Here is a 144,179-nt window from a genome sequence, read left to right as displayed (position 1 = left end):
CAGACAGGAACACACTAGACTTCTTCAGAATAAAGCACTCTTTGCATAAACACATGATCTGAGTCCCGGTTATCACTTTTTATTGAATCATAGACCCATAAACATTGACATTCCTAACTTGTTAAACCTGGTTTACTTTCCATTGTGTAAAAAAATCTACTATAAATTTTTCAACAGCAACAGTTGTTTTATATGGTATCTCCATCCTTAATTAGAACAGTTAGTGGTTCATTAGATTACTTCATTCTTAAATGAACAGATTACCAGAGAGAATCACACATTCAACTTTAATTTCTCTCATGCATCCAACTTAGGATTCATATGCACTAAACTATTTTATTTTATTTTATTTTTCTTTCCAAGTCATGATTTTCTTAGTTTAATGGCAAAGACCACAGTTTTAAATATGATCTGCTGATTATCTTACATCTCTTTGCAGTTTTACATCACCATCTATGCACTCTTATCATCTCCTATTTCTATAACCTTTTGGTGGATACATGATCTAGTTACAAAGAGAAAGATCATTGACCCAAAATATGGCCAAAATAATTATAACAAGATTTTGAATTCATATACATGAACTGCTTCTCTCTAAGATGAAGTTCTAAGGGTCAGCATTGGAAGACAAGGTTTTTATAACTCAGGGCAGACCACTTCCAAATGAGGCATTTGGTAGGCAAAAGGAGAGACAAAACCCAGTTCTTCAGAAATGATCATTTAATCATGAACTTAGTTTGTCTTTACTGTAATAGAGTTTTTTAAGCCTAAGATGGAGGCCGACTGCTTATTTTCTCATCTCTATTACTAAAGTGAAAGAAGAAACAGAAGAGGAAGATAAAGTAAGGAAAAAGAGAGTAAGAAAGGCAGGAGAAAGGAGGGAATATAGGTAGGTAGTCAGGAAAATAAGGAAATCAAGCAGCCAGAGGGATAGATCCCTGACTCACAGTTCTGTTTCTAGAAATGAGAGCCAGTGAGTTATGTCAGAAAATGACTGAGCTGATGAATGCCATGGTGTTACAAGCAAGGTCCTAGTTACTGGGAATCCGTAGCTTGTCTACACTGTCTGTAAAGAAGAATGAAAAACTTACTGCCAGTCACACACTAATCTGCCTCTTCTTTCATATTCTTTTGTTTCATAGATACAAAATTAATTACTATAAAAGTTTTTAAAGATATTTAGGCAAATAACAGAAATCTTTAAAATTGGCTATATATTCATCTTACACTTCTTATATTTCTGCTTAATAACACTGTATGTACCAATATGCTATATGACTTCCAGAGATACAAGTTCTTTTTCATGTCTGAATATTTTATACATACATAAAAATATCTTTCCAAGATATTCACACAGCATGAGAATGTGTATATATGTGTATGTATGTATTAGTACCTGTGTGTACATATATGTTGTATACTGTGTTTTACAGAATTTTTCTTTGTCGATAGGCAGGAGAATGTGAATCAGTCTTATATCATAAAGGATCTTACATTTATATATATGGAAATATTAAAGATTATTAGGAAAATAATGACATTCATTTCCCCCCAGGATTAAAATGTATGTCCAAATATGCAGTATATTATGTAATAGGTACATATGTCATGTATTTATACAATTTAGATGTAGAAGTCTACCATGTTCTGGTGGCTTTTCACAAGCAATTTCAATTTTTCTTTTCCTCATTCTCTATTTGAGGATTTAATGTCTTCCACAATATTATGTGAGAAAAAGAATGGAAGAGTGAATGAAAGAAAGAAAAAAAGAGAGAAAGAAAGAAACAAACAAAGGAAGGAAGGAAGAAAGAAAAGAAGGAAGGAAGGAAGGAAGAAAGGAAGAAAGGAATGTATCTGAGAAAGAATTACTCTCAAATATTCCAAACCATCAATATAGCTTCCTTAATTAAGTCATACATAATTTCTTATTTAGCATCTTAGAATTTTGGTGTCTTAAATGTGTATTTGGAACAAAGAAATGATAGTGGAGAAATAAAAAAATAATAATATTCTACAATTCTATTTTCTACACAAGAGATTCTCTCATGTATACCATATATTTTATTGGAGACACTTGAGTCTGTAGTTTTTATTCTTTCCTAGTTTGTCCATCTCCAGGAGTTCCTCTTTTTTATTGAACACTTTTATTTATTTATTTCACCTTTTAAAATTGTTTTTCCCTTTATCTTTTTACATTTATCTTTCCTCTGTGAAGACCTCTACCTGATTGATTGTGTTTTCCTTGATTTCTATGAGAAATTTATTCATTTCCTCTTTAAAGGCCTCTACCACTTTTATAAGTTTAGACGTAAGGTGATTTTCTTAAGCTGCACATATGTGAGGATATCCAGGACTTGCTACAGTGGAATAGTTGGGTTCAATATTGCCCTGGCTTTTGTGTATTGTGTTTTTACACTGCAATTTTATTGATGTTGGCAAGTCTGCTATTTCCTGATGGGAAAAGGCCTCTGGGGATACAGACAGGGCTGATAGTCCGTGATTGTAGAAGGCCTCAGGGATTATAGGTAAAGCTGCTTGTCCAGGGTGGAAACAAGCTTTTCTGTACTCAGATGGAGCTGGTAGTCCCTACTGGCTTTAGGCCTTGGAGATTACATTTAAGGGTGTGGATGGACCACAGGATGATTGAGCACAGAGGTCACTGGGAAGACCTCAGTGCTGTTGGGCTTGAGAAGGGAGCCAGTGGGGAAATGATTGTGGTATGAGAATCTCACCTGGTTGTCTGAAATGGCAACATGGCTCCAGGTATGCAGGCAGAATGTAGCCTGTGGCATGAGGAGTCAAACAAGAACATGCTGCTGCTGTGTTCGCCAGGAGGGGCTACAGCAGACAGTGTATTGGGCTCATCTTCACTCCAGGCCTGTTTTTTCCTCTATGAATGGCTAGTTTCTTTCTTCTAGAATGGCTAGTTGACAAATTCTCCAACCAATTCGCTTTAATCAATTTGATATTTTTACATTTCCTGTGTAAATATATAATCTATCTTAACCGTGTCAGTATTCCCTTTTATTATTTTCTGATTATTGCATAACTACAATTTGACTATAAATGAAACTTTCATGGAAATGCCAATTAGAAAACTACTCTGACATAAAATAAGTTTAGAAACTAATCTTCTGATAATTTATAAAATCAAATATTAAATAGCTTTCATTTAGTATTTAAAGACAGTAATTATTGGTATCATCTGTCAATAGAGAAATCAGAATTGAAAAAGAAAGTTGTGGAAGAAAAAAATGAGTAACCATTTTTAGAAACACTTAACTCTTCGTTGAAAATTGTAAAATATAGAGGTCAGAGAGATGTCTCAGAAGCTAACAGTACTTTTAGCTCTTACTAAGGATCTAGGTTCAGTTCCCACCACTGACATGGCAGTTTAAAAGCCTCTGTAATTCTGCTTTCAGGGGTCTCACAACCTCTTTTAGCTTTTGTGAATTCTATTCACATATATGGAATGCATATAGATGTATAAAAAACAAATACATAAAATGTTTAAAAACTCTTAACTATAAATATGTAGCAAAGGCACATCATTTAAAAATCTAGAAGCAAAGGACAGTTTCAAGAGGGCAAAATGGCCACCAACAGATTGAGAAAGGATCTATACCAATCATATATCTGATGGAGGGCCAATATCCAATCAATACAATTAGCTAAAGAAGTTAGACTCTAGAGAATAAAATAATTCTATTAAAAATGGGGTACAGCATTAAATAAAGAATTTTCAACTGGGGAATAGTGAATGGATGAGAAGGACCTAAAGAAATGCTCAACATCCCTACTCATCAGGAAAATGTAAATCAAAACAATCCTGATATTCCACCTCACACCAGCCAGAATGGCTAAAATCAAAACTCAGATGACAGCAAATTCTGGTGAGGATGTGGAGAAAGAGGAACACTCTTGCATTGTTGGTGGGGTTGTAAGCTGGTACAACCACTCTGGAAACCAGTCTGTTGTTTCCTCAGAAAATTGGACATAGTACTACCTAAAACCCAGGAATATCACTCCTGGGCATATACCCAAAAGTCACTCCACCATATTACAAGGACACAAGCTTTACTATGTTCATAGTAAACTTATTTATAATAGCCAGAAGCTGGATAAAATCCCACATGTCCTTCAACAGAGTAATGGCTACAGAAAGTGTGGTACATTTACACAATGGAGTACTACACAGCTTTAAGAAACTGTGACTTCATGAAATTCATAGGCAAATGGATAGAGTTGGAACTATCATCCAGAGTGAGATAGCCCAATCACAAAAGAACACACATGGTCTGCACTTACTGATAACTGGATACTAGCCCCAGAAAGCTCTGAATACCAAGAAAATTCACAGACCTTATGAAACTCAAAAGAATGAAGGACAGAAAATAAATGCCTCATTCATTCTTGGAATGGAGAAGAAAAGACTCATGGGAGGAAATACAGGGACAAATACTGGAACAGTTTTTGAAGAAATGATCTTTCCTAGACTGCCTCACTTGGGGATCCACCCTATATGCATCCACCAAACCCAGACACTATTTACTATGCCAAGACACGCTTACTGGCAGGAGATTGATATGGTTGACTCCTCAGAGGCTCTGCCAGAGTCTTAAATACACAGTTGAGGATGCTTGCAGCTAACCATTGGATAGACTACAGGGATCCCAATGAGGGAGCTAGAGAAAGTACTGAAGGAGAAAAAGTGGTTTGCAACCCCATGGGAAAAACAATCTTATCAACCAAACAAACCCTTCAGAATGTCTAAGGACTAAAACACCAATCAATGAGCACACATGGAGAAACCCTTGGTTCTAGTTGCATATGTAGCAGAGAATAACATTGTCTGGCATCAATGGGAGAAGAGCCCTTTAGTCCAGGGAAGACTTGTTCTCCCATTTGTAAGGGAACTCAAGGGAGCTGAAGTGGGAGAAGTGGGTTTGAAGAGGGAACACATTCATGGGAGGAAGTGGAGTGGGAAGGGAGATGGGAGTGGGGGAAAGGGGATAACATTTAATTAAAATGTAAATATAGAAACTATCCAATAAAAACAAAAAAAGAACATTGTTTGCGAGTACAAAAAACAAAGAGCTAAAATAAAACTAATCCCTAATTTTAGTAAAAACATTCTTCAAGATAAATTATAATAAAAATTTTTCTCACAAAAATTTAGAGATTAATCAAAATTAAAATAGAGAAAATATAAGTATAGTATAGAAATAAGTAAGAGAAAATTAATATGTTAAGTATAGATGTTACTTGTACAGTTTAGATTTTTGTTATTTTTAATCCTATACATTATAAATATGATTTTTATGGTGCATTATATAGATTAGGAAGCAACAATGTTATTGTAGATACTAGAGAAGCAAGAATCTTGACAATTACGCTGTAATGGATATGTAGTGGCTGTATGTCTGTCAAAATGGTAAACACTGGGACCTTCAGGACAGTCCTTGAGACATGGTTCTAAATTCATAAATTCAAATATATATAATTTTAAAACTATGCAAAAATAAGGATGTAGTATGAATTATAAGGGATGTCACAACTCTAAAGAAACAATAGGAGCTCTTCTGTGAGCCAATGTATTAGACGAATATTAAGGAAGGAGATTTAGGGACATTTCCTGCAATCTACTCCTCTTGGGTATGTTTGCTTGGGTATGAAAGTCTAGAACTTTCAGGTGTGCTGCTCAGTTGCTTGTATGTGATCTCTCCAATTTCTTTATGAAGGGTCACTTAGTGTTATGAATTTTCCTCTTAAGAGTGCTTTCCCGTTTCCATAAGTTTGGGTATGATGTGTCTTTAGTTTCATTGAATCTTGTCAAGTCTTTGATTTATTACATCATTTCTTCACTGAAACAAGCAGGAAAAGAACAGAGAGATCTCCTATAATAACAAGCAAGCAGAATACAGACAGGGAAATCTCTAGAGAAAAAGCAGAACATATAGAGAGGCAGACTTGAAAGGCTGCATCAAGCAGAACACAGGTTGGCAGCTTGGATCCACAATTTGACTTCTACTATTTTTTATTGCTGCTCCCAGACACCCTTTCTCTTGGACACTTCTTCAAGCCTAGGCTGGTTCTTGGCAGGTGATAAAGACTTTCAACTTGGTACTACACAAATTAAATTTTGGGTATTATGGCTAGTATTTAGAAGAAAATGTCAACAAAGAGTTGAATACCTCAGGCTAGATTAAAAAGTAGTATGAAGTCAAATATAAAATATTGAAATAAGAAAATTTATAGTTATTGAAATTTATTGGAACAGAAATATTATCCAGAAATTATTGAGATGCATTCTAAATGCACATAGATATCTATGCACACATATTTTTAAAGTCTAGCAAAGTGATTTCAAAAGAGATAGGCATGTGGAACAATGGAATAGAATAGAAGATCCAGAAATGAGCCCTCAAATATATGGTCACTTTATTTTTGCTAAGAGAGCTGCTGTAAACATTCAATAAAGAAAGGACAGCCTATTAAACAAATGTTGTTGGTCCAACTGGCACTCAGCATGCAGAAGAATGAAAATAGACCCTTTCTTATGTCCATGTACAAAGCTCAAGTGCAACTAAATCAAAGATCTCCACATTAAATCAGGTACACTGAAACTATTAGAAGAGAAATTAGGGAAAACCTTAGAAAACATAGGCACAGGAGAAAATTACCTGAAGAGAACACCAATGGCTCGTGCTCTAAGGTCAAAGATTGACAAATGGGAATTAATGAAATTGCAAAGTTTCTGTATGGCTAAGGATACTATCAAGAAAACAAAATGGCAACCAACAGATTGGGAAAAGGTATTACCAACCCCACATCTGATGCAGGCCTAATATCAAAGGTATACAAAGAACCCAAGAAGTTAGACACCAGAGAATCAAACAGCCCTATTAAAAATGGGGTACAGAGCTAAACAAAAACTTCTCAATTGAGGAATATTAAATGGCTGAGAAGCATCTAAGGAAGTACTCGACATCATTAGCCATCATGGAAATGCAAATCAAAACAACCCTGAGATTCCACCTCACACCAACCAGAATGGCTAAGATCAAAACTTCAGATGACAGCACATGCTGGTGAGGATATGGAGAAAGAGGAACACTTCTCCACTGTTGGTGGGGTTGTAAACTGATACAACCACTCTGAAAATCAGTCTGGCGATACCTCAGAAAATTGGACATAGTACTACCTGACGACCCAGTTATTCCACTTCTGAGCGTATACCCCAGAGAAGCTCCAACATACAACAAAGATACAGGCACCACAATGTTCATAGCAGCTCTATTTATATTTGCCACAAGCTGGAAAAAACACATATATATTTCAGGAAATGAATGGATGGATACAAAAATTGTGGTATATTTACATAATGGAGTACTACTCATTATGTATCTATCAGATACATTGACTTTATGAAATTCTGAAAAAATGGATGCATTTAAAGAATATTATCCGGAGAGAGATAACCCAGTCACAAAAGCATAGTCATAATATTCAGTCTGATAATTGGATACAACCTCAGAAAGCTAACAACACCCCAGAAACAAGTCACAGACTATATGAAGTTCAAGAAAAACAAAGGCCAAAAAAAATGAAAATGAAAAACAATTATGCACAGCAAGAAATTTTTAACTATTTCCAGCTTACATCCTATTTTACATTACTTTATGTTCATTGTAACTAGTAAGATTTTAATGCATACTATGAAACTTTCTAAAAAATTAAGTACTGAGAAAATGTATTTGTGTACTTTTATACAATAATGCTTAAAATCTGTACAGTTATTTTTCATTTTTAAAACAAAATTGTTCAATTAAAAAAATGAAACTAATATAAGAGTCTGAAAATGATGAAGGAATTCCACAGACTCAGACAGTATTCAAAAACTAACAGCGGTCATTATGCAGAAACAACTATCATGCAGGGGTCAGTCATTCTTTAAAATGATGACCCCACAGAAAAATGAGCATAGGGCATTTCATAGGGAACAAGGGTAACTCTCTAGGAGGATTCGATAATCTCAAATTTCATTGGTAGGTTCTAGAGGTAATTAGTGCTCTGTATTTCTAGCTCACACATGTCCAATCATGTTATGAAACAGGGTTATCTACCACAGATGGCCAATACTGAGAAAAGGTATTTTCCAATTTTTTTGGTTATCCTCAGGCTGTTCTTTAAGAGGGGGTTTTATCATCTTGTCCTGGATTTTATGCTCTGTCCCTAGAGCTGATGTCTTATGACCCTGGTTTCTCAAACATACTTTCTGTTCCTGATTATGGTGCTTTATGGTTTTTCCTTTGCTTTTTGTCAGGCCTGGTCCTCAAAATGAAGACAAATGTCACCCTTCAATTTGGGAAATGGTGTTTATATTGTCCTTTCACTAGAAGCTATCTAAATCAATAAAAGTATATCCAGATCAGAATATAGAAAAGACATTACCTAAACTGTTCCTTCATTTTCAGTATCGTGTCCAAGGAACTTTGAGTAAATAATTTAAAAGAAAAACATGAATCAGTACATTTAGAAGCTCCATGGTTGCTTTATGGTGGTGTCTGTACATATAAACCATTTTTAGACATTCTAGTGAGATACTCATCTGGTTGATGAGGGGGAGGACTTAGAAACACAGAGTATCACAGCATACAGTGAGGGTCTGAATTATCTTGTCTCTCAAATATTTCAAGTTTGGCAAGTTTAGGTATGAGCTAGAACCAGAGCCATAACAAGGTTTATTTTTATGTTAATGTTATGTTTTTTTATATCAATGTCTTGGATAAATTTTTAAGTTTGCCACAGTGGATAAGACCAAACAAAAAAAGAAAAAAGAAAATTAAAACAATACTTGGTTTCCTAGAAACCAAATAGTTTCTTTTATAAAAACAGATAAGATGCATGCTTCTACAGGAACTATTTGAGATAGTGAATTGGAGAAGAAAATACTCTTTTGAAACTAGTGTTTTATAAATTCATAAACCACTGGTTATTAAGTTTGTTAAATCAAGTGCCAGCCACTCAGATATACATATAAATGCAGTTTATAACTCCTAAAGTATGATGATTTCCATCAGAAACTATAAATATAATACTGATAAAAAGTAATAAAAGAGAAAGTCGGCCTTCTTATAGGGAACTGAGGAAAGTCTCTAGAAGGATTAGGTAACTGAAAGTTCATTGATGGTGCCAGAGGTTCACAGGTGATCCTATATTTCTAGGTCATTAACATTCAATCATGTGATGAAATGAGGCTGTTTTATATAACATAGCTCTATATTACACATATAATATAGAAATATGTCATATAGAAATACAATTAAAAGGTTAGAAAATATAAGAAATAAATTTTCCTTAATATGTAATCTTTTTTATAATGAGCTTATAGTCTGTTTTTAAGCTTAAACCTCAGATTTAACTGCACAGATTGATTTGGGAGAAGAAACAGGTGGACAGGTCAGTTGAACTACAAATCACCTTCATAATGAAAAAGATATTTTAGATTTTAAGGAATCCAAAGTAAAACAACTTCTGCATTTGGCTTGACTTTCCATAAAATAATGCAAGAAATATTTCTGCAGAACTTGTTCTAACAACAGCTTGATCAAATTTTAACAGAGCCACAGTGTATAGTACATTTATGAGAGAATAAATTGAGCATTTTAATTGCCTATAGCTAATTTGTTTTAATGAGTCAAACCAATATTTTAATTAAGAAACCTTAAGTAACATGATAAAACTGAACTCAATAAAAGTTAATTACAATAATAATGTGATAAAATTAAAGTGTCTGTATTAAATTATAAAAAGTCCAGAAGAGATATATGGTTTGCAGTTTCAAAGAAAAATTGATATCGTCAGTGTTACTATGGCACTTTAAAAATCCAAAGGACTTTAAAGACAATGTATTACAACAACAAAATGAGCAATATGTATCTAAGAGTCTCCTTAATTCCAATAAGCAATCCTAGATTTTCATTTGAAAGTAGATAAAAGAAATGCACAAATTTTATGTAAAAATCTTCAAAGTCATCAGGAATGAGTCCCAAAGACTATAAAAAATTCTGGTGTGAAACAGTGTAATATTAAAAAGGGAAAAAAAAACTATGCAGAATTAGAAAAAAATGTTTAAAGCTTTCCATAGTACATGATAAATAAAACTATGCAGTAATAATGGGTAGCGATTTATATTTATATATGAATATATGAATTTATATATATAAAATATATATGAATATTTGTATAGTGATATATATATATAGTCACAAATATATGACAATAAATTTGTTTCAGTATTGTTCCAAAAACTTACAAAACTTCAGTTATTGCCTGAACATATTTATATTCTTATTTTTTACAATTTTATAAATTTGTATTAGATGTTTTAAAACTATTCAGCATTGTTACACACTAAGATGCCCCTACCTCCTGCTAAAAATTTTCTTTTTTTAAAATTAATCCTAATTTTTTGTAACTTACTAACGTAATTACAGCTGCTTCCACCAGCGTGAATGCGTGTGGGAAAGGGATGCGTTATTCACTGGAATTTGAGCAACTTACCAGTGGCAACAGGAACTGAAGAAAGACACCCTCTTCTCGCTGTCATCACCTGTTCATGTTCTCCCAGTGATTGTGGCACCATGACTCTTTCAACGTTCTTTGATTGCTGGCCTTTTCAGGGTAACTAAGTGGAGAAAAAGTTCGTTAGTGTAATGGTCCTGCCATGTTCTTTACTCACCATTCTGCAAGTGCTACTATTCCCTATCCTCCAAAACTTTATTCTTTTTATTTTACTAACTTCTGTTCCTCAGTGTTCTCTGTGTTTTGAAGTGGTGGTACGCATGCCCTTTGAAATCCCAGGTACACTATAGTCATTTACTTCCTGTACTCGGACCAGTTTGGATCTGTAAACTAACCACCAAACCTATCATAAGTAAATGATTCTGATGAAGCAGTATTTTACTAGGCATAAACAGAAGGTATTTTAGGAGACAACTTAACATAATGCGCACTTAGTAACTTGACAGTATTAGTTTATCATCTAGTGCAGATACACACACACACACACACACACAGTTTCTGTACTAGATTTAGACTTTCTCCAATAGGTGTAAACTTATTTTGGCAGAAAGGTGTTTGAGTTGCTATTATTTAGTAAAAATAAGCCAATCAAATAACTATTGATGAAATGAGCAAATACATTTTGAACGAAATGCTAACATAGTAATTAAAGATGTCTCATAAATTGACTGTGACCTTTGCTGTGGCAAAGGATAGCAATGACATCCATGTTGTGTACTGCAGCCAAAGGCTTTTCCCTGGACCTCTTTTCCTCAGGCTCCTCTCCATTTCCATACCTGCAGTTTTTTCAGCCTGGAAAATTTATGGGTCAGTTTTGACTATGGGATAGCAACCCCATCCCTCACCTCATGCCCCACCCTTCTGCTGGAGGTGGGCTCCACAGTTCCCTCTCTCCACTGCAGGACATTACATTGAGAGTACTTCTCTTTGAGTCCTTAGTCCTGAGGGTCTCTTACCTCCCAGGTCTCTGGTACATTTTGAAGGGTCCTTCTAACATCCCACCTTCAGATGTTGCCTGCCTCCACTCTTTCTGCTATCCCTCAGGACCTCAGTACCCCTCCCCTACCCAATACTACATCATGTTCCCCTCCCCTAGTCTCTGTTATCTCCCATGTCACTTGAGTCCCCACCCCTTTGTGGTTGCTTTCTGATACATCCCAAGTGGAACTGAGGCATCCTTACATGGGCCCCTCAGCCTCTCGACTCCTGTGAGTTCCATGGACTGTACCTTGGGCATTCTGCACCCCAACTTTTAGCTAATATGCATATATCAGTGAATACAAACTGTGCATGTCTCCCGGGTCTGAGTTACCTCACTCAGGATGACACTGTCCAGTTCCATCCATTTGCCTGCAAAATTCAGGATGTCCTTGTTCTCAAGGACTAAGAATTCCATTGTGTATATGAACTGCATTTCTGTATCCATCCTTCTGTTGTGGAACATCTGGGCTGTCTTCAGCTTTTGGCTATCAGAAATAAGTCCACTATGAACAAAATGGAACAGTTGTCCCTGTGGCATGGTGGGGCATCTTTTGGGCATATTCACAAGAGTGGTATTTGTGGGACTTTAGGTAGATCCATTTGGAATTCTCTGAGAAACCAACAAATTTTCAGAGTTGTACCACCAGTCTGCAATTCCACCAACAAGTAGAAATATTCCTCCCTCTCTACATCCTCTCCAACATGTATTGTCCCCCAAGACTTTGATCCTAGCTATTCTGATTGCTGCAAGGTGGAATCGTATAGTTATTCTGATATGCATTTCTCTCTAATCATTAAGGACTTTGGGCATTTCTTTAGGTGCTTCTCAACCACTTGAGATTTCTCTATTGTGAATTCTTTGTTTAGTTCTATACACTATTTTTTGGATTGTGCTTTTTGGTATTTTGGTGATTAGCTTCTTGAGTTCTTTACATATTATGATTATTACTCCCCTATCATTTGTGGTGTTGGTGAAGTTTTTTCCAACTATTATTATTATCTTATTGACTATGTCCATTGCCTTACAGAAGCTTTTCTGTTTTATCAAATCTTTATCTTAGAGCAAGAACCATTGGAGTTTCATGATTTTATTAAAGAATTATAACTTGTTTATTTAGAAAATATTTTATTCTATAGGAATTAGGTTAGATAAAATATGCATTCAGTTCATAAGGCAGCAGACCATTTTTGTAACATCAAAATATTTGGGCGAGATGCCTCACCAGTGACAAGCACTTGCTGCTCTTATAGAGTATACCTGTCTTGTATATAGAATCCATCAAAAAGTGTTTTAAAATTGCCTCTAACCCCATAGTCAATAGGTTCTAATACCATTTCTGACAACAGTGGACCATACCAAAAGGTAACTTTATATACATATAAACACACACACACACACACAAACACACACACACACACAAGCACACACACACACACACACACACACACACACACACACACACAAACACACACATTCACACACACATACACATATACACATACATAAAGAAACAATTGCAGAAAAATGATAAATGGTAAAATATACTCTTAGAACCACTAACATATTTGCCCAACAAAGTAAGAAATATAAAGTACTTATTAAAATATTTCTGAAATGGAGTAAAAAACCAAAAATGTGAGAAAAATAGTGCCCAGTAATCAAACACACAAAGACCATTTAAGGTAAACTATCAAAAACTGATGTGCTTGAAAAGAGGATCCAGAATCTTCATTTAATGATGAGAAATGGCCAGAAGGGACTCTGTCTACCTTATTATTTGGTAATTTCATGTAAAATGCTTTTACATATGTATATACTTAGGAAGCCTTAACAGTATTAATTATGTTTTAGCTATCTTTATATTCTAGCCTTCAAGCTCCTCTTCCATCTCCCCACACTACAAAAAAATAAGGTACCAACCATTTATCTACAGTGGTGTCTGGCCTGCAACATGTATTAAAATAATGATGTCAAGAACTTGTAGTAGTATGGAAATAATATTTGACTTAATACCTCCTATAATATAAATAACCCTACCTAATACAATTTGAGTTAGCAAGAACTTGAGATTAAATAGGCCAGGAACCTAGGGTAAAACTAAACATTCCTGGTCTTCAAAAAATGTAGCATTAAATAACCACTAATGACATTCTACTCTGCTTAATGTGTCTTGTTCATCCATAATTGGAGTAGTTTCCTCCCACAGCAGATGGGGACAAATATAGAGACCTACAGCCAGTCCTTAAGCAGAGAGTGAGGCATATCTTTATATTCAGTCTATATGCGAGGGTCTCCATCAAATTCTTCTTCTGAGACCTCAAGGTACACAGAGAAAACAAAGAAAGAGTGTAATAGTCAAAGGGGATATAGAACTCCAAGAAAGCAAGGCCCCCTAAATTATCAGACTCAAAGCTCACAGGAACTCATAGAAACTGAACCAACATGTGCAGGAACTGCACTTGTCTGGTCATCTGTTCCATATATATATATGGCTTCCAGTTTATCTTTTATGAGATTCCAACATATGTTTCTAATTGTGTACCTTTCCCTGGGCTCTTCTCCATCTCTTGCTTTTGTCTTACTCTGATTTTGTTTTATCTTACTATAATTTATATCATTAAATTTTATAATTATCTCGTAGATACCTGTTATTTTATAATAAAAGATAGAAAGGGAATATATCCAAATGTAAGGGATGTCAGGAAAAACTGGAAAAGAATAAATGGAAGGGGAGAAATTGTAATCAGTATATATTATGTGAGAAAAGAATACATTTCAATGAAAGATAAAATAGTTAAAGGTACATATAACTTTATATATTGAAGGTAGAATAATTCAGTAAGTAGATATGTCTCAGAAACTGACCAAACTCCACAGATATGAGATTGAAATATTTTCTCACCTGTGATACAATTGTCTATTTCTCAAGCATCTTGTGACATGTAATAAAAAGTGGATTGCATGTGATAATACTTCTTAGTGGTTATATTGAGAATATGCTCAGCTGCACTTTCAAGTACAAAATTTGCAACAAAAGGAAGATAAAGTCATCTTAAGGAGTGTGATGTGTCAGAGTCAATAGGATTTTGAATTTCATGAAAATGATAGATCTGGAAAGCATGCTAAAAAAATTAATAATACACATGGGGAATGGCAAGTCATATGCCCATTGCTAATCAACAGAAAACTCTAAGTCATCTTTGGAACAACATAATGCATCACATTGCAATACAGCCTAATTCAAACATGAATCCTGCAGAGAAACTTTTCTTATCTGCAATATTCAACTCATGTTTTGCCATCCAGCATCAGTATTCCAAATGATTCAATACTTTTCTATTCCCAACATAAGAAAAGTCATCTACAATGAGCAGTATGCAACAAATGCTTTTCAAGATTTCATTGAATCCTGCAGCTCTGACTGTTATGTTCTAAGAAAAATAAACTTTTCTCCAGTCAGCAAAAAAAAAAAAAATGTTGATCATAATGGTACCAGTATTGATTAGTTAAGACATGCTTGAACTTAATAATACTGATTTGAACTTCAAAGTCTGAAAATATTATTTCACACCAACATAATCTATGTTTGACTTTACTCTGAAGACTGAATCAATAGTCTTTGATAATAATCACTTCATGAGAAGTAAAAGCTATTGAAAATGTATTGTTTATCTGTTCCCTCCATTTAAAGTGCATCCTGAAGAGTTTACTCTTAAATCATTTACTCTTAAGAATCATCAGACACTACTTATAGAATCATCTCATGGATATCTTTGCTTATGACACTTAGATCTCAAAACAAAACTACAGAAAATATCACTTTTTGAGAATAAACTAAAAAATCTCTCTACTTCCAGTTCCATTCTACTAGTCAAAAAAATCCAATATTTGTGGTTAAGTACAGTTTTAAACTATTTTATATATGTACCTATTATATTTTTTGTTTTTGAGATAGAACACTGGACTAAAGGAGATTTACTGTTTTGGGTTACAGTGACAGAGAAAATGTGTTGGACCAGAGTTATAGCAATAAGCAACAGACCTGGTGACAGGAATGGAAAAGCTCGTGTCCTGAACTTCAAATACAAAGCAGAAAGAGCATATTGCAAATTGAATGAGCTCATCAGGCTCTATATGTCCATGCAGTGACATACTTCCTCCAGAAATAAAACATCTGAACTTCTCTAAAAAGTATCACTAACTGGGAAACAAGTATTTAAGTGCCCAAGATTATGGGAAGATTTCTTATTCAAACCACCACAATACACTGATTATATTTAATAGCTACTAATATGAACAATCATGTCCAAATTATAATAAATAACAGATAATAGAATAATTTTTATATATTTTTGGACACAAATACATATATAATTACAGATATATATGTATATATATACATATATATATAATTGTGTGTTTTGATGTCAGTTAAAATGTGAGTATAATAGCATATAAAGCAATGTGTGTAACAGCGCACATTTAGCGACCATGTTACCAAGAAAGAAAAATAAATTCCTAGAGAAATTTAATGTTTTATAATGTGCTTTTATAACCTCCCATACCTAAAACTTTTGTCATTAAAATTTCAATATACAATTATGTATATGACTCAGGGCCTGCCCGAAGACTACTGAGCACCCAGTATTCCAGGACAAGATCAAATTTACACAACATATGTCTACAAAACCAGCCCTACAAAGGTTAATTGATGGAAAGCTCCAACAAAAGGTAAACAACACCCCAGGAAAAGCAACAAAATAATATTCGTGCAACAAAACCAAAAGAAGAAAAGCATACAAAAATAATTCTAGCTCTAACAACCAAAATAACAGGAGACAGCAATCACTATTCCTTAATATATTTTAACATCAACGGACGCAATTTTCCAATAAAAATACATATATTATCAGACTGGATAGGTAAATAGGATTCAAAATTTTGCTGCATTGAAAACCACATCTCGGCAAATAAGACAGAAACTACCACAGATCAAAAGGCTGGAAAAAATTTCCAAGCAATAGTATTAAGAGACAAGTTTAAGTAGCCATTCTTTTATGAAATAAAATAGATTTTTCAACCAAAATTCATTAAAAAAAATGATAAGAAAAAACACTTTTTTTCTCACCACAGGAAAAATCTATCAAGATAAACTCTCAACCATAAACATCTATGCTCCAAATAGAAGAGCATTGCTATTCATCAAAGAACCTCCACCAAAGTTCAAAGCATATATTTCCCCCCACACAATAACAGTGGGAGACTTCAATATCCTACTCTCATCAAGGGACAGATCATGTAAGCAGAAACTGAACAGAGACACAGTGAAACTAACCAAAGTTATGAAATAAATGGATTTAACAGACATCTGTAGAACATTTTATCATAAAACAAAATAACAGATCTTCTTCTCAGCACCCCATGACACCTTCTTCCGTCACAAAACAGGCCTCAATCAATTTAAGAAGAAGGAAATACTCCTATGTATCCTATAATATCATCATGGAAAGATGTTGGTGTTTAATAACAACAAAACCAATAATAAGCCCACATTTACTTGGAAGCTGAACCATGCTCTACTCAATAATAACATGGTCAAGTGAAAAAAAAGAGAAAGAAATGAAGAAATTTTTAGAATTTAATGAAAATGAAGGCACAACATACCCGAATTTATAGAATGCAATGAAAGCAGTACTGAGAGAAAAACGGATAGCACTGAGTGCCTCCAAAAAGACACCACAGAGACCATAAAATAGCAGTTTGACAGATCACCTCAAAGCTTTACAACCAAAAGAAGGAAATACATCCAAGAGAAGTAGATGGCAAAAGATAATCAAACTCAGAGAAGAAAACAGCCAAGTAGAAACAAAAAGAACTTTAGAAAAAAATCAATAGAAACAGAAGCTATTTTTTTAAAAAAAAGATAGATAAACCCTTACCCAGACTAACTAGAGGGCAGAGAGAAAGTATCCAAATTAACAAAATTAGAAATGAAACAGGAGATATAACAATAGAAAATTAGAAAATTCAAGGAATCATCAGATCCTATTAAAAAAGCCTATACTCAACAAAATTAGAAATTCTGGAGAAAATGAAAAACTTTCTAAAGAGGTAGCAGGTACAAAAATTGAATCAGGACAGATATATCATCTAAATTTTCCCCAAACCCCTAAGAAAATAGAATCAGTCATTAAAAACCTCCAATTCAAAGGAAGCCCAGGACCAGCGGGCTTCAGTGCAGAATTCTATCAGGCTTTCATAGAAGACTAACTATTAATACTCTCCAAACTATTTCACAAAATAGAAACAGAAGAAACACTACTAAATTTATTCTTTGAAGCCTCTGTTACACTCAAACCTAAACCACACAAAGACCCCACAAAAAAAGAGGACTTCAGATCAATCCCCCACCAAACCTTGATATAAAAATATTCAAAAAAATCTAGCAATCTGAATCCAAGAACACATGAAATTTAATATTCATCATGATCAAGTAGGCTTCTTTCCAGGGATACAGAGCTGGTTAAATATATGGAAATCCATCAACATAATCTACTATATAAACAAACTGAAAAAAAAAAAACCATGATCATCTCATTAGATTGTAAGAAATATTTGACAATACAAAACCATTCATGTTAAAATCCTGGAGATGAGTAATTCAAGGACCATAATAAATATATTAAAAGTGATATACAGCAAACTAGTATCCATCATCATACTAGATGGTGAGAATCTTGAGGCAATCCCACCAAAATCTGGAACTAGTCAAGGATATCCACTATTTCCCTACTAATTTAATATAATCCTGGAAGTACTAGCCAGAGCAACCAGAAAGCAAAAAGAGGTCAAAGGGATATAAATTGACAAAAAGAAATCAAAATATTACTATTTGACTTAAGTAGCTCCAAATATTCCACCAGAGAACTGCTAAGCTGATAAACAACTTCAGCAAAGTGGCTGCATAAAAAAAAAAAAATAAATCAAACAAATAAGCAGACTTTCTCTATTCAAAAGATAAACATGCTAAAAAAGAAATTAGGGAAGTGACACATTTGAAAATAGTCACAAAGAATATAAAATACCTTGGTATGACCATAACTAAGCAAGTGAAAGAGTTGTACTACAAAAAAATCAATTCTCTGAAGAAGAAAATTGAAAAGTAATTCAGAAGGCAAAAAGATTGCCCATGGTCATGGATTGGAAGGATCAACATTGTAAAAATGGCCATCTTGCCAAAAGCAATCTACAGATTCAGTGAAATCACCATCAAAATTTCATCTCAATTCTTTATAGAGTTAGAAAGAGTACTTTGCAAATTCATTTGGAATAGCAAAACACACAGGATAGTGAAAACCATTCTCAACAATAAAAGAACTTCTGAGAGAATCACCATCTCTAACCTCAGTTATATTACAGATCAAACCTCATAAAAACCACACTGTACTGAAGGACATTTGGGTTCTTTCCAGCTTCTGGCTATTATAAATAGAGCTGCTATGAACATTGTGATGCATGTGTCTTTGTTGTATACTGGAGTGTCTCTCGGCTATATGCCCAGAAGTGGAATAGCTGGATCTTCAGGTAGTACTATGTACAATTTTCTGAGGAATCTCCAGACTGATTTCCAGATTGGTTGTATCAGTTTACAATCCCATGAACAGTGGAGAAGTGTTCCTCCTTTTCCACATCCTCACCAGTCTGCTGTCATCTTAGTTTTGGATCTTGGCCAATCTGACTGGTGTGAGGTAGAATCTCAGGGTTGTTTTGATTTGCATTTCCCTGATGGCTAAGGATGTTGAGAACTTTCTTAGATGTTTCTCAGCCATTTGATATTCCTCCATTGAAAAACTTTTGTTTAGCTCTGTACCCCATTTTTAATAGGGTTGTTTGATTCTCTGGTGTCTAGCTTTTTGAGTTCTTTGTAGATGAATGGATACAAAAATTGTGGTACATTTACACAATGGAGTACTACTCAGCTATCAGAAACAATGACTTAACAAAATTCTTAAGGAAATGGATGCATCTAGAGAATATCATCCTGAGTGAGATAACCCAGTCACAAAAGAACAAACACAATATGCAGTCACTGATAATGGGATACTAACCCCAGAAAGTTCTGAACACCCCAGAAACAACTCACAGACTTTTATTTGCCTTACATAATTCTTCCAGATCTTTCTACATTAATTTTTAATAATTACATTAAATCTAATATTCTTGTTGTTTCCCCAGTGTTTGCTAATGATATACTACCTCAAAATGTGTAAGCTATCTATTAAAACATGTAATAAATGAGACAGCACTGACCCCTGTATGTGACAATATTAACCTGACTGTCAGTGTATGCCCATATGTTCAATAGTCACATGACAGTTGTTGGTGTAACACACACCTTTCCAACTATATAAATGAGGCCGAACACCAAAACACACACACACACACACACACACACACACACACACACACACACACACAACCAGAATTGACCTTTCAGAGACTATTACAAATGTTTAGCTGACTAGTATCATTTAAATTAATATTTGAATGCTTCAGTCATCCATACTTACAAACTTAGCTGTGAGTAAATGTCAAAGTATAGAATTAATTTTGAATGTAAGAAGAATGAAATAATCCTGAGTGCTCGGTCACTAAGCAAGTAGGTTGTATCATTCACTCTTGATTGACACAGAACATGTTGGAAAGCAGACTAGACAGAATGTAAGTTCTGGAGCCTGCAAAGTATATTATAAAATGATGTCTTCTGGTTACAAATTGGGCATTGAAGGATGAGTACAAAACAACAATCTGTGGGAGACCCGACTTAAAGGAAACACAGAAGTAGGAGGGAAATACTTGAAAGTAGAGCCAACTGGAGTTTGCAGGAGGGGCTAGCAACAGTATGGAGAGGGTGAGAGATGTATTTACAATGCCAGTAAGACACTGTTAAAATGTATTGTTACTGAAGTTTTACAAAAACATAAATAAGATCAATAGTAAAAAAAGGGGGGGGGGAGGAGTTGGAAAGCTAATGCCTAGATTTTAAATTGAAAGTTGAAAGTTGTTAAGAATATTTATTTAAATTAAGCAGCATTGAGCCATCATCTGAAGCAAAATCTAGAGAATGGTTTTATGATTCCAAATGAATTTTGCATGTGCATCTATTTATGATTAATTTCACTTCATTCAGAGATGACTGTGTCCCTTCTCATAAAGTAAGTGAAACATTTCCCAGGGAATATCTCATCACTTCTAATTAAGTTTAGAGGACTATATAATCTCATTGTGTTAAGAGAACTGCATGTATAGCCAAAGTTCAAATTACAAGCCCTTCCATTTTATCTAGTACATTAATCTTAAAATGTAAATGTGTATACTGAATGGAACATATTAAGAGACAGACTTTTCTCCTAAATATGTAACTATCAATATTTCTAGAATAATTACAAAAGTTATGGGTTTGCAGTTGTGACAATTTAATTAAGAGTGTTTTGCCTTCCTCGAAGAAATCATGAATAGTGTTCTAGAAAGAAAACAAATTCTTTAGACTTGTGAATTCCCATAAGTCCTAGAGTGCAATTAAATCTACTTCTAATCATGCTGTGGCACCTGCAGACAATAATCTATTACAAGTATTTCCATAGCATACATATGCAAGCCCCAAATTAGTGTAATTCATTCTGTGGCTGGGTATTGAGTCTCTAGTCATAACAGACTGTGTTGTCACGTGTCAATTTACTGTTGACTTCATAAATCCTGTTCAGTAAGCATCATTTATTTTTGTCATCTAGTAAGAATAGCCTGGGGAAAATATTTTTTATATGTATAAAATGTTCTAATTTTATTTTTTGAACAACTTTATTTTAAAAAACAAAGATAAATGTACAAATTTAAAGCATTTTTGCATAAAAGTATACAAATACATTTTTGTCAGTGGTTGGCTTTTTTTTTTCAAAGGTTTGATAGTGTGCATTAAGGTCTTACTCGTTACAAAGAGCATGAGATACATGTAAAACAGGATGTAACCCGGAATTAGTCAACGTGTTCTTGGTGTGTAAGGATTGAGCATAATGGTTTTTTCTTTTTCTTTTTCTTTTTCTTGAACTTCACACAGTCTGTGGGTTGTTTCTGGGGTGTTCAGAGCTTTCTGTGGTTAGTATCCCATTATCAGTTACTGCATATTGTGTCTGTTCTTTTGTGACTGGGTTATCTCACTCAGGATGCTATTTTCTAGATGCATCCATTTTCTTAAGAATTTCGTTAAGTCATGGTTTCTGATAGCTGAGTAGTACTCCATTGTGTAAATGTACCGCAAATTTGTATCCATTCATTTACTGAAGGACATCTGGGTTCTTTCCAGCTACTGGCTATTATAAATAGAGCTGCAATGAACATTGTGGTGCATGTGTCTTTGTTGTATGTTGGAGCATCTCTGGGGTATATGCCCAGAAGTGGAATAACTGTATCTTCAGGTAGTATTATGTCCAATTTTCTAAGGAATTGCCAGACTGATTTCCAGAGTGGTTGTACCAGTTTATAACCCTACCAACAGTGGAGAAGTGTTCCTGTTTTGCATATACCAGAATAAAACTATCTTTATCTAAAGCAGAGATATGGGTAAGAATTATATAAGTAACAGAATTTTTTTTTTACCACCTTTGAATTCATTATTTGAAAGACACTGGAAACATCTAGCTGTATACTCACTTACCCGTCATAGTAAAAGTAATATTATATTTTGTTCACATTTATATGTATGATAATTTGCCCTAAACTGTGAAAACATAAGTTTGAACTCTTGATTTCAGTATAATGTTTATGTCATAAAATACAAAATGAATAAAGGTAGGTTTTGTATATATTTGACCTAAATATTAAATATTAATTGTTCAAAAATCATTTCAGTGTTAAAATATTTTCTTAATAAAATATCTTTGCTGTGACTGAATGAATATTTTACCAGAATACAGTGAAAATTGCTATGCACATATTACTTTTGTCCAATATCTCAGAATAAAATATGTCTCTCATTCCCTGTTTTTCCTTCACCTACATAGTACATGCCATGTGATTTATGGTGTTTGCTCTGTTGGCATGTATCTAAATTGCTAGTAGGACTTTAATGTTTATATCCTGTATACAATGGTTTTACCCATTTGATTATGAGCAACACTTGTGATGAGCATATTAGAATATTTTAAATAATTGTCCTTCATCATTGATTAAAAAGAAAGTGATCCCATGTTATAAGTTAAAAATAGGTAGAAAAAAATCATTTCTAACTTTCCCCTTGGTCATGCCTTTCTTAATTCTGGTTTACTTTTGGAAACAAATCAGCTACACTAAGTCAATGTCATTCTACCTGCATTTTTTAATAACTATTTGATTTTTTGTTAGTGTAGGGTAGTGGGCAGAAGACAGTGAAGTACAGATAGCAACCTCATTGAGAAAGTTTTATCTTCCTGCCTCTATATGGTTTCTTGGGGTTGAACTTATGTTTTCAAGATACCCAATGTGCAATGATGCCATCCCCTCTGTTTCTTTTGAGACAGGGTTTTATATAATATGCCAGATCATCTTCCTATTTTTCCATTCTCATGGATCTGTGAATGAAGTGCTAAGAGGAGGTGCCACCACTTATGGTTGGGCCACTACTTGCTATGAATGATTTACTCACTCTAAGTTTGTAGCTGCCACTAAGAGGAAACTGTGAATGTCAGCAATAAATCCGACTTTCTGTTAAAAGAAATAGTGGGCGACCATTGATATGAGAGGATGGTTCTTGCTTCGAGCAGAACTTGAAACTACAAATATGAGAAGTTTGAGTAAGGTTTTCAGTGCTAATTCTGCTAAAATGGAACCTTGCTGAAGTCCATAAATAGAATAATTAATAATGAATGGAATAGAATGGCTAATAATTAGTACAGCCAGTTTTCACTATTAATAATTTCAGGAAACATTTTGGGGCGTTTTTTCTTTAATGAAGTAGATTACTTTTTCACATAATATATCCTAATTATACTTTTCTATCCCACTATTCTTTCCAGTTCCTCCCCACTTCCTGCTCTATCCTTATCTACTCACTTTCATTCTCTCATTAGAAAAACAAGATTCTAATATGAAATAGTAAAATATAATAAGACTAAACATATTCATTGAATAGGAGTTAGACAAGACAAACAAACAGAAAAAAAACAGCCTAGGAAAATGCATAATAATCAGAGACATACGCATTTTCAGAATAAGGAATCCCATAAAAATATGTAGCCTTAATAAATATGAAGAGGTCCTGTACATCCTGCCTCTGCCTCTATGAGCTCCTGTGAGCTTTGATTCTGATCATTTAGAGAGGATTGGTTTTGTGTGTGTGTGTGTGTGTGTGTGTGTGTGTGTGTGTGTGTTCTTATTGACTTATGGGTCTTATATTCTTTTCTCTTCCTCTCTCTTGGGGTTCCCTGAGCCCTAAGAGGATAGAAGTGATGGAGACATCCACTTGGGGCTGAGTATTATAATGTCTCCCATTTTCTTCATAACATTTTCCTGGATAACTATTTTTTTCAATATACTGTAGGTGCAAGGTTCTCTGGAAAAGGTTCAAGAAGGAACACATTGATTATTGAGCATAGTATACTGTTATTAGGAGTCATTTTATTACTACATAATTTTTGTTGCTATTCTTGTTGTCATGTATTTTTAAGACCAGTAGTATTTGGTTTTACTCTAAGACCCTGGGCTATCTCATTCCAGGTTCTTTTCTCCTAATCAGTGTTGTGTATGGATTCAATCTCTTAGAGTGGGCTGTAAGTCAATTAGCTATTGGTTGGTTTCTCCCACAAACTCTGGCTACCACTGGCCTTGCACATTTTCAGGCAAGATTATATTGTAGATCAACAGTGTGTGGTTGGCTTGCTGTCTACAAGTAAACAATATAAAACTTAAAGTTTCTTATTATTATCCTTAACTCACATAATATAAGTATTATAGAATGTTGTTTAGGAGATTCTTTTAGATGTGACATACTTATATTTACACTCAGAGACTATATGTATATATACATGTGTATCTGTTACTGAATTTATATTAACTGGTAAAAATATAGTTGTTTATGATATTTAATATGATATTTTGAAGTATATGTAAATCATACAAAGACTCACACTGGATAATTAGAATACACATAAGTATCTCCCAATGATGTTTTGTGAATATTTGAGGAGAGTAGTTTAAAGTCACTTACTGAAAATATGAGCAATGACAAATCAAAGTCATGTGAATGTATTTAATCAAAATATATTTTAAGAAATGAAAATCCTTTGAAGTATTTGAAAAGTCGCAGGATGATTCACAGCATGAGTATGTACAAAATAAAGAAAGCTTTAACCATTAAAAATGGCATAATTATAACTTCAAAGCTAGAATATGAAGAAAAAAATATCAGTGGCAGGCATGAATTACCTCCCACAAATTATTATTCAGTGAGGCACTAGAGAAAGGAAAACAACCCAGGACTCTTTCAGATGTCATTGTTGTTGTTTTTCCAATATACTTGATTGGAAGAAGCCTAAAGAAGAACACTTCACTTACATTGAATTTGAACATGGAATAATCAGTTGTGAGTTGACCATAATCATGGACAAAGAATATTTTAAACAGTTGAGAGATTTAAACTGTATAAAGTGCTGAAAATGAGTGACAGAATATTTAAGCATAGATGGTACATCAGTATCAACCTCCTTTCTCTACCCTAAGGTTCAAAGAGGAAGGTAGAAAACATAAGACTTGTTGTATGGTAGGGAGTTCTGTAAAATGCTCTCTTCTGCATATGACTTAGATGTTGCATATAAGAACTCATACAATCTCTCAATACCTGTATAGTGGTCTGAATAGTGGAGGAAACCAGATATATTCTAGCAAAGGGACAACTGGCAGTTGATGGCTGCGGAGATAAAAAAGTTTCTTTTCCATTGTAAATATCAACTTGAAGGTAGAGCATTCTCCAAGGGCTGGCCACATTGCATCAGCACTAATTGAACTCATTCTTTTATTTTTCAAAAAGAAAATGAAGAAAACAGTGTCCAAATATGGTTGCTATTGCTTTACTAAATCCCATGACTAAAAGAAACTTCATTACAAAGCATTTTACAGCTTATAGTCCATCATGGGATAAAGTCAAGACAGAAACTCAAGACATAGAATGACAATATGTATAGAGTTGTAACTATGGATTGCCGAGCTTGCTTATTTATATAACTCAAGGCTACCTACACAGAGATGAAATCATCTTCAGTGGTTTGTTTCTTCCTATATAAATCATTACATTAAAAAATGTCCCACAGAATAGGTCAATATTATGAAAGCATTTTCCAATTTGTTACTATCTCTTAGTTTCTGTCAATTTAGATATAAACAACTAAAATTAAACCAAAACAAAACCAATCCAAAAAAAAAAAAAATAGGAAGCTCAGAAAGGCATCTGCTGTGGACCAAAGGAGTAGTTAGAGGCATACAGTCAAGAGTTAGTAGATATTATCAAAATAAATTGTACCCTTGTATGAAAATTTTACAGTAAATAAATATTATGAAAATAAAATATGAAAAACTTCTTTACATAGAGAGTAAAAAATGTGATTTTGATTATCTTGAATTTCTAAAACCTGAGATATATTAATTGAATCAATTAATACCAATAGCCAATTATTCTTTACAAAGATTATAATATATAAGAATACCAAAAACAAATAAAATGAAAAAAAAAGAATTCATCTAAAGAAACAGAAACAATGTATTTAAAAATATTTTTGAATATTTTTCATTGATTAAAATTTTATTGACAATTTCATTTATTTTTAATAAGTAGTATATTATGCTTACCCCAAGCTACTTTCAGGTCCACCTCCCCCTTTTTGACCATTATATTAAGAGAGAGAAACATTAGTTAAATTACATGAGAACATAAGTGATTATATTGCAAACAGACATACATTAAGAAAGGATTTTTGAAAGTACATGTACAAAAAGAAAAATAAATTTAGTTCTTAAGTTGAGCACTAGATAAGTATTTTGGTAGAGACTTAAAAAACTCTTGTTGGATTTTGGAGATAAAGTCAGGCATTGAAAGTGACAGACAAGAATGCATATTGAGACCCTGTCAAAAACAATAACACAAAAATAACAATGAAAACTCCAAATAATCCAGTTTAAAGTATTGATAGTTTCAAAAGAAGTTTATCATAAAAAGAAGATCATATGAAAAATGTTAGTAACTTAAAGCCAATTAACTATCCAACCAATAGACTATATTGGGACATTTCTTTCTTTCTTTTTTTTTTTTGTACTTTCAGTTCCCAAGATCTGTTCTTTTTGTTTTTTACAACTATTTTAAAAAACAAAGTAAATGTACAGATTTTAAGCATTTATGAATAAAAGTATGTGAATACATATTTGTCAGTACTTGATTTTTTTAAAGGATTGATAGAATGCATTAAAATCTTACTAGTTACATTGAGCATAAAGTACATGTAAAACAAAATGTAACCTATTGGGACATTTCTATTCTAACCCTGTGCACAGGTATTATATTCAGAAATATTACAGCAATGATGATGGTTCTTTTTAAAACATTTTACTGGAAATAGATTTCTCTAAGAAGTCTATTAATTTTCTTTTATAGTATTAAAATTAATATGTTCCACAAAATAAATTTATCATATTTTTATTAGAATAAAATATTATTAATATCTGTTCATTAAAAATAAATTAGACCTGTTTTTCTCCCTTTCCTCTCTCCAACTCCTCTCATCTTCCTACTCTCTCTCTCTCAAATTGACAGCCTCATTTACTTTTAATATTGTTATATTTTAATCTATATGTGTGTGTCTATGTATTTACAAATATACAAACAGAACTGGCTGAGCCGATTTTTGCTGAGTAAAGGACAGCAGCCTTGGTAAAGAATAATTCTTCTTCTCCCAGCAGCCCTTAGTACCTTGCAATTATTTGTATAAAGGTAGTGTCTCAAAATATTTTTGCACTTTGATGTTAGTTTTTCTGTCACATATCTAGAGGCAGGGGAATCCAGTAGAATAAAGCACACAGATGAGGTTGACTACAGTCTCATTCCATAGCCAACTTTATTCGGAGCATCAGACAATTTACAATCTGAGTATTAAGAAAGATAATGGGAATAAAGTTCTCATTTTAATTCAAGCTGTATTCACATTGACAAGCTGTATGTAACAATAGGTTTGCCCATAGAGATTTTCAAAGAATAAATTAAACATTTAATTAAATAATAACAGCAGAAAATAGTGAGCAATTCGCAGCAAACTAACTTATCAAATACACCAAGAAGAGCATGAAAACACATTCCAAGGACAATTCTATGTTTATAAAAGCCTGAGGTGGCAAGACACTTGTCTCCTTTTCTTGGAGTGTCTTCACAAGCACTGAGAAATCTCTTCATATGGCTCCATTCCTGGACTGTGTCCCAAGAAATATCTACTACTTTCACCATTGTTTATATCTTTTTATAGAGCCACTTGTAGCAGAAAGTGTTACAAAACAAAAATTATTGGCATTCTGTTGTGGTTTCTGTTTGTATTTTTTTTTTTTTTGCACCTTCCAGAAGGGTGCCCTGATTTGGAGTAGATCTTTTACTCATGTAATGTCAGGTGAAATCTTAATTGTTCAGATAAGGCCAGAACGTGTGATTGGGCAATGGAAGTAAAGGCATAGATAAACTTTTAGAGAGGAGAAAGAAGGATTTGATGGAAGAAGAGATGGAGAAGACTCAGTTAACTAGATATTTCATACCTGGCCAATAGAGAAGTGTAGTGGTATATTTGCCCAATCTAGGTATACAGTTTTTATTCCTATTAATTGAATTCTGTGTTCTTTGCATGGGCATTTTGTGGGTTGCAGATTTACCATTATAAATATGGTGGTATAATATAAGTCTGTAGTGTTTTCATTTCACATGACTAAGGGGAGCTGAGTGAGTGTTAGCTGGTTTTCTGCTGGCTAGCCACTGGAAGTGGCTGGACTGAGAAATGCAAGCAAGACCTATTGGTCTTGACATTTCAGGTTAAACTGGTTCGGTTAGCTTAGCAAGCTAGCACTGGAACAAGGGCAAAAGGGCCACATGGAGCTAGCTGTGGGTCTAAGTAAAACCACTGATGACAGAAAATAGTCAGATTGTGTGTGTGTGTGTGTGTGTGTGTGTGTGTGTGTGTGTGTGTTTAACTATAGTCTTCAGCATTCTAGCCCTTATATCTTTGTACATCTCCTTCTATGAACTTCCCTGAATAATAGATTCAGCAACTTTGATATATCTCCCAGAATTTGGTCAAAACATATTTGTTGAAATGCTAAGACATTTTAATTATTTTTTTGTGTTTTAAACAATTAAATTTTGAAAATTACAATGTCCACTATTCAATAGAATAATTGTGATGAGAAAAAAAGAGTTCATGATTAGTGTGCTGAATTTAGGTACTCTTTTATTATAATGCTACTTAGTAAACAGATAATGGGCTTAGATGGTACAAAATATCTTGAAATATATAGTGTGAAAATGTAGCTGTTAGAATTTAAAGGTCAGTGCTGTCTTTGAGGAATAGCACAGATGGAGTAGATTGTATCTTTAGATCTGAACCAACTTACACTTGTATATAACCTACTTTGTTTTAATAAAAATAATCCAAATGCCTTGTGCTTCTGATAAGTGTAACTGGAAGTCTTTCTCAAAATATTCAGTCACTTTGTATATTTCTATAAACATCTCCTTCATATGAGAGATTAACAATCATAATCCCTCAACAATGTGCATCATTTTGTTATTAAAAATGGAAGGAGAAAATGTTTTCTATGTTCATATATGAAAAAATTATTTTATGACTACAGGATTTACTTTTCTCAAAGGTAACAAGGAAGGACCCTCATTAATATACTAATATTCAGAAAAAAAGATTTTTTTTTAAATATTCAATTTTATTTACTTGTTCATTTATATGTTTAAAATAATCTCTCAAAAAATAGTTCTATTTGTATGTAATAGCTTTTGAATTTTTAAATATGTTTAAAGCCATAATTTTAAAAGTGAATTAATTTAAAATAAAATTCTCAGTTTTGTTTCTCCTCCAATCTTTTCTATGCACCCTCCCTTAAATTCATGTCCTCTTTAATTGCTATTAATATATATATGTGTGTGTGTGTGTGTGTGTGTGTGTGAAAATATATAAATACATCCTGGTGAAAACATTTAATGTTGCCTCAGGATTAACTACTTGGTATTGGACAAATAATTAGGAGGCACATTCCCTAAGAAGGCTTTTTTCCTACTTTCAGCATTTTATTCTCAGAAGTTCTTTGCCAGTGGATGGGGCCCATAACATTTTTATCACTTAAATTTATTACTTCCATGATGAGCATGTCTTTTGAAATTGTTTTGTGTAGTGTTTTCTTATCATATTGCCACATTAATTTTTGTTCGATTTTTGTCCAAGTGTTCAACATCAAACTTATACATGTTAAAGCTGCAGATCTGAAGTTTATTTTCTTGGCAAGTGCATTGTGATTCTACTGTGTCTTTGTGAAAGGTATTTCGTATTTTAATGAGATATAGATATAAAATGTGTAGCGCACTGAATTCTTTAATAGTACAGCATCCAAGAAAACATGAAATGTAAATAATGCACGTAAGAACATATTTAGACTCTGCATTTAATGATTTAATAACAAAACAAACAGATTTGAAAATCTTGGAAAGAAGAATATATAACATAGTTTTATTACTTCAAACATTGGGTTTGTTTCCAGAAAAACAATCAATTAGCACAACATAAACATGATCATCACTTCTTCCCTTGACAGATAAACAAAATGTGTATTAAAATGCACAGACTTTCAATAACTCATTTTTAGTGAATTATGGAAAATCTGCATATGCTCAACTCTTCATTGTTGGTAATAGCTGGGCTATGGAGAAGGAGTAAATAGGGTAGGACTACAGCTCAGCGGCCACATTTTTGCCTCCCACTGTGTCCTCTGGTCACTAGTACAACTAAAGGAGTATATAAACAAACAACAACATCAGGAACAATTCAATGATCTGAGATGTTGACTTCAGTCTAAAAAGTCAGCAATCTAATATCTTGGATGCTGACAGAAAACATGAGCCCTTGACACAAAACAGCACCAAAGGAAGCCTTTATATAGCCCAGGAATAACAAGAAGTTTGGTATAAGTATGCCTATTGCTTGTACTGCAGAAGAGAAGACTTAGGACGAAGGAAGTTGCAGATTTCCTATCAGTCAGTTTTATTTCCCTTTAACTCAGATGATAATATCTATATTTATATGCTGCTGTAAAGCTCTTCAAATGTTTTATTTCATTTTGGATGACATACAATTATTTACATATTTATTGGATATAAGCAAAAGAGTTGCTATAGGCATATTGTACAGTCATAAATGTGTGGCAATGGCCATATTCATCATCTAAACTTTTATGATTTATATATGTTACAAACACTTCAAGTTCTTTCTTCACTTCTAATTAATGTGAAATATGAAATGAATTGTTGTTGAGCACTTTTACCCTATGAAGAGGTATAAAACAGACACATAGGCAATACAAAAAGAAACTGCAGGAATAAATCCACACCTGCTGAGTTCCAACACAAGTGACAAAGAAGCATGTTGGACAAGGATAAATGGAAAAAGCACTGGGCAGATTTGACATGTGCTTGTAATACAATGAAATACCACTTCATTCCTTATTCTTATATGTGCTTTGGCTGTTTAGAAAAAAAATTAAGACTATTTATGTTTTATGTTGCTGTTTTTTCAAGAAATATTCTTGAACTATCAATTGAAAAAGGACAATTACTATTACTTTTACAAGATTTACACAAACACAAGTCACTTAGGAAAATCTGTTTCTCAAAACACACTATAGCCACTGAACATTTTCTTTACAGAATTTATATAAAGCTTAATCAATCCCATTTATTTTGAGATATATTGACATACATATTTCATGATAATCATGAAATCTGTGAGTTTTATGGCCATCAGTTAAATTGTAACATTATTTGCCTATCCCTTCCTCTTTCATCTCTCCAAAGTCTATCATTTTTACATTATTTATAATGTCTACTTCATGCTTCATTGCTGTGAATGCTTTTCTCTGGGAAGGAAACATTCCACCAGGCAAGGAACCTCTTTAAGGAGGAAGACACACCCCTGGAAATAGCTTGAGGAACTCATTGAAACTGACCAGACTCTCTAGATCTTGTCATTCCAAGACTATACAAATCAATCTGCAAAGCAGCCCCTAAAAGCAGCGGAGCTGCCTGGAAGAAGCAAATCCAGCTCATCCTCCTATAACAGTTATAGACTCCCAGGGGCAAGGCCTAGATGGTTTAAGTTCTGAGGTGGGACACAACATCAAAAGAAGCCCAAAGACTGATGATGACTTCTGGCCTTGTAACTCTGTTACTGTTCTGCAAGTCAGAAGCTGTTGACCTCTGACAATTTTACTACTATGTAACCAAAAGCTGCTGATAGCATCTGAGGATTACCAAGCAAACAAAACAAACAAACAAAATGGTTTAGTTTTTCTCTGGCTCATGGGCCCCTTTTTTGATAAGTGAGAAACTTGGTGTTCATTAATACTTAATGAGCCATAATACAAAGAAGAGGAAGAAAAGGAGAATTCAAGCATTCAAGCACACATATAGACCCACACACACGTGCCTCAAGGATTCCATATATATATATATATAGCCATGCAAACAGAAAGACACACACACACACACACACACACACACACATACACACACACACACACACAATTGGTGAATGGGGCTGAGCTCTAATGCCACATTTCATTTCTTCTTATTGGAGTTCTTATACCTTCTTAGACAAAGTAAAAGTTCTTTATAAGATCACCTCATAGATGAAGTGTTACACAAAAGGAGAGTAACTAAACGATGTAGATAGCAAAAGCCATGTTTCATTCGGTAAGTTCATTATAATTTCCAAGCAACACATTTATTTGTTTGCTTTATCATGGTATCATTGGACCTCACCTAAGATGATGTTTTTGCTCAATCACAAATTTTTCAACAAGCCTATTTGTCTTTTTATCACAATTTATGAAAGCTCATTGTATTCCTTAATATTCAAATACCTCAATCATGACAACCATAGCATATATAAAGAGGACCTAATCAGACCCATGCAGGCTCTGTAACTGTCACTTCTCTGTGAGCCCTGAGTCCTGCTTTGTTGATTTTTAACGTTGTTTCTGCTGGTATCCTCTATGGTTCTGACTATAACAATATCGCCCAGCTCCTTCCTTATGCAGGATACCTCTCCTAGTGTTTAGGGATAGTCTCAGTCTGTCCCCATCAGCTACCAAAGGAAACATCTCCGACTACAATTAGCCTAGGCACTGATCTAAAATATAGCAGAATATCTATATAAAGTATTTTACTGACTTTCAATGGGTCACTTGTTGGTGTTACTACCCTCAGTCTCCGAGCCATCCAACTTCCAATATCTGCCCATACAGCCAGTGTCAAACATGGACTCCCTCTCGTGGCTTGGCCCACAAATTGAACTGTCATTGGTTTTTTACTCTCTAAAGCTGACTCACAATTGTCCCAGCACATCTTATAGGAATAACAAGAGTGGGTCAAAGGTTTTATGGTTGGTGTCCCTCTCCCACCACTGAGAGCCTTCCCATGTTACCAGGGATAGCTGTCTCAGGCTCCATATATACCATTGCTAGGATTTTTGCTATGGTTACAATCATAGGGTCCAGAAATTTTCTATTACATAAATTTCCAGATGAATTTCTAAATATTTTCCTTTTCCAGTTATCTCTCTCTGAGTGTCTTTATATTCTCTCACCCCATCACCACCCATCACTTTATTTCTCCTGTTCCCAACTTCCCTTTTTCCAGTCCACTTACAAAATCAATTCTCATTCCACTTTACAGGAAGATCCTCCTTGTTACTTATATTATCTGTGTCTGTGGATAGTAGCTTGAGTACATGTCATGTATATCTATGTATCTGGGTTGCTTTCCCCAGAATGATTTTTTTTCAAGTTTTATGTTTACCTACAAATACCATGTTAGCATGATTTGTTCTTTACTGTGTCTGTACCACATTTTCTTTATCCATACTTTGTTTGAGGAATATCTAAGTTAGTTCCAGTTTCTGGCTATTGTGATTAAAGCTGTTATGAATATCAAGTGACATTGCAGTAGTATAGAGTGTCCTTTGAAGATATGCCCAAGACTGGGATAAGTAAACCTTGAAGTAGATAGATTTCCAATTTTTTTTTTTTTTGATGAACAGCCATACATATTTCCATGGTGGATGTACAAGGTTGCCCTCCCACCAGCAGTGTAGGAGTGTTCCCCTTGTTCTCCATTCTTGCCAGCATGAGCTGTCACTTGTGTTACTAATCTGAGCCATTCTGACATGATTAGGATGGAGTCTCAAAATAGTTTTAATTTTTATTTCACTAATGGCTAAGAGTATTCAACATATCTTTAAAAGTTTCTCAGACATTTGAGATTCTTCTATTCTTCCTTTAGCTCTATATTCCTCATTTTTTTTTTTTTACATTGGATTGCTTGGCTTTTTGATTTCTAGGTTTTTTTTAATTATTTATACATTTTGAATACTAGCCCTCTATCAGATACATTGGTAAAGTATTTTTTCCATTCTGTGAACTGCTTTTTATTCTATTGACACTGCCCTTTGTCTTGTAGAAACTCTTCAGTTTCTTACAGTTTCAATGATTAATTATTGATCTTGTTCCTGTGTTTTATGCATTTTTTAGGACATTGTCGTTTGCACCCATGAGTTGAACGAAATTTTCCAATGCTTTTTATATCAGCTTCAGTGTATCTGGTTTAAAGTTTTGGTCTATGATCCACTTAGAATTGAGTTTTGTAAATAGAAATATTTGTTGATCTAATTCTAATCTTGTACATTCAAATATCTGTTTATACTAGATCATGGGTTTAAGATAGTTTGCATGTATGTATCTCAGGTTTCCTTATTCAAAATTAGGTGTCTATGGAGTGTGGATTGATGTCTGAGTTTTAACTTTATTGCATTTATAAATAAGTGGATTTTATGCCAATATCATGAAGTTATAATAACAATAGCTCTCTAATTCAACCTGAAAACAGGGATGGTGATTCCTCTAGTTTATTTTGTCTGTTCAGAATTGTGTTATTATCCTGGTCTTCAGTTTCTTCATTTGGATTTGAGTATTGTAATTTTAAGGTCAATTAAAAAATGTGTTGAAATTTTAACTGGGATTGCGAATTTCTTTAAATTTTCTGTCTTGAGTTCGTAGTCATTCAATACAGAGTTGTTCAGTTCACATTAGTTGCTGTTTACTATATCACTTCTTTGTGGAATGGAGCCTTTATTATTTTAATGATAATAACACTGAAATTTGATCAATCATATTAAAGGTTTTTCATTGTCATCTGAGTGTTATGATAAAACCATCAACTTAATTTCTAGATTTATTAAAGCCATTAAGTTCTATTATGGAGTTAATGACTTTAAATTCATTATATTTAAAAAAATATGTTCTTATTCTTGTGAGTAATGCTAATGCTGTGATGGTTTGCATATGCTGGCCGCAGGGAGTAGCACTATCAGAAGGTGTGGCCCAGTTGGAGGAGGTGTGTGATTCTGGGGTTGGGTTTGAATACCCTCCTGTTTGTTGCCTGAGGATGCTCAATTTATTCCCGGCTTCCTTTGGATGAAAATATAGAACTCTCAGCTTCTCCTGCACCAAGCCTTCCTGGAAGCTGCTATGCTTTCCCCTTGATGATAGTGGATAGAACTGCTGAACCTGCAAGCCAGCTCCAATTAAATGTTGTCTGTTCACTGAAGTAAAACCCTAACAAACATAAATGTCATACTTTCATTTTAATTTTCCATTTAAATGCAAGTTTGGTTGCTAAGAAATAGAATTTATAAAGTTATATTTACTTAACTATAACTATAGTCTTTTCTAGACACTCAGCAGAGATTGTTGATTTTATATATCAGCTGTGACGCTTGTTTTAGTTATTATACAAAAGATACATATGCTCTCAACACAAATACAGATCAAGAAGCATTTCACTTACCACCTTTCAAGTTACACATGTGTTTGTAAATTCTTTAGCTTTTCTAAACAACATAAGCTACATTAAAACAGAAGCTGTTTTTCACTGGTATAAAAAAGAAGATTCTACTCCATACCTGGGAGATGTTTAGCACTGTAGAAAAGTGTTTACTACATCTCTTCAGCTTCTCCTTGCTTATACCCAGTTCTAAGATATTCTGATCCTCCTCATGAAACTAAGATTCCCTGACTCTTACTGCCAACATTTAGATTTTTCCCAAAAACTAAATATGCAGGTTCTTCTCAGAGAATGAGACCAAATTTGATGAAAACTTTAGGAAGAAAATGTACTATTTGAACTAAAAGAATGAAAAACTCATAATCCCTATTGATAACATAAGTCTTTTTAATACTATTAGTTCAGTAAGTATACATAAATAAATGAAGAAAAATTAATTTATGAGCCAAATTAATCAAAGTAAATAAGTCTATTTCATCATATATTTGAGAATATACACATAAGACAAAGTGAATAAAAAATTTTTACTTCTTATATTCATCGAAATGAATGTAAAAGGAAAATATTTGGCATCTGTTACAATCTAGCATAATTAAGAATACAGGGCATAAAGGGATGGCTTCTCAAGTCTGTTCCTTCTCAGTTCTGACGAAATAATAATAATGGGAGTTGTCAGTGGATAGGAGTAAAGGTAGAAAATAGGAAGATGCTGGTAAATTCACAGTAATAATAAGAGGAGTAAATATTGGTGATCCAATGTATACCATAGCTTTCATAGGTTATAGATAACACTATAGTTTATGTCACATTTTATAAAATTTGATTTTTATAAGATCAAATTTGAAAGAAAGTTATTAACCTTCACAGGACAACTTATCTATAATCCAAGACACAACCTCAACTTGCTTAAGGTGTTAAATAAAATAAAGTAAAATAAAAATAAATAATGAGACAAACGTATAATCATGTAGCAAAGAGCTTGTTCACCAGAACAATAAATAACAATACTGTTCTTTGTTCCCCATCCCTCATTTTTCTCTGGAGACTGTTGGCCATCAGCCTGAGGGAAGCCAAGGTCAGGGGTTCAGACAGCTCTGAGAACAGACTGTATAGAATATGCAATGAACTCTAGAGACTGCTTCTAAAAGAGGACTTCATTCTTTCAGAAAGAGTGCGTGTAAGGGCTATCTTATGGTTATGAGTGGAAAAAAGATAATCAAGCAAGTGGGAAGGGCTGACTGGTACAGCACCAAATTATCATGTTGGTGGGAAACCAGAGTGGGACTTGTATGCTGAGTTCATTTGGTCTGGCTGAGAACTCTGAATAAGGTCACATTTCAAACAAGGCCAGATACATGTGTTCAGAGTCATTATGCAAACAAAGATAAGCACAGACAGGTAAGCCTATTTGTCTATTTGGAAGGGAGAAAGGAAGTCTCCCATTTTGTGCTGATCTCAGAACCCCATCCAGTCATGGGGGACTTAATAGCCATTTTTCTCCACAGTTGCTTTACATGTCCAAATATTCAGCATTCATCTTAATGCAAAGAGATAATTATGAGTAGATGAGTATACTAATTAACTGAGTATGGTAATCATTACAAAATGCACATACATATCATATTTATTATATAATCTATATGTGTGTATATATGTATATATGTAGTTTGCCAAATATATATGAATATAAATAGAAAAATGAAGTATAGTACTAGCAATGAGCTAAGAATTATGAATAAAATGCTTTGTTAAAGTTTTTGAAAGAAGGTAAATTTTTACCAAAACATACATAAATAATTAGAAATAACAGAGGTATCATGCAAAACTGTTTATACTTATTAATATCTAATTATTTTCTCAAAACAATTTCATGAAAAATTTGAAATAATCACAGACAGAGTTTACATTTGTTGGTTGTAATCGCCTTCTAACTTCAGTTGAAAACAGGCAATACATTATAACATACCAAAATTTTTTTAAAAAAGCTAAAATGTCTTTCTTCTCAATTCTGTGTTGTCTCATTGAAATTATATTAAATTTTCCAAATGCATAAGTCAAGAAACTAAAACAAATGAAAATAATTATGGATTTAATCTTTAAAATGTGTAATTTGGAGTGTATAAACAGAAAATATCAAATATTTCACTGTTTTTAAGTGATAATAAGAAAATCACATGCAACTGTTACATTTAAGAAATAAAATATTAGGGATCCTTGATATTTGATAATCTATTCAAGCTTCTAAGAACACAAGAGATTATATTTATAACACTATTTTCTTCCAGACTGGTTCAAGTTGAAGTAATAAAAATGACACGTAAAGAGAACACATAAAAAGCCTGTTGGGATATAAGGTGTTTACTTTCTGTCATTGTTTATTTCCTCCAGAATGTAACTTAAAAATTATTGAGATTTCAACACATTAACATGTTTGTGAAAAGTATCCACAATAGAATGTTTACACACACACACACACACACACACACACACACACACACACACACACACGCACCAAATGTTTGCTGACATGCACACACGCACACACAGGAACACACACTATGCAGATGTATGTCTATATGAGAGAAGTAAGTATTTTAATCCTTTGGAAACTGGCACGCTCTACATATACAGAATTCAGCATTGTAGTGAAAGTTATGGAAAATTACCATGTATTTTTTATTTCTCCTTTTTTTCATCAATTGAGAACAGATTTGCTTTTTCATACACTATAACCTGAGTACAATGTTCACTCTCTGTAGTCCTCCCAGTTTCTCCCTCTAATAAAGATCTACTCATTTGTCTCATTAGAAAAGCACAGGAGTCTAAAGATAACAAAATACAATATAAGAAAAATCATACATCACATTTAATTTAAGGAGGCAAACCAACACGAAAAAGAAGAGCACAAGAGAAGGCAGAAGAATAATAGACACATTTGTTGAAATGCTGGGAATCCCATGAAAATACTAAACAGAGAGCCATCTTCTCTCTTTCTGCTCCTCCAAATTCAAACCCCAAGTCTCATTTTCAGCTTAGCAGCAGAACACTTGCTCTCTTAGCTAGGGTTCCCTTTGCTGTGAAGAGACACCATCACTGCAGCAACTCTTACAAGGAAAAATGTTTCATTGGGGGTGGCTTGCAGTTTCAGAGGTTTAGACTATTACCACTAAATATGATGCTGTAAGACTTGAGTGTTCTACATCCTGATCCTCAGAAAGCATTGAGTGAAACACATTTCCTTCAAGAAGGCAGAACTTCCTAATTATGCCACTCGCTGTAGAACTATGGGACTCCTTTTTAGTTAAACCATCACACCTGCAGAGGATTCTCTTTCTTCTTTGACTCCATCCCTCACTGATTAAAGTTATCTTCTCCTACAACACTCCATCTACAAACACATAAATATAAACATGATTGCACTATTGAAAACACAATGAATGCCCAGTACCTTAACCTCAAGTGTCTTATTGTATATCGACAGAGCCCTTCAACAGAGATTGCAGAACTGTAAATATGTAAGATGAATAGTCACAAGTAATAACAAACTCTATAGTGGCCATACAAAGAGACCCACGAATCTATGCATAGGTTTCTTCAGTAATGACACAGGCAGACACTTTTAATATCAAATTTCAAATGCTAATAAGAAAAGTATTATATTTATACCATTTGGTTATAAATAGTCATATGGGACACAGAATTGTACACTGACAATAAAATGTGTAAAGGAAAGGTATTACTGGCTTTAAAAATACCAGATCACAAAGGTAATGAAAAGGGCAAGAAGGTTTGCTCTGTATTCTTTTTAATGCTCTGAGATTTGGTTTGGAATTCACATGGCAGACACTACAGCAATTCAGGCACTCCCCAATCTGCACACCTTCCTGGACTCCTTCATGTTGGGATACAACCATGTCGCTGTTAATGTGCATTTCCATTAACCATGCAGATGCTCCCTGTCTCTGCTAATGCTTTCAATTCCAACAGTGTCCATGAGCTGCAGAAAACACAAACCTGGATCAGTGGGGAATCTGTTTTGCTGCTACACAGAATAGTCTGTTAACGGGTTTGGGAAACTTATCTCATTTACTATAGTTGCATTTGGCCAGTTCTTTATTTTACCGATTTTAATTCACATATTCTTTTACTTACAATTACTATGAAATTTGAAAAAATACAAAGTAACACTTTGAGGTGTGCTAAACTAAAATAACATAATATTAATGTGCTTTTATTTGCCTCAGAGAGTACTAAGAGGAAATGAATTCTGTGAATTATATTTTTCTGTGGAATTTTCTGCTTCAAACTTACCAAATGAACCAAATTACCATTATCAAATAATTGTCAGCAAATTACACTGAATTCATAATTAAGGCATATAAGTATTTAAAATGTGAAAGCTTCTTTACACATTCCCTTGTCCTGTGATTATTCTCAAAATCTGTCACTGGAGCTGTTTAATGAAGCTTAGACTCACTTGCTTCTTCATTTCCTGTCTTACCTGCCTACAATATGCTCTCCATGGACACAACTTGTCATTGTTTTAAGTAGTAATCAGTGAATCTTTTTCCATTGCATAAAGCTAACTATTAGCTTTGTTTCCACACACACACACACACACACCCATCTCTCTTAGCACAGTACCCTAAATGACCTAGCTGCTTCCTCCTCAGACACATTAGCCCACATTTGGCTTCATGTCCCAGCTAAACTACCTCATGAACAGACGGTCATTGTCTTCTTTATTATTTGTGGGGTGTTTTTCCTGCAAACTTCCACAAGTGAATGCCCAGCTTATGCCATCTTATTTATTGAGATTTACAATGAATTCAATCATATGGCTGCAAAGAAATTATAGTTCAATAGGTAGTTCAATAATAGGGGTAGAGAGATGGCTCAGTGTAAAGCACTGTTTACTGTTCTTATATAGGACCAGAGTTTATTTCCCAGTACCCAGTAGACACACAAACTCTCAGTAACCAAAGCTCCAGGTGCTTTCTTGCTCACTGCTGGACTCCCATTGCTCCATGCATGCACCACTATACTAAGGTAGGAAAATACTCTTACACTTAAAATAACATTGAATCTATGGTGCGCAAAGTTGGGTTTTTAGTGTTTTCCTCTTCTACACTTTCAATCATTATGTACAAGCATCTTGAAAATTAAGAAATTTTGCTATTGAAGCTGGAACCCTAACACCTGATTTAAAATTTTAGCTTCATTCAGTGTTAATTCCTGTGCTGAGATGTTTAATTATAATTAAACATTTGCTAAGTAATTTTGTGGTGGTTTGATATTGACTGGTTCCCACAGGCTTATTTGAATAATTGGTTTTTTGTTAGGGGAACTTTGTGGGAAGAATTAAAGGTATGGCTTTGATTAAGGCAGTATGTCACAACAGAGTTGTTGGGTTTGAGTTTTCAAAAGCCCATCTCTCTCTCTCTCCCTCCCTCTCCCTCTCCCTCTCCCTCTCCCTCTCCCTCTCCCTCTCCCTCTCCCTCTCCCTCTCCCTCTCCCTCTCCCTCTCCCTCTCCCTCTCCCTCTCCCTCTCCCTCTCCCTCTCCCTCTCCCTCTCCCTCTCCCTCTCCCTCTCCTCTCTCTCTCTCTCTCTCTCTCTCTCTCTCTCTCTCTCTCTCTCTCTCTCTCTCTCTCTCTGCAGTGCTCTAATACTTGAGGACCATGTCTTCCTGTCAGCCACCATACATTCTGAAATAACAACAATGGATTAATCTGAAACTCTAGAAAAATTCCTCAATTAAATGTTTCTTTTTATAAGGTTTCTTGGACATCATTACTTTTTTTTTCCCCCACAGCAATAGGACAGTCACTAAGACAGATATCTTTAGTAACTTAACCTAGTGGATCAGAGGTTTAATGTTCCTTAGCTGATCCCCTTGTAAAGACTGTATATTCTTGTAGAGAAAGCCTTTAACCTGATATTCAACCCAAAGAGAGAGATTATGGCAATTTAGTGGTAAAATGGGTTTTGAATACTCAAAATGACCAAATTAAAAAATACAACTTATTTGTGTAACTTATTTGAAAAGAAATGTTATATTATTGAATAAATTCTAAAATTATATAAAAATTTCACTTTATACTAATCAATTATTTACAAAATAGCCTATTTTTTAGATTTTTCACAGATCATAAGTAAAATAATTATTTAAATGTTCTACAAAAATATTTTGAAAAGCAAGCATATTTAACATATAAATCCTTCTACATGACCTTTTCTAACCTGAATTATTTTACTCCTATGTGATATGGTCCCAAACCTTTCAACTCTCAGCATCCGAACACCAGCTGTCTTTCTATTATATTACTTAAGAAGGTGTTGCTATTTATGATGTAAATTGTTTTTAATATTAGTACATGCATGGTTTTGATTATATTGCATTTTTAAGAGATCAGCTCTTATATTAAAGCAAATATTAAAAACGTTTTACATTAATTATCAAGGAGACCAAACTCTCAGAAACAACACGATACCTATGCTGGGTAACTCCAGAGCTTTCTGTTGTTATTAAAAAAGGACTTATCAAATAGCTAGAAAAGTGGGAAGAAAATGTCATCACCTCAATATCTTTCATTCAATAATTTATGTCATATACTTTTAAAGGAAGGTAAATTATCTACATTTGATATCATCATAATTATTAAACAAATGTTTTTGAACAGGTAAAGGTATTTGCATTTCCTATAAGAAAATTAATTCAAACACAAACCAACATTTTTTTGGAGATTAAAAGCAAATAAAATAAAATGTTTTCATTTCACTTAAAATATTGTAAAATAAGCAATAACTAGTTTCATGTCAACTTGATGAAAGCTAAGCTAGAGTCTTTGGAGAGGAGGAAATCTCAGTTTTTTTTTTGGGTTTTTTGTTGTTGTTGTTGTTGTTTTTTTAAATATGCCTTTATGAAATTAGGGTTTTAAGTAGGCCTGAAGGACATATTCTTAACTGGTGACTGATGGAGAAAGGCACAGTCCACTGTGAATGAGTCACTCCTGGACTGGGTGCCTAGGATGTTTTAATAAAGCAGGCTGAGCAAGCCATGAGCATCAAGCCAGTAATCAGTAATCCTCTATGGCTTCTGTTTCAGCTTATGCCTCCGGGTTTCTATCTGGTTTAAGTTTCTGTACAGTTTGAGTTTCTGCCTTGGCTTCCCTTAATAGACTCTACTCTGGATATGTAAGCCAAATAAATTGTTTCCTTCCCAAGTTGCTTATCTTGGTGGTGTTTCATCTCTGCAATAGTAACTCTCACTAAGGCATAAAAAGAACATTAATAAAAATTACAAAATAGGTGTTAAAATATCAATGAAAGCATCATAAAAATAAACCCAAAAGACAGATTTCCCTTATTCTCCACTGCCATATCTTGTGGTTTCTACTTTTGAGTCTTTTCATGTGGGTCAATAATCACAAATAACCTTAGAATCTGGGAAAGTAGAAGGAGACAAGATAAAACAGTAAGATGTCTAAGGCTACAGATAGTGGGGCACAGGTGCAATGAAAGAAGGAATGGAAGAGCAAAGTTGGTGCTTAATGTGGGGGAATGGGAGAAGGGTAATATAAATGCAGAGTTAGAGAGAGACAGAGAGACAGAGACAGAGAGAGAGAGAGAGAGAGAGAGAGAGAGAGAGAGAGAGAGAGAGAGATAAACATGCCATGGTGAAATATGTTCTGTCCTGCATGTACTTTCATGCTTATGGTAACTAGCAGGATTTCAATGCATGCTGTCAAACCTCTAAAAGAATTAAGTACTGACAAAAATATTTATATAATGTTATACCACAATGCTTTTAAAATCTGTATATATATTCCTCTTTTTAAAAAATAAAGTCACAAGAAAAAAAATATGTATGTGTGTTTCTGTGTACATATTATCCTGAGGTATTACACAAAAAGGGGTAATAATGTTTCCTAAAATATTCATACTTAGAAAAATTTCAGTGCCATGTATGTAATGCCTATTTTTAAGTTGTTCATCAGGAAGGCATTTGTGAGACTCCAGAAATAGTTTAGACTATAATTATTATCATTTTTCAGAATTAAAAGTAAATATCTATTGCTGAAGACCCCACACATATGAACTGAGAAGTAGAAGAATCCATTAGAAGCAGACCTATATGCTTCCTTTACACCACGTAGCTCTCATTATATTGGTAAATGCTATACAAGTTGCTAACAGAGAGAAAAATCTCCCCAAGCTGCAAAACCTAGGAACTGTAACAATAATTAACTTGACAAGAAACCTGCAATTGTGTACTGATGGTACTCCATTGCTGTAATCAGCAGTGGTCTAAATGGATTTAAGGATTAGTAAGTAGTAAAGCTTTGGTGTCTAGTACTGGAAACGTAGTTGTGCCTGGAGAGGAATTCCTAGAAAAGAACCTCCTTCTGCCACTTTCTAAACTGAGAAAATTTCTAAATGTATTCTATTCTTTATTCATATACACAGAGATAAATACTCTCAACAAAAAAAGCTTGTTCTTGCAAAGATGGAGACTATCAAAGAGACACAACAGCTCAAAATGCAGATGATAAGGAATTGTGAAATATACAGCTCCATCTGATACATCTTACAATGAAACCACTACACCTAAGGCTCGGGGACAATTAAAGAAAACAGGCCAAAATAAGTATAGACTCATAAGACCAAAATATCTGCTGCATCTCTGAGACATGACAGGGAAGCTGCAGCAATGAAATATCAACAGTGCAGTTTTCTCAGCCAGATCGGTTTAATGACAACAACAGAGAGCATGTCAATGTGACTGAGGGAAATTTTACAAGGTCTCAACACTGAGTGCATAGCTTCCAGAAATTAATGGCTGCTGAGAAAAAGGGAATAAGTTTTTTTATGGATATGTTACCTGATAGGTAATCTAATCCCATGTCTCCAACTGTTAAGACTTTTAAACACATCTACACAAATAACATTACAATGGACTAATTTATCTTGATATTTTTAAAAATTATTTTATTAGATACTCTCTGTATTTACATTTTAAATGTTATCCCCTTCTCCCCATTACCAGCCCCCTCACCATCCACTTATTTCCATGAAGGTGCTCCCTCTCCCAATCACCTTCTCCACCTCAGTTCCTTGACACCCCCTATATTGGGAAAAATTAACCAAAGGTCTCTTCTCACATTGGCTCCATACACTGCTATTCTCTGCTACATATACAACTGGAACCATGGGTCTCTCCATATGTGCTCAAAGGTTGGTAGTCCATTGGAGTTGTGGAGCATTTGGTTGGTTAATAAAGGTGTTCTTACCGTGAGCTTGCAAACCCTTTTATCTCCTTCAGTCCTTTCTCTAGCACCTTCATTGGAGTCCTGTGTTCAGTCTGATAGTTAGCTGAATGTATGATCACTTGTATCAGTATGACTCTGGCTGAGCCTCTGAGGAGACATCCATATCTGATTCCTTCCTTTAAGTACTTGGCATCAGCAATAGTGCCTGTGTTTAATGGGTTCATATGGAGTGGATCCCCAGGGTAGGCAGTCTCTGACAGATCTGTTCTCCAATCCCTGCTCCTCCATTTGTCCTTTATTTCTTCCCATGAACATTTTGTTCTTCCTTCTAAAAAAGACTGAGGCATCTACTTTCTCGCCTTACGTTTATATTCATATAAAAATATTTTATGTTTGCATATATTATAATATATGCAATATATTTATACATAAAATATAATACATAACATTTTATATCTTCATTAATATACACCATTTTAACCATAAAAAAGGAGTTATAAAATTTCAAGAAAGTCAAGGAAATATGGAAATTATTGGAAAGAGAAGAGAGATTGATAGTAATTATGTAAATACAGTACTTATGTATGAAATTTTGAACCAAAATCTCAAAGAAGCTCTGTAAAATACACAAGAAAATATGGTTTTAATGTGGAATCTAGAGACCAGAAGAGTGTAGGAATAATGCTTCCTTTTTCATGGTCTCTGGAACTACACATTGACAAAATTTTATTCATTAATGTAGATATCATTCTAGTGTTTCTCCCATTTACATTTTATATTGAATTAGACTGATATTACTGTAATTTATAACATACATTTATGAATCAGACTACTTTTTAGTCTTTTTCATTTTCCATATGTTCCAAAATATAGAAGCTTTGTATGAGAAAGCCCATGTTTTGGGTTTTGATCTCTTGCTATGGGACAAAAATATTTTTGGCAGTTCATTTTACTATTATGAAATCTGTAAAGATTAAAACTCAAATTGTTTTACAGAAGACCATTTTGAGCAAATTCTCAGCTCTGAATAAAAGAAAGATATATTATCTATGACCAAATTGTATCATTTATGAAATTACTCCAGATGTTCCAATGTAGCTGACAAGCAATTGCCTAGTATTTCCAAAAGTGGTATTCTCAGCAATAGAATAAGATTGATTTTTCATAGAGATTTTATTTTAGAGAAATGTTATAATATAGCACTATGCCACCAAATTTTAATTTTAATCATTGTAAATCTAGAGTGTAGTGATTGGAAATTCTCATTTCAAATTTTAAATTATTATAGTTTGTGCAATGTCTGTTCCACATGTAAGCAGTTAGGATGGCATTAATTGGAAAATATTTAAAACCCTTACAAACATTTTACATTTTAGTCATTAGGGAGTCATTTTGTGGAATATTTACATTATTCATGTGAGGAAATTTGCAGTTCTCAAATATTTATCTGATGTGATGAAAGGTTGTCTATACCATCTGGAATTTCGTTTTCCACTTAAAATGATAATAGTTAATTACTAATAATTGAAATATTTCTAGACCTCAAATATTCTATTTCAAGTATGAAACTTCCAGTTACAGAATTCTGTATTTCATAATACTTCATGAGCATTTTCCTTGAACTTTGAATATACATAAGAAAGATCAAGTCACAACCTAAGAGTCATGATTGCATACGTTGGCATCTCCAAGAAAATCTCACCAGCATCTCAGCAAAGGTTTTGAAGTTGTTCTAATTCACAATCATTGTGACATCTTGCGATTGTTGAAATCTTAAGCAGGCAGCAGTGAGCCACACTTCAGCATATGGGATTGCTATGGATGTCCATATGCCTTGTAACAGTTGCTATTCAAATGAAAACGTGTGAAGTCAAATAAAATGTGGCCCAGACTGCAAAACGTAATTACCAGCAGCAGCCTCAAATTAGCTGCACGCTTTGCTTTCTTAGAAATCACTTTGGCCAATTTGAAACCACTTCACAAAAATGTCCATGGTAATGTTTTTTTTCAAACGTCTAGATTATGAAAATATAGCCATCTTCTTTGAGAAAATAAAACACACTTTCAGAAATAGAAATTTTGATATAGATTCAAATGGGAGAAGTTGTTTTCCTTCTTTTAAAACTACCCAAAAATAATTGATGGCAGCGTAATATCTAAAGAGCCATAAATCATGTTCTTGAAGTGTTTGAGATGAATGTATCCTAAGTTTAGAATCATATACCTGCGCAAGTGCATGTTTAGTGTGCCGATTTGACATTTAGAAGTACAGCAATGATATAGATGGGTGATTTATGAATGAATTTGTTAATGGTATCAAACATTTTTAAATAATTTAGTAACCAAAAAATGTTAGAATATGTCTTTGCAAACAAGAAAACGTATCTACATTCTAGTTAGCTATATTTATTGAAGTATATTTGCTGCTAAATTTGTAAATCAAAAAATCCAAAACATGTATAGAAATCATCTGAATAAAATGAAGAAGATGGTGAGGCATTGTACACATTCAACTTTTGCAAAAACGTTTGTCCTCTGAGAAGCTGCAAAAATTAAAAGGCCAAGCTTTTAATAGGTAACTAAAATATTTTATTTTAGATTTAAAAAAATATAGTGGCATGCATAACCAGAAATTAAATTACTCAGAATATAGTAATATGACAATAAAATTATTATCTAATGACTATCAGAAATAATAAAACATAATGAGAAGGAGTGTGTGTGTGTGTCTCTGTGTGTGTGTGTGTGTGTGGTGTGTGTGTGTGTGTGTGTGTGTGTGTGTGTGAAACTGAGAATAGGTGTTGGCATGGAGAAGAGGGAGACCAAGACAGAGAGAGAGAGAGAAAGAAAGAAAGAGAGAGGGAGAGAGAGAGAAAATCAAAGACAAAAACAGAGGGTGACTGTGAAACATCAGACTTAAGAAAAATGTATGACTTGAAAGGACATAAAGCTTAAATAACAAAAGGATGGAGACTTGAAAGCAGACTATCAACTTGCAGAAGATTGTTAAAAATGAAAACAAAAGTATATTATCAATGATGAAATGTAGAAGTTAGAAAGTGATAAATTTGATGAAAATTCAGAAGGTAGATTTTATAAGAGTGGTTTGCTATATAAATATATGGTTACATATGTCTGAAAAATTATAATTAAAGATTTTATTGTCTCTAGATTGTGAAGAAAATACTAAACACCTTTGACATATTCATTGTTCAAAAGTATTGTATATATACATGTATTATATGATATATGCATTTGTATATATATATAAGTATTTGTATATATATATAAGTATTATAAACATATATACACATAAGTGTACATAATATATATATATATATATATATATATATATATATTTGTGTATATATTTATAAAATATAAAACACATTTATTTGTATTATTTCTCCAATACTTATTTTCTTTTTTAATTTAACTACTTTATTTTTAAAATAAGATAAATATACAGATTTGAAAAAAGGAATTTTGCATAAAGAATATAAATACATTATTGCCAGTACTTAATTTTTTAAAAGAGTTGATAGTATGAATTAAAATCTTACTAGTTAAAATGAGCATAAAGAACATGTAAAACAAGATGTAACCTGGATAAAGTTAAAGTTTTCTTGGTGTGTAAAGATTAAGCTTAGTGATTTTTCATCATTTTTTGGCCTTTGTTTTCAATGAAATTCCTATAGTCTGTGAGTTGTTTCTGGGATGTTCAGAGCTTTCTGGAGTTAGTATCCAATTATGAGTGACTGCATATTATGTCTGTTTTTTTGTGACCGGGTTATCTCACTCAGGAGGATATTCTCCAGATGTATCCATTTTCTTAAGAATTTCATAAAGTCATTGTTCCTGATAGATGAGTAGTACTCCATTGTGTAAATACACCATATTTTTGTATCCATTCATCTACTGAAGGACATCTGGGTTCTCTCTAGGTTCTGGCGATTATAAAAAGGGCTGCTATGAACATTGTAGTGCATGTGTCTTTGCAGTATTTTGGAATGTCTCTGGGGTATGTGCCCAGAAGAGGAATAACTGGGTCTTCAGTTAGTACTATGTCCACTTTTCAGAGGAACCACCAGACTGATTTCCAGAGTGGTTGTACCGGTTTAAAACCCCACAAACAGTGGAGAGGTATTCCTATCTCTCTGCACCCAAGCCAGCATCTGCTGTCATCTGAATATTTGATCTTAGCCATTTTGGTTGGTGTTAGGTGAAATCTCAGGGTTGTTTTGATTTGCATTTCCCTGATGGCTAAAGATGTCGAGCACTTCATTAGAAGTTTCTCAGCTATTCTATATTCCTCAATTGAGAACTTTTTGTTTAGCTCTGTACTCTATTTTTAATAGGGTTGTTTAATTCTCTGGTTTCTAAAATCTTGAGTTCTTGTATACCATGGATATTAGGCCTCTATCAGATGTACAGTTGGTAAAGAGCTTTTCCCAATCAGTTGGCTGCCATTTTGTTTTCTTGAAAGTATCCTTAGCCTTACAGAAACATTGTAATCTCATTAAGTACTATTTGTCAATTTTTGACTTTAGAGGACAAGCCATTGGTACTCTGTTCAGGAAATGTTCTCTTGTGCCTATGTGTTCTAAGGTTTTTCATATATTCTCTTCTAACAGTTTAAGTGTACCTGATTTAATGTGGAGATCTTTGATCCACTGCATTTAAGATTTGTACAAGGAAATAACAAAGGATCTGTTTTTATTCTTCTGCAAGCTGAGTACCAGTTGGACCAACACCACTTTTTAAAGAGGGTGTCCATTTTCCATTAAATGTTTTTGGCTCCAATGTCAAAAATATGGTGACCATATATGTTAAGGCTCATTTCTGGATTTTCTCTTCTATTCCATTGATCCATGAGCCTATCTCTGTATCAGTACCACAGAATTTTTTTTGAACAACTTTATTTTACAAAACAAAGATAAATGTACAGATTTTAAATATATTTTGCTTAAAATTATACATTTTTGTCAGTACTTTTTTCAGATTTTAACATAATTTTTACATAAAACTATATGAATATATTTTTTAGTCAGTACTTGTTTTTTTCAAGGTTTGATAGTATGCCTTGAAAACTTAATAGTTACAATGAGCTAAATTACATGTAAAACAAAATGTAAAATGGAAATAAAGTTTCCTTGTTTTGTAAATATTTTTATTGTTTTGTTTTGTTTTCTTTATTTTTTTGGACTTCATACAGTCTGTGAGTTGTTTCTGGGGGAGTGCAAGCATCTGGGGTTAGCATCCCACTATCAGTGACTGCATATTATGTCTGTTCTTTTGTGACTGGGTTATCTCACTCAGGATGATCTTCTCTAGATGCAGCCATTTTCTTAAGACTTTGGTTAAGTCATTGTTTCTGGTGGCTGAGTAGTATACCATTGTGTAAATGTACCACAATTTTTGTATCCACTCATCTTCTGAAGGACATCTGGGTTCCTTCTAGCTTCTGGCTATTATAAATAGAGCCGCTATGAACATTGTGGTGCATATATCTTTGTTGTGTATTAAAGTGTCTCTGGGGTATATGCCCAGAAGTGGAAAAGCTGGGTCTTCAGGTAGTGCTATATCCACTTTTGTGAGGTATCGCCAGACAGATTTCCAGAGTTGTTGTATTAGCTTGCAACCCCACCAACAGTGGAGAAGTGTTCCTATTTCTCCACAGCCTCTCCAGAATCTGCTGTCATCTGAGTTTTGATCTTGGCCAATCTGACTGGTGCTAGGTGGAATCTCAGGTTTGTTTTAATTTGCATTTCTCTGATGGCTAAGGATGTCCAGCACTTCCTCAGATGTTTCTCGGCCATTCGGTGTTCCTCAAGTGAAAATGCTTTGTTTAGCTCTGTACCCCATTTTTTAATAGAGTTATTTGATTCTCTGGTATCTAGCTTTTGAGTTCCATGTACACCTTGGATATTAGGTCTCTATCTGATGTGGTGTTGGTAAAGATCTTTTCCCATTCTGTTGGTTGCCGTTTTGATTTCTTGACGATGTCCTTAGCCTTACAGAAACTTTGCAATCTCATTAAGTCCCATTTGTTAATCTTTGACCTTAGAGCTTGAGCCATTGGTGTTTTGTTCAGGAAATTTTCTCCTGTGCCTATGTGTTCTAAGGTTTTCCCTACTTTCTCATCTAATAGTTTCAGTGTATCTGGTATAATGTGGGGATCTCTGATCCACTTTCACTTGAGCTTTATACAAGGAGATAAGAAAGGGTCTATTTTCATTCTTTTGCATGCTGAGTACCAGTTGGATGAGCACCATTTGTTAAATAGGCTGTCCTTTTTCCATTGAATGTTTACTACTCATTTGTCAAAAATCAGGTGACAATATACTTGAGGGCTCATTTCTGGTCTTCTATTCTATTCCATTGATCCACATGCCTATTTCTTTACCAGTACCATGCAGTTTTCAGCACAATTGCCTTGTAATATAGCTTGAGATCATGGATAGTGATTCCCACAGATGTTTTTTTTTTTTGTTGTTGAGGATGGATTTCGCTATTCTAGGTCTTTTGTAATTCCATATGAAATTGCACATTTATCTTTCCAATTCCATGAAGAACTGGGTTGGAATTTTGATGGGGATTGCATTGAATCTGTAGATTGCTTTTGGTAGGATGTCCATTATTAGATGTTGATTTTTCCAATCCATGAACATGAGAGATCTTTCCATTTTCTGAGATCCTCCTCAATTTCTTTCTTTAGAGGTTTGAAGTTCTTATCATACAGGTCCTACATGGCTTAGTTAGAGTCACACCAATGTATCTCATAGTTTTTGTGACAATTGTGAAGGGTACCTTTTCCCTAATTTCTTTCTCCACATGTTTGTCCTTTGAGTATAGGAAGGCTACTGAATTGTTTGAGTTAATGTTGTATCCAGCCACTTTGCTGAACTTGTTTATCAACTGTAGGAGTTCTCTGATAGAATTTTTGGAGTCACTAATGTACACTATCATGTCATCTACAAAGAGTGATGTTTTTATCTCTTCCTTTCCGAATTGTATCCCCTTGATCTCCTTTTGCTGTCTAATTGCTCCATCCAGGACTTCCAGTACTATGTTGAATAGGTAGGGGGAGAGTGGGCAGTCTTGTCGAGTCCCTGATTTTAGTGGGATTGCTTCAAGTTTCTCGCCATTATGTTAGATGTTGGTTGTTGGTTTGCTGTATATTGCTTTTATTATGTTTAAGTATAGACCTTGGATTCCTGTTCTTTCCAGGACTTTTAACATGAAGAGGTGTTGGATTTTGTCAAATGCTTTCTCAGCATGTAGTTAGATGACTATGTGATTTTGGTCTTTGAGTTTGTTTATATGGTGGATTACATTGATGGATATCCTTATGTTAAACCATCTCTACATCCCAGGAATAAAGCCTACCTGGTTATGATGAATGATCGTTTTGATGTGTTCTTGGATTCGGTTTGTAAGGATTTTGTTGAGTATTTTTGCATCAATGTTCATAAGTGAGATTGGTCTGAAGTTCTCTTTCCTTGTAGGGTCTTTGTGTGCTTTAGGTACGAGGGTTATTATAGCCTGAAAAAATGAGTTGGGTAATATTCCATCTTATTTTATCTTTTGGAATAGTTTGGCGAATATTGGTGTTATATCCCCAATAAATGTCTCATAAAATTCTGCACTGAACCTGGGCTTTTTTTGGTTGGGAGACTTTTGATGACTTCTTCTATTTCTTTAGGTGTTATAGGGTTATTTAGATGGTTTATGTGGTCCTGGTTTAACTTTGGGACCTTGTATAGGTCTAAGAATTTGTCCATTTCCTCCAGATTTTCCAATTTTGTGGAGTATAAGTTTTTGTAGTAGGATCTGATGATTTCTTGAATTTCCTCAGTTTCAGTTGTTATGTCACGACTTTCCTTTCTGATTTTGTTAATTTCTATACTCTCTCTTTGCCCTCTAGTTAGTCTGGCTAGGGGTTTATCAATCTTGTTTATTTTCTTAAAGAACCAACTCTTGGTTTTGTTGATTTTTTCAAATTTCCTTTTGTTTCTATTTGGTTTATTTCTGCCCTAGTTTTGATTATTCCTTGCCATCTACTCTTTTTGGGTATATCTGCTTCCTTTTGTTCTAGGGCTTTTAGCTGTGTTGTCAGGTTGCTGAGGTGAGCTCTCTCCAGTTTCTTTTTGGAAGCACTTAGGGCTATGAGATTTCCTCTCAATTCTGCTTTCATTGCATCCTATAGGTTTGGGTATGTTATGTTTTTGTTTTTGTTGAATTCTAGAAAATCCTTAATTTCTTTCTTTATTTCTTCTTTGACCCTGCTATCCTTTAACAGAGTGTTGTTTAGTTTCCATGTGTATGTGGTTTTTTGTTGTCTTTGTTGTTGTTAAAGACCAGCCGTAAACCAAGGTGATCTGAGAGAATGCCTGGGAGTATTTCAATCTTCTTATATCGATGGAGGCTCGTTCTGTGTCCAATTATGTGGTCAATTTTCGAGAAGGTGCCATGGGGTGGTGCGAAGAAGATGTATTCTTTTACTTTAGGATAGTATGTTCTGTATATATATATATATATATATATATATATATATATATATATATATATATATATATATCAATTCTAGTTTGTTCAAAGTCTTTGCTAGTTTTGCAGTGTCCTTGTTCAGTTTCTGTTTACATTATCTGTCCATTGGTGAGACTGGGGTATTAAAGTCTCTCACTATTATTGTGTGGGTTGAAATGTATTTTTTGAGCTTTAGTAGGGTTTCTTTTATGAATGTGGGTGATTTTTTATTTAGAGCATATATGTTAAGGATTGAGAGTTCCTCCTGAGAGATTTTTCCGGTAATGAGTAAAAAGTGTCCTTCCTTATCTTTTTTGATAACTTTTGGTTGGAAATTTACTTTATTCGATATTAGAATAGCCACTCCAGCTTGCTTCTTGGAGCTGTTTGCTTGGAAGTTTTTTTCCCTCCCTTTTAATCTGAGATAGTGTCGGTCTCTGTCTCTGAGATGAGTTTCCTGTATGCAGCAAGAGGCTGGATTTTGTTTATGTATCCAGTCTGATAATCCATGTCTCTTTATTGGGGAGTTGAGACCATTTATGTTAATAGATATCAAGGAATAGTTGTTTCTGTTTCCTGCCATTGTTGCATTTTTGAGTTGAGTTGTGTCTGTGTTTTTTTTTTTTTTTTTTTTTTTTCTTCTTTTAGTTTTCTTGTTTAGGAGTTTTCTTTTTTTTACTAGGCTGTATTTTCCCTCATTGTATTGGGTTTTCCACCTCTAATTCGTTGTAGTGCTGGGTTTGTTGTTAGATATTGTGTGAATTTTATTTGTCTTGAAATATCTTCGTCAGTCCAACGATGGTGATTGATAGTTTTGCTGGGTATAGCAGCTTGGGCTGGCACTTGTGCTCTCTTATAGAGTGCATGGTGTCTGTCCAGGCTCTTCTAGCTTTCATAGTCTCTGTTGAGAAATCGGGTGTGAGTCTGATTGGTTTGCCTTTATATGTTACCTGACCTTTTTCCCTTACTGCTTTTAGTATTCTTTCTTTGCTTTGGGCACTTGATGTTTTTACTATTATGTGTCGGGAGGTATTTCTTTTCTGGTCCAACTTATTTGGAGTTCTGAAGGCTCCTTTTATGCTCGTGGTCATCTCATTCTTGAGGGTAGGGAAGTTTTCTTTCTGCAAACAGTGATGTTTTTACTTCTTCCTTTCCAATTTGTATCCCTTTCATTTCATTTTGCTGTCTAATTGCTCCAACGAGGACATCCAGTACTATGTTGAATTGGTGGGGTAGAGTGGGCAGCCTTGTCTAGTCCCTGGCTTAAATGGTATTGCTTCAAGTTTTTCACCCTTAAGTTTGATGATGGCTATTGGCTTGCTGTATAGGGCTTTTAATATGTTTAGGTATGGGCCTTGGATTCCTGTTCTTTCCAAGACTTTTAACAAGAATGTGTGTTGAATTTTGTCAAATGCTTTCTCAGCATTTGGTGAGATGACCATATGTTTTTTTTTCCTTAATATTGTTTACATAATGTATTATGCTTATGGATTTCCATATATTAAACCATCCCTGCATCTCAAGGATGAAGCTTACTTGATCATGGTGAATGACTGTTTTGATGTGTTCTTGAATTCGGTTTGCAAGAATTTTGTTTAGTATTTTTGCATCAATGTTCTTAAGTGAGATTGGTCTGAACTTCTCTTTCCTTGTAGGATCTTTGTGCAGTTTAAGAACGAGGGTTATTGTGGCCTCAAAATTGCGTTATGTAGTGTTCCATCTGGCTCTCTGGTGGAATCGTTTGGAAAGTATTGGTATTAGGTCATCAATAAATGTCTGATAGTATTCTGCACTGAACACATCTGGACCTGAGCTTTTCTTGTTTGGGAGGATTTTGATGACTACTTCTATTTCTATAGGTGTTATGGGATTATTTAGATGATTTACCTAGTCCTGGTTTAACTCTAGTATCTGGTATCTGTCTAGGAATTCATGCTTTTCCTAAAGATTTTCCATCTCTGTTGAATATAGGCTTTCGTAGTAGGATCTGATGATTTATTGAATTTTCTCAGTTTCAGTTGTTATGTCTCCATTCTCATTTATGATTATTTTTTTTCAATTTGGATGCTCTCTCTCTCTTTGTCCACTAGTTATTCTAGCCAAGGGTTTATTGTTAATTTTCTAAAAGAACCAGCTCTTGGTTTTGTTGATTCTTTGAATGGTTCTTTTTGTTTCTATTTGATCAATTTCTTCTTTGAGTTTGATTATTTCTTGCCATCTACTCCTCTTTGGTGTATCTGCTGCCTTTTGTTCTAGAGCTTTCAACTGTTCTTTCAAGTGCTAGTGTATGATCTCTCCAGTTTGTTTTTGGAAGCAGTCAGAGCTATGAGTTTTCCTCTTAATACTGCTTTCATCACATCCCATAGGTTTTGGTATGTTGTGTTTTAATTTTTATTAAATTCTAGAAAATTATTAATTTCTTTCTTTATTTCTTCTTTGACCATGCTATTTGTTAATAGAACATTGTTTAGTTTCTGTGTATATATGGGAATTTTGTTGTCTTTGTTGTTATTAAAGACCATCCTTAGACCATGGTGATTTGATAGAATGTGTAGGAGTATTTGAATCTTCTTTTATCTATTGAGGATTGATAGCCTATATCTTTTAATTGGGGAATTGATTCCATTTATTTTAAGAGATATTTAGGAATAGTGGTTGCTATGTCCTGCTATTTTTGCTTTTATAGGTAGAATTGTGACTATGTGTCTTTCTTCCTATGGTTTTTTTTTGCTTAGGTATTTTTTAGTTTTTATGAGGATATAGTTTCTCTCCTTGTATTGGATTTTTCACCTATAATTCATTTTATTGCTGGGTTTGTTGTCAGATATTGTGTAAATTTAGTTATATCCTAGAAATTCTTGGTCTCTCCATCTATGATGATTTAGAGTTGTTCTGGGTAAAGCAGCATGGGCTGATACTTTTGTTCTCTTATGGTCTGCATAATGTCTATCTTGTATCTTCTAGCTTTCATAGTCTCTGTTTAAACGTTGGGTGTGATTCTGATTGATCTGTCTTTGTATATTACAGGACCTTTTTTCCTTACTGCTTTTAGCATTATTTCCTTGCTTTGGGCACTTGGCCTTTTTACTCTTATGTTTTGGGAGGAAATTCTTTTATGGTCCACTCTATTTGGAGTTCTGTAGGCCTCTTTCATGCTTATGGTCATCTCATTCTTAAGTTTAGAGAAGTTTTTTTCTATGACTTTTTGAAGATTATTTACGTTGCCTCTGAGTTGATATTCTTCACCCTCTTTTATTCCTATTATCCTTATGTTTGGTATTCTCATTGTGTCCTGGATCTCCTGGACTTTTTGGGTTAGGAGATTTTCAGGTTATGCATCTTCTCTGACTGTTTTGTCTATGTTTTCAATGTTGTCTTTTGCCCCTGAGATTCTCTCTTTCATCTGTTATAGTCTGTTTGAGATGCTTGCATCTGTGACTACTCATTTCTGTTTTTCAGTTTTTTACTCCAGGGTTATCTCTTTTAGTGTTTTCTTTATTGTTTCCATTTGCATTTTAAATTCTTTCTTCAATTTCTTCATCTCTTTGTTTCTGTTTTCTTCTAATTCTGTGATTTCTTTTAGTGTTTTTTGAGTTTCTTCTTTAAAAGCTTCTATATCTTTATCCTCTTCCTCCCGTTCTTCTTTTAGAATCTCCATCATCATCTTGAGGTATGATTTCAGGTCTGAGTCTTCCTTTTCTGAAGTGTTTGACATTTGGCTGTTTGCTGTGGTGGGATAGCTGGGTTCTGATGTTGCCAGGTTTTCTTGATTTCAATTGGGTAAGTTCTTTTGCTTTCCTCTTGCCATCCTGTTGTCTGTCATAGGTTCCCACCTCTTCTATGTACCTGGTCTGTGTCCCTGGATCTCAGCTGTTCCTGGTGGCAAATGGCCTGAGCATTTGGTCCACATGCAGGGGCCCTCAGGTTGGAATCTGTTTCCCTAAGGCAGAGTTCCTGTTCCCCTGAACCAATTGGGGGGGGGGCTCTTTCCACATACTCAGCCCAGATCTCTCTACTCCCTGGCTACTCGCAGCACAGTCTCTCCAGTCCTGCGTCCCTGAATCTCTGCTGTTCCTGGTGGCAATGGCCTGAGCATTTGGATAAACTCATTTATATTTAGACCATTTGTAAATGTAAATTTAATTTTAATTATACATGTAAATTAAATTTCATTTTACTAGAATCTAATAAAAAGAGAATTTATCTACAGCAAAGCTTAAAACATAAGCATAATTTGAGATAAGTAATTTAATGTGGAAATCAAAATTACAATTAATAATGATAAGATTCTATTTATAAAATGAGAACCAGGGAAGAAACAAATATGGAGACAGTTAAATTAGCAAAACCAAAAAATTTTATAAATAGCACCTGCTGGAAGACTAAGGTCGGTTGAGTGTAGGAAGGAAGAAGAAGAAATTGAATAGAAGGAATAGAATGTATTGGCATAAAATTATGGTGGATGGGGATCCACCCCATATGCAGCAACCAAACACAAGTACTATTGCTGTTGCCAAGACGTGCTTACTGGCAAGAGCCTAATATGAATGCCTCCTCAGAGGCTGTGCCAGAGTCATACAGATACAGTAGAGGGTGCTTGCAGCTAATCATTTGACTAACGTGGAGACCCCAATGAAAAAGCTGAAGAATGGACTGAATAAGCTGAAAGGATTTGAAACCCCATATAAAGAGCAATATTATCAACCAAGTAAATCCCCCAGAACTCCCACGGTCGAAAGCAGCAACCAATGAGCACACATAGAGAGATCCATGGTTCCAGTGGCATATGTACAGTCTCATACTGTCTGGAATTAATGGGAGAAGAGGCCTTAGGTCCAGTGAAGTGTTCACAGTGTAGTGGAACATCAAAGCACTGAGGTGAAGAGGGTGGTTGGGGGAGGGAACACTTTCATAAATGCAAGTGGAGGGCGAGGGGAGAAAGTATTGGGGGGAGGGAATAACATTTGAAATATAATACAGAGAATATCCAATAAAAATAAATAAAAAAGAAAAAAAAATTGGTGGAAATCCTAGGAGAAGAATTGTAGAGAAAATGAAGCAGATGTAGTGGATTTGATAGTTTTTTTTTTTTAAACAAAAATTGTTGGGTTACATATTCACTACAATAAAATTAATATAAAAATTCTGGGAAATCCACAGAGGAGGAATCAAATCAGTTATAAAAACAAGTGCAGAACAAAGAAACCAGGAAAAAAATGACCCTCCTTATCAGCATAAAGAAACATTTTATCATATCAACATAAAAAAGGAGCAGGATTAAATTGATAAATCTGTGGTAAAACCATTATGTAATTAAATTCTTTTGTTTAAAGAAATAAATGTAATACATTGGGGACACAAAGTCCCATCTGTCCATCCCTTGTTCCCAAATGATGCTTTCAGTGTCAGGATTGTGCTACATCTGGATGATTTTTAAACCAAAAGGAATTTCCTAAACAACATAGCCTATTTCCAGAATTATAAGTTCTTCATCAGAAACTGACACCAATATCTTATTGCTGAAGACAATATCTACACAACTTGTTGAACATGAAAAAGTAGGTCTGGTGGCATCATAGACTCTCCAAACTTCCATTCTAGCATCTATTACAAGATGGTACTGTGCACAAACCCAGCTAGAAATTTTTTGTTATGCAATGCTATCTTACTTGTAAGATATTTCAGAGCACTGTTGATACAAATCTTGTGGGAGAAAACATCCAGTATATGATTTGACCTAAGGTCTATTCCAGGAGATAGAACATATACTGGACGTCCCTTTGGAGGCCAAGAACCAGAGATTGGATAGCCCAGGGACATAGAGTAAAAGCAAATAAAACCTGTTTTAGTTAATTGTAACTAAAAATTCAAAACATGTCAATAATATTACCCTTAATGATACTTTTTTGTGATAATAGACCAGTTCTTTGTTCACCCATTATTAAATAAGCTTCCTCCTGCAGCAGTTTGGAAGAAATACAGAGACAGATAGCCAGTTATCCAGAAAGTGAGACAACTTGGAACACTCAGACCTAAATGAGATGTCTTTAGCAAATTCCTCCCCTCAGATTACAGGGAAATCCACAGAAGAGGAAACAAAACCAGTATAAGAACCAGAACAGAATGAAGAAACCATGAAAAAATGATCCTCCTAATCAACGTAAGCAAAGTCCAAATGAACTCACAAAAACTTAGAAATGTTCTCAGGGCCTTCACAAACATGCACCAGGTAGGTTCTCTCTGTATTTATAATAGTTTTCACCTTAGTATCTTTATGGCATTTTTGAGAGTGTCAATTAGTGGGTCTCTGATTGTTGTGATTTCTCTTGAGATTTTTTTCCTTCTGTCTTTTTAACATGTCCAACTTCAAGATATTTTTTAAATCTAATTATATTTAGTTTAGTTATATTCATAAATATCCTTTAGAAGTTTGTCTTTATTTTTTCTTATGAGATAGAAAGGGAGTAGACTCTAACGGAACGAGTTATGGGAATGATCTTGGAGGAGTAAAGGGAGAGGATATAGTGATTAGGATATATTCTATGGAAAAAAGAAGAAAATACTCAATAAAATACAGTGTTTGCCTAGTGTTATTGTACACTGTGTAAAGTTTATCGATGTGTTATTCAATTTCTGATGTCTAGCCTTCATACCTTTGTGCAATCTGAACAGGGCAAGGTAATGCTTACATCAAGAATCTTCTGTCTCAAGTTTGTGTCAACAATGCACATCATTTATTCTCTGCCTTGTCAATAAAAGATGTAAAAACCAATAACTAATCAATAGATAGATTAGAGCAGGACAAACACAGGCCAGGAGAGGATGGAGAGAAAAAGAGGTAGAGAGTAGTGGTCAGGAGTTAAGATCCTGGAGACATCTTGGAAGAACACATCTGAAGTCCAAAGAGCAATGCCAATAGTAATCTGCAAGCATCTCGAGGATTTTGGCTAAGAAGGAGCAGACTTGATTAGAAGATATAAATAGAATTACAATGCCCAGTTATGGTACATTAGGTCGAAAATAAAGCTTGATCTCAGTGTTGTTATTAGAGAACTATCTAGGATGAAAAATGAGAAACTGTTGCTATGTTAATTTCATACATTTATAATAAAATTTCCCTCACAATGAAAACTACAGATTATTGTCTCTGGTCATATTGAGATTAAAAAAAAATCTCAGTTTGGGCATACAGTTTAGCAGAAATTATTCCAACCATGATATTAAGGCTGGTCTTTCTGATAGACACTCGGAACCCTGGACTGGAGGTACAAGGATACCAGGTCCCTGAGGTTTGCTGGCTCTTCAACCCTATCAAATTGTTGAATTTCACATTTAATTATAGATGCTGCATCGTAAACAAAGAGACAAATAAAAAATCAACACCAAATAAAATGTACATGAGGAACAATACCCTACATTTAACTATGTTATCTAAATTCATGTATATACATGTGCACAAGCAATACATACTGTACACACACAAACACTCAAAGACAAACACAAATACACACATACACTTGGGGGTAGTGGGGGGAAAGGAAGAGAAAGAAAAAGATCTTTAACTAAGAAACAGTTGTGACTTAAAAATTTAGTCATTAAATGACATTCTATGTTTTCTAATATCCCCATTCTAATAAAGCAGAAATAGTAGAATGTTCAGGACAAAGACAGTAAGCAGTAAACATTACTAGTACTTAGTTATAGCTAAAAAATCTGTAGACACACACATGTAAATTTTATGAAACAGAACTAAGACAAAAATGTTACATCAAATACATATTTAGAAATTAGAGCTTAAAAATAATGTTAAAGTATTTATAAATAAAACAAATAGTGTAGTGGTTATTTTACTCAAATATCAAAATAATCCTATGCATTGTATCAGACCACCTTGGATTAAGGCTGTTCTTCAATAACAAGAAAAACAACAAAAAGGCTACATACATATTGAATGTGAACAATGCTTTACTGGATGATAGCTTTGTTAAGTAATAGATAAAGAAATAAATTAAGGATTTTTAAGAATTTAGTGAAAATGGTGGCACAACACCGCAAAACTTATGAGATAAAATGAAAGCAATGCTAAGAGGAAAAAAAATTATAGCTCTAAGTGCCTCCAAAAAGAAACTTGAAAGAGTATACAATAACAACTTGATAGCACAAATGAAAACATAAGAACAAAAAGAAGCAGATGCACTCCAAAGGAGTAGATGGCACAAAATAATCAAACTCATCAGTGAAATCAACCAAATAGAAACAAAAAGAACTATACAATGAATCAAAAAAGCAGGACCTGGTTCTTTGAGAAATCAATTAGATTGATGAACCCTTAACCAGACAAACTAGTAAGCAAAGAAAGAGTGTCCAAATTAACAAAATCAGAAATGAAAGGGGAGACATCACAACAGAAATTGACGAAATTCAAAAAATCATCAGATCTTATTACAAAAGACTATACTCAACAAAAATGGAAACTAGTAATGTCCTCGACAGAATTCATTTGGAACAACAAAACACACAGGATAGAGGAAACCATTCTCAATAATAAAAGAACTTCTGGGCGGATCACCATCTATGACCTCAAACTGACAGAGAAATTACGATAAAACCCACATTGTATTGGTACAGTGAAGGACAGGTAGATCAATGGAACAGAAATAAATGCCCAGAAATAAACCCAAACACCTATGATCACTAGCTCTTTGACAAAGGAGCTAAAAACATTTAAAAGATCAAGGACAGCACCTTCAACATATGGTGTTGGTTCAAATGATAGCATGCAGAAGAATGCAAATTGACCTTTCCTATCTCTCCTTGTACAAAGCCCAAGTCTAATGGATAAAAGACCTCCACATTAAACCAGGCACACTGAAACTAATAAAAGAGAAAGTGGGGAGGAGCTTAGAACACATAGGAACAGGGGAAATTTTCCAGAACAGAACACCAATGGCATAAGCTCTAAGATCAACAGTTGACAAATGGGACCTTATAAAATTCCAAAGCTTCTGTAAGGCACACGACATTGTCCATAGGACAAAACAACAACCAACAGATTGAGAAAGAATCTTTTACAATCCTACATCCAATATATACATAGAACTCAAGAAGGTAGACTCCAGAGAATCAAAAAATTCTATTAAAAATAGGTTACAGAGTTAAAAAAGAATTATCAAATGAAGAATATCAAATGACTGAGAAGCACCTAAAGAAATGTTCAATTCCTTAGTCATCAGGAAAGTGTCAGAAATACACAAGAAACCATGTATGATATTTATTACTGCTGAATATTTTTCATACTGTATTGTATAACATACTGTATGTAAAATATCTTTGCATTTTATATCAATAGCTTTCCTTATTTGTAAATATATGCTAAATTTTATTGTATTTTTTAGTCAGAAAAAATATATTTTTCTTCAAAATATTCTTATTGATACCATATAGCAATAATGGTACTTAAATTTAACTATATTGAAATAAAATAAATGGGTAATGTGGATGTATTCATATATAAAATATATTATTTAATTTTATTCTATTTAAATAAAATACAAAAGAACTGAGCAAGTCTGAAGTTAGGAATACAAAATTGTGGTTATTCTTGTGGGACACATTTGACTTAAACGGAGCTAGAAGTGGGTAGTTGGCTCAGAACTTTTGCTTGCTTTCTTCTCTGCAGGTGAGTTACATGAATACTCACTTTGTAAGACTGTATAAATTTCAGTAGCTTTTGCTTTATATGAAAGCTAAAATTTTTGATGAAATTATCTCTTGCTATTTGTGGCAGCAGTGCTTCTGTATTCCTGAGAAGCTATTCTATCTCTACTTATCTCCTCATTTAATTATTGCTTAAAAAGATGATGATCTCATTTCTTTTTCAAAGTAATAGTAGTTACATTTTTCTAAATTTTCCAGTAAATTTTCTTTCAATATACAATGAAAACTACTGGTATTAACTGGCTATTTGTCTGATATCTCTAGCATTTATATAATGCTATCCTACAAAAATGTGTTATTTCCATCGAGATAATTTTCTGCCTACAAGACATACTAGTGCTACAAGGTGTGGTAGTAATCAATCAATATCTGATTCAGGCCAGTTCACAAGATGGAACCCATACCTGAATCTCCTAATCTCCTATTGTTATGTCTCCATAACAATTGCTACTCTTAAAAAAATAAATTGACAACGGAATCTTTATAGTTTCAGAAGTTTAATCCATGATTGTCATAGCAGGAAGAATGGTGGCATGAAGTCAGAATCAGATCAGAGTACGATATCTATACACACAATTAGCAAGCAGAGAAAGACACCGAACTTGGGATTTTATATCTTGAAGTTTACCCTCAGTGAAACACATCCTCTAATAGGTCACACCTCTTCCAACATGACTGCACCACCTAATCCTCAAGTAGTGCCAAGCACTGTTGATCAAACACTAAAGCATGTGAGCCTATGGGGACATATCTATTTAAGCAACCACAACAACACTGCTTGCTTGAACTACAAACCTGAAGATAGGAGTTCAAGAATATAGAGTTAGAATAATACTACTGTTCTTAATAGAAAAAACAAAGAAAAAAAACCCAAAAAACACTCCAAGAAAATAACTCATGATATTCTACTATATTTACAGACAAATGACTTACTCAGACCTTGTCAGAGAAGGGTTTTCCTGAAGTAAATGGAAACATACAGAGACTCATAAGAGGATATTACGCAGAGAACGAATAACCTTTGAATACTCAGCTCTAAATGACCTATTTTCATCAAATCCCTCCCCTCAGTGCTCATACAACCCTGCTGAAAAGGAGGCAAAGATATTGTATGAACCAGAGGTGATATAGCACACTAAGAAAAACAGCTCTCTATATGAAAATGATCCAAGTACTTATGAAGTCACTGCCAGTGAGACAGCATGCCCTGGGCCTGCATGGGTATGGGCCAACTACATCCTGCACATTTATGCTATGACTTCTAGTTCCGTGATTTTATGGAATTCCTGAGTACATGAATGAGTACTCTTCTCTTTCTTCTAACTTCCTTGGGCTTTTTTCCTTTTGCTTATTTAACCCAATTCCAATATGATAGTGTTATTGTAGGATATGCTGTTATGCTATACTGTTTCCCTAAAAAAAAGAAATTTGTTTTCGAATGAGAGCTAAAAAGGAGTCAAAACAGGTAGGAGGGGATTGTGCAGGAACTGGGAGGAGTAGGAGGAGAGGAAATTATGGTAGGAATATTTTATGTGAGAAAAAATATCTACTTTTTAAACAAGGAAATGAGTAAAAATAAAAATAAATAAAAAACCAAAAGGGTTGGTAATCAAACCTCTTTCCCTTTTCCTTACACATCTGGTCTTACTTTTAGTATTCCTTACATATCCTCCCTGCATCATCAAACCCTTCATTTCTGTAACCATTCCTTTCTTAGTCTCCTTTGATTTTGTATCCTTGGGTTTAAACAGTCTAAAAGTTGACTTTTACTGGCATAATGGTCTTCTGTGCACTGTGTGAACTTACTGTTCCAAAGTTTTTCTTTAAACTGTAAGCTAGTTTCTCATATCTAGTTTCAGAGACAGTGCTTTAGGAGAACAATTGACTGACAGCTACATATACATGTAGGCTTCATTTTTGTTTTAATACTATTTTTTTTTCCAATTTGAGAATGGCTAAAATTCTGACAATCATTTTGCTTTTCTACTAAATTTTTTTAATTAAAACTCAACATGTAACTTTGTGATAATAATTGGAACACATCATTAAGCCTGAAAAGTTGTAAGCATGGTTTTGGTATGCATTCATTGACCCCCTTCTTTCATGCATCTGAATGGGCTTTTCAATTGCTTTGGCCAAAATAAAAGAGAAAAAAAAATGCACAATGTTAAGCTTTTGTCCTCAGGCTCCACATTTCAAATCAATTTTCATGGGTCAGGGAGTTAGTGCAGCTGTCAAATGTATGTAGTTCACTTAGAGACCTGATTTTGTATGCCACTACCTTTATTTGATAGTCCACAGTCATCATGACTGCAGCTATAGTGTACTGAATGGGTCCTGGCCAATGTGGGTACTGTACAATCTTACATATGCACACAATTAAAATTAATAACATGTTTATATATAAAATACGTGTTATTGGTCAACTTTCCAGCTTTCCGAGTGAACTTTTACCATGGTCACAGAGATATTTTACTACAAAACCTTTAATAGGTACTTTGTATAATTGTCTTGCTTTCTACATTTAACTGAACAATTAAACAACTATTTGAGTCTTATAATTTTAATGTCTGATTTTGGTTGTCAACTTGACTATATCTGGAATCAATTGAATGCCACGTTTCTGAGAAGACCTCTGAGAGATTTTCTTTATTGAATTAATTGAGGTGAGAAGAACAGCCCTAAATTCGGCTCATATCTTTTGGCATCAATCTCCTTAAAAACATGGAGAAAAGAAAGCTGGTCCCAGCCTGCTTGCACTCACACTCTATCAAGTGTGTCTATCCTGTTGCTGCAGACACTCTTTAATAGAGCATCTTCTGATTCCAAAGGAAACATGATCTGCAGCACTGACTGACGAAGTACCTCAGATTGAGAGTGCAACACATCCAATATTGGACTTAACAATTTCTGAGTTTTCTACCTTGCAGTTGTGAGGTAGACGTTATTGTCACTGTGGGATTACCATCCTATACTATTGTCTAATCGATGATACACATCATATTAATTCATATACAATATAAAAATATAGTTATATATATGTATGAATATGTGTATATATGTATACATCAATATGCTTATCTATATATGTATGTATAAGGTGCAACATATATATGTATGTATATATGTATATATGTGTATATATATATATATATATATATATATATATATATATATTTGTTAATTTAGAGAATGTTGCCTAATATAACCTTTTCTGGAAAAGCCAGCATTCACCCAAGTAATTTGAATATTATGCTGAATAGTGTAATATCAACTGCACCCTGGCAGAGTCATATGAACAGAGGGAACATTACTTATATAATTGTATTTATAAAATCTGGCTCTAAAATAGTGTTGTAGTCATATAGCAGACTCTAATAATTCAAAGTGAATAGTATCACTATTAGATAGTGATCCTAGGTTCTATAAGGAAGCAAGTTGACCTAACTCTAGGAACAAAACAGGAAACACCATTATTCCATGGTTTTTTCATCAGCTGCAAGTTCTGGGGTTCTGCCCAATATGAATTCCTATATTGTCTTTATTTATTAGACTTCTTGAGATATGTAAACTAAATACATGTTTCTTTCCATGTTGTTTTTGGTTATGGTTTTTATCACAGTAATAGTAATCTTTATAGAAATACAAGTCTTTTAGACACTAGTGGTATGGAGAAAGATACACAGAAAATGATATACCATTTTTTTTCATCCATAGGGCATAAGAGAATTGAGCTGAAACTGCCTTAAATGCAATTCTAGTAAGAAAGATAATACCCCATGGTCTCATGGACTTAGATTAGAAACAAACTCTGTCTGAATTTGCTTTAATGAAGTGGGGAACACAGAGTAGTTACTAGGAGGTAGGTATGGTAAAAATGTTTGTGAGGGAATAGTTGGCCAGTGAGCATGATTGCAAGGTGGTCAGCAGTGTAATTGTCGGCACTGGAGAATGGATATAGTTTACAGTATCAGATATTATGACTCTAAGTGTTACAACAGAAGATATCGAGTCTCACACTAGAAATTACCAGTGTTGAAGTGACTGATATAGTAATGGCCTTAGTTTTACTGTGACACACTCTAATTTTGAAGTTTTCAAATGTCACATTCAGAATATATATTTCCATCCTTACCACCTCTGAATGTAACATTAAAAATTAAAACCTATGCTTAAAACAAAAGTATTCTTTGTTAGATTATACAATTTTGGATTTTAAAATGCTTTTGCAAAGCCTCTTTGTAAGCCTTGCAGGTCAGCATTTTCACTTTTTTTTTTCTACTTTCTGCTTTCAGTTTGTCTTTAACATATTTTTTTCTGAATGCAGTCTTATCTTTCTAAAAGTCGATTTTCTTGTATTTCCCGCATGAGTATTGCAGGAATCACTTCCTCACCAGGACTTCACAGTACCTGAGGCTGTGGGTCCCAGAGCAGCCTCTGAACCAGACTGTGAAGCCTCCATTAAGTTGAGTTTGTTGAGTGTAATGATCTGTGTTGCTTCCATGGGATGCTATGAGCTCCCAAAGGGGAAGGTCTGTGAACTTCTAGCTGTAATATGTCCTAGGGTAACCAAGTCCCCCAATCTATTTGGTCTGGAAAATGGACTCAGAAGACACAAGAAAATCAGTGAGTGGTAACAAAAAAAAATTATGTAAAATGATTAAGATTCAGGTTTAAACTGAATACAGTAAGAAATACTTTTAAATGAAAGTAACATTTATTTTTATAAAACTTGCAACTTATATGTTCTTTAAAATTAATAGCATCCATTGTACTTACTATTAAATCAGTTCTAAGCCCCATGACAATTCTCCAATCCATAGTTTTCTCTGCCTAAATCTGTGTACAGAAAACTGAAGCTCAGAGTAAACAAGGAGTATGGACAGCTCTCTGGAGTCTCTAGGGGCAAAGGTAGTTTGCTTTCCAGACTCCATCTCCAGGAATCATGCCTCTTTTGCTCATCAATTAATTAGACTAAGAAAATGTCTCAGATTATCTTTACCAGTATTTAAATGCTTACAATATTGTTCTAAATTAGCAAAATATTGCAAAGAGTAGACATAGAGAATTATTAACTTTTCAGAAATTGAACTTGCATCCATGAGTAAATTTTACTTCTCTGCCTCCTTTATACTCAGGTATATGTTTTTACCTCTAGATATACAAATAAGTTTATTTAACTACCCTTCTCATGCTCTTTTACATGGTATCACAATGAATGGAACGTTTAAATATTAAGTAAATTATTTACTATCATCCTAGATGGATATAATATCAGTCATTCCTATGATGCTGCCTTGTGCTTGGTCATATTAAATTGATTACCTGTCAAGATATATAGTACAGCAGTATTATGCAATGTACAAGTTTGAGTATTTCATGCCCATAGTTATTTTGTTACTTTATTAAAAGAATATAGTTTATTTTTTATATATCATATGCATATTGTTGCATGATTATGAGGCCATCACAATAAAAATGGTGGGAAGAAAAATCATAAATTGCACTGTTCTTCTTAAATAAGTTGAATGTAAACATTTGTCTGTAAAAATATATGTCTGCACATTAAACCAGGTACACTGAAATTATTAGAAGAGAATGTAGGAAAAATCTTAGAACACATAGGCACAGGAGAAAATTTTCTGAACAGAACTCCAATGGCTCGTACTCTAAAGTCAAATATAGACAAATGGGACTTAATGAGATTGCAAAGTTTCTGTAAGGTTAAGAACACTGTCAAGGAAACAAAACAAAAGCCAACTGACTGGGAAAAGATCTTTACCAACCCCACATCAGATAGAGATCTAATATCCAAGGTATACAAAGAATTCAAAAAGCTAGACACCAGAGAATCAAATAACCCTATTCAAAATAGAGTACAGAGCTAAACAAAAAGTTCTCAATTGAGCAATGCTGAGAAGCATCTAAAGAGGTGCTTGACATCATTAGCCATCAGAAAAATGCAAATCAAAACAACCCTGAGATTCTACCTCACATAAGTCAGAATGGCTAAGATCAAAAATTCAGATGACAGCAGATGCTGGCGAGGATGTGGAGAAAGAGGAACAGTTCTCCACTGTTGGTGGGGTTGTAAACTGGTACAACCACTCTGGAAATCAGTTTGGCCATTTCTCAGAAAATTGGACATAGTACTACCTGAAGACCCAGTTATTCCACTTCTGGGCATATACACCAGAGAAACCCAATATAGAACAAAGAAACATGCACCACAAAATTTATAGCAGCCATATTTATAAAAGCCAGAAGCTGGAAAGAACCCAGATATCCTTCAGTAGATGAATGGATACAAAAATTGTTGTATATCTTTGTTTTTTTAAAATAAAGTTGTTCAATTAAAAAAAACCCTACGTCCTTCAAAATGTATTCTTTAACTTAAAAAATAAAAAATAGATACTATGGATATGTTTTTGCCTAGTAATGGAGTTTAAAACACATGAAAAAATTCAAAATTGAAGCACATTTAAGATTGGTACTTTTTTGTAATAATTATAATGACATTGCTTTTATTTTTTTTATTTTTTATAAACTCTTTGGCAAAAGTCTCTTATGGGAGAAAAAGCAACTTTATATCAAAATATTAAAGTTTTAATTTTGAAGTTTGGAGAAAAACATTTTTTGAAAAAATTTCATTCTTTAATATGAAAACATTTCTTGAGAGTTAAAAATAATTTAGCCTTTAGAATGAAGTCAAATGTAACCAGAGAGAAATTATTTATTAAGGATTTTCTACATGAAAACTAATTTATAGATTTGAAAACCTTAATTAATACATTATTTAGTTTGCAATTGAGATGAATAATATAAGAATAATTGAAATTCAGAAAAAAAGATCATTATTTTGCAATACAATTTTTGAAAATGTAAGGCTGTAGTTGCCTATTTTCAATCCAATAAAGAGCATTCAACTATGTATTGCATAGCTGTGATTCTACAAATACTTCCTATAATTTTATAGCAAGATATAAGGTGGTGATATACATTGAAGAAAATATATACAAAGGACTAAGTTTTCTCCTACATCAAAATATTTGTCTTTCCTTTTATTAGTATGATATAATTAATTTCAATTTTTAAATATGCATATAAATTCTCATTAGAAGTATAGTACTTCAAATGCAGTACTAGGCAGGTTTTATTTTCAAATTATTAGCATGTATTGTTAGTACAAAATGAGTGTGATTTTGAAATATGTAGACAAAGTATATTACAACCATATTTATGTTCTAATATCTCCTCATTACCTTTCTTTTTCCTACAATAATTTCATCTCCCAGGAAATTCTCTGTTTCTACTTCCTTCCACACCTTAAAAAATCTACTCTATATCTGATAGAAAATGAGTATTGTTTTTATAAGTCTGGATTTTGTTTAGTATAATGACATCTTGTCCTATGAAGCTTACTGCAAACACCTGACTCTGTGCATAGCATGTTTTTTGAACAATTCATCTATTGATAAACATACAGGCTTATGCTCTTCTGTAGCTTTCATATAATACACATCCCCTCAGAGAAAAGGGTTTGTAGTGTTGGCCAGATACTGCATATCAAAATAACTTTTATTAGGTCTTGAATTCTTTTACATTCATCCTCACAGTCTTTCATTAATTCACATCCACACCAACATAACAATTCAATATCTGCAATATTTTTATGAATATTCAATTCTTGAAGAGAGTCTCTCTGAATGTAAGTTTCATATTTTGCTTGGTACTAATGAGCATTGTTCTCATATTTATATTGGTTAAATTATTTTCTCTTTTAAGTGTTTACCATTTTTTCCTATATATTTTTGAGGTAATTAGTTTTTCTATGTGTTCTTTAGTATTAATTCACTTTTGATGATATAGAGCAAAAATCATCTTCCATTCTGTACAATGATATCCTTAGTAAAGCCTTTTCCTACACTATATAAAGATTTTCTATTGTATTGCTGCTCACTTGTTTCAAGTTCATTGGTATGACATGAAGGGATTTGGAGCCTTCAGGAAGTTGTTTCTTATGCTGATATCGTAAAGTGCTGTCCTGTAGCAGTTTATAAGTTATAAATCTGGCATTAAAAATTTTGATCATTTATATTGAGGTATTTCTTCCAAATTAAAACATCATCACCCAGAGGAAAACTTATTCATAACAACAACTAATTACTAATTATTACCTACTAATTTAATTACCAACTAATTATTCAACCACATTATTTAATGAAATGTTGATTAATTATAAAAATACACAATTTATTTGCCTCAGAAAATCTCTAAAACTTGCAGAATCCCAACCCTTCTTATTTCCCAAGGTTTCATTCCCAGGTGGATTTCCAAATGAGAGTCCCTTTTCTATTGGACAGCATTGAATATGTGCAGAGAGTTCAGATGTCACCTTTCAGGTTCCATGACTCACAATGAGATGGGTTTTTTAGTGAGCCAACCACACTTTAGTCATCCATATTCTTGTAAATGACCCTAGTGAACTTACTGGTTTACCAAATAGGTTTTCGTGCTATCATAATTTTCATCTATCATCAGTTTCTGGTATAGGACATGTAGACTTTTTTTTTCCACAACTCACCAGAAATAGTGTTAAAGAGCAACATTTAAAATTTGTTTGTAATCTAGTTTCATTCTTCAATATTTGGACATCTACGTTCAAAAACCATCCTTTATTTCCCAAATAATAATTTGGTTGTCATGTAAAAATAAAGTATTTAACAGAAGAAGCAAAGGTTAGATAGTGGTTCTGCTTCTTGGTGAACTTGTCTGTCTTACAGCTGATAATATGCTTAAGGCACTATTATGCACTGCAATGATTTTGACATCTTGCTTGGATAAAGTATCAATACCATCATATCACCCTTCATAAAAGGTATTGCAAAAGAGAAAAATGTGCACCCATCATCTAAGAAGTCCATGAGAAGAGTGTCAGAACATGGACCTGCAACTCTTGATGTGTTGCCACTGTCAAATCAGAGCACCAAAAGGTCAAGGGGGCACTGTTAAAACTTCCATCGAATTCTCTTTCCCCCTTGTCTTGTCTTTTCTTTTTACACTCAAAATTTTATTTCCCCTCCTGGTCCATTCTCCTACACTTCCACATCCGATACCTGCTCCCTGCCCCAGCTCCCCATCTCAAGGAGGATAGCCTCTTTCTACCCACCCTGCCAGAATTCTGAACTCCCTGTGGCTTCCAGTCTCATGAGGGTTAAGTGTATCTTCCTGACTGAAACCAGACTCAAGGGTCCTCTGCTGTACATGTGTTGGGAGACTCATATCAGCTGGTGTATGCTGTCTTGTTGGTGATCCATTGTTTGAGAGATATCAGGGGTCCCTTTTAATTGAGACTTCTTATTCTTTAACAGGTTTAGCCTCCTTCTTAGCTTCCTCCATCTTTTCCCTAATTGAACCACAGGAGTCAGCAGCTTCTGTTGGTTGGTTGAGGGCAAATATGTGCCTCTGACACTTTCAGCTGATTTTTGGGTCTTTCAGAGGGCAGTCATTGTTGAGCACTCCATATCTTCAGAAATTAAGTGAGACCTTGGGGCCCCCTTTGAGCTGAATCCCTTGTGGGGCCTTTACCTGAACTTTCTTTGTCTCATTCTCTTATCCATTTTCATCTCTGAAGTCATCAGACAATATCAGAGCTTTGACTGTGGGATATCCACCCCATCCCTGACTTGATGCCCTGTCTTTCTGCTGGAGGTGGCCTTTACAAGTTTCTTCTCCCCATGCTAAGGCATTACATCTTGGGTCCCTTCTTTGCATCCTGGGATCTCTTACCTCTTATGTCTTTGGTATATTCAGGAGGGTCCTCTCAACATCCTATCTTTAGAGGTCGCCTATTCCTAGTCTTTAAGCTGACCCTCAGGGCTTTAGTCCCTTTCCCCCTCTCAATACCAGATCATGTTCCCCACCCTTCTTCTCTTTCCCTCCTAGGTCTTTTCTTCTCTCCCACCTTGTAGTTGCTTTTTTCTCAGTCCCAAGTTGGACTGAAGCATCCTCACTTGGGCCCTTTAACTTTTTGACCTTTTCAGATCTATGAATTGTATCTTGGTTATTTTGTACTGTTTGATTTTTGGCTAATATCCACATATTAGTGAGTACATATCATGCATGTCCTTTTGGGTCTGAGTTACCTCACTCACAATGATATCTTTTAGTTCCATCAATCTGCCTGCAGGAAGTCCTTTTTATTAATGACTGTATACTAATTCTATTGTGTAAATGAACCACATTTTCTGAATCCATTCTTCTGTCATGAACCATATGGGTTGTTTCAAGCTTCTGGCCATCACAAACAAGGCTGCTATCAACATAGTTGAACATATGCCCCTGTGGCATGGTGGGTCATCTTTTGGGTGTATTCCAAAGGGTGGTATTGCTGGGTCTTTAGGGAGAAATATTTCCAATTTTCTGAGTAATCTCCAAATTGATTTTCAGAATTGTTATACCAGTTTGCCATCCCACCAACAATGGAGGAGTGATCTTCTTTGTCCACATCCTCTTCAACATGTGCTGTCCATTGAGGTTTTGATCTTGGCCATTCTGATTTGTGTTAGGTAGAATCTCAGGGTTACATTGAGTTCTTGACTACCCAACATAAGAGGGATTTTAAAGGTGAAAAATTTTTCCTAATCCTCTGCATTCTGCACATTGCTCTCTTAGTTTTTTTTTTTTATGTTACCTATAGTTTCTAAGTTACACCACACAGCATTCTTCTTCCAATATTGCTCTTTTTTCTTCCTTCCCTGATGTTGTAATAATGTTCTAACTCTCAATGCCTTTCCTCCCAATGTTATGCCTATACTTCTAAGATTTTCTTGAGTTCATTTTGGTCTAAAAAGTGTTCTGTCTAAAATGTACTCCTCAGGTCACTTTCCTTTTTCTTTAGCTTAGTCCTTCTCAGTTTAGTTCTGACTCTTCTCATTGTGATTAGCACCTAAACATCTTTAAGAATAATGATCACATGTAAAAACTTTCTTCAAAAGTTTACACACAAAATCAAATCATAAATTTAACTAGAAGTTTACAATAGATTATTTATAGATGCATATCCATTAGGAGTAATTACCAAGCTAAAAATCTGTCACCTGACACAGCCTCACAGCTTCACTGAAGGTTTAAAGCCATAACTAAGTTATTAGTGAAGCTTTGTATAGACAAATATAATCAATATTATATCTTCTGCTGTAGCACCTACATCACTAATTCACTTTTTATGACCTTTGGTTAATTGTATCACAACCGCTTGTAATGTGCTCTGAGTAGGCAAAAGTCTGGTTACTCTCTAAGAGCCATTAACTGGTAAGAAACTGAAAACGTTTCATTGCAGTTTGACTATTAGAAAAGAACATAATAGCATGCCCACTATAAAATAGTATAATAATAACTGACATAAATTTATGAATTCTTCTAGAATCATCATTAAGGCTTAAGAAGTCATCTATATGTCTATATGGCATCTCCGCAAGACAGCACATCTTTGTTGTTCCGTAGAGATCTGCTTTCAAGGGGTGGAACATTACTTAGTGATTAATATTTATATTTAATAATAACAAGAAAAACATTAATATCAGGGATCTTTCCAAAAATGAATTATCCTAGTCCTTGCCTAATAAAGGAAAATCTGTCACAGAATATATAACACTTTGAAGCAGACCCTCTCAGTAAGATCACCTGCTAGTTATTAGATTGTCCCATTATGTCTCCTGACACCATGCCCTTTACTTGTGAAATACAGAATAGTCTTTAGCAAACCTCCAAGTTCAACTTGCTATCTCCCCATGAGAACTGGCCTCAAAAATACCCAGGGTTCCTTAAAAGTCTCTGTATACAAATGAGGCAGTTGCACTACTTGATACTCTAGCCAAAGATTTTCGGTTATGTTGGACACTCCTCACACTCCAAAGTCCACATAAAGCCGTGGTTCATTCCAAATGGTATGTATACATCCAAGGTCACTCTGAATAAAGATATGTGCACAAGCTAAAATTATCTAAGAGAGTTATTTCATTAATGATGTTGGAGAAGGCCTCTGTCTAGAAGAACTGTAATATTAAGTTACTCTGATAATCCCCAAACCTAGCCCCAGCACTCATTCACAGATGTACCAGGGATACTGCAAAATCCTACCTATTCCAGACTCCACTTCATCATTCTACCCCAGAATTCAGTGATATTTGTATACCCTGAGTGTGAAGTAGCATGGGGATCAGAGACCCAGCTGGCCCCGCAAATATATACCATATTACTTTATATGCTAACTAAAATATATGTTGATGGTAATTCATTTGAACTTTCTCTAATCATTTGCTTTCAAACAAATAGTTCACTGTAGACCTTCTGTATTAATACAGGCATGTTGGTTTAAGATCTGTGTACTCAAAAGCTTAAGGTACTTGTTGAGGTGCAGAATTTCTCTCAACCCCTCCACTGTTTGGGGAAACATTTTTTAGGGAAAACATTTTTACTTCTTATCTTTTTGTTTTTCTACAATTATCTTACTTTGATTCCTTTTCAAGTAAGGATTTACCAGATGATGCAAAGTTTTGAGCATTATTACATGCTTATATATGTTTAGTCTCCTGATGAATGTTGCATCGTGCATTTGTGCCTTTATGAACACAAACAGACATGTGCATGTGAAAGAACATGTGTGCCTGTGCTTTTGTGTATGTGTATGTCTGCTTAGTTACAGACCTGTAAAACCACAATGATTTATGGTGTTTGGGTTTTAGGATGCAGTGAAAGTTATTTGCAGTTGGAAGAAAATGTATTTTGAATTCTGTCTTTGTCTAAAAATATAATATTGTGCAGTGAATCATAATTCCCAGTAAGCTGGTGACTACTTGCTACTTCAAAACTTATTTGTATTAATTAATATCACTTCATTATAGGTGAACTAAATTGTTTCAGACATATAAGAGGCAAAGTAGAAGCTGAATTGTTTAGTGATCTAAATATATCAGGTATAATTTAAATATATATTATTCAGAAATAATGAGTTTATTGTAATACAATATCCTCTTAAATAAACAATTATCATTATTAACAGGTATTTTTCATATATCTGATTATTTGTGTGTGTATGTGGGTATATGGGTTTCTGTGTGGAATTTAAAATATACATGTTTTTCTAGTCAGATTTATGCTTCTAATTCCAGTTTTTGTTTTCCTTTATTTGGCTTATTATTAATAATAATATTTATAGTTATTATTATTATTAAAAGAACTTTAAAATTCCAATAGATTTTGATTATGCTATACTTCATCCAGATCATACCATATTCTTAACTCAACCCTCCCCATCAAACTTATTTGTTTTTGCACAAAAAGACCAAATTGAAAATTATAGCCAAGAGTTTACAAACATGTGTATGTGTTGATATATATGATTAATATACTTGTATAAGAACATTTATGTGTAGAAAAACATAATACATTAAAACAGGAATGTATGGATGCATATTTCTGTTATTTTTAATATTATATTATCAGGAACTGCAACTCTTGAATTGTACACTTTGTCTATACAATTTGTACACAAAGCCATGCGTTGTCTGCGTACAACTTTTTAAGATGCTGCAGTTGCTACTGATAACTTTACAACTGAAAAACACAGTAACAAAGACAATAAATGTTAGACAAGGTAGAAAAAAAATCCTTATGTTTTAGAGCCATGAAAGTTCAATTTCAAGTATTTTTGGTGGATTCAGTACTTTTCACTCAAACATTCAAGTCATGTATATGTTTGGTAATATATTCAATGGTACAACATTGAAATATCATCAGAAACATTTTATCATGATATATTCCTAATGATATTGCATTGTCTATAGTAATATAAAAGTTCAGCATAGACAAATGAACTTGTAAATCCTTGTCATGGCCATTGTTCTAAGGACTTTCATAGATGCTTTTACTCAAATGAGGGTGGCAACCTCTACTGGCCTTGGCTCTTCAGTTTCTTATTTCTCTTCCTTGCCTACAGACTGAACATCACAATGAAGCACTTTTTAATTAACAGTGAAATAGAAGGGGAATGGTTCATCAAAGAGAGATGAGTGAGAGAGGGAAGGACACACAAAGACACAGTAGGGTTCATTTTGAACAATTTCACTAGATGACACTGAGGGGGTGAGGTGTTAAAGAAGTCTTCTCTTTTCTCATTGTTTGACATCACTTGTCAAAATGAAGACCAATACAAAATTACAAATAATTACTTTAAGTGGCTAATCATTTTAATTAAAAAGGAAATTGCTAGGTGGAAAAAAGACAGATCTAATTATAAAGTTACATTAACAGGCTTACATTATTTTAAAGCTAAAACTTGAAGTAAAATATTATTAAAGCCAAATTACACACACTCGGTAAACTCTATTCATAAAATACTATTACTTATCTGGAATTATCACTACACAGATAAAAATAATGATGATGAACAAAAACAATATAAATATTTTTAAAGTTTTGTTTGATAATCAAAGAGTAAATTATTTTTATTGTTTTACTGAAAATGACAGAAAGATCTTGCTCACTCACTAAAATATACCATTGTGATAAACTACAAAGTACGATTGCAATTTCTATAAAATTCAGCAAAGTGGCTGGATTCAAAATTAACTCAAACAAATCAATAGCCTTCCTATACTCAAAGGACAAACATGTGGAGAAAGAAATTAGGGAAAAGATACCCTACGCAATAGTCACAAAAACTATGAAATACCTTGATGTGACTCTAACTAAGCAATTGAAGGACCTGTATTACAAGAACTTAAAACCTCTAAAGAAGGAAATCGAGGAGGATCTCAGAAAAATGGAAAGATCTTCCATGCTCATGGATTGGACGGATCAACATTTTAAAAATAACCATCCTACCACAAGCAACCTACAGATTCAATGCAATCTCCATCAAAATTCCAACCCAGTTCTTCATTGAGATGGAATGATCAATGTGCAATTTCATGTGGAATAACAAAAGACATAGAATAAGGAAATCCATCCTCAACAACAAGAAAACATCTGCGGGAATCACTATCCTTGACCTCAAGCTATATTACAAGGCAATTGTGCTGAAAACTGAATGGTACTGGTACAGAAATAGGCACGTGGATCAATGGAATAGAATAGAAGATCCAGAAATGAGCCCTCACGTATATGGTCAGCTGATTTTTGACAAAGGAGCCGTAAACAATCAATGGAAAAAGGACAGCCTATTCAACAAATGGTACTGGTCCAATGTAGCTATCGCCTATCTCACCAGCATGGAAGACGCGCCACAACAGGATCCTTCTACAGGCGTTTATTGGGGGCTTGATTGAAGTAGCAAAAGACCCCGAGCCCAGAAACTAGCCCTCCTTATATATGCTTAGGAGGACTGTGCCGCCACCTGATTGGCGCATTTTGTGCGCCCTAATTAGCATACTCAGAGTCACCATGATTCAGCAAAAACAGGCAGGCATGCATGCACACTTAGGTTGTTTATCTCAAAACTGGCCACTCTCCTTTCAGGCTGGGTGCCATCTTGTAATGGCAAATACAGTGGCTTCCCACAGTCCAACTTGCACTCAGCATGCAAAAGAATGAAAATAGACCCTTTCTTATATCCTTGTACACAGCTCAACTGTAAGTGGATCAAAGATCTCGACATAAAACCAGATACACTGAAACTATTAGATGAGAAAGTAGGGAAAACCTTAGAACCCATAGGCACAGGAGAAAATTTTCTGAACAAAATACCAATGGCTCAAGCTCTAAGGTCAAAGATTAACAAATGGGACTTAATGAGATTGCAAAGTTTCTGTAAGGCTAAGGACATTGTCAAGAAAACAAAACGGCAGCCAAGAGAATGGGAAAAGATCTTTACCAACTCCACATCAGATAGAGGCCTAATATCCAAGGTATACAAAGAACTCAAAAAACTAGACACCAGAGAATCAAACAAGCCTATTAAAAAATGGGGTACAGAGCTAAACAAAACATTCGCAATTGAGGAATATCGAATAGCTGAGAAACTCCTGAGGAAGTGCTAGTCATCCTTAGCCATCAGCAAAATGCAAATCAAAACAACACTGAGATTCCACCTCACACCAGTCAGATTGGCCAAGATCCAAAACTCAGATGACAACAGATGCTGGCTAGATTGTGGAGAGAGAGGAACACTTCTTCACTCTTGGTGGGGTTGAAAAATGATACAACCACTCTGGAAATCAGTCTGGTGATCCCGCGAAATATTGGACGTAGTACTACCTAAGACCCAGCTATTCCACTTCTGGGCATATACCCCAGAGACACTTTAATATACAACAAAGATACATGCACCACAATGTTCATATCACCTTTATTTATAATAGCCAGAAGCTTGAAAGAACCCAGATGTCCTTCAGTAAATGAATGGATACAAAAATTGTGGTACTTTTACACAATGGAATACTACTGAGCCACCAGAAACAATGAGTTAACCAAATTCTTAAGAAATTGGCTGCATCTAGAGAATACCATCCTGAGTGAGATAACCCAGTCACAAAAGAATGGACATAATATGCAGTCGCTGATAGTGGGATGCTAACCCCAGAGGCATGCACTGCCCCAAAAACAACTCACAGACTGTGTGAAGTCCAAGAAAAAAGAAAAGAAAACAAAACAAAACAAAAAAAAACTGTCATGCTCAATACTTATACACGAAGAACACATTGAAAATTTCCGGTTTACACCCTGTATTAAATGTACTTCTTGCTCATTGTAAAAACAAAAAAAAAAAAAAGAAGAAGAAGAAGAAAAAAAAAGAGACCTGAGAATGATTCACTCCAAAAAAAATTTACACTTGTAGAAAAATATTCATCAAAAAAGTAAATTCCATATAATATTTCCAAATACTATTGTTTAAAAGTACATAAAACTATTTATTTTTGTTACACAAACAAAACTAGTAAATGGTCCATAAAGTGAAGTATTCATTTACATGTTTATGCTGGATGAATACAATATGCCTTCAAAATATTAAGTCATACCTACTTGTATAAATATAATAAAAATGACTTATTCATATAAACTTATAATAAATATACAAATCAGAGTTTATTAATACAATCTTATTTTCCATTTTATATTTGTATTTGGGCATGGGTAGGTATGTGTTGCTGTTTGTCTGTGTATGTATGTGTGTGTTAAATGGATGTGGAAATAAAGGTCAAAATTGTGTGTCTTCCTCAATCAATTGCTCTTTTACTTTTTAATTCATACATGAATTGTGTGTATGTAAATATTTCATTCATATATGCAATGTGTACCTATTTCTGTTTACCAAATCATAATATCTTTTTTATTCACTTCCTCATCTTAGTATATTTGAGGCAAGAGAATTTCACTGTACTTGCATCTCGCCATTTAAACAATGATTGGTCAGAAAGAGAACCTGGAGATCTACCTGTCTTGTCTGATCCCTCAGTGATGAAGTGTCATGTGTGAACTAAAACTCCAGGTTCTTACAGAGATGACTAGGAACTGAATCCTGGTTCTAGTGTTTGTGTAGCTGACACTGTTCTAATCAACATCCAGAGCTCTCTCCATGCAATTTTGTAGACATGGATTCTCGTTGTTATCGGTGTTCAGTGGGAACGACTGTCCAAAAAGCCTAATACATATCTTAATGTTCCTTTGTGATGATAGGATTACAATATTAGCTGCCGGACTCGCTTTCTTTTGCACAAAAGTTCCAAGAGTTGGAACTCCATTTCCAACCAATAGCATGGCAGATATATTTATTATCTGTTCCCAGGAAGATTACATTTTCTAAAAATGAAGAACTTAATTTAAAACAAAATAAAAAAAAAAATACTCGGCTTTAATCCTTGTGAAACTTTCACTTTATTTTGTTGATTAAATGTTTATAAAAGCTCGAATTTGAAAAAAACATGGCTTACAAATTGTGGAACACAATTAAAATGAATTTGAAATGCCAAGGATTGAAAAACTGGTAATTATTTTTTCTAATATGAAAGATTTAAGCAGCTAATGATATGAACTTTTTACTTAGCCTCTCTGGATATATGGATTATAGGATGATCACATGCTACAGATAATATCCACTTATAAATGAGTACACACACACATACTCACACACACACACATATACACACAGACATAATACACAGAGACACATGCAGGGAAAACACTTATACACATAAAAAAGCACCCAATTCAAGCTATTTTTCTAGAACCAGTCACTTTGTGTTAAACATGGGAATACATATGAATTTTTAAAATGTATTTTTTTAGTTTATAGATATAGGAAACAATAAAAGTCCAAATTTAGATTCTCACCCTCATTTCTGGCAAAGGGATTGTAAAATATATGTTATCTAGAATAAAAATGCAGAGTTAGAAGCATGATCTTGTATAGAACAATTTAATTTTTGACATTTGTAGGAGCTTCTCTTTACTTAGAAACCTGTGATCATTCATGGCAAAGTTCCAGACACACATAGAATAAAGAACTGGTCACTAAATAGGCCAAATCTTTAGGTAATTAGATAGTCTCAACACTAATTCTTATCACCCTCCAGGGAGTAGTGAACACATGGAGATATAATCTGTTGAAGTTATGCTATGATTCCTTAGAAATGCTTAGAAGATGAAACTTGTGTTGAACCTGGCAATATTGAAAGTGCATAATAGGGAAAATACCTGCAAAAAGAATGAAATTCTGGTACCTCTAGAGCATAGCTCATTTATGGTGATTATCATCCTGGCTGTTCAGCTGGATTCTTTGTGATGTCCTTTAAAATCAGCAACCAGCCTTATTATTCAACAAATTTCAAGAGTGACCATAGGAAATTGACATACATGAAGCCTAAGTGAATGGAATCTCTTATTAACTGCTCATTTAAGAGAGCAATGGAAAACCTGAATTCATTATTAGCCTTTGAAGTTTCAGGGCACTATTGAGATTTAGTCTTTAGCTTTGAGATTGGGTGCTACCACCAGGCAGAAAGTGTTTAAATTGAATGAAGTCATATGAGCCCAATTTAGTTTCCAAAGAGACTTGAAGAATTGCTTGGTTTGAGAAAAATTCAAAAAAGTATTGCTCATATAAAAGGGCACTATGTTCATAGCAGCTTTATTTATAATAGCCAGTTGTCCTTCAACAGAGGAATGGATGCAGAAGTAGTGGTATTATTACATAATAAAGTACTACTCAGCTGTTAGAAACAATGACTTCATAAAATTCTTAGGCAGATGGATATAACTAGAAAATATCATCCTGAACGTGGTAACCTCATCACAAAAGAACACACAATGTATGTACTCACTGATAAGCTGATAGTAGCCCCAGAAAGCTCTGAATACCTGAGAAGAAATCCACAGCAATTATGAAGCTGAAAAAAAAAAAAAAAAAAAAAAAAAAAAAAAAGGAAGGCCAAAATGTGGAGTCCCTAGTCCTTCTTAGAATGGAGAACCACACACTTCCAAGAGGAAATCCATGGTCAAATACAGGAGCAAACTTGAAGAAAAGATCATTCAGATCTTTTCTTCACCTTGGGATACATCCCATATTCAGCCACCAAACGCAAGTACTATTTCTGATGCCAAAAAGTACTTCCTGGCAGGAACGAGATAGGGATGCCAACTCAGGGTTCTATCAGAGTCACACAGATACAGCTGAGCATGCTTGCAGCTAACCATGGGATTGAACACGGGGACCCCAACGAAGGTGATAAAGAAAGAACTGAAGGAGCTGAAAGGGGTTTCAATCTCATGGGAAAAACAACATTGTCAACCAACCAAACCCTTCAGAACTTCCATGGGCTAAAACAACCACTGAGCACACATTGAGAGATCCATGGCTCCAGGTGAAAATGTAGCCAAAGATAGCAGTGCCTGGCATCAATATGTAAAGAGACCTTTAGTCCAGTGAAGGTTCATGTTCTGACTGTAGGTGAATACCAAGACACTGAGGTGGAAAGGGTGATTAGGAGAGGGTGCAACTTCATGAAAATGTGTGAAGGCATAGTGGGGATAGAAGCAGGGTGCGGGAAGCACATAGCATTTCAAATGTACCTACACTGTATCTAATTTAAAAAATGGAAAAGTTTTTCATTGTTTCATGAAGAATAAGCTTTAAAATTTTCAATGTCATACAAATAAGATTAAAAATATTTTTAATTTCAAAAAAAATCTATTGTAACATCTATATTAATACAATTGCAGTATTATAAAAGACTGCAACCATCACTAAAGCAGCAGAGATGTCCACTCTGCATTAACATTTTATGGAATGTCTCTATAGAATATGCTCAGGGTATCAAAATACCGGTCTAGCACCAGGGGTTTATGTTACACTCTGGAAAATCATCAGTACGTGTTCTATTTTAAAGTTGAGTAAAGATAAGGTTGAAATACTTTAGTAACTCATTTCCCCTGAAGAAATTTTACTATAACAATGATTATATCATAAGAAGGTTGCTGCCACCTAATTTTAACTAGGTTCAAAATAACAGTGTCCACAATGAGAAGACAAAACCTAAGAATAATAGGAATTGAAGAGGGAGAAGAATATCAACGAAGAGGCACAGTATATATCTTCAGCAAAATTGTAGAAGAAAACTTCACTATCCATAAGAATTAGAGGACCATAAGCATAAAAGAAGCCTTCAGAACTCCAAATAGGTTGGACCAGAAAGGAAATTCCTCCTGACACATAATAGTCAAAACACCAAGTGCCCAAAGCAAGGAAAGAATACTAAAAGCAGTAAGGGGAAAAGGTCAGGTAACACATAAAGGCAGACCAAACAGAATTACACTCGATTTCTCAAGAGAGACTATGAAAGATAGAAGAGCCTGGACAGACATCATGCAAACCCTAAGAGAGAACAAATGCCAGCCCAAGCTGCTATACCCAGCAAAACTATCAATCGCCATAGGTAGAGAGATGAAGATATTTCAAGAAAAATCTAAATTTACACAATATCTGACCACAAACCCAGCACTAACACTAATTATAGGTGGAAAACCCAATACAATGAGGGGAACTACATCCTAGTAAAAAAAAGAAAACTCCTAAGCAAGAAAACCAAAGAAGAAAGAGACACAGACACAACTCAACCCACAAAAGCAATAATAGCAGGAAACAGGAACAACTATTCCTTGATATCTATTAACATAAATGGACTCAATTCCCCAATAAAGAGACATAGGCTATCAGACTGGATACATAAACAAAATCCAGCCTTTTGCTGCATACAGGAAACTCATCTCAGAGACAAAGACAGAGACTATCTCAAAGTAAAAGGGTGGAAAAAAATATTCCAAGTAAACAACCCCAAGAAGGAAGTTGGAGTGGCTATTCTAATATCGAATAAAGTAAATTTCCAACCAAAAGTTATCAAAAAAGATAAGGAAGAAAACTTTTTACTCATTACAGGGAATATCTGTTAGGAGAAACTCTTAATCGTTATCGTATATGCTCCAAATACAAAAGCACCCACAGTCATTAACGAAAACTTACTAAAGCTCAAAAAATACATTTTACCCCACACAATAATAGTGGGAGACTTTAATACCCCACTCTCACCAATGGACAGACAGATCATGGATACAGAAACTGAACAAGGACACTGTAAAACTAGCAGAGACTATGAACCAATTGGAATTAATAGATATCTACAAAACATATCATTCTAAAGTAAAAGAATAAACCTTCTTCTCAACACCCAATGGCACTTTCTCGAAAATTGACCACTTAATTGGACAAAGAACAAGCCTCAATCTATATAAGAAGATTGAAATACTCCCATACATCCTCTCAGATCACCATGGTCTAAGGCTGGTCTTTAACAACAACAAAGACAATAAAAGCCCAAATACACATGGAAACTAAACAACTCTCTGTTAAAGGACAGCAGGGTCAAAGAAGAAATAAAGAAAGAAATTAAGGATTATCTAGAATTCAATGAAAATGAAAACACAACATACCCAAACCTATAATATGCAATGAAAGCAGTACTGAGAGGAAAACTCATAGCCCTGAGAGCTTCCAAAAAGAAACTGGAGAGAGCATACATCAGCCACTTGACAGCATGGCAAAAAGATCTAGAACAAAAAGAAGCAGATACGCCCAAGAGGAGTAGACTGCAAGAAATAATCAAAACTAGGGCAGAACTAGACCAAATAGAAACAAAAAGAACCATTAAAAAAATCAAAAAAACCGAGAGCTGGTTCTTTGAGAAAATCAACAAGGTTGATAAACCCCTAGCAGAACTAACTAGAGGGCAAAGAGAGAGTATACAAATTAACAAAATCAGAAAGAAAAGTGGAGACAAAAAACTGAAACTGAGGAAATTCAAGAAATTATCAGATCCTACTACAAATGCCATTACTCCACAAAGTGGAAATTCTCGAGGAAATGGTTGATTCCTAGACAGATACAATATCCTAAAGTTAAACCAGGACCAAGTAAACCTCCTAAATTATCTTATAAAGAAGTAGAAGAAGTCATCTAAAGCCTCCCAACCAAAAAAAGCCCAGGTACAGACAGGTTCAGAGCAGAAATTTATCATTCATTTATTGTGTCCTTAACACCAATACTCTCCAAACTATTCCAATAGATAGAATCAGATAAAATACTAATTAAATCATTTTTCGAGGCTACAATAACCCTCATTCATAAACCACACAAAGACCCTACAAGAAAATAGAACTTCATACCAATCTCACTTATGAACATTGATGCAAAAATACTCAACCAAATCCTTGCAAACTGAATACAAGAAAACATCAAAACGATCATTCATCATGACCAAGTAGGTTTCATCCCTGGGATTCAGGGATGGTTTAATATAAGGAAATCCATCAATTTAATCCACCATATAAACAAACTCAAAGAACATAATCACATGGTCATCTTACTAGATGCAGAGAAAGCATTTGACAAAATTCAACAGCCTTTTATGTTAAAAGTCCTGTAAAGAACAGGAATCCAAGGTCCATATCTAAACAAAATAAAAGCAATATGCAAAAAACCAACAGCCAACATCCAAGTTAACAGTGGGAAACTTGAAGCAATACCACTAAAATCAGGGACTCAAAAAGCTGACCACTCTCCCCCTACCTACTTAACATAGTACTGGAATTCCTGGCTGGAGCAATTAGATAGCAAAAGGAGATCATGGGGATAAAAATCAAAAAGGAAGATGTAAAAACATCACTCTTTGCAGATGACATGATAGTGTAGTTAAGTGACCCCACAAATTCCACCATAGAACTCCTACAGCTGATAAAAATGTTCAGCAAAGTGTCTAGAAACAAAATTAACTAAAACAAATCAGTAGCCTTCCTATATTCAAAGGACAAACATGTGGAGAAAAAAATTAGGAAAAGATACCCATCACAAAAGTCACAAAAATTATGAAATACCTTGGTGTTACTTTAACTAAGTAAGTGAAGGACCTGTATGACAAGAACTTCAAACTTCTTAAGAAGGAAATCGAGGAAGGTCTCAGAAATGGAAAGATCTCCCATGCTCATGGATTGGAAGGATCAACATTTTAAAAATGGCCATCCTACCAAAAGCAATCTACAGATTCAATGTAATCCCCATCAATATTCCAACCCAGTTTTTCATTGAGTTAGAAAGATCAAAATACAATTTCAGCTGGTATAACAAAAGACCTAGAAGAGGGAAATCCAACCTCAACAACAAAAAAACATGTGCGTGAATCACAATCCCTGACCTCAGGCTGTATTACAAGGCAATTGTGCTGAAAACTGCAAGGTACTGGTACAGAAATAGGCACGTGTATCAAAGGAATAGAATAGAAGATCCAGAAATGAGCCCTCAAGTATATATATGGTCACCTGATTTTTGAGAAAGGTTCTGTAAACATTCAATGGAAAAGGACAGCCTATTCAACAAATGTTGCTGGTCCAACTGGCACTCAGCATGCAAAAGAATGAAAATGGACGCTCTCTTTTCTTCTTGTACAAAGCTCAAGTGTAAGTGGATCAAAGATCTCCACATTAAACTAGATACACTGAAACTATTAGATGACAAAGTAGGGAAAACCTTAGAACACATAGGCAAAAGGGAATTTTTTTTTCTTTTAAACAACTTTATTTCACAAAACAAAGATCAATGTACAGATTTTCAGCATTTTTTGCATAAAATTATACAATATATTTTTGCCAGTACTTGTTTTTCTTTGTTTTTTTTAAAGATTTGATAGTGTGATAAAGATCCCCCCAATAACAATGAGCATAAAGTACATGTAAAACAAGATGCAACCTGGAAATAGTCAAATTTTCTTAGTATGTAAAGATTTTTTTTTCACAATGAGCAAACAGTACATGTAATACAGGGTACAACACAGAATTTGTCAATGTGTTCTTGGTGGGTAAGGATTGAGCATGACTATTTTTGTTTTGTTTTGTTTTGTTTTGTTTTCTTAGACTTCATAGTCTGTGAGTTGTTTCTGGGGCAGTGCGAGCCTCTAGGGTTAGCATCCCACTATCAGTGACTGCATATTATATCTGTTCTTTTGTGTCTGGGTTATCTCACTCAGGATGATATTCTCTAGAGGCAGCCATTTTCTTAAGAATTTGGTTAAGTCATTGTTTCTGGTGGCTGAGAAGTATTCCATTCTATAAATGTACCACAATTTTGGTATCCATTCATCTACTGAAGGAAATCTGGGTTCTTTCCAGCTTCTGGCTATTATAAATAGAGCTGCTATGAACATTGTGGTGCATATATCTTTGTTGTGTATTAAAGAGTCTCTGGGGTATATGCCCAAAAGCGGAAATGCTGGGTCTTCAGGTAGTACTATGTCCATTTTTCTGAGGTATCGCCAGACAGATTTCCAGAGTGGTTGTATTAGTTTGTAACCCCACCAACAGTGGAGAAGGGTTCCTCTTTCTCCACAACCTCGCCAGCATCTGTTGTCATCTGAGTTTTGGATCTTGGCCAATCTGACTGGTGTGAGGTGGAATCTCAGTGTTGTTTTGATTTGCATTTCCCTGATGGCTAAGGATGTTGAGCAGTTCCTCAGATGTTTCTCAGCCATTCGATATTCCTCAATTGAGAAGATTTTGTTTAGCTCTGTTACCCATTTTTAATAGGGTTATTTGATTCTCTGGTGTCTAGCTTTTTGAGTTCTTTGTATACGTTTTATATTAGGCCTCTATCTGATGTGGACTTGGTAAAGATCTTTTCCCATTCTGTTGGCTGACGTTTTGTTTTCTTGACAATGTCCTTAGCCTTATAGAAACTTTGCAATCTCATTAAGTCCCATTTTTTAATCTTTGACCTTAGAGCTTGAGCCATTGGTGTTTTGTTCAGAAAACTTAGCCATCATGGAAATGCAAATCAAAACAACCCTGAAATTTCACCTCACACCAGTTAGAATGGCCAAGATTTAAAAATCAGATGACTGCAGATCCTGGCAATGTTGTGGAGAAAGAGGAACCCTTCTCCATTGTTGGTGGGGTTGAAAACTGACACAAACACTCTGGAATCAGTCTTGAGATTCCTCAGAAAATTGGACATAGTATTACCTGAAGATCCAGCTATTCCACTTCTGGGCATATACCCCAGAGACAATCCAATATACAGCAAAGATACATGCACCACAGTGTTCATAACAACTCTATTTGTAATAGCCAGAAGCTGGAAAGAACCCAGAAGTCCTTTAGTAGATGAATGGATACAAAAATTGTGGTACATTTACACAATGGAGTACTACTCAGCCAACAGAAACAATGACTTAACCAAATTCTTAAGAAAATGGCTGCATCTAGAGAATATCATCCTGAGTGAGATAACCCAGTCACAAAAGAACAGACAATATGCAGTTACTGATTGTGGGATGCTAACCCCAGAGGTTCAGGCTGCCCCAGAAACAACTCACAGACTGTGTGAAGTTCAAGAAGAAAAGAAAAGAAAACAACAACAACAAAAACAAAACATTATGCTTCATCCTTATACCCCAAGAAAACATTGACTAATTCCAGCTTACATCCTGTTTTACATATACTTTTTGCTTATTGTAACTAGTAAGAACTTAATGCTGATTATCAAACCTTTAAAAAAAAAAAAAAAAGCCAAGCACTGACAAAAATTTTATTTGTATATATTTATGCAAAAATGTTTAATTGTTTTCTTTTTTATCTTTGTTTTTTAAAATAAAGTTAAAAAAAAACAGAAAAAAAAAATGCCAGTGTCCAAATATCTAGAAAGACCATAAAAGTATAAAAGTATGTACATAGTTAAACATACATGCAAGGCAACTGTAGGTGAATATATTTTAATTAAAGAAATTAGATCACCTTTAGAGTAGCACATACTTTGCTTTTTGTCGGAAACATTTAGAAAGGCATTGCTAGTAATATTCCTCCTCTTTACAGCTCGTTGACCACAGCAAGACATTGTGCAGAGCTAGAAACCTTGAAACAAACTGTCCTGATTAGATCTTCTTTACTGAAACCCTCCACTCCCAAGTCATGGAACACTGTAGAAGTGAAAGCAGAAAGAGTGATGGGGTCATAGCAGATGGAGAATACTATGGAAACAAGGCCCTTTAAATCAACATGCACAAAGTTTTTATAAACTCATAGATATGAGGCAGCGTGAACAGGGTTGTTGTATGTATATGATACATGTGGTCCTAGAGCTCAGAGAAGTACACACCCCTATCCCTCTAATTTTCATAACCCAGAATCAATTTCAAACTGATCACCACTTGTAAATGAAAAAATATTTTTTCTAAAAGATTCTCACTGAGAAAAAAAAAAATCTCTATGGTAGTCCCCCATCGCCAGCAGTTGGCTGCCAATGCAAACTGATTTCAATGGTAACTTTTGATTTACTTTGTCTCTATACTGTTGTGTTGGACCTTGGGCACCTTCCCACAGTTTCAGCCCATTGATTAGTATGAGCCCATTATACATAGTCATGCATATATATATATATATATATATATGTGTGTGTGTGTGTGTGTGTGTGTGTGTGTGTGTGTGTGTATGTGTGTGTGTGTGTTTGTGTTTATATATATATATATATATATATATATATATATATATAGTTATTATGCTTCATAAGTTAAATATTATCTTTTATTTATTAAACAAGTCATAAAATTTAAAGATCACATATATTTTTCTGGGAAGCTGGTAGAGATAAAGGGTGATGACAAAAGCCAAATATACCAATAAATTGTTTTTTTGATCTTCAACAACAACAGAAAACCGTTAATAGTCCCCTGGGTATACATTATGCTAATGATGGCGATCATACATCTAATGAGTTGACCTGGCAACCAATACAAATAATAGATCCAAAACATTTTAAAGCGTTTATGGTATTATAGGGCTTTCAGTCTCAATTTGTAAAAGAACTGTTAAGTACTTGGGCTATGTACAATCGATTATCCTCCAAGATTATTATCTGTTCTGTAAACTGAACAACAATGACAATGCTTGTCTTCTTGTAGGTCTGAAGCCACAAAATAATAATAATAAATAGGGGGAGGATAATATTAATGTTACTAAGACCAACTGCTTGGTGAAGAGTCTAATGTTGAATTCCAAGAACAAATCCTATCTTACAAGGCCATAATTGAATAATCTCAGGTTGCAGCTTTAAGAGCATTTATGAAGCTCATACATGGACACACAGGAACATGCACTGATTTTTTATAACAATTGGATGCAGCTAAAAAAAGAGCCATATTAGACCCTAAAACTGGACAATAACTGTTAGAAATGTTGGCCTGTGAAAACATGAATATTGGATGTAAGACAGCAATCAGATTATTGAAACCAGAGGAAGCTCTGTAATGACTATTCCTGGTTGTCAACTTCTAAGAAATGCTCCAATAGAAAAATGAATTAAAGAGACAACTGAAATTGTTATTTCAGAAGCATCATGCAAATATCAAAAGGCAAGAAATATCTAGATGTCCTAGAAAAAAAATGGTTGATGCTTAATTGTTTTGAATTTGTTCATTTCCAAGGAAATTTGAGAGAACATTCAGAGCTCAAATAAGTACTTATCTTGACTTTGAAAAATATAGTATTCATGGAAGAGAAAAAGCAAGTTCTGGCTGCTATGAAACAAACATGTTTCATGGTATTGTAGCCACTGTAGAAAAGGCAAAAATTGGTCCAACAATTGCTGCATAAACAGAGATATAGGAAGCAACCTCTTGTGATCAGGAAACAAAATGATCAATATATAAATTTGAGCCTTGAAGTAAATAATACAAGTTCCCCTTCCTTTAGTCAGCCAGAAAGAACCAAACAGGCAGGAATGTAAAAATTTCATATTTCTCATCATATAGATTCTACAGAAAGGGGTGAAGCTTTGTATATAGCCAGAAATATGCCTCATCTTTTAAACTCTGAAGTTGCATGTTACATGTTAACCATTGCTCTATATTCTCCTTTACCACTGTACAGTCTGGTACACTAGGAATAATCTCAGGATGAACTAAGCTAACTTCTCAATGATTTATATTATGTGAGCATAAAAAGACACAAATTAAAACTTTGTAGAAAAGTAGATGCAAATTCATTCAGGGAATAGAAATGTTCAACTGTAATTTCCTTACAGGAAAGGCTGATCTAGTACCAAGAGCAGGAGCTTTTGGGAGTACTGGAAAACCTGAGTTCAGAAAACCATTGTGAACAGAGTGAACAGAGACTCAAATTAATGGTGCAGTATTGACATAGAAGAATTGATAAACATAGGAGTCAGTATTATTATACTTTCCTAAAGGCTCAGAATTCAGACTGGCAATTTCAGAACATTTACACACAGTTTATAGGAATTGGTATATTACCAGAAATAAGACCAATTGGTGCATTAATTGTTAGGGACGAGAAGGATAAAAGGGGAAGTTCAAACTTTTTTTTTTTTTTTTTTTTTTGGTTGTCATGAAACAATTGCATACACTAATAAATATTTCTGTAACACCAGAGACAGCAATTAAGGAAATTAAGTGTGATGTTGTAGAAGTTCCTTTGAAAGGTAGTGATACAGGAGATTAAGAAAAATCACAAGCTATGCCGAAGATACAAACAGGTTCACATGAACATCAAATTTACAAAAGGGGTTACTGCTGACATATCAAAAGTCTTGCTGTAAAATTGTTATCAAATTGGCCTGTATATCAAAATTAGTACTCCATCACAAAAGTAGAAGACATTTGAACAATTGTTATTAGAACAGCTAGAGGCTCAATATGTAAGAGTCTACCAGCGCTTGAAATTGTCCTGAGTTTGTTGAAAAAAAAGGGGGGAAGAGAAAAAAGAAAGAAAGAGAGGTAGGGGGACAAAGAAAGAAAGAGAGAGAGAAAGGAAGGAAGAAAGGAAGAAGGAAGCAAGGAAGCAAGGAAGGAATTGAGGGAGGAAGGATGGAAGGATGGAAGGAAGGAAGGAAGGAAGGAAGAAAGGAAGGAAGGAAGGGAGGGAGGAAGGAAGGAATGGAGGGAGGAAGGATGGAAGGATGGAAGGAAGGAAGGAAGAAAGGAAGGAAGGAAGCAAGGAAGCAAGGAAGGAATGGAGGGAGGAAGGATGGAAGGATGGAAGGAAGGAAGGAAGGAAGGAAGGAAGGGAGGAAGGAAGGAAGGAAAATGGAGGATGATAACAGATTTAAGAGCAGTTTAGTAAGTATGTCAACCAATTGTTCCTTTACAACTGGACTCCCTTTATAATATTTGTTACTAAGGCTATTGGTTATAATAATAATTTGAAAATGTGCTTTTTCACAGTACCCAAGCCTTAACAGAAAAGCCAAAAGTTTGCTTTGTCAGTACCTACTTTGAATAATAGTCATCCACTAAAGAGATACCACTGGAAGGTAGTTCTATAGAAAAGGTATAGTGGTTCATATTTTGTCACTATTTTGTGTAACAACTATTAGAAATAATTCATAGACAATTCCCTCAGTCTATTATTTATCATTATGTGGATTATATTCTGGTGGCTGATTCTGACAAAGTTGTTTTAGAGAATATAATTTAAATAACACAAAGAAATTTTTATGGTATTGGTTACAATGTGCTCTTGAATAAAAAAATACAAAGACATGGTTTACTTATTTGTGTTACAAAATGAATCAATAAAGCATTTACACCTGAAGAAACAGACTTCTAGAGATGAATTGCAAATTCTTAATGATTTTTTTTAATTATTGTGAGTTCTGTGTTTAGATTAAGTCCATGTGAGATATTTGTGCCAAATATTACAAGGAGATTCAAATTCAAACAGTCCAAGATGAGTAACATGTAAAGCAGAAAAGGAGTTAATTCTTGTAGAAAAAAGACTGTAAAAGGCATATACAGATCTATTGACACTAACCCAGATTATATTTTGGTCATTTTGCCTTCATTTATTTGCCTTCTGGGCTCATTACACAAATAAAAGATGGTATTATAAAATATATTTCTTAGCTCAAGAACAAAGTAAAATATTGAAGACTTAGGTAGAAAAGATTTATGAGTTGAGTAGAAGAGATAGAATAAGATTATGCCAATTGTCAGGAACATACTCTAACAAAATATTAACACTTCTTAAAAATTGTGAGATTTTGTCATTAGGTGTAATCAATTGAGGTTGGTAAAGAGTTGTAGTAGTTACTTGGGTAAAATGAATCACAAATATCCCAAAAGCAAACAGATATGATTTATAAAATTAATGGAATCCTTCCATGTATTTTTTTTCCATTTATTTATTTTTTTTTTTTTTGGGAATATATGTATAGTTTTTGTTTTCTTTATTTCTAGGACTTCATACAGTCTGTGAGTTGTTTCTGGGGGAGTGCAAACCTCTGGGGTTAGCATCCCACTATCAGTGACTGCATATTATGTCTGTTCTTTTGTGACTGGGTTATCTCACTCAGGATGATCTTCTCTAGATGCAGCCATTTTCTTAGGAATTTGGTTAAGTCATTGTTTCTGGTGGCTGAGTAGTATTCCATTGTGTATATGTACCACAATTTTTGTATCCATTCGTCTTCTGAAGGACATCTGGGTTCCTTCCAGCTTCTGGCTATTATAAATAGAGCCGCTATGAACATTGTGGTGCATATATCTTTGTTGTGTATTAAAGTGTCTCTTGGGTATATGCCCAGAAGTGGAATAGCTGGGTCTTCAGGTAGTACTATATCCAATTTTCTGAGGTATCGCCAGACCGATTTCCAGAGTGGTTGTATTAGCTTGCAACCCCACCAACAGTGGAGAAGTGTTCCTATTTCTCCGCAGCCTCGCCAGCATCTGCTGTCATCTGAGTTTTGGATCTTGGCCAATCTGACTGGAGTGAGGTGGAATCTTAGGGTTGTTTTGATTTGCATTTCCCTGATGGCTAAGGATGTGGAGCACTTCCTCAGATGTTTTTCGGCCATTCGGAGTTCCTCAACTGAGAAAGATTTGTTTAGCTCTGTACCCCATTTTTTAATAGGGTTATTTGATTCTCTGGTGTCGAGCTTTTTGAGTTCCTTGTACAACTTAGATATTAGGCCTCTATCTGATGTGGTGTTGGTAAAGATCTTTTCCCATTCTGTTGGTTGCCGTTTTGTTTTCTTGACGATGTCCTTAGCCTTACAGAAACTTTGCAATCTCATTAAGTCCCATTTGTTAATCTTTGACCTTAGAGCTTGAGCCATTGGTGTTTTGTTCAGGAAATTTTCTCCTGTGCCTATGTGTTCTAAGGTTTTCCCTACTTTCTCATCTAATAATTCCAGTGTATCAGGTTTAATGTGGAGATCTTTAATCCACTTACACTTGAGCTTTGTACAAGGAGATAAGAACGGGTCTATTTTCATTCTTTTGCATGTTGAGTGCCAGTTGAACCAGCACCATTTGTTGAATAGGCTGTCCTTTTTCCATTGAATGTTTACTGCTTCTTTGTCAAAAATCAGGTGACCATATACATGAGGGCTCATTTTTGGATCTTCTATTCTATTCCATTGATCCACTTGCCAATTTCTGTACCAGTACCATGCATTTTTCAGCACAATTGCCTTGTAATATAGCTTGAGGTCAGGGATAGTGATTCCCGCTGATGTTTTTTTGTTGTTGAGGATGGATTTCGCTATTCTAGGTCTTTTGTTATTCCAGATGAAATTGCACATTGATCTTTCCAATTCCATGAAGAACTGGGTTGGAATTTTGATGGGGATTGCATTGAATCTGTAGATTGCTTTTGGTAGGATGGCCATTTTTAAGATGTTGATCTTTCCAATCCATGAGCATGGGAGATCTTTCCATTTTCTGAGATCCTCCTCAATTTCTTTCTTTAGAGGTTTGAAGTTCTTGTCATACAGGTCCTTCACTTCCTTAGTTAGAGTCACACCAATGTATTTCATAGTTTTTGTAACTATTGTGAAGGGTACCTTTTCCCTAATTTCTTTCTCCACATGTTTGTTTTTTGAGTATAGAAAGGCTACTGATTTGTTTGAGTTAATTTTGTATCCGGCCACTTTGCTGAACTTGTTTATCAGCTGTTGGAGTTCTCTGGTGGAATTTTTGGGGTCACTCAAGTACACTATCATGTCATCGGCAAAGAGTGATGTTTTTATCTCTTCCTTTCCGATTTGTATCCCCTTGATCTCCTTTTGCTGTCTAATTGCTCCAGCCAGGACTTCCAGTACTATGTTGAATAGGTAGGGAGAGAGTGGGCAGCCTTGTCGAATCCCTGATTTTAGTGGGATTGCTTCAAGTTTCTCGCCATTAAGTTTGATTTTGGCTGTTGGTTTGCTGTATATTGCTTTTATTATGTTTAAATATGGGCCTTGGATTCCTGTTCTTTCTAGGACTTTTAACATGAAGGGGTGTTGGATTTTGTCGAATGCTTTCTCAGCGTCTAGTGAGATGACCATGTGATTTTGGTCTTTAAGTGTGTTTATATGGTGGATTACATTGATGTATTTCCTTATGTTAAACCATCCCTGCATCCCAGGGATGAAGCCTACTTGGTCATGATGAATGATGGTTTTGATGTGTTCTTGGATTCGGTTTGCAAGGATTTTGTTGAGTATTTTTGCATCAATGTTCATAAGTGAGATTTGTCTGAAGTTCTCTTTCCTTGTAGGGTCTTTGTGTGGCTTAGGTACGAGGGTTATTGTAGCCTCAAAAAATGAGTTGGGTAATATTCCATCTGATTCTATCTTTTGGAATAGCTTGGTGAATATTGGTGTTATATCCCCAATAAATGTCTGATAAAATTCTGCACTGAACCCGTCTGGACCTGGGCTTTTTTTGGTTGGGAGGCTTTTGATGACTTTTTCTATTTCTTTAGGTGTTATAGGGTTATTTAGATGGTTTACTTGGTCCTGGTTCAACTTTGGTACCTTGTATCTGTCTAGGAATTCGTCCATTTCCTCCAGATTTTTCAATTTTGTGGAGTATAAGTTTTTGTAGTAGGATCTGATGATTTCTTGAATTTCTTTAGTTTCAGTTGTTATGTCACCACTTTCCTTTCTAATTTTGTTAATTTAGATACTCTCTCTTTGCCCTTTAGTTAGTCTGGCTAGGGGTTTATCAATCTTGTTGATTTTCTCAAAGAACCAACTCTTTGTTTTGTTGATTTTTTCAATGGTTTTTTTTGTTTCTATTTGGTCTATTTCTGCCCTAATTTTGATTATTTCTTGCCGTCTACTTTTTGGGTAAATCTGCTTCCTTTTGTTCTAGGGCTTTTAGCTGTGCTGTCAGGTTGCTGATGTGAGCTCTCTCTAGTTTCTTCTTGGAAACACTTAGGGCAATGAGTTTTCCTCTCAATACTGCTTTCATTGCATCCCATAGGTTTGGGTATGTTGTGTTTTCGTTTTCGTTGAATTCTAGAAAATCCTTAATTTCTTTCTTTATTTCTTCTTTGACCCTGCTATCCTTTAGCAGAGTGTTGTTTAGTTTCCATGTGTATGTGGGCATTTTGTTGTCTTTGTTGTTGTTAAAGACCAGCCGTAGACCATGGTGATCGGAGAGGATGCATGGGAGTATTTCAATCTTCTTATATCGATGAAGGCTCGTTCTGTGTCCAATTATGTGGTCAATTTTCGAGAAGGTGCCATGGGGTGGTGAGAAGAAGGTGTATTCTTTTACTTTAGGATAGTATGTTCTGTATATATTTATTAATTCTAGTTGGTTCAAAGTCTCTGCTAGTTTTGCAGTGTCCTTGTTCAGTTTTTGTTTCCCTGATCTGTCCATTGGTGAGAGTGGGGTGTTAAAGTCTCCCACTATTATTGTGTGGGGTGAGATGTATTTTTTGTGCTTTAGTAGAGTTTCTTTTATGAATGTGGGTGATTTTTTTATTTGGAGCATATATGTTAAGGATTGAGAGTTCCTCCTGACAGATTTCCCCGGTAATGAGTAAAAAGTGTCCTTCTTTATCTTCTTTGATAACTTTTGGTTGGAAATTTACTTTATTCAATATTAGAATAGCCACTCCAGCTTGCTTCTTGGAGCTGTTTGCTTGGAAGTTTTTTTCCCACCCTTTTACTGTGAGATAGTGTCTGTCTCTGTCTCTGAGATGAGTTTCCTGTATGCAGCAAAAGGCTGGATTTTGTTTATGTATCCAGTCTGATAGTCTGTGTCTCTTTATTGGGGAGTTGAGCCCATTTATGTTAATAGATATCAAGGAATAGTTGTTTCTGTATCCTGCCATTTTTGCTTTTTTGGGTTGAGTTGTGTCCGTGTTTTTTTTCTTCTTTTAGTTTTCTTGTTTAGGAGTTTTCTTGTTTTTACTAGGCTGTATTTTCCCTCCTTGTATTGGGTTTTCCACCTATAATTCGTTGTAGTGCTGGGTTTGTGGTCAGATATTGTGTGAATTTTGATTTGTCTTGAAATATCTTTGTCTCTCCATCGATGGTGATTGATAGTTTTGCTGGGTATAGCAGCTTGGGCTGGCACTTGTGCTCTCTTAAGGAGTGCATGATGTCTGTCCAGGCTCTTCTAGCTTTCATAGTCTCTGTTGAGAAATCGGGTGTGAGTCTGATTGGTCTGCCTTTATATGTTACCTGACCTTTTTCCCTTACTGCTTTTAGTATTCTTTCTTTACTTTGGGCACTTGATGTTTTTACTATTATGTGTCGGGAGGTATTTCTTTTCTGGTCCAACCTATTTGGAGTTCTGAAGGCTTCTTTTATGCTCGTGGTCATCTCATTCTTGAGGGTAGGGAAGTTTTCTTCTATGATTTTGTTGAAGATATTTACTGTGCCTCTTAGTTGATACTCTTCTCCCTCTTCTATTCCTATTATCCTTAGGTTAGGTCTTCTCATTGTGTCTTGTATTTCCTGGACATTTTGGGTTAGGAGCTTTTTGTATTTTGCATCTTCTCTGGCTGTTTTGTCTATGTTTGCAATGTTGTCTTCTGCCCCCGAGATTCTCTCCTCGATCTCTTGTAATCTGTTGGAAATGCTTGCTTCTGTGACTCCTGATTTCTTTTTTTGGTGTTCTGACTCTAGGGTTATCTCTTTTAGCGCTTTTTTTATTGTGTCAATTTCTGTTTTAATTTCCCTCTTCCATTCCTTTATTTCCTTGGTTCTGTTTTCGTCTCGTTCTTTGAGTTCTTTGAGTGTTTTTCTTGTTTCTTCTTTAAAAGCTTCTGAATCTTTTTGCTTTTCCTCCCTTTCTTTTTTAAGTAACTCTATCAGCGTCTTGAGGCATGTTTTCAGGTCTGTGTCTTCTTTCTCTGGAGTGTTTGGAATTCCTATGTTTGCTACTATCGGAGAGCTGGGTTCTGGTGTTGCTAGATTGTCTTGGTTTCCTTGGGATATACTCTTTCTCTTTCCTCTTGCCATTTTGTTGTCAGTGATATGTTCTTGCCTTTCCCTTGTATCTGGTCTGTGTCCCTGGTACACTTTCCGTGTGCACTCCGCAGAGATCTCTCTACTCCCCAGCAGCCTATGTTCCGGGTGGCAGCTGGGCCAGGCTCTGCTCTGCGTACTGAAGTCACCTCCGGGTGGGAGCAGATGTTCCTAAGATTTGTTCCTGGTCACAGTAGCTCAGCCTGTACGAGCCGCCTTTCTGGCTGGAGCCGCCTTTCCGGCTGGTGGTTGGGCCAGGCTCTGCTCTGCGACCTGAAGTCCTCTCCGAGTGGGAACAGAAGTTCCTAAGATCTGTTCCCCGTTACTGGATCGGGGAGGACAGGGCAGGTCAGGGCAGGGGGTGCCCATTCCATGTATTTTAAAGAGAACAAACAACAATTCTAGAGGCAACCACATTCTATACAGATGCAAATGAGATGATAATGAAAGGATATAAACAAGACAAAAACAAGCAAGGTACTCAAAAGTCACTATTCCTCTGTTCAAACTTCAGAATTATATGCAATCATTATGCTATTATTAAATTACCCTGAACCTCTTAACATTATCTTCAATTCTTTATATGCAGAAATAGTTGTTTTGCATATAAATGAAACCATTTTTGCATATTTAAATATAAAACATAAGCTATTGGCTTTCAACACTATCCCACAGGACAAGCAGTTAAAGAGATAGTCATTCCTTAAAGAAGATACTTATTAAACAAGAAACATAAAAGCATGAAAAAAAAAGGGAGAAAAAAAACCCTGAGGGACAGATTTTCTTAATGTTTTTGAAAAGAGAACAGTAGCAGCTGAGAGACATTGTTTTTTTGAAAAAAAAAAAAAAAAGAAACTAGGCCAACCAACCATTAGAATGGAAAACAAAGATGGTACCGTGGTTGTTTTTGTAACTTATAATGAATGAAAAAAATATGGTTACCATCAAAACTTACAAAGATTAGATCTGACCAGAAAATTTCTAATCATTTGAGATATGAAGTTCTTCAAAAGCAATTAAGTCAGGGTGATTCCTTCTCACACATATCAGGTAGTGATTTTTCTGAAATGTACATGTACATTTACTACAAAAGGGTTTGTACTTTCTTTCCTACCACTTTTATTATCTCTCAGTTGTTCTGTATAATTAGAGATTTAGTTATAAATTGAGGATTTTGTTTATTGGGGTGCTTCTATTTAATATATATGGCTCTTATACCTTAGTAAGGATCACTTTACTTAGGTTTAGGATATCTTCTTCTATAGTTTTGTTGGATCATTTTTCTGTGCCTATTTCATGGGTGGTTTCCTTTTTCTACATTATTTATATGTATTGTCTTTTATATCATCCCAGATATATAGATTGTTCTTTTCCTGTGTTTATTTTAGATTTAATATTTTTATTGACTGAACTACTCATTTGACTTATATGTCTTCAAGACCTTATTTTCTATTTTTCACTTGACAAAATCTGATTATAATACTTTCTTTGATACTTTTGTTGGATATTTGAGCTTTTAACTCTGAAATTTAATTTATTTTTACATTATTTGTAAGATTGTATCTCTCTATTAATTTAAATTTTCACATTTTGAATTATTTTCATTAATGCCTTCAAGTGTTTATAATTTTTATAGTATGATTCAGTCATTAGTCTATCTAATATCATCTTTATGTTCCCTAAATGCATTTATAACCGCTTTTTTGAAATAATTGTCTTTTTAATCTTCAAAGTTGCTTTTCTTAGAGATAAATAAAATTTCGGTGCTACTCTCTAAAGGATACATGTTAGTTGTTTATGTCATTTTAGTTTTTGTTTATTGGACCAATGGTTCTGGAATTAGGTCTTAAATGTTCTTGATATCGTGATCATTCTTACTTTTATTATGTTATTGTTATGACCTTGATTGTAAATTCTCCAACTTGCCAGGTTGTGAGCAAATTAAATGCTGTTAACTTTTCAGTATTAGACCAATTTGTGCTGGTGTAAGAATGGAGTCTCAAAACAACTTTCTGTTTGGATAGTAATAAGTGACACTTCTGTGGTATTTTCTATTGGCTACAAAGTTTATTGCTGCTCATATTCAGTAGTTTATTGAGAAATGATTGAATTTTGAATCTAATCTTAGTTTTCTGAGTTAGACCCTGTTATAGGAGTTATAGAAAGGGTAATTGATAAGACTATTAAAGAATCACCTAGTTGACCAGGAGTTTACCAATGGAATTTGCTTGTTTTGGTGGCTAGGAAGAATGGGGCAACAGAAAGACATGCGAAAATAGAAAAAAAAATCCAAAAATATTCTTGTAGTTCTATTAGAATTCCATACATTGTGGCTGTCAGATAGAGGGGAGGATGAGAACTCATTATGTAATTTAATAATATTTAGAAACCTACTAGAATTTTACATCAATCTAAAAACTTTAAAACATTTCAACACCATGAAGAGAATCTTCATGTTCTTCAGCAGTTGTGTCCCATGAGTATTCTCAGTTTGACCATGCATTTCAGATGAAGGAAGGTACTTTATCTGTAAACTTTGTGAATAGCTTCTTTTATTTAGTTAATGGCCTTAATATTTCCTGTGTTGTAACATTCTTCAGTACTTTAGTACAGTTTTCTACTTTGGAAATTTAGTTGCACAGACATCAAGTAAAACACAGGACTAAGCTTTCATGTATTTGGTTTGTTTCTACATTCTTGCTATTGTGAATGAAGCTAATGAATCTTTAATGTAGATGTCTTCTTATGCATTTACTTTCAAAATTCTTGGCATAAGATATATGCATATATGGCTGAATAAATGCATTTTTATATGAGACATTTTATAGAGCAGTTAGTATGGTATTCAAACAGAACAACCATCTTAAGAGAGGGTTGAGTAAATACTATAGGCTCAGAAATTTCCTGTATAGCTGTGAATTGCATAATTCAAAATATGTGCAATTAGAATTTTTTACCACTTTATTTTTTTAAAAAAAGAGGGATACAGATACAGATTTTAAAGACATTTTGGCATAACATTATATGAATATTTTTGTCAGTAGTTAATTTGTTTAGAGGTTTAATAGCATGCATTGAAATCCCCCTATTTACCATAAGCATGAACTACATGTAGGACAGAATGTAACATGGAAACAGATTTCTTGTTGAGTATAGATAAAGCATAATGATCTGTGAATACCAAAAATTGCCACAAGGCTATTATCTTAGCTCTTAAATTATTAATGATTTAAGGTCCAGGTGTACCACACTTTGAGAAGGTGCTATAATTTTTTTTTCCTAAGAAGGACTGAGACTTTCTTTCTTTTTTCTTTTTTCTTTTTTTTTTTTTTTTTTTTTGGCATTAATTTTTCTTGAGCTTCATATAGCCTGTGAGTTGTTTTTGGGTTGTTCAGAGATTACTGGGGTTAGTATCCAATTAACAGTGAATGCATATTATGTCTATTCTTTTGAGACTGGGTTACCTCACTCAGGATGATATTCTCTAAATGAATCTATTTTCTTATGAATTTTATAAAGTCATTGTTTATGATAGCTGAACAATTAGAATTTTATATCTCCCTTGCAGATATTTCTTTATTGTTTTTGGGTTTCAATTTTTGTTTGATATTTGAAACTCTTAGCTAATTTAAGACCTATTTTTTACCACTGTTTTCCACTAGGTCCAGAACAAAAACAGCTTGTTTGCTGAAAGGAACCTCTCTGGTTTTTATATGTGTTTTTTAAATTTCTATTCATCCACCACTGACTTGTCATCACATTGTCCAAAAGATAATTACGCTTTCTATATAACAGGAAACAAATGAATATCAAAAACACACACATGCACCCTGACACACACACACAGACAGAGAGACACACACACACACACACACACACACACACAGAGAAGAGAGAGAGAGAGAGAGAGAGAGAGAGAGAGAGAGAGAGAGAGAGAGAGAGAGAATAACAAAACAAGCAAAACCAACCCTTCTTTCAGTGACATCATTTGTCCTGTTACAGCCTGTGCAATGTCAATTTGATGCATGTAGCAATTTTTGTTCAGCTTGAATGATATGCCTGTGTATGTGCACCAGATGCTTTTCTATGTCAAATGATTTTTATTCATCCTCATCAAATACATAAAATCATTATATAATTGCAAGTATGCAAATGAAGATTACAGGCATGTAAATTTGCATGGGAAATGACTAAATTATTCATTAACTCTCATTCTTTATTCTCAACACAAATTATTATTTTTTTTACGTATTCTCAGAAAATGTTGGTTCTAACACAGGATATTTATGACACTGCATCTAGAACATATGTTTATATTCATCTAATTACAATAGGCCATTTGGTACTATGAACTATGTGACATATAAGCTGAAACCAACTTTAAATAAATGACATGAGCCTTTAGAGATCAAGTTTTACTTGTGATTCTTTTTCTGCAGTAAAAGGATGATGATTATGATATTTAATCTATAAGTACTTCATATCAATTTTTCAATGAAATATTTATTATGCATATGATACGATATATCAGTGTTTTCCAAGCATGAAGCTTTAATTATGTTCCTGTAATTCCCAAGCTCATCAAAAGGCATTACATTTATCTCTATTTTTATCATTTTCTTTTTTCTTTCATTGATTTATTTTGAAACTTGGTATTACAGTGCATGAACTATCTGGCTATATATCCTTAACTATTAGAATCTCCTGTGCTTTATTTATAAATTTATTCTCTCTGTAGAAGAACTTTGAAATTGCTAAATCAATTAATAATGAGCACTATTAATAATAAGTATTATTAATAATATTAGCACAGTAGTGCATTGTTTTTTTCATCTAATTCATGATAGTGCTCTGTTACATAATGCACATTTCATTTTTATAATTCTACTTTTCAAATTTTTAGACAGAATTGTTATACTTATTCAATTGCAAGTACAATTTTGAATTATAGTCATTATTATATTTGCTATGCAACTTGATAAATTCACCATGATGTTTCACCATGGTGTTCTCGGCTATTGCCATATACTCTTTCCAACACCTGTGATCATTTCCCCATGATTGATTTTCCCTCATTTACTTTCAAACTTTTAGTATTTTGTTTAATTTGAAGATCCTAAACAGAAGTCAACAGCAGGGCACAAATTAGAAGATGCAGTTAGGCCTCTGCTAAGTTGACACTAGAGAGCAGATTCACATGGGACTCCAGAAGTTCCTTGCTGTGGCTCTCTCAGTGAATTGAAGATCAGTGAAGACAAATGTGAGCTCAAGGAAGCAATGCAAGCTTGTGGTGGAAATGCAACATCACTGTCCATGGTGCCCTCTATTATCTCTCCAATAGCATGAGTCCTCCCACAGGTCTTGCAAAACAGCATGTGAGTTTGTATCAGCAAAATACTCCATGAGTCTCCATCTCTTCACATGAACAAATTTTAACTTCATATACCCCCTTTTATTTAAAAACGGTCTTTTCCCCTACCACTAACAATCTACATATGATAAAATCAAGTATAACACCATAAAACCTGAACTTTACACTGTACTTTAAATAAACAGAATATATAATGTAGTCTAACAAAACACCCTTAAATTTCTGTTAATATACAACAATTCAAGCAGAACAATTTTAAATTCTTATCAGTATAAAATAATTAAAAAACACATTCAATCTATGTCAATATACAATAAACACAAAACAGCCATAAATATCTATCCATATAGAATAATTTAAATCTATCGTCCTAGATGATAAAACCATAACACATCAAACAAGCAAAACAATCCCATCTTACAGACAACAGTCTTTGTGGAATAACTTCATGCTGAATTGGTGCAAGGGATTTCTGTTTGGTGCCTATATATATATATATATATATATATATATATATATATATATATATATATATATATATATATATAGTTAATCTGAAAACAAAGAAACAAACAAAACACAACAAACCCACTAGCTGTGATTGGTTTACCAGGCTGTGTTAATCTAGTTCATATTGTCTGTCCAGTTTATGGGTTGGCACTCCAATGTATTTTATGTCAATTCTATGTATGTGACCGACAATTTGGGCTATCCCTTTATAAGTTGATATACATGTGTATTTTGGAGAGACCATTAACTAAGACAGTTTGTGAGAGTGAATCACCTTGGCATATTTGCTTTGTGAAAACATTCATGTCTCAGTTGATAAGAAGCTTTGCCTTGTTCTATCTGTACTTTATGAGTTTTGTTGGTAGCCATACTTTCTCATTCTGTGTAAATACACAAATATAACCATGCCCCCATCTTAAAAAACAAATAAACAAAAAAAAAAAAACACTGTTGCGGGTTTCCATTTGAATATCAATACATATTTGTACTATTTTTGATAGTTTGTATATTATTATCCCAAGAAGTGGCACTATTGGTCTGGTTGGAGTTGGTGTGGCATTGCTGGAGTACAAGTGCCACTGTGGGTGTGGGATTTAAGACCTGCATCGAAGTCAGTCTTCTACTGCCTTCCTTTGGAACACAAGGTGGAACTCTGAGCTTTTCCAGGTCCATGTCTGCCTACTTGCTGCCAGATTTCTACTTTGATGATAATGGACTGAACCTCTGAACCTGTGAGCCAGTTCCAGTTAAATGATGTGTTTTATGACAGTTGCCTTTATCATGGTGTCTGTTCACAGCAGTACAACCCTAACTAAGGCAATATATAGGTCAACCTAGTTACTCAGGGTTTTGAGAAACCAGTCTCTCTCAACTACTATTGTTCCCCTTTTAAAAAAATAATTAAGAAAATTGGGAAATAACAAGGCATTATTTCATCTTTCCATGAGGGTTTTGCTGTTGATTTTTGTTTAATAAGCATCTCCTTTAAGGTACGAATGGCTCTTTCTGTGCCTGTTTGTCCTGTGAATTTGTGTGGCATGCCAGTAACATGCTTCATATTATAATATGTAAGAGTGGTATAATTTGTAGAAAATACTCTATCTACATATAAAGATTCAGTGATTATGTTACAAGATTCAGGGTAATCTGCAGAAATGACCAATACCAGCTGTGACACCAGTAGAGATTCTGTGGGGTGCATCTCTTAATGAAGTGAAGGTCAGTGAAGAGGAAGATGCGAAACCAACAAAGCATTGCAAGCCTAGCTATGCAGGCACGAAATCACTGACCATTGACTCCCATTTATATTCTCTCTACCACTTATCCTCCCATAGGTGTTGCTTTAACAAAACACCACATGAGTCTGCACACCTGACAGAATCAAAAATTTCATGTCATTATGCAAAAAGTCTTTTCAAGTCATTTTCCTGGTGAATACATTGGATATGTATTTTTGACACTACTGCAAAATGCAATTCTAATATCATTCTCTTGTCAGGTCTAGAATTCCCTAAAAGGGAAACCTCTGGCAATGGCTGTAAAGAGTTGCCACAACAAAATTAAACAAGGAGGCAGAATTCACTCCAAACATCAGTGGCTGATAATCTGCACTGATCAAGATGCAACAGCAAGTGAAGACCCAGCCTTTCTCTCTTCTCTGGACTGAGAAATTGCTGTGTTCCGTAGTCTCAAGTTCCTGCCTCCATGACTTGTAGAACCTAAAGTACACAGCCCTCAAACTGGGATCCAAAATATATCCCTCCATTCTTAAGGCACTTCTGTAAGGTATTTTATTAAATCAACAATTATGTAAGATATTATTTTTCAGGTTAAATGTTATTTTATTTACATATTTAAAAAAATTCAGTCTTTTTGTATTTTTTTAAAATTTTCATATCATCTAGAAAACTGAAACAAAATTTAACAGATGTTGTTTTATTTTTTTTTTCTACTACTTATAAAGCTACAGACAAAAAAATTTAGAGACTTTAATTCATTTTAAACTGATTTTTATAATGGATAAATAATTTATCCTCTTATATACAGCCACCAAACCATATCAGTGTTGCTGATACCAAGAAGTATGTGTTGACAGGAGATGATATGGATGTCTCTTGAAAGGCTCTGCCAGAGCCTTACTGATGCACATGTGGATGCTCACAGTCAACCATCAGACTAAACACAGGACTCCAATGGAGGAATTAGGTGAAGGACTGAAGGAGCAGAGAGGGTTTCCAACCCCATAGGAAGAATAACAATATAAACCAACCAGACCTCCTAGAGCTTCCAGGGACAAAATCACCAACCAAAAATTGCACATGGGAAAACCCATGGTTCCAGCTCTATATGTAGCACAGGGTGGCCTTTTTTGGCACCAGTGAGAGTGGGGGCCCTTTGTCTTGTGAAGGTTCGATGTCCCTGTATAGGGGAATGTTAGAGTGGTGAGGCAGGAGTGGGAGGGAGTGTGGGGGAGCACCCTTGTAGATGCTGAAGGGAGCTGGGAGAGGGGCTTTTTGGAAGAAAAACTAGGAAGGGGGAATACCATTTGAAATGTGAATAAGTAAAATAACCAATATATATATATATATATATATATATATATATATATAGATAGATATAGATATACATATATATATATATAGATAGATATACATATATATATATAGATAGATATACATATATATATATAGATAGATAGATAGATAGATAGATAGATATACATATTCTAGTTTTTGGCTTCTACACATGAATATACATTTTTCATAAAACTACTTTATCTGATGTCTATCCATACTCTAATATGTTTTCCCATATTTTTGAAAGTCCAGTTAATTAATAATGCCTGAAAAAAATCCACAACATCCTTTATTATATCCATGTGTTATACATGAAATACACTTTTATTTGCTGTTGTATGCCAATAATATGAGGTCTAACTCAGTTTCTATATTGTTATTTGTATTAGTTATTAGGATGACTCCAGTATTATTTTTTACACTCAAATTTGGTTTTGCTATTCAAGAAGAGTTTTGCTTACTTAGAAATTCAGCATTTTTGCTAGTTCTTTGATGTATATCAAAGGGATTTTCATGAGTTCTACATTGAATATGGATATATCAATATGTACATATGACTATTATTTTTTAAAAGGGCATTGGATCAAATTTAGTCCCTTGAGAATGCTATATATGAAATTTCATATATTAAGCAATCTTTGTATTAATTTCATAAAACTAAATTTGTCACAGTCATATAATTTTTATCAAATAAAGAACCATTCTTCAGTACAAGGTGTTTTCAAACTCATTATGTTACCTAAGCTATTCTCTAATTTGGGATTGCCATTAATTCTGATACATGTGTGATTATGTCCAGTTTGCATGATATTCTTTAATCTGGTGCCGAAATAAATTTGATATTTTGCTGAGGCCTTTTCTGGGAATTTTTAAAAACATGTTTTATTTTGTTGCTGTGTCATTGCCAAGATTTGGTATCATTATATTATGGACTTCTAGAAGTAGAGTGAGAGTTACATTTTTTTTAAATTCATGGAATAATTAGAGAAAATAACAAAATGAAATACATATAATACAGAAAGTTTTTTTTTTCTGTTCAAAGGGTTTTGTATCACATCCCCCTTTCCTCCCTACAGCCCTTCCAAGTCTCTCTCCTATCCCCTCAAATTAATAGCCTCTTTTCCTATATTATTGTTACATATATAAAAATGTGTATGTATATGTACCCACAAATACTTAATTACAATCTTAAAAAATGTACCCGAAATAAATAAATAAATAAAGGGTTTTTATCACTGCTTCAATTCCGCTACTTCATATTACCTATTAGCTTCCTCTTACTCCTCATAGTTCTTTTAGTTTTCACTTGTTCATACTTTATGTATTGTGTAATATGTTAGAATCCAGTGTTTTGAAATAAATATGCTTTGAGTTTCAGTACTATATATTGTAATAAATTTTTATTGGATACTTTATGTATTTACATTTGAAATGTTATTCCCTTCTTTCCTCAATGATTCTCCCACATTTGAATCCGCCTCCACCTTCCCCTGTTTCTATGGAAATGTTCCCACTCCTATAAACACCCTCTTACCTCAACACCTTGAAAAAAATCTACATTGGGGAAAAAAGCCTTAACATGACCAATGGCTTTTCCTCCTATTGATGCCAGACAATGCCTTTATCTGTTACATATTCTGTTGGAGCCATGGGTATATCCATGTATACTCTTTGGTTGGTGGTTTAGTCCCAGGGAACTTTAGGGGTTCTGGTATATATCATTATTTGCAGATGATATGATAGTACATTAAGTGACCCCAAACTTTCTATCATAAAACTTATAAACTTGATAAACAATTTCAGAAAAGTTGCTAGATGGAAAATTAACTCAGACAAATAAGTAGCCTTTCACTATTCAATGGCCAAAAAGGTTGAGAAAGAAATTTGGGAAACAACACCCTTCTCAATAGTCACAAATAATATTAAATATCTCAGTGTCATTCTAACCAAGCAAGTGAAAGGTCTGTAATGACAAGAACTTCAACTATCTAAAAAGAGAAATTAAAGAAGATCTCAGAAGATGGTAAGATCTCCCATGCACATGAATTGGCAATATTAACATAGTAAAAATTGACCATTTCACAGAAATCAATGTATGGATTCAATTCAATCCCCATCTAAATTATAACTTAATTCATCACAGAAATAGAAAGAGCAAGTCTCAAATTCATCTCAAAATATCAAGAATAGCAAAACCAATTATTAATAATAAAACAATGTCTGGGGTAATCACAATCTCTCACCTCAAGCTTCACAACACAGGAATTCAAACAAAACTCCGTGGTATTGTCACAGAGACAAGCATGTTGATCAATGGAATAGAATTGATAACTCATCAGTGAACCCACAAACCTATAGTCACTTGATTATTTACAAAGGAGCTAAAACCATCCAGTGGAAAAGAGACAGAATTTTCAACAAATGGTGCTGGCTCAACTCGTAGTGAGTATGCAGAGAAATACAATTAATCCATTTCAGTTTATTGCTGGATATATTTTATTTACATTTCAAATGTTTTCCCCTTTCCAGATCCCATTCATAAAACTCCTATCTCAATCCCTCCCCCTGCTTTTATGAGAGTAGCTCAAAATTCTTCCAACTACATCCTCCCCTCCCTTCCCTCACATTTTCCTACACTGGGGCATTGAGCCTTGGCAGGGCCAATGGATTCTCTTCCCACTGATACCCATAAAGGTCATTCTCTGTTACCTATGAAGCTGGAGCCATGCAACCATCTATTTGTACTCTTTGGATCCATTCTTATCACCTTGTACTTAGCTCAGGGCAAAATGAATAGAAGACCTCCACATAAAACCAGGTACACTAATAGCAGAGAAAGTGGGAAAGAGAGTCAAACACATAAGACCAGGAGGAAATGTTCTGAAAATTTAGATGATGTCTCACCAACTTAATGAGGTTTATTGTTATTGATGAAATACAAAGGATAAACATTATTTTCTCAAATTATATTTGGTGTTTTTTATTATTTGTAGATTACTTCCATTTCTATGCTGTAAAATGTTAGGTTTTGTTGCATGTTGAGGTATTTTTCTGACAATTCTTGCAAGACATTTGTGATAACACTAGTTGCTCATATATTTTAACACAGGCCATCCATATTAAAGAAGGACAGTTTTTCCTTTTCATCAGCCTTGCACTGCTCCTGGAATTCCAGAAAGTTGTGATGAGGGCAACAATTTGTTGTCTTCCAAACTCCTCTTATTATGAGATCGATTTTCACAGGCACTGCACTAGTAGTAGCATTGTTGCTTTAAAGTGATTCGGATTCTGTTTGTAGAAACCACTGTAAAGTCTTATAGCTGCATTCCTCTGTTTGAAAGCTTGAGTAATTTCAAATATCTTATGGAAACAGATAGGATTTAGAGCTAGAATAAAGGTTACTCATGTATGGCTGGGTACTTCTTTCTTATCAGAATAATATAATCTGTCTAAATATACCTTAAATTGATGTAGAAGACCAATCTGACAGTGTCAGTGACTACTATTTCTTGTTGCTGCCACTTTGCTTTTCATCCTGTTTCCACTACAAAATTATTTTCCACAAGCATGTCCTTACTCTTCAGCTTTGCTACAAAATGTTAAAAATCAATATTTTCTCCTGTCTAAGTTGTTTTTGAAGTTGTTCTGAATTCTTCTGATGAAAAAGGGGATAGGAGCTAAACTGAACCTTCAAATCACACTAATAATAACATATTACAGTGCAAATGTCATAAAGCCTGTAGCACAAGCATGGCAAAAATCACAAGTAATATTCATAAATGAATAGTAATAAGAACATTTTGGCTTATCTTGAGGTGATGACATAATATTAACTGTAGACATGGAAAGGGTATTGGTAATTTATTTCTGTAGGCAAAATCATAAAAATAGCATTTGATTTGCTTTGGTTCTATTTCGAGTTGCTGTTCTGATCCCAAGAATTTATTCACTGACTAGACCAGTAAGCTGAACAAGAAAAGAAAATAGATAATCATCTACTGATAAGAACTGAAGTATACAGGCAAAGACAACTGTTTGACTTTTAGATTAACTTAGTTTAGTACTTCAATCATATTTTCAAAGTGTTTTATCTAAATATAAACAGATTACCAACATTGATTAGGTTAGTTTTTAAATCACTATGATTAAATTACTGACAGAATTATTTAAGAAAGAACTTTTATTGTAACGGCTTGAATGATGTATTTTATTATGTAACAAAGCAGTGAGAATGGCTTACACTTATGGTAGTAGGTTTGACGTGGCTTGTTATCTTGTATTCAGTTAAGAAGTAAAGGATATGGACAAGGAGAGATATACCTAACTCAGAGTCTGTGACTCCTTCCTGTTTTGCTCTAATTCTCATTGCATTGGAAACTCTCACAATGTGACCAGCTCAGAATCAGTTGTTAAATATATGAGCACTTCACATCCAAACCATAACGAGGGTGCCCCAAATTTTACAGTCATATCATAATACATTAGCTTCAACTTCAAGTTTATATAATCTTACAGTTTCAAAACTTGTCAAGAATTAATATCCAAAGCATCTTCTGAACATGTTTGATCTCTTTTAGCTACAGAATAAAAATGAGACAGGTGGACTAGTTCCAACCTACAATGTAACCGAATGATTATTCCAATTCCAAAGGGTGCCATGATAGAAAAGAAAAGATTGGGTCAAATAAAGTCCTTATTCTAGCAAGGCAAACATCACAGCTAGAAGGTTATGTCTAGATTTTGAGTTATGTGGTGGTGTCAGCTCCATTTGGATTGGGTACACTTGATGACAGAATTTTTTTACCTGTATAATATGTGGGCTACAGATTCTTTAATTCAACTACAGCCTTCTTCTGTGCCTTTCCCACTTTTCTGGCATCTTGCCAATTCTATTGCAAATTATACTTGACCTGAGCAGCTTCAGCTATGGCTTACCTAATACCCAATGGAGGAAATATGGCCTGGACTCACTATATTTCTGAGTTCTTGGAGAATCAAGAGTGAAGAGTACTTAGTTATGAAGTATTTCAGGCCCATAAAAATACTGCCACCTATGTGAACAAGCCAAATTCTTTGTGAGCTTGAGACTCATTTCATCATAGCCTCAACCCCCACCTACAACAGGAGAGCAAACTGTGGACAGTACTCCTCCCCAACTTGACTTTGAGAGAAAATACCACACACAGGTAATGTCTTTCCTGGAAATCTCACTTAACATAAATTTGTATTTTTTTAACATTTACTGTCTTCTAAATCTGTGTCATTTATATCAACTTTTCCACGGTCATATGAACACTATGAGTTTGAGCCAGAATTATGGTACTCCTTTTGCTAATTACAGCAGCTTTGTCTTCTTCAAAATGTAGCCAGCTTCAACCATGTTCACACTTTAGTTCTTTGCTTCTTTTGTCTCCACCTTCTGTTGTCTGCTCGTATAAATCTAGGTGTAAGTTGTAAATAATAACCATACGAGAGCCCAAGCACTACTCACTTTTGAAATTTTCTCTACCAAACAAATCAATTGCTTTTTACTCCAAGATCAGTCCAATTTTCAAGACACAGATAACAATGTGCCTGAATCCATGTCATAATATAACTTATATTTCTTTGATCACTTCTGAAACTCTGGGGATAGTCTCAATTGTACACATTTTTAGTATTCTGTTTCTTAGAATAGAGTCACTTCTATCAGAATGACTCATTAAACACTATTGACAGAGTTCTTGACTTCTATTTGTTCAGCTATACTCAATTTTTATTTTTCCCATAACTCAGTTGCATAATGTTTATGTCAGGAATATCACATTGATGACCCTATTCTGGGTACCACTCTTCCATATTAATTACTTTCCCCTGTAATGAATCAACTATGGCTACCAGTATTTCTCATTTGTTACATCTCCCGCTGCTGTTATCGAGTGTTTGGTAAGAGTCAACTTAAGGGAGGAATAATTTATTTTGGCATATTGTTTGAGAAGATAGAGTCTACTATGATAAAGAAGACATATAATTAGAAGAAAACTCACACAAGTAATTCTTGGATGCTGAGAGCAGGAGCTTGCAGCAGCTTGCTCGGATATCTATGTACCAAGAAATAGGGAGTCCAGGAAAAAAAATGACTTAAACATTCCAAAATGCTGTAACATTTCAATAGAGTTTTTGTGTTGTGACCCCAATGATGAAATTATTTTGTTGCTACATTCATGATTTACAGAGCTGTAATCTATTTCACTCTGGTGACCTAATACAAGATATAAAAGATTTCCTGAAGTAAAAATTTCTGGTATTTCTGGAGGCTTGGATGTGTTATGAGATGTTTTTCTGGAAACTGTCTTATGAGGAGATGTTTTTGCTATTATAATTTGCTAAGGACAGGCACCTGGTTATTTTCTGGAGACAGCCTGGAAAAGGGCTTGTGATGTTTGGCTAGAGCAGATGTTAAGAAAGGATATAAGAAGGGGTGAATGGTGCTTTGTGTTATATGCATACCTTTCCAATCTTTGCTGCTCAATGTTAAGCTTGGCCAATGCTGGTCTTTGCTAACAATGTGGAATGGGATTGAAGCACCTTACTATTCTTTATTTGTTATCATTTGTCATTACTTAATAGACATAAATACACCAAAAAGCTGGTGCTATTCTTTCAGCTACTTGCTATCCTGTAGACTCCAGCTGATTCATGAATGGGGTTTGCAAGTGGATAGAGCTGCAACTGCTGAGTTTGGTGAACTGAACTGCTGCTATTCTGACAAGACAGATTGGGCTCGCACCAAAGAAAAATTTCTAAATATGTCCACATTGTCTTTTGCTCTATTAAACTTTTCTTTCCACTATTTCTGATGAGTGGTGGGGAAGAAGAAATATTAAAGCATTTAAGAACACATTAAATAGGTTTTAGAAAATGAAACCCATTAAGTTCTAGCTAGAGAGCAAGTATCCAATCATAAGCCTATAGGAGGTATTTCACATGTAAATTATAGCACTGATTTACCTAAAACTAATATATGTTCAATAAATCTATTTCAATATTGCAACTATAATCAACAGTTCAGAACAGGTGCAGTATTAATATAACACTGGTGATACTGTATGTATACACACACACACACACACATATATATATACTTATCTTTATAATTACTATAGGCTTATACTGTATTGTTAAATTGATATCACATTACATATTACATGTAAAATTATATTTCCATCCATAACAAAATTAATTTGCTTGCATTTTAATTTTTTATTTTTTTTATTTTATTTTATTTTTGTGACATCAGCATTTTTGTTTATCTGGATATTTTTAAATATTATTGAGCAGAGAGTCATTCACAATTAATAGTATTTTGGGCAACAATTGATTATTGCCAATATGTTCAACTAAATGCTCTACTTTCGGAGGATCTTGTTAAATACTGCATCCATTTTTCTGGATCTGTGCATGACTCAAAATAGTATTCATTGAATATATGACTGAATGATAGCTTTTATTATTGAGCACTTACTTTTGGTAGGCAATTTGGTAAGCACTTTATAAATATTTACCTTTAATAATAACATTCTAATTTGGATATTATTACTACATTTATTTTACAAATGAGGAAACAAGAATAGAATAGATAATTGATTTAATCAATCCACCCCTGGCTAGAATCTCATTCTATCTGGTTGCAAATTCTATGACCCTGACACTCATGCTATAGTGTCTGCTGTGACCTCTTAAATGTAAAACTGTTTTCTCTTCTCTTGGATGATTAGGGATTGAAGGAGGATACTGTGGAAAAAGGAGCAGGAGTGGTTAGAGGAAGATAGACTAGTAGAATGACGGGATCAGCAGCTTTCTTTCCTTTTTTTTTTTTTTCTTTGCTTGAACTTCACACAGTCTGTGACTTGTTTCTGGGGTTCTCAGAGCTTTCTGGGGATAGTATCCAATTATCAGTGATTGCATGTTATGTCTGTTCTTTTGGGACGGGGTTATCTCAATCAGGATGATATTCTCTAGATGCAACCATTTTCTAAAGAATTTCATAAAGGAACTGTTTCTGATAGCTGAGTAGTATGATATTGTGTAAATGTACCAAAATATTTATATCCATTCATTTACTGAAGGACATCTGGTTTATTTACAGATTCTGGCTATAATAAATAGAGCTGCTATGAACATTGTGGTGCATGTGTCTTCATTGTATGTTAGAGCTTCTCTGGGGTATATGCCCAGAAATGGAATAGCTGGGACTTCAGGTAGTATTATGTCCAATTTTCAGAAGAATCACCAGACTGATTTCCACAGAGGTTGTACCAGTTTACAACCCCACCAACAGTGGAGAACTGTTCTGCTTTCTCCATATCCTCACCAGCATCAGTTGTCATCTGAATTTTTGAACTTGTCAATTCTGACTGGTGTGAGGTGGAATCTCAGGGTTGTTTTGATTTGCATTTCCCTGATGGCTAATGATGCTGAGCACTTCCTTAGATGCTTGTCAGCCATTCGATATTCCTCAATTTAGAACTTTTTGTTTAGATCTGTACCCCATTTTTAAATAGGGTTGCTTGGTTCTCTGGTTTCTAGCTTCTCCAGTTCTTTGTATAACTTAGATATTAGGCCTCTTTCTGATGTGGGGTTGGTAAAGATCTTTTTCCACTCTGTTGGTTGCCATTTTCTTTTCTTGAAAGTGTGCTTAGATTACAGAAACTTTGAAATTTCATTAAGTCCCATTTGCCTATCTTTGACTTTAGAGAATGAGACATTGTTGTTTTGTTCAGAAAATTTTCTCCTATGCCTATGTGTTCTCAGGTTTTCCCTAGTTTCTCTTTAATAGTTTCAGTGTATCTGGTTTAATGTGAAGATCTTTGATCCACTTGCACCTGAGCTTTGTACAAGGAAATAGGAAAGTGTGTATTTTCATTATTAGGCATGCTGAGTACCATTTGGACCAACACCATTTGTTGAATAGGCTGTCCTTTTTCCATGTAATGTTTACAGGTCCTTTGTCAAAAATCAGGTGACCATATATGTGAGGGCTCAATTCTGGATCTTCTATTCTATTCAGTTGATCTACATGCCTATCTCTGTACCAGGACCATGCACTTTTTTTCACAATTGCCTTGTAATATAGCTTGAGGTCAGGGATGGTGATTCCCGCGATGTTTTCTTGTTGTTCAGGATGGATTTCACTATTCTGGGTCTTTTGTTATTCCAGATGAAATTTGGCATTGCTTTTTCCAACTGCATGAATAATTGGGTTGGAATTTTGATGGGGATTGCATTGAATCTGTAGATTGCTTTTGGTAGGATGGCCATTTTTACAATGTTGATCCTTCCAATCCATGTGCATGGGAGACCTTTCCATTTTCAGAGATCTTCCTTGATTTCATTCTTTAGATGTTTGAAGTTCTTGTCATACAGTTCCTTCACTTGCTTAGTTAGAGTCAAAATTAAGGTATTTCATATTTTTTGTGACTATTATGAAGGGTATCTTTTCCTTAATTTCTTTATCCACATGTTTGTCCTGTGAGTGGAGGAAGACTATTGATTTGAGTTAATTTTATATCAAGCCAATTTGTTGAACTTGTTTATCAGCTGTAAGAGTTCTCTAGCGGAATTTTTTGGGTCACGTAAGTACACTATGATGTCATATGAAAATAATGATATTTTTTGCTTCTTCCTTTCTAATTTGTATCCTTTTTTATTTCTTTTTGCTGTCTAATTGCTCCATCCAGGACTTCCAGTACAATGTTGAATACGTAGGGGTAGAGTGGGCAGCCTTGTTGAGATTCTGATTTTAGAGGGATTGCTTCAAGTTTCCATGTTAAGTTTGATGTTGGCTCTTTATTTTAGACTCAAAAAATGTATTAAGTAGTGTTTCATCTGATTCTATTTAGTGTAGTAGTTTGGATAGTATTGGTATAAGGGCGTCAATAAATGTCTGATAAAATTCTGCATTGAACACATATTTACCTTGGCTTTTTTTCATTGGGATGTTTTGATGACTGCTTCTATTTCTTTAGGTGTTATGGGTTTATTCAGATGATTTACATGATCCTGGTTTAACTTAAGTATATGATATCTATCTAGGAAGCCATCCATTTCTTCAAGATTTTCCAGCTTTTTATGAGGAAAATCTTTGATTTCTTGAATTTCCTCAGTTTCAGTTATTATGTCTCCACTTGCATTTCTGATTTTGGTAATTTGGATACTCTCTCTTTGCCCTCTAGTTAGTCTAGCCATGTGTTTATCAATCTTGTTATTTTTTTCAAAAAATCAGCTCTTGGTTATGTTTATTCTTTGAATGGTTCTTTTTGTTTCTATTTTCTATTTCTGCCCTAAGAATGATTATTTCTTGCCATCTAGTCTTCTTGGGTGTATCTGATTCTCTTTGTTCTAGAGCTTTAAACTGCCCTGTAAAGTTGATAATGTATGCTCTCTCCTGTTTCTTTTGGAAGCACTCAGTGCTATGAGTTGTCCTCTCAGTACTTCTTTCATTATATCCCATAGGTTTGGGTATGTTGTGTTTTCGTTTTCATTGAATTCTGGAAAATCCTTAATTTCTTTATTTCTTCTTTTACCCTGCTATTGTTTAATAAAGCATTATTTGGTTTCCAAGTGCATATGGGCTTTTTGTAGTCCTTGTTGTTAGTAAATGCCAGCCTTAAAATCTGGACATCTGAAAGGATGCATGGGAGTATTTCAATCTTCGTATATCTATTGAGGCTCATTTTGTGATCAAATATGTGGTCAATTTTCAAGAAGGTGCTGTGAGGTGCTGAGGAGAAGGTATATACTTTTCTTTTAGGACGATATGTTCTGTAGCTGTCTATTAATTCCAATTGGTTCATAACCTGTGCTAGTTTTCCTGTGTCCTTGTTCAGTTTTTGTTTCCATGATCTTTCCATTAATTAATGTAGGATATTGAGGTCTCCCACTATTATTGTGTGGGGTGCAATGTATTTTTTGAGCTTCAGTAGGGTTTCTTTTATGAAGGTGTGTGCTTTAGTATTTGGAGCACATATGTTAAGGATTCAGAGTTCCTCCTGACAAATTTTCCCTGTAATGAGTAAAAAGTGTCCTTCCTTATCTTTTTTGATAACTTTTCATTGAAAATCTATTTTATTCGATATTCGAATGGCCACTCCTGCTTGCTTCTTGGGTCCATTTGCTTGGAAGTTTTTCCCAACTTTTTATTCTGAGATAGTGTCTGTCCTTGTCTCTGAGATGAGTTTCCTGTATGCAGCAAAATGCTCAGTTTTGTTCATATATCCAGTCTAATAGTCTATTGCTTTTTATTGGGGAATTGAGTCCATATATGGTGATTGAGAGTTTTGCTGGGTATAGTAGCTTATGCTGGCACTTGTGCTCTCTTAGGGTCTGCATGTGGTATGTCCAGGATCTGCTAGCTTTCAGTCTCTGTTGAGAAACAAGGTGTGATACTGATTGGTCCTTCTTTATATGTTATATGACCTTTTTCCCTTACTGCTTTTAGTATTCTCTCTTTGCTTTGGGCACTTGGTGTTTTGACTATTATGTGTCGGGAGGAATTTCTTTTCTTGTGCAACCTATTTGGAGTTCTGTAGGCTTCTTTTATGCTCATGGTCATCTCATTCTTAATGGTAGGGAAGTTTTCTTCTCTGATTTATTTTGAAGATATTTACTGTGCCTCTTAGCTGATATTCATCTCCCTCTTCTATTCCTATTTTCCTTAGGTTTGGTCTTCTCATTGTGTCTTGGATCTCCTGGACATTTTGGGTTAAGAGCTTTTTGGCTTTTGCATTTTCTCTGACTGTTTTGTCTATGTTTTCAATGTTGTCTTAGGCCCCCAAGATTCTCTCTTCCATCTCTTGCAGTTTGTTAGAAATGCTTGCTTCTGTGACTCCTTATTTCTCTTTTAGATTTTCTACCTCTAGTGTTGTATCTTTAGTGTTTTCTTTATTTTGTCCATTTCCGTTTTAAATTTCTTCTTCCATTCCTTCATCTCTTTGATCCTGTTTTCTTCTAGTACTTTGAGTTCTTTGAGTGGTTTTCCTGTTTCTTCTTTAAAAGCTTCTAATTCTTCATGCTTTTCCTCCCGCTTTTGTTAAGGATCTCTATCATCATCTTGAGGTATGAATTTGGGTCCTAGTCTTCTTTTTACAGAGTGTTTGGCATTCTAGTGTTTGCTGTGATGAGTGAGTTTGGTTCCGGTGTTGCCAGGTTGTCTTGGTTTCCCTAAGGTAAGTTCTTCTGCTTTCCTTTTGCCATCTTGTTTTCTTTGTTAATACTTGGTCTTGTTGTCATTGATTGGTTCTCGCCTCTCTCTTGTACCTGGCCTGTGTACCTGGATCTGCTCGTGTTACTGGTGGCAGATGGCCTGAGCGCCTGTTCTGCACTCAAGGGTCACAAGCTAGAAACTGACAGCTCAATTTATGGTTCCTGGTTCCCTGAATCAAGCGGATGGGGGGGGGCACACTTTCTGCATTATTGGCAGAGATCTCTCTGCTCCCGGGATACTCTGAATGCCTTCTCACCAGTCCTGTGTCTTTGGATCTCCTCTGTTCTTGGTAGCAGATGGCCTGATCTTTTGCTCTGTACCCAAGGGTTGCTGGCTGGAAACAGACAGCCCAGTTCAGGGTTCCTGGTTTCCTGAACCAATCAGGGGGGAGTGGCACACTTTTTGTGTGCTCAACAGACATCTCTCTGTTCCCTGGCTACTTTGAACGCCTTCTCACCAGGCCTGTGTCCTTTTGATCACGACTGTTCCTGGTGGCAGATAGCCTGAGCACCTGTTGTGCCTTCATTTTAATTTTAAAATCCTTTTATATTGAAAAGATAAACAATCTTGACACAGTAAAGTTAAAAATCATAAAGAGCTAACAAGATACATACAGAGATGTACATATATTATACTTTTAGAATCAGAAATGAGAGCTTGAAATTTATTTTAAACTGAACCTATCTCTCGATTATCATTTCAAGGCAAATAGTTTATATATTCTTTTTGTAAATTCCTACCTAAGCATTTTCTTCAATTTACTTAAATATATTTCACAATTTCAGTGGCATGTAAGGACAACACAAAAAATTATTAACTATATACAACATGAGTTACAAACTTCTGAATGTCAAAAATGTGAGGCTGAAAAGACAGCTCAGTGCTGAGAACTAGACAAACACTTTTAGAGGACTGGATACCCTACTCTGTCCTTACTGAGGACCTATTTGATACACAAACATCCTTTAGGAAAAACATATGAAATAAATAATGAACATATAAATCTTTAAAATGTAAATTTTAGAAGTTTGGATCAATTACAAACTTACTAGGCAGCACATAGGCCCATATATCAAGCTTCAACGTATCATCTAATGCCCTCTACTGATTTCAGTATGTACATATGCATAGAAAAGAACGCACACACACACACACATAAAACACTGTACTTGTCTTATGATTGCCATTGGTTTTTGGTACAGAATTGATAGTATATTGCTTTTTCCCATAGGTATATACTTAAAAGTTATTTATTTTTATTCTATGTGTTAGAGTGTATCATCTCCCTGTGCATCCGCGTACCATATCTGTGGAATGCCCACAGAGTCTAGAACAGGATTACAGATAAGACTGAAGTTACAATTAGTCATGAGTTTTTAATATAGGTGCTAGAAATATAATCTATTTATTCTGGAAGAGAAACTGGCAGTCATAATTGCTGGTTTTATAGTAATAACAGCATTTTTATTATTTATTTGTGTGTATGTATTTATGTGTGTATGTATATATATATATATATATATATATATATATATACATACATACATATATATATATATATACATATACATATGGGTGTGTGTGTGTGTGTGTTTCCATGTATGGATATTCCCACAGAGATCACAAGAGAATATTGGGTCTCCAAGAGCAGGAGTTTAGGGTAGATTAAGATATGCAATATATATACTGTGATTTGAAGTTTGTTAATGAAAAACAAGCAAGCATTATTTATGGACCAGCAATGTCAACAAGCTTAGTATCATTTTTGAATTTGATAATGTATTTTATGTCTATTATTCTTCATTTATATTATGACAAGAATAGTTACTGCACAAGCAGCTGCTGAGAGCAGGAAAAATATCTTTCCTCAGAGAAGAGCATTTTCAGTATGGTTATTTAGTATCAAAAGTCAGTCCCTAAAACAGACGTGAAAGTAACCACTCTGGAAACCTGTCTGGCGATACCTCAGAAAATTGGATATAGTACTACCTGAAGACCCAGCTATTCCACTTCTGGGCATATACCCCAGAGACGCTTTAATACACAACAAAGATATATGTACCACAATGTTCATAGCGGCCCTATTTATAATAGTCAGAAGCTGTAAGGAACCCAGATGTCCTTCAGAAGATGAATGGATACAAAAATTGTGGTACATATACACAATGGAATACTACTCTGCCACCATAAACAATGACTTAACCAAATTCTTAAGAAAATGGCTGCATCTAGAGAAGATCATCCTGAGTGAGATAACCCAGTCACAAAAGAACAGACATAATATGCAGTCACTGATAGTGGGATGCTAACCCCAGAGGCTTGCACTCCCCCAGAAACAACTCACAGACTTTATGAAGTCCATGAAATAAAGAAAACAAAACAAAACAAAAAAAAATATTTACAAAACAAGAAAACTTTAACTATTTCCATGTTTCATTTTGTTTTACATGTACTCTACCTCATTGTAACTATTAAGTTTTCAAGGCATACAATCAAACCTTGAAAAAAATCAAGTACTGACTAAAAAAATATATTCATATAGTTTTATGTAAAAATTATGTTAAAAGCTGAAAAAAGTACTGACAAAAATGTATAATTTAAAGCAAAAAAATGTTTAAAATCTGTACATTTATCTTTGTTTTGTAAAATAAAGTTGTTTTTAAAAAAGAGCAAAAAGGTTGTATCAATGTATTTAGGAATATAAAATAATATGCCTATGTATTATATAATTGATATTTAATATCTATATGTATATATATATATGTAACAAATATTAATGAGATATATATCATTAGTTTGAAAGAGAAAAGTGAAGGCAATATGGAAGGAAGGATTTTAATGGAGGAAATGGAAGTAAATATAACTGTGATATAATCTCAAAAGAAAAATTAAAATATTTTATTATTTATTGAGATCTTCATACATTGTATTTTGATAATAATTTACCTGTCAAAGTTTCTACTAGAGCTACCAATCCTTTTAAACCTATCAACTTTTTATCCAAATTTGTTCTGCCTACACATTCTCTTCTAATATAGAATTGAAGGCTAGAATCTTAAATGTGCATGACCACATTCACACACACACACACACACACACACACACACACACACACACACACACACATACACACACCATTCACAGTTATGAACCTGATTATCTAGCAAATGAACTATCATATGTTTAAAATAATTGTATATTTCTCACTTTAACCAATTACATATGTACAAGCTATCTAATGAAGGAAGCTATTGATAAAAGTTTTAGTGACTCCATGATTTGAAAAGTTTAAGTTCTTCTAAGTTTAATGAATTTAAAGTGCTGCTACTTCTTTCAAAATCCCAACTTATCCATGCTGTAAAATCTCCAAAAGTACAAGGGATTTTCAAGGATTTCTTAGCCAAGGAGAGATTTTCCAAGCTTCTGTGCAACCCCCAAGTAAACACTGAAATTCTGAAATAAAGCTCAGTGCATCTTACAGCTCATTTATGATGTGTTCCTTGTAACAGTCAGAACAAAAAATTTCTTTCAATTTTGGTAAGATCTAGCATTCGCAGTTCATAAAACTCCTCACTTAGATAAATTCAACCTTGCCTTTTTTAAAAGGTTGGCAAAGGATAACTGAGCTAGTCATCATTAAAAAAAGTAATTTTAATTTATGGAAAATTAGAGTTTATTATGTTTCTTTCCTTTTAAAATATACAAAACTCCATATATAATAATTTTACTGTGAATAAAAAACAGCATTTTACTAAGGAATCACAGTCATATGTTGGATATGTATTAACTAAAAACACTATTATCTGAAATAAATGGGTATAATAAGAATCAAACTATGATTCTCATAGTGGAAAGAAAAATAGCCATGGTATCTTTAATAATAATAGATATTGATTCCAATGAAAATGAAGAAATTATTTGAAACTAGAATTTAGTATATTTTGAGAAGATGCAAAATATTTTTGTATCATAAATTATGTAGTTGTAATGATTTTATGGTATAATGATAATTTATTTAATAGAAGCATGTGAAATTGTTATTTTAAAATTTTTACTTGTTTCTAGGAAAAAAATACCTTGCAGAGGTGTATATCACGAGTATTTTGTTTCTTATTAATAAAATGTTCCAGTAACTCATGTCAAGATTAAATGCACTACTATAGGTTTTATTATTTGGATGCAATGAAGAAAATGATTGGTGTAGCATTATGAGCTGACAATATAGCAGAGTAAATAATGGGAAGTATTTTTGAACCTTTAAAGCATAAAATGCAGAAACATCAGCTGTAACCTCCATACCATGTTTTCTAGATTCTTTATTATTATCAAAGAAAAACAACTCCCACCTGGTTTTCTGATTATAACTTTTATAAATAAACTAAGGATACAAAAGTTTACTTGTTAATTTCTTTACTAAATATCCTTCTAAGTGGGGTTTGATAGAAAAAGAAATAGAACAGTCTTTTTCTAATAGAATATAGACATAAACCATAAATACGGTAAATAGTTGAATCATACTTTGTATTAGATGTGATATACACTATAGAAAATATAATAACTGGAATGGATTTGAAGTGTTTGGGGAAATTGAGAGAAATTCTCGGTTGTGTTGAGATAATATGCCTAGGCCTTTTTGAGATGCTGGCACTTCTGTGACACAAAGGAGTTGATTGGTAAGCATAAGCATCACTAATCAGCACGAGAGAGTAGAGACTAATGTGCAAAAGAAGGAGCTGTTCCAGACAAATAGCTCATTCTCAATAACAGAGAAGCAGCCACTCGAGAGGCAAGCAGTACATAGAGAATGTTTCTGATATCATTCTCTTTTAGTTTGTGGACAGGATAAATCAATGCAGCGTGTCGAGACTGCTCATCTAGAACAAACTTTGTGACTTTCCTGTAACTCCAATACTCCAGGGCCTAGGAAAATAACCTTATGGACTGGAGAGGTGTCTCATTGGTTAAGAGCACTGACTGCTCTTCCATAGGTCCTGAGTTCAAATCCCAGCAACCACATCGTGGCTCACAACCATCTGTGATGGGATCAGATGCCCTCTTCTGGTGTGTCTGAAGACAGTCACAAGAGTACTTATATATAACAAATAAATGAATAAATAAATAAATCACTTTTTAAAAGTCTTTAAAAAGAGAAAAACAAAATAACCTTACTTTGAGTTTAAAGTCATTCTTCATAGGACAGAAAATTTCTAAATATCTAGGACTAGAATATGTGATTTTTAATAGTAATGTAAGAAATAATAAATAAGTGACATAATGCAATACATCCCCACTGAGAAAAATAAAGAAGTGCATTTGTAACACTGAATTTCTTCCCTAAGTTTAGTACCCATTGTTAAATGTATCTCACGCTGTGTATTTACACAAATTCATGTGTTTCTATGCATCTGGTTTCTGGAATAAACCTGCTCTCATTCTTCACCTCTCCACCATCTTCCCACTCCATTCTTGCATAGGCCTTACAAGGTGATGCATGTCATTTGTGTTCTACTGTTTTCAGAGCTCCTCACCACTTTCTACATCTACCTTAAGTCCTTTGTTCCGTTCATCTCCAACGGGTCTTATCTAATCTCTGCTTCTACCGTCTTACCACATTAAACAAAGAAACTGAAAATATTAAAGCTGGAGTATTTTACATTCGAGAGAATATGTGATGTTTGAGTTTCTGAATTTGGTTATTTCCTAATTAAAATAATTTGGAGGAAATTAATTTTTCTTTATTCATAAATATACAGTTTGCATATATATGTATACATATGCATATATATATACCACATTTTCATAGTTGATTAATTGAATGATACACATCGAATTTATTCTAATTCATCAATATGATAGATAAAACTGTAATGAACAGAAGTAAGTAAGTATCTAGTAAAATAATGATATCTTGAATATATACTCAAAAGTACTATATCTGGGATATATGCTAGTTATAATTTTATCCCTATTTATAAACAGACTCCCTGCTAATTTACACAGTGATTACAGAAATTTAAAGTTATACAATAAATAAGTTTAATTCCCATACTGGAAAAGCAATGCTAGGATTTTGTTGTAGTTTTTTTGTTTTAGTGGCATGCATTTGATCTCAGATGAGCTGCACTATCAAAGTAAGTTAAATTTGTATCTCTCTCATGGACAGAGATGTGAAATATTTTTAAACATATGTTATTATATCATTTTGTAGATTTTATGATCAGTTTTATAAACATTTAAAATTCAGTTTTTTTTAATTGAACAAATATATTTAAAAAGATAATTGTACAGATTTTAAGCATTTTTGCGTAAAAGTATACGGATACATTTTTGTCAGTACTTGTTTTTTTTAAAGGTTTGATAGTGTGCATTAATATCTTCCTAGTTACAATGAGCATAAAATACATGTAAAACAAGATGTAACCCAGAATTAGTCAAAGTTTTCTTGGAGTGTAAACATTAAGTATAATGGTTTTTCATTTTATTTATTTCTTTTTTTTTTTCTTAAACTTCTTATAGTCTCTGAGTTGTTTCTAGGGTACTCAAAGCTTTGTGGGGTTAGTATCCAATTATCAGTGACTGCATATTATGTCTGCTTTTTTGTGACTGGGTAATCTCACTCAGGTTGACATTCTCTAGATGAACCCATTTTCTTAAGAATTTCATAAAGTCATTGTTTCTGATAGCTGAGTAGTACTCCTTGGGTAAATATACCACAATATTTGTATCCATTCACCTACTGAAGGACATCTGGGTTCTTTCCAGCTTCTGGCTATTATAAATAGGGCTGCTATCAACATTGTGGTGCATGTGTCTTTGCTGTATATTGGAGCTTCTCTGGGGTATATTCCCAGAAGTGGAATAACTGGGTCTCCAGGTAGTACTATGTCCAAATTTCTGAGGAATAACCAGACTGATTTCCAGAGTGGTTGTACCAGCTTACAACCCCACCAACAGTGAATAAGTGTTCCTCTTTCTCCACATTCTCGCCAGCATCTGCTATCAACTGAATTTTTGATCTTGTCCAATTCGACTAGTGTGAGGTGGAATTTCAGGGTTGTTTTGATTTGCATTTCCCTGATTGCTAATGATGTCCAACACTTTTTTAGATGATTTTCAGCCATTCAATATTCCTTGATTGAAAACTTTTTGTTTAACTTTGTACCCCATTTTTAATAGGGTTTGATTTAATAGTTGTTTGATTCTCTGGTGTCTATCTTTTTGAGTTCTTTGTATAACTTGGACATTACGCCTCTATCTGATGTGGAGTTGGTAAAGATCTTTTTTTATTCTGTTGGCTTCTGTTTTGTTTTCTTGACAGTGTCTTTAGCCTTACAGAAACTTTGCAATCTCATTAAGTCCCATTGGTCAATCTTTGACCTTAGAGTACAATCCATTGGTGTTCTGTTCAGGAAATTTTCTCCTGTACCAATGTGTTCTAAGGTTTTCCCTACGTTCTGTTCTAGTAGTTTCAGTGTACCTGGTTTAATGTGGAGATCTTTGATCCACTTGCACCTGAGCTTTGTACAAGGAGATAAGAAAGGGTATATTTTTATTCTTTTGCATGCTGAGGGCCAGTTGGACAAATAACATTTGTTGAATAGGCTGTCCTTTTTCCATTGAATGTTTAAAGCTCCTTTCTAAAATATCAAGTGACCATATAATTGAGGATTCATTTCTGGATCTTCAATTCTATTCCATTGATCTAGGTTCCTATCTCTGTTCTAGTACTGTGCAGTTTTCAGCACAATTGCCTTGTAATATAGCTTGAAGTCAGGGATAGTGATTCCCGCAGGTGGCAGATATTTTCTTGTTATTGAGGATGGATTTAACTATTCTAGGTCTTTTTTTATTCCATATTGTGGGGCGCTGCCTGCACATTCTCCATTACAAGATGGCGCTGACATCCGGCTGGAGTTAGCAGTAAACAAGTCATGTACACACGCGCTGGGTAACTTTCCACTCCTTGAGCTCTGCCTCTCCCGTGGCATCATAGGGCCTGATGAGTTTCAACCAATCAGGGGGCTCCACGTTCAAGGCGAGGACTGATCCCTTTATAAGGGGATAAGCTAGATAGTTCGGGGTCTTCGTCTTCAAGTGTTGCAAGCTTATGCTCTGCCTCTCGAGAGCATTAAAGTTTACCACAGAAAAATCCTATTTCGTGTGCCGCGTCATTCTTGCTGGCGAGACTGTTGCGCGGGACATCATATGAAATTGTACATTGCTCTTTCCAACTCTATGAAGAATTGGGTATTTTGATGAAGAATTTTGATGGGGATTGCACTGAATCTGTTGATTGCTTTTGGTAAGATGGCCCCTTTTACAATGTTGATCCTCCCAATCCATGAGCTTGGGAGATCTTTACATTTTCTGAGATCTTCCTCGATTTCCTTCTTTAAAGGTTTGAAGTTCTTGTCATACAGGTCCTTTACTTGCTTAGTTAGAGTCACAGCAAGGTATTTCTTATTGTTTGTGACTATTGTGGATGGTATATTTTCCACAATTTCTTTCTCCACATGTTTTTCCTTTGAGTAAAGGAAGGGTACTGATTTGTTTGAGATAATTTTATATCTAGCCCCTTTGCTGAACTTTTTTATCAGCTGTAGAAGTTTTCTGGTGGAATTTTTGGGGTCACTTAAGTATACTATCATGTCATCTGCAAATAGTGATGTTAATACTTCTTCCTTTCCATTTTTTATTCCTTTGATATCCTTTTGCTAATTGTTTTGTTTGTGAATTTCTTCTAAGTTTTAAAATTTTTATAGATTATTTTCTTTAATTACATTTCAAATATTATTTCTTTTCCCTGATTCCCTTGTGAAATTCCCCTACCTGCCCCCTCCCCTCACAAACACCAGCACCTCTATAAGTATGTTCCCTGACCCACTGACTCCCCCCCATTTCCCTTCCCTGGCCTTCTTCTACACTGGACTATTGAGCCCCACCAAGGACCTCTCCTCTCCTTGATGCCTAATAAACTGTCCTCCCGTACATATGTTTCTGAAACCATGGGTCCCTTCATGTGTAGTCTTTGGTTGGTGGTATAGTCTCAGGGAGCCTTTGGGGGTCTGGTTGATTGATATTATTGTTCTTTATGTAGGGTTGCAAACCCCTTCAGCTCCTCCAGTTCTTTTTTTAACTTCTTCTTTGTGGAACCCATTGTCAGTCTAATGGTTGGTTGAGAGCATCTGACTGTATTTCTCAGAATCTCACAGAGCCTCTGAGAAGACAGCTATGTCCAGCATCTGTCACCATGTACATCTTGGCACTACAATATTGTCTGGGTATGGTGGCATAATATTGGATGGACCACCACAGCATCTGGGTTTTTTTTGGGGGGGGGGTTGTTTATATAACGGATTATGTTAAAACTTTCTGTATAGTGAAACACCCTTGTTTCCCTAGGATGAAGCCTACTTGTTCATGAGGAAAGATCATTTTGATTTCGCTTTTGGATTTAGTTTGCAAGAATTTTACTACGTATTTTTGAATCAATATTCATAAGAAAAATTGGTCTGAATTTTTTTTTTCATTGGGTCTTTGTTTGGGTTAGGAAAGAACAAAATTGTGGCTTCAAACATTGAGTTGGGTAGTGTTCCTTCTGTTTCTATTTTGTGAAATTGTTTGGACAGTATTTGTATTAGGTCTTCCATGGAGGTCAGATAGAATTCTGCACTGAACCCATCTGATCTTGGGCTTTTTTCAGTTGTCAGGCTTTTCATGACTGCTTCTATTTCTTTAGGGGTTATTGGGCTACTTAGATGCTTCATGTGTTTCTGGTTGAACTTTAGTACCTGGAATCTTTCTAGAAAATTTGCCATTCCCTCTAGATTTTCCAGTTTAGTTGAATATAGGCTTTTGTAGTAGGATCTAATCATTTCTTGAATTTCCATAATTTCTCTGTATATGTCTCTCTTTTTATTTATGATATCTATCTGTGCCCTCTAATTAGTCTGACCAAGGATTTATCTCTCCTGTTGATTTTCTCAAAAAAGCAGCTCCTAGTTTTGTTGATTCTTTGTGTAGGTCTTCTTATTTCTATTTGGTTGATTTTAGCTCTGAGTTTCATTATTTTTTGCCTTCTATTTCTATTGCTTTTATCTTATTTTTTCTTTAGCTCTTGAGCTTTCAGGTGTGCCTGCAAAGTTGTTAAGGTATGCTCTCTGCATTTTCTTTTTGGAGGTACTCAGAGCTTTGAGTTTTCCTCTTAGCACTGCTTCCATTGTATTTCATTGGTTTTGGTATGCATGCCTTCATTTTTGCTAAAGTATAAAAAGTCTTTTATTTCTTTCTTTAGTTCTTGCTCCACCAAGCTATCATTGAGTAGAGCATTGTTTAGCTTCCCTGTGTATGTGGGCTTTTTGCTTATTTGCTGTTTTTGAAGTCCAGCCATAGTCCATGTTTGTTTGATCAGATTCATGGGATTATTTCAATGTTCTTGTATCTTGTGAGGCTTGTTTTGTGTCTGATTATATGGTCTATTATGGAGAACATGTCATGAGGTGCTATGAAGAGAGTATATTCTTTTGTTTTATGATGAAATATTCTATAGATATCTTTTAAATCGCATCTGTTAGTAATTTCTGTTAGTTTTACTGTATTTCTGTTAAGTTTATGCTTCCATGATATGTCCATTAATGAGTGTGGTGTTGAAGTGTCCCACTATTATGTGAGTTGCAATATATGCTTTAAGATTTATTATAGTTTCTTTTATGGATGTATTTTTCTTTGTATTTGGAACATAGATATCCAGAGATGAGAGTTTACTTTAATACATTTTTCTTTTGATGAGTTTAAGGTGTTAGTCCTTATCTTTTCGATGTCTTTTGGTTGAAAATCTATTTTTTACAATATTAGAGTGGCTACTCAAGCTTGTTTCTTGGGACCATTTCTTGGAAAGTTTTTTTCAAACATTTATTCTGGGGTAGTTCCTTTCTTTGTTGCTGAGATGAGATTCCTTTATGCTACAAAATTTGGGGCCTGTTTAAATATGCAGCCTGATATTATATGCATTTTTATTTGGGAATTTAGCTTATAGTTTTTAAGATATATTAAGGAATAATGATTATTGTTTCCTGCTGTTTCTGTTGTTAGAGGTTGAATTATGTTTCTGTGCTTTTCTTCTTTGGGGTTAGTTGCAAGATTAATTTCTTGCTTTTTTTAGGGTGAAGTTTTCCTTTTTGTGGTGTTTTCCATCTATTATCTCTTGTAGGGCTGGATTTGTGTACAATTATTGAGTAAATTTGTTGTTGTCCTGGAATATCTTAGTTTCTCCATATATGATAATTGAGAGTTTTGCTGGGTTTAGTAACCTGGGCTGTCCTTTGTGTTCTTTTAGGGTCTGCATAAGGTCAGTCCAGGATCTTCTAGCTTTCTTAGTCTCTGTTGAGAAGTTTCATGTAATTCTGATCGGACTGTTTGTATATGTAACTTGTTCTTTTCCCCCTTATTGCTTTTAGTATTCTTTCTTTGTTTTGAACATTTCTTGCATTTACTATTATTTGTCAGAAAGAATTTCTTCCCAGTCCAATCTATTTGGGGCTTTATATGCTTTTTGTATATTCGTGGTCATCTTTATCTTATTTAAGTTAAGGAAGTTTTCTTCCAAAATTTTATTGAAGATATTTACTGGGCCTTATATTTGTGAGTCTTTGCTCTCTTCTACAAGTATTATCCTTAGAGTTGGTCTTCTCATTTTTTCCTGTATTTTCTGGATTTTTTTTTTAAGAACATTTTGATTTTTGCATTTTTTGACTGTTATATCAATGTTTCTATGGTATCTTTTGTCCCTCAGATTTTCTCTTCTTTCTCTTGTATTGTATTGATGATGCTTGTGTCTATGACTTCTGATGTTTTTTTTTTTAGGTTTTTCATCTTTAGGGTTGTCTTCTTTTGTGAGTTCTTCAATGTCTCTATTTTTATTTCAGTTCCTTCACCTGTATATCTGTGCTTTCCTGTATCTGCTTAAGTGATTTTTTTTTGTCCATTTTGTATTTCCTCTTTAAGGGCTTCTGCAATTTTTGCATGTGTTTTCTTTCCTTTCCTGGAAGTGTCTGTTCCCAGGCAGCACTGCTATATGTGCCTTGAGAGTTCAGGGTGCTCTCTCCCAGGATAGTTAATGGAGAGAGACTGTGGACTCACCTGTAGGCTCAGGAGTGAGAAACCTTCTGTGGCTTTTCCGGGTGCCCATCTGTCTTTGTGCAGGCTGTCAGTTCTGAGGCATTTATGGCTCTTGATAAGATATCATTGAAAAAGAATGAGGAAAATAAATACATGGTGTTGCTACAAAAATTCGCTAAATTTTCTCCATGAATATAATGTTGGTTCTAGGTTTATAATGGCATGTTTATTGTATCAAGATATGTTTTTTTATTTTCATTTCCTCATTAATCATGTTTACTTTTTTTTCCATTTCCAATGGATACTCTCTGTATTTATATTTGAAAGGTTGTTCCTTTCCACCAGCCAGCTCCTATTTCCCTCTGCCTTCAAAAATCATTTTCACACCCATTAAGATGACCACATGACTTCTGTCTGTCACTGCTTTACAGATAGTATAATATTTATTGATTTATGTATATAAAACCATCCATGCATCTCTAGTAAAAGCCTTTTGGATAAAAGTCAGTGATTTTATTGATGTCTTGTTGAATTTCTTCAAAAGTCTTTGATGAGAATTTCACAACTATTTATGAGAAAATGGGTATAATTTCATTCTTTGTTGTGTATTTCTGGTTTGTTATTATGATAATACTTAAATATTTTGTTATAGTCCTTGCTTACATATGTAATGAAATAGTTTTGGAATTGTTGTTGATTGGTGCATTAAGATCTGAGAAAATCCACTGGGGCATTGGTTTTGCTCTAAACAGTTTTTTTATTAGACAAATTAATTAAAATTGATATCTTGCTTGATGAAGATAGTTAAAGATGCTTGCCTAAACTTGTTCTGATTTTTCAAAAGATATATTTGTCAACAAACCCATGTATTACTTTAAATTTTTGATGAACTGAAATATGTTTTTCAAGTATAACCTGATGATTTTGTGAATTTCATAATGGCTCTTATATCTAATTTGAGTAAGAACATTCCTCACTATTCCTTTGTTTGACTAGAGATGTTTATCTGGCATTTTCAAAGAGCCAGAACTTTGTTTATTTTATTATATTTTTCTATTTAATGAATATTTTTGCATTGATGTCATTAATTGCTTTTCATCTATTACTTTAAAGTTAGGCATATTTTTCAGGACCTTAGATATATAGTAAGAATTTATGTACTCAATATAAATTTTTAATGTAGGCACACATAACTACTGCTTTCAAATTTAAAGTCACATTAAGGGGGCACAGAACAGGGCTTGGCCCATCTGCCACCTGGACCAGCACTTCCCAAAGGTAAAGGCCTGGTGAGAAGGAGATCCTAATTGCCAGGGGACAGAGAGATCTCTGCCGAGTGCACAGGGAAAGCGAGCCTCTGCCCTGACTGATCCAGGGACATGGAACCCAGCATTGGGACTTCTGTACCCACCTGGCGGCTTTGGGGCTCAGAACAAGGCTTGGACCGTCTACCACCTGTACCAGCTGAGATCCAGGGAAAGAGACCAGGTACAAGGGAAAGGCAAGAACATATCACTGACAACAAGATGGCAAGAGGAAAGCAAAAGAGCATATCCCAAGGAAATCAAGACAACCTGGCAACACCAGTACCAAGCTCTACCATCACAGCATACAAAGGAATGCCAAACACTCCAGAAAAAGAAGACACAAACCTAAAATAATACCTCAAAATGATGATAAAGATCCTTAAACAAGAACAGGAGGAAAAGCAAAAACAATCAGAAGCTTTTAAAGAGGAAACAAGAAAAACACTCAAAGAACTCAAAGAACTAGAGGAAAACAGAACCGAAGAGATGAAGGAATGGAAGAAGGATTTTAAAACAGAAATTGACAGAATAAAGAAAACACTAAAAGAGATAAAGATAGAGGTAGAACACCTAAAAAAGAAATCAGGAGTCACAGAAGCAAGCATTTCCAATAGACTACAAGAGATGGAAAAGAGAATCTCGGGGCCCAAAGACAACATTGAAAACATAGACAAAATCATCAGAGAAGATACAAAAAACAAAAAGCTCCTAAATCAAAATGTCCAGGAGAACCAGCACACAATGAAAAGACCAAACCTAAGGATAATAGGAATAGAAGAGAGAGAAGAATATCAACTAAGAGGCACAGTAAATACCTTCAACAAAATTGGAGCAGAAAACTTCCCTACCCTTAAGAATGAAATGACCACGAGCATAAAAGAAGCCTTCAGAACTCCAAATAGGTTGGACCAAGAAAGAAATACCTCCCGACACATAATAGTCAAAAAACCAAGTGCCCAAAGCAAAGAAAAAATACTAAAAGCAGTAAGGGAAAAAGGTCAGGTAACATATAAAGGCAGGCCAATCAGACTCACACCCGATTTATCAACAGAGACTATGAAAGATAGAAGAGCCTGGACAGACATCATGCAGACCCTAAGAGAGCACAAGTGCCAGCCCAAGCTGCTATACCCAGCAAAACTATCAATCACCATAGATGGAGAGATGAAGATATTTCAAGACAAATCTGAATTTACACAATATCTGACCACAAACCCAGCACTACAACGAATTATAGGTGGGAAACCCAATACAATGAGGGAAAATACAGCCTAGTACAAAAAAGAAAACTCCCATGCAAGAAAACCAAAAGAAGAAAGAGACACAGACACAACTCAACATACAAAAGCAATAATAGCAGGAAACAGAAACCACTATTACTTGATATCTATTAACATAAATGGACTCAACTCCCAAATAAAGAGACATAGGCTATCAGACTAGATACATAAACAAAATTCAGCATTTTGCTGCATACAGGACACTCATCTCAGAGACAAAGACACACACTATCTCAGAGTAAAAGTTTGGGAAATAAGCTTCCAAGCAAACAGCCCCAAGAAGCAAGCTGGAATGGCTATTCTAATATCGAATAAAGTAAATTTCCAACCAAAAGTTATCAAAAAAGATAAGGAAGGACATTTTTTACTCATTACAGGGGAAATCTTCAGGAGAACCTCTCAATCCTTAAAATATATTCTCCAAATACAAAATACCCACATTAATAAAAGAAACCCTAATAAAGCTCAAAAAAAAAAAAAAACATTTCACCTTACACAATAATAGTGTGAGACTTTAATTCCCCACTCTCACCGATGGACAGATCATGAAAACAGAAACTGAACAAGGACACTGTAATGCTAGCAGAGACGATGAACCAACTGGAATTAATAGATATCTACAGAACATATCATTCTAAAGTAAAACAATACAGCTTCTTCTCAGCACCTCATGGCACCTTCTCGAAAATTGATCACATATTAGGATACAGAATGAGCCTCAATCGATATAAGAAGATTGAAATACTCCCATGCATCCTCAAATGAAGCAGGTATACCCAAGAGGAGTAGAAGGCAAGAAATAATCAACCTAGTGCAGAAATAGACCAAATAGAAACAAAAAGAACCATCGAGAGAATCGACAAAACCAAGAGTTCTTTATTTGAGAAAATCAACAAGATTTATAAACCCTTAGCAGACTAACTGGAGGGCAAAGAGAGAATATACAATTTAACAAAATCAGAAAGGAAAGTGGAGACATAACAAAGGAAACTGAGGAAATTCAGGAAACCATGAGATCCTACTACAAAAGCCTATACTCCTATACTCCACAAAGTTGGAAAATCTGAAGGAAATGGAAGAATTCCTAGACAGGTATAAAATCCTAAAGTTTAACCAGGACTAGGTAAACATTTTAAATCATCCCATAACACCAAAAAATAAAAAAATAAAAAATAAAGAAGTCATCAAAAGCCTCCCAACCAAAAAAAGCCCAGGTCCAGACGGGTTCTGTATAGAATTTTACCAAACATTTATTGCGGACATAACTCCAATACTTTCCAAACTATTCCACAAGATAGAATCAGATGAAATACTACCTAACTCATATTTTTAGGCTACATTAACACTCGTTCCTAAACCACACAAAGACCCTACAAGGAAAGAGGTCTTCAGACCAATCTACCTTATGTACATTGATGCAAAAATAGTAAACAAAATCCTTGCAAACTGAATCCAAGAACACATTAAAAAAGTCATTCACCATGACCAAGTAGTTTTTATCCCTGGGATGCAGGGATGGTTTAATATAAGGAAATCCATCAATGTAATCCACCATATGAACAAACTCAAAGAACTAAATTACATGGTCTTCTCACTAGATGCTGAAAAGCATTTGAGAAAATTCAACACCCCTTCAATTAAAGTCCTGGAAAGAACAGCAATCCAAGATCCATACCTAAACATAATAAAAGCAATATACAGCAAACCAACAGCCAACATCAAACTTAACAGTGGGAAACTTGAAGCAATCCCACTAAAATCAAGGACTCTGCCAGGCAGCCCAGTCTCCTCCTACCTATTCAACATAGTAATGGAAGTCCTGGCTGGAGAATTTAGACAGCAAAAAGATATCAAGGGGATACAAATCAGAGAGGAAGACGTAAAAACATCACTCTTTGCAGATGACATCGTAGTATACTTAAGTGACCTTACAAATTCTACCAGAGAACTCCTACAGCTGACAAAAATGTTCAGCAAAGTGGCTGGATATAAAATTAACTCAAACAAATCAGTAGCCTTCCTATATTCAAAGGACAAACATGTGGAGAAAGAAATTAGGGAAAAAATACCCTTCACAATAGTCACAAAATCTATAAAATACTTTTATGTGACTCTCACTAAGCAAGTGAAGGACCTGTATGACAAGAACTTTAAAGTTTTAAAGAAGGAAATCGAGGAAGATCTCAGAAAATGGAAAAACCCCCGTGCTCATGGATTGGAAGGATCAACATTTTAAAAATAACCATCCTACCAAAAGCAATCTACAGATTCAATGCAATCCCCACCATATTCCAACCCAATTCTTCATTGAGTTGGAAAGATCAATGTGCAATTTTATAATGAATAACTAAAGACCTAGAATAGCGAAATCCATCCTCAACAACAAGAAAACATCTGCTGGAATTACTATCCCTGACCTCAAGCTACATTACAAGGCTATTGCGCTGAAAACTGCATGGTAATGGTACAAAAATAGGCACATGGATCAATGGAATAGAATAGAAGATCCAGAAATGAGCCCTCACATATATGGTCACCTGATTTTTGACAAAGGAGCTGTAAACATTCAATGGAAAAAAGACAGCCTTGTCAACAAATGGTGTTGCTCCAACTTAGACTCAGCATGCAGAAGAATATATATAGATCCTTTCTTATTTCCTTGTACAAAGCTCAAGTGTAAGTGGATCAAAAATCTCCATATTAAACCAGATAAACTGAAATAATTAGATGAGAAAGTAGGGAAAACCTCTGAACACATAGGCACAGGAGAATATTTTCTGAACAAAACACCAATGGCTCGAGCTCTAGGGTTAACAAATGGGACTATATGAGATTGCAAAGTTTCTGTAAGGCTAAGGACATTGTCAAGGAAACAAAACAACAGCCAAAAGAATGGTAAAAGATCTTTACCAACTCCACATCAGATAGAGGCGTAATATCCAAGGTATACAAAGAACACAAAAAGCTAGACACCAGAGAATCAAATAACCCTATTAAAAAATAAGTTCCAGAACTAAATAAATGTTCTCAATTGAGGAATGGGAATGGCTGAGAAACATCTAAAGAAGTGCTCAACATCCTTAGCCATCAGGGAAATGCAAATCAAAACAACCTTAAGATTACACCTCACAACAGTGAGATTGGCCAAGATCCAAAACTCAGAAGAGAGCAGATGCTGGTGAGGTTGTAGAGAAAGAGGAACACTTCTCCATTGTTGGTGGGGTTGTAAACTGATACAGCCACTCTGAAAATCAGTCTGGCGATTCCTCAGAAAATTGGACATAGTACTAACTGAAGATCCAGCTATTACACTTCTGGGCATATACCCTAGACACATTCCAGTATACAACAAAGATACATGCACCACAATGTTCATAGCAGTTCTATTTTCAATAACCGGAAGCTTGAAAGAACCCAGATGTCCTTCAGTAGATGAATGGATACAAAAATTGTGGTATATTTACACAATGGATTACTACTCAGCTAACAGAAACAATGACTTAACCAAATTCTTAAGAAAATGGTTGCATCTATAGAAAATCATCCTGAGTGAGATAACCCTGTCATAAAAGAACAGACACAATATACAGTCACTGATAGTGGAATGGTAACCCCAGAGCCTCAGACTGCCCCAGAAACAACTCACAGACTGTGTGATGTACAAGCAAAAATCAAAAAAAATCAAAACAACAACAACAACAAAAACATTATGCTCAATCTTTACACACCAAGAAAACGTTGACTAATTCTGGGTTTCATCCTGTTTTACATGCACTTTTTGTTAATTGTAACTAGTAAGAGCTTAATGTAGAGTATCAAACCTTAAAAAAAAAAAAAAAAGTATGGACAAAAATGTATTTGTATACATTTATGCAAAAATGTTTAAATTATTTTCTTTTATCTTTGTTTTTTAAAATAAAGTTTAAAAATAAATAAATGAAAATTAAGAAGCATTGGAGATGTTAATATACAAATAAATGTGTGTGTGCGTGTATAAAATTATTATAACCAGAAAATGTAAGTTAAAAATTTTGAGTAATTTAAAAAAACTCACATTAATTTTATTATATACATTTTGATACATCATTTTTTAATTTGGGGAATTTTTTTCTTTTTTCTAAATCCGTGATAATTATTCGATAGAATATTTTTTTCAATTTTCATGAATTTGGGCATTTTTAAAGAAAATGTCTTCTTCTTATTGTAGAGATGTATTCTGTTTGATGAGATAGAGTTTAAAAAATAGTTCTTTTTTTATTTGATAAAACTTACTTTATGCACTAAAATACAATACATATTAAGACACATTATATACTTTCCCAAAAAGTTTCAAAATACTTTCAAGTTTACCTGGCATGTCTTCTAGACGTCTATTAAAATTTAATTAATCTATGATATCATTGAGGTCAGGTAGTAAATTTCTATCTTATTATATAATTTTTAATTTATTTTTGTTAAGATGATTTATCAATTGATGAGACAAATGTAATGATATCACACAATACTTTTTGTATTGAGTTTATCACTTGGTTGTTTTATAAAACTAGATATTCTTTTGTTCAGGGAATATATGTCTATAGCTGTAATGTACAGCTGATAAATTATTCACATAATGAGTATCAAGTGACTTTTTTATGCTTTTCTATTCATGTTATTGTGATCATACAGAACAGGATTACAGTATTTTACATGTAAGTGTATATTCTACTGTCCTGGCTCCAATTGTCCACTGTGACTCAGGATCTGGATCATAAATATGCCATCTATTTCTGCATTGTAGTTCATTCCAGATATAGCCAAATTGACAACTAGGAATAGCCATCATAGTCAGGCTGGACTTTAACTCAAAAATCCGTTGCTTTTACTCACAAGTTCTGAGATTAAAGGACTATGTAACCACCTCTAAATTTTCTTTACTTATCACCAAGTATTAATATTTCACATTGATATGAATTCCAGCATATGTTTGGTAATTTTATCAATTTAGGGGTAGAGGAATTCAGAGAATCTTTTGCCTGCAGAGACTAATTGGTCACAGTATTGTGAAAAGACCAAGGACTCAGCCACAAATGATTATTTAAATCTACATCCAAACTCTTTCATTCTTTTTATTTATTTTACATCCCAGCTCTTTAAGGGTCAGGAAACATCTTGGAAGAAAAACAGAAAAAACATCAGAAGAAAGATTCAGGAAAAATCCTGTGAGTTTTTGTCTTTTGAACATGTCATATCTACTGATCTCATGAACTCACATCAACAGTGTTTATCTACACACAGTCAAACAAGAATTCAGGCATAGGTGGGAACATGGTTTAAGGTATAATATTATAATGACCATCTACTGGCAGTTCACTACTAATGAGGAACAGAACATCAATCTTCAAAGATGTGGCCACTACTAAGTTTCCCATATCCATTATATTCTCCATTATTGCTTAGCAGACATACTTAATATTTACATTTCTATGCTATAGCATAGACTGGTTTTGCATTCTTGTTTTTTTATTATAATGCCTAAATTAACTCCTTTCCTTCCTCTTCTTTTAATGGATATTCTCTGTATATACATTTCAGGTGTTATCACTTTTGCACCAATCCCATCCTTTCTACCCCTCTCATTGTCTCCATGAAAGTGCTCCATTTCCCAAACTCCCTCTCCCACCTCAGTGCTTTGGTATTCCCCTACACTGGGAAAACAAGCCTTTGCTGGATCAAAGTCCTCTCTTTTCATTGATGCCAGAGAATGCAATCCTCTGCTGCATAAACACTTTGAGCCATGAATCTCTCTATATGAAGTCATTGGGTTGTGTTTTAGTCCCTGAGAGCTGTGGTGAGTTCAGTTAGTTAATAATTTTGTTCTTCCCATGGGGTTGTAGATTCTTTCAACTTCTTTTTTATTTGAACAACTTTATTTTAAAAATCAAAGATAAATGTGCAAATTTTAAGCATTTTTGCATAAAAGTATATGAATGCATTTTGGCATTGCTTGGCTCATTTTTTAAAGGTTTGATAGTGTGCATTAAGATCTTACTAGTTACAATAAGCATAAAGTACATGTAAAACAGGATGTAACCCCGAATTAGTCAAAGTTTTCCTGGCATGTAAAGATTAAGCATATTGGTTTTTCTTTTCTTTTCTTTTCTTGAACTTCACACAGTCTGTGAGTTGTTTCTGGGGTATTCAGAGCTTTCTGTGGTTAGTATCCAATTATCAGTGACTGCATATTATGTCCGTTCTTTTGTGACTGGGTTATCTCACTCAGGATGATATTCTTTAGATGCATCCATTTTCTTAAGAATTTCATAAAGTCATTGTTTCTGATAGTTGAGTAGTACTCCATTGTGTAAAGGTACCAAAATTTTTGTATCTATTCATCTACTGAAGGACATCTGGGAATGCAAATCAAAACAACCCTGAGATTCCACCTCACACCAATCAGATTAAACAAGATCAACAATTCAGATGACAGTAGATGCTGGCGAGGATGTGGAGAAAGAGGAACACTTCTTCACTGTTGGTGGGGTTGTAAACTGGTACAACCACTCTGGAAATCAGTTTGGCGATTCCTCAGAAAATTTTACATAGTATTACCTGAAGACCCAGTTATTCCACTTCTGGGAATTTACCCCAGAGATGGTCCAATATACAACAAAGACACGTGCACCACAACGATTCTTTCAACTTCTACAGTTGTTTCTCTAGTTCCTTCATTGGGGTCCACGCATTCAGTCCCCAATGAAGTTAGCTGCAAGCATCTTCCTCTGTATCAGTATGGCTCTGTCAGAGCCTCTGAGGAGGCATCCATATAAGATTCCTGCCAGTAAGCACTATTTCACATCAGCAATAGTGCTTATGTGTAGTGGCTGCTTATGGGGTGTATCCCCGCTTGAGGCAGTCTTTGGATGATCTTTTCTACAATCTCTGTTTCTCTATTTGTTTCATATTTTCTCAATGTGTGCTTTGTTATTCCTTCTAAGGAGGACTGAGGCTTCTACCTTCTAGCCTTCCTTCTCTTTGAGTTTCGTAATTTCTGTAAAATTGTTTCTTGGTTACTCTTTGCATAATCTTCATTCCTGATCATTTATTTAAAATGTATATATTGCAGTATTTGAGGATATAAAGCTCATTAGGTCCTTATGTCTCTAAGCATCAAAAGTTAATATGCTGAAATCTAGTAAGAGAGTCACTTTCATAAGAAACCTAATTTTCCAATGATTCATCAATCCATGTACCCATTTACTTGTGCATGGTTTCAGTCATTTAACAAACATAACACTGATCAACCAACAATTCTTAAAAGCAAGCTCTTATGGGCTTTCCCTTGTTTGATTAATGCTGCCTGTGTTCACCTCATGCTTAAGAGTCTGGTTGGAGAGAGAAAGGGTGAATAAAAGTATTATATATAGATATTCAGGTCTCACAAACAGAATATATAGATACTTAGAGTTAACCTTGTCTTACTTTTTAATTTTCTCAGTACCTCATAAAATTTAACATGCACTGAATGGTGATATTCAAATTATAGCACTGATTCCCATTAGCATGCAATTCAATCCCCACCACTTTTTGATAAATAAATAGAACTATTACATAATTTTTTGCCACTTGTCACCAATATGTACATGGGACTGGTCTTATAATACTACTTTAAATTCTTGATCTAAATTGAAACAAAATGCATGCCTGCAGGCTTCTAACTTTCCACCTAATTAATAAGTTTCCCTTGATTACACAAACTATGACAAAGTTTCAGGCAGAATAAAGTTTGGTATCACCTTTTTAAATTAAAATTGTCACATTATAATTTTCTTATACTCATTTTCTCATATGACCTTTTCTCCTCTGTCTCCTTTCAATCTATCTTCAGTGTATTCTTCCACTTAATTTTATTTCTCTAAGCAAATATTGTCAATTATAACACTATACAGACACCAGACATTATCTTTCAGAGTCTCACATTGTAAGGCTGAATAACAGACAGCAACTTGCTCAAATTCCCTTCTCCTACAAAATCATTTATTCTTATCTTCTCATTCTGACAGAGAAACAAGGAAAATTCAATTAATATTGCTCTGTCTATCAAACTGAGCTTCTCTTGCTTTGCAGAGAACCAAACCATTTTATCTCTTTCCACTGATTAGCCCTTTATGTTCTAAGAGAGGCCATTCTGGACTTTGATGTTTTGTCAGTATTATTAATAAATTGAACAATTTTATTTAAAATATCATTCATGCTTAATTTTCTTTTAGATATCTTTATTATAATTTTAAGGACCTTAATCAGTAAATCTTGATTGGACATGAAGAAACTATTATCACTCAAGATAATTAACAAAACTTTACAAAATAATCTACTCATTCAAAATAACCGAACTTATGTACACATAATGATGTAGGATATAGATAGCACATATTGTATTTTTAAAAATATTATTTGTAAGCATTTCAAGGTATGAAAATTGTATGCTTAAGGCTATTTAGTCCCAATCACTTTATTTGAAATTTAATTCATGATATTTGAAGTCTTATAATTTCAGCGACATCATGTGCCTTAATATTCTTTTTTATAAGGTATTTGTGTGTGTATATACATATGAACTTGTCTGTGTGTGTGTGTGTGTGTGTGTGTGTGTGTGTGTGTGTGTGTGTGTATGCATGACTATGGATAATAACCATGGAGATCCTTAAAGTGCAGTTATATGCAGTTCTTGGACATGAGTTGGTTGTTTGCAATCAAATTCTGGTCCTCTGGAAGAACAATGTATGGCCACTGAGATACAACTTTAGTCTGTCTGAATGTTCTTATATAATTAGTTATTATAAATTTATGAAATTTTAAATGTTTCTAAAGGCCAAGGTCGCAAATAGAAGCAACTTTCCTGGTTTCTGTTATCACTCACATAAGAAATTTGGAAGTCAGACCCTCACATGATTGAGAACATATTTTTATTTTTTAATCATGTCTCTCAGTATGATCTGTTATAGTTCCACTCATTTACATTAAGCTTCATAATTTCATTGAGTTTAAAGCACTTTAGTATCTTCTAGTGTTTATGCGCCATTATCTTCTTATACACAGATCCATTGTCACATATTTCTAATGTTTCCCTTTTCTAGCTACTGTGAAGACAGCAGCAATACACATGGCTGCATAAAGAGAAATGTATAAAAAATTGGAATTAAGAAAGGGAATAGGTAAATGATAAAGTTATATTAATTTTAAAACTAAAGGAAATAATTAAAAAGCAAAAATCTAAAAAGGTATAAAATATAGAAAAACTAGAACTTTTCAGAATTCAACTTTAATTATCATCCAGCTGCATGTCATATCTAAAATATTTGGTGGTATCTCCGTGAACTTTTCAAATGTGTATCATTGATGGCCAGAGTTCTGCCATTATGTGGAACAGCACTGCCGATGTGAAAAATATGTAAGGCTAATAACTGAGGACCTGTCAGCATAGGCTTTGTGGCATTTTTGCTAATCCTCAAACCATAGCAACACCTGGTAAGTGAAATTTGAAAAAAAAAAATGTTGTAAATTTGCATTTGTTAGAATGTCTGGCCTATAACAGATATGCATTAATTGGAAGTAGATGTGACAGCTGGCAGCAGTTACCAAGATAGCAAGCAAACCATCAGCACCTGTCAAGGAAAGGGCTGAGAGATGAATCAACTTCTGTGATGTGTGACTTCAAACACGGTGTCACTTTTGTGT

The sequence above is a fragment of the Micromys minutus genome (genome assembly GCF_963924665.1).
Source record: "Micromys minutus genome assembly, chromosome: 25".
Classification (NCBI taxonomy): domain Eukaryota; kingdom Metazoa; phylum Chordata; class Mammalia; order Rodentia; family Muridae; genus Micromys; species Micromys minutus.
This window is presented reverse-complemented; position numbering follows the sequence as displayed.